Here is a 144,179-nt window from a genome sequence, read left to right as displayed (position 1 = left end):
CCGATTTAAATCCCTGACATGGTATTCTTCAGTCCAATTTAAATCCCTGACAGAATGGTATCTTCAGATGGATATAAATCCCTGACATGGTATTCTTAAGTCCGATTTAAATCCCTGACAGAATGGTATCTTCAACAACAACAACAACAACATGCATTTTAAAGGCCATTTTCCCTGCTAGAGTGGGGATTAGCCTTGCGGTCCCCATGATGACAATCTTCTCCATCTTGCCCTATTTTCTGCATCTCTCCTTGTTAACCCCCTTGCCCACATTTCGTCTTCCACCATCTTTAGCCAAGTCTTTCTCGGTCTTCCCCATCCTCTACTTCCTTCTAGATTCATTTCCATCACTCTTCTCAACCAGTCACTTTCATCCTTCCTCAACACATGACCAAACCATCTCAACCTGTTCCTCTTCACAGCATCAATCACAGGCTCTATTCCCATCATCTTTCGCAATTCATCATTTGTCTTCCTCTCTATGGTACAGAATGGTATCTTCAGTTGGATATAAATCCCTGACATGGTATTCTTCAGTCTGATTTAAATCCCTGACATGGTATTCTTTAAGTCCGATTTAAATCCCTGACATGGTATTCTTCAGTCCAATTTAAATCCCTGACAGAATGGTATCTTCAGATGGATATAAATCCCTGACATGGTATTCTTCAGTCCGATTTAAATCCCTGACAGAATGGTATCTTCAGTTGGATATAAATCCCTGACATGGTATTCTTCAATCTGATTTAAATCCCTGACATGGTATTCTTTAGTCCGATTTAAATCCCTGACATGGTATTCTTCAGTCCAATTTAAATCCCTGACAGAATGGTATCTTCAGATGGATATAAATCCCGGACATGGTATTCTTCAGTCCGATTTAAATCCCTGACATGGTATTCTTTAGTCCGATTTAAATCCCTGACATGGTATTCTTCAGTCCGATTTAAATCCCTGACATGGTATTCTTCAGTCCGATTGAAATCCCTGACATGGTATTCTTCAGTCCGATTTAAATCCCTGACATGGTATTCTTCAGTCCGATTTAAATCCCTGACATGGTATCTTCAGTCCGATTTACATCCCTGACATGATATTTTCAGTCCGATTTAAATCCCTGACTACCTTCAAAGACTACCTTCAAATCTCTGACTGAAATCTCTGATGACTTCCTTTCGTGCTGTCAGTGCTGGGTTCGATTCCCGACTCAACTTTAATCTGTGCTTCATTGGCAGGGCGTTGCATCACAAAGAGGGCCATCCCTCTCAATGGACGTTAATCTGGGTGGTCCACCTACTAGCATTACTTGGCAGTCGTTAAAAGCCTATGGTGTGCTTTGCTAAGGGTTAATGAGTTACCACTATGAACAATTCTAAATTCCTGCCCTGACTACTGCTGGAAAGGCAAAGGTACAAACCACTCAGTGTAATCCTTGCCATGAGACTGCTTTGGAAGCAACTTGAAAGCGCCTCCTGCTAGCATCACGTCTGAACTTGAATTCAATCCTTGCATTTTGATAGTCGAATCCAGGCTAGACACATCAATGGTGAACACACTACAAGCTGAGCTATTCTACCACCACATTAATCTACCGCAGGAAAAATGACTACAGTAAGTGCAGTAATATAGTGTAGGAGTGGAAACTTTTGTTTAAAGAATAAATGCTTATTAAGCGATGTTCAACGAGAACGACACTCTTCGACGTCACTACGTCGACCAATATGCCTCCATCCACATTATTACATCACTATAATATTTGTACCAAGTTTGATTTAAATCCATTCAGCTGTTCTCAAGTTATCAATGCTCTATGCCAAATGTCAATTGTCAAATTTGTCCTCAATGCCAAACAGGAAATCAGAGCTGTCTCCCTTGACATATCACGTGCCTTCGATATGGTCTGGCACCCCGCTCTGCTCACCAAACTCTCCTCCTATGGGATCCATGGAAATCTCCACGCATGGCTTGCAGACGTCCTCTCTGGTCGTAGTCAACGTGTGGCCCTGAATGGGTTTCTCTCATCTCCCCTTCCTGTTCAGGCTGGAGTTCCTGAAGGCAATGTTCTGGGCCCTGTGCTTTTTTCTGGTCTTCATCAATGATCTCTCTGACTCTCTTGAAAATCCTCTCTATCTCTTTGCTGATGACTCCACTCTCTGCCGCTCCATTCCTCATCCCTCAGATCGGCAGTCTGCAGCCTCCTCACTCTCTGCAGACCTGGACAAAATCACAGACTGGTCAAACAAGTGGAACATGTCTTTCAATTCTGACAAATCTTACACTCGTACTATGTCTCTCCGAAAAGACCGACTGGACAACCCTCCCATCTACTTTCTAAACAATCCTGTCCAGGAAGTTCTGTCGCTCAAGCTTTTGGGTCTCACTATCTGCCATGATCTTTCCTGGGAAAACCACATTTCCAAACTGGCCTCCAAAGCCAGTCGCCGACTGGGCATCCTCCGTCGTGCGAGGTCCTTCCTTGGCACACCTGAGCTCCTCACCACATACAAGGCTTTCATCCACAGCTCAATGAAATACTGCTCTCCCCTCTGGGCTGGTGCTCCTGCCTCACACCTAGCTCGTCTTCACGCTGTTGAAACCAAAGCTTTCAGAATCATTGGAATCTCCTGCGATGAAGCTAACTCCGAGGGCCTTTCACTCACTCACCCCAGGCAGGTTGGTGGTCTTTCTGTCTTCTACCGACTCCTCTCCGGCCTTGCTCCCCCAGCTCTCTCTGTGCTCTGTCCCCCAAATATTCCTACAGGTCGCACAAGATCTGCCAGCAACCCTCTTATGGTTAAATTGCCAAAATCAAGACTCTCTGCTCACCTTCACTCTTTCATTCCCCTTTTCTCCCGCCTCTGGAACAAACTCCCCTACTCCCTTCAATCCCACTCCTCCCTCCCTCCAGGTCTTTAAAACAGCTGTTCACCACCATCTCTTATCTTCACCCATCCAAAACTTGACCTCTTCTACCTCCGTTAATTCACCCCAAATCCACTTTTTTTTTTGGAAATACCGACTTTTTTCTTTCCTGTAAGTTCCAGCAGTGTCCATGTGTTTTATACTTTCCCACCCCCCCCACCTTCACATGCCTCCTCCCCCCAAGCCCTCTCCCTCCCACAGATTTTCCGTTGTCCCTGTTCTCTGGTGTTGTACTTGTGTGCTTCCCTCTCTCTCTCCCAATCTTGTCTCCCGCTCCCTTTTTGTATGTTTTGTGTGTCCATTCGTTGTTGTTTTTGTGATTGATGCTAGCTCTTACACGAGCCTCGATCTTGTACATACAAATCACATTTTAACCTGACATGACCTCTGAACTTCGACCTCTTGACCTTCATGCTTACATCATTATACATATTGCTTATTATACCAAGTTTGAATTAGATCCCTTTAGCCGTTCTCAAGTTATAGACCTACTACAGACTTTGACCTTTGACTTCTTGACCTCAAAATCTAATCAGTTAATCTTTACATCGTTTTACATACGTATGTGTACTAAGTTTGAACTAGATCACTTCAGCCATTCTCAAGTTATTGACTTATTACTGTCTTTGACCTTTGACCCCAAATTCTAATCAGTTAATCTTTACATGATTATACATACCTGTACCAAGTTTGAATTATATCACTTCAGCCGTTCCCAAGTTATAGACATATTAAAGACTTTGACCTGAGACCTCTTGACACCAAAATCGAATCTGTTCATCTTTACATCATTCTACATAATTGTGCCAAATTTGGTCAGAATCCCATCACTGGTTCACAAGTAATCGCGGTAACAGTATTTTTACCTAACATGACCTCTGACCTTTGGCACTTGACCTCGTGACCCCAAAATGGAATCAGTTCATCTTTACCTCATTATACATACCTGCACCAAGTTTGACTAAGATCCCTTCAGCCGTTCTTAAGTTTTCGCGGTAACGAAAACCTATCATGAACGGACGGACGGACAACCTGAAAACATAATGCCTCCGGCGACGAAAATGAAACTTGTACATTGAAAAACCCTGAGGTTTTGACTACACAATGATCAAGATTTTTTGATACGACTGTTCATTCATTGTGTGCAGTGGAACATCTTGTACAACGTCAGAGATGACCTATCAACAGGTTCCAGTGATCGAAAGCGGAGAAGCACAGAAAAACTCGGCCTGCATGTGGTACTCAATGAGACGATGGAGTTTGATGGTAAAATCCACCTTACTTCGTGTGCGAGGTAACACAGCAGCTAAAGATGTCAGAAATGCAAATGGGATAACAATGTTATTCAGGCTAACATCTAGATATAACGAAGCAAGTTTTTGAGTATGTCTGCTTTTGGCCCTGGTGTTGGCTTAGCGGTTAGGGTGCCGGCTTGGAATCTTAGGATCCGGAGTTCGAATCCCGGTCGATCGCTGAATTAACGCCAGGGGGGTTGACTCAGCCTGTCATCCTTCCGAGGTCGGCAAATTGAGTACCAGCTCGCTGGGATGAATGATGAGCTCGTTTGGCGGATGTCCGGTCTTACTGGAATGACGACAGCGAGTCACTGCATTAACCAGCAGCACCTGTGGTATGCTGTAAAATAAGGGCGGTGCACTATGGGTATTCCCTGTGTATCCGGCCAGCCGCTGCACCACACTTCCCTTCCGGTTGTCGGGCCTCGGCCTGCCACTGGACTTTGGGTTGTTTGGCGAGAGGGAGCGACTGACTTCTGCGCAAGGTCTGTTGCTCCTAAAACGTTCGCGCAGTCTGTTACCTAACACCAACGCCGTAATGGCGGGGCGACATGATGATGTCTGCTTTATACCAATTGGTTGGACAGCTGGCCTGATGCCACCCACAATTGTAACCTGAAAAAAAAATTACCACCATTTTGGTGCTATGGTAAGTCTCTTTGGAAGTACCATGTTCACAGTGTAAAACAACGTAAGCAACTGTTAAAATGATTATCAAGTATCAAAAGGTTGGAGCCGATAGGTGTCATGAGCCATGTGAAGGTGACAGTCCTATACGTCTCAGGCTTCAGGCCTCTGATGTCATGCTTTGAGCCAGTGCAATTGAATCTATCCCAGCTACAGTATATAACCATGATGTATTATATATGCATACAAGCAATCGAGCAGTATGCATGTTTTTGTTTCAGGTATGTAACCCAGGTTACTTTTTATTTTCGGGAGCGATGAAAGCTGTGGTCTGTTGCCTATACACTGCCCAAATAAAGCGACATGATGGAAGAACTTATTGCATGGTTGCAACAAGATCAACCATAGATAGGGTCGATACTCTGCTAGTTATCAGAATATACCAAGTAACTTGTTTTTTCATTCAAATTATATGCGGAATCTGACTTGATGTGCCCCACCATACACCTGGTAGAGTGTGAACTGATCACAAACCCACAGGGCAATTACTTATTTCGTAATAATTTTTTTTTTTTCTGTGTACAAGGTTCTTCATGTAGTTTGGTCAATGTAAGAGGAAAAACAAGCTGATAATTTGAATCCATCATTCTCATCAGTGATCTTTCAGTTTGTACCGATATAAGGCTGGGAGTCCTGCAGCTAATCTACACATCTACAATCAATGGCTAAAAATGCAAACTTGTTACAAAATCCATAAATTAAAATCGGTCAAAGTGATCCTCCTTGTCACGAGATTGGCGTCCATAAAGAGGAAGCTGCAGCAATTAACATTCAAAAAATGATAAGAGCAAACAAGAAAGTCAGTGACCTCACAGCAGATGTAATGGTGGAATGCTCGTGCAGTTCGGAAAGCACTCAAGGATAGCACTAACAGCCTCTCAGGTATGCTTGGGATGTAAAAACTGTGAAAAAGTATATCCACCAACATTTTATAGCTGTGGATTTAAAAGGAGCATCACTGAGGTATATCCGTCCAGTTGGAATCGTCATAGAAAATTACATTAGTCCCAGCCACGATATGTCCACAAGAACATGATCATATTTGTGTTGTTACTTCGCCTTGCCATATTTAAGGCCCTGTCATGAACTATTGGAAGAGAGCGAGTTGGGAATGCCAGAGCCCTAGGTTAGACTTTCTAGAGGTACAGTCTTTGTGGCAGGAATTTGGAATATGCCAACAATCGTCTTCTCTTCGTGCAAGAACACCGTGGGATCTATAATGTCCACCAGCAATCAATGCTAGCAGACAGGTTCCCATGGTTACGTCGCATCTGACACACAGTGTACTTATTGATGCAATGCCCTGCTTGGCTCTGCCTATTGATGCAATGGTGCAATTCCATATCCTAGTAGGTTGCCACTTCTTTAGTGTTTGAGAGTGCCTCGAGGACCACCTCTAGATGGTGACTGGCATGAGCTGCTCTTGGGCAAGCGCACACCTCTTCATATATGGGCGAATCCCAGCATTACTAGAGGGTGACTGACTTGATTGGGGCAGGAATTTAGAATTTGCCTGGAATGCTGGTGACAATCCGTTCAGGACTGGTCAGATCAGGAATCAAACCCAGCTAGTCAGATCAGGAATCAAACCCAGCCAAGACAGGTGAAGGTGACACCTTCTCAACTATCCTGACAACCCCATCAGCTTATTGATCAACTGACAACCAACAGTTTTATGTCTCGACTTTCATCTTGGTTCGTGCGTCCTCTCTCGTCACATATTGTCCTCTTTGAGTCTGGGAGGTTGGTGGTTGGAATCCCAGCTGAGTCGTACCAAAGGCTTTAAAATGGTACTTGCTGCTCATCATTTAAAATGGATAGAGCACGAACAAACAATCAGAGGTTGGCAATACTGGCAAAGGCTTGATGGGCATTTTGACCTCTTGCTGTGCTGAAGTTCCTGTTTGGTTCCTCATATTCTAATGGAGAGAAATAATGAAAAAAATCCAATTTAATCTGCATTATTTCCATCTTAATCTTTTGTTCACGAAAAATGCTACATCATGTCAAAGTCATCATGATCATCATCCTGCTAGCCAGAGACATGTCAACCGTCATTTCAACTGGCAATTCTGCCACCATTCTCAGATCTACTGCAATCTTGATAATCTACATATTACTTACTAATCTAGACAGAAAATCTCAAATAAGAGTATTTAATTACTCATTAGAATCTACACAGAAAAGTGGTTTTTCAATTTTATTTGTCATTTCTATCACTTGTATCACTTAAACCTGGTGTTGGCTTAGCGGTTAGGGTGCCGGCTTGGGATCCTAGGATCCTGGGTTCGAATCCCGGTCAATTACTGAATTAACGCCAGGGGGGTTGACTCAGCCTGTCATCCTTCCGAGGTCGGCAAATTGAGTACCAGCTTGCTGGGATGAATGACCACGGTGTGTACCCCGATTTAGAATAGGTACACCGTATCCCTGCGGATCGTAAGAGCGTGACCAAGGGTTGGCGTCAGGAAGGGCATCCGGCCATAAAAACATTGCCTCAAACAGGGAACCATGATTGTCATGGGGCCCACAAGGCTAACCCCTGCTCTAGCGGGGAAAATGGCCTTAAAACGATCATTCATTCATTCATTTCTATCACTTTTTATTGATTTTTGTATGCATATCGGAAAGAAGAAAAAGCGTCCTCGAACCGTTCGAGTGCTGGATATTCATGCAGTATCCGGGGTTCGTTTCCATTCGGAATTGTGGCCCAAGCCATACAAAATCACCGAGCTCTTTCGCAGGCATTAATGGCAGGGCAAGCATGATGGAGGTTGATTTTGGGATATCTTAGTTTTTAGTGAAGAGTCAGACAAGGACAACTACCTAGATATATGCAATCGACTGCGATTTACCCTTGGGTGGTGGTCCATTGATGGTCATTTCCTTGGAGCACCATATGACCTTGAGCTTCAACATTTATGGATAGAGTGTGCATTAAGAAAAGGTGTCCCCATCTGCAATGTATTCATAAAACTCAACATCTTACTATAATTCACCAAATGTCCGTCCGTCTGTCTGTCTGTCCGTCCATTCGAAGGTACCGCAAAAACGGCTGAACCGATCGCAACGATATTTTGGGTGGGTAATCCTGGGATCTCCTGGAGTAAAATAGGGTGTATTGTTTTTCCAATTTCAGCTTTGGCCTCCAGCATTTTCAGGTTTGGACTCCCGCATAACGTTATTTTCCCGGGTGCCGCACAAACGGCTGCACCGATCGGCTGCACCGATCGGACTCGGTGACCACAGACAAAGACCTTTTAAAAGGACGTGGGTTGAATCCCTGCTTGAGAGAATGCCAACCCCCTCCCCGCCATCATGGTCGTCTCTCCAACTCACAATCCCATGAGATATGCGGAAAGGACGACCCAAAACCAATTATCTTCTTTTTGATTCATATATAAACATCATTAAAAGTAAATAATGACCTCGGCCAAAGTTCAAACGACGTGAGTTTAATCTCTGCATGAGAGAATTCCACATAGCTATTTGGGCGGTGTATAAGCCAACTGATCACTGTCTCCATCGATCTTGCCAAGGCCGTAACACTTATCGGCTCAAAATCCTTTTAACTGTTGACTTGGTAGTTTTTACAATGAAGGAAACATAACAATGTTGTTAAAAGTTTATTTTGTGATTAATTTGTGATTGGAGTTATGTTGTTTGGAATGAAAAAAGAGATATTGAGTACAAGTAAATGACGACATGCCGTGATGGTTTCTACTTTCTAAACGTGAACTTCGCGGATCGCCATATGCAGATTCGCCACGGACCCACGATCGATGTTTCTATACGTGAATGTACCCGTTTGTTTGCCAACGGGTACGTTTTTCATGGAAGTCCTTCACGAACTTGCTGTCCATGTCTGATGTGCGACTGAGGGTGCTACAGGAATGTGGAATTTATTGGTTTCATGCTTTAGCATTCGCCGTATCTGTATTGCCTGTTTGCTTCTGGCCTCACACCCGTGCATGGCACGGGTATCTCACTAGTCATGTACATTGGAGGAAAATTATTGAAGTTATAAGCAAAAAGGTGTTTTTTGTTAATTAGGTCACAATCCGAAAAAAGTAGGTCAAAGACACTAATTAAATATCAGGTGCACAACTTCCATGCAGGTACACTATTATGATGCAAGAACATATTGGAAAGCCAAGCAGTCTTTGAGATTCCATATTGGCAAAATTAGGCGATGACGAAAAACACGTTATTTTTTTTCAGAGTGCCATTTGACCTTGACCTTGGAGGGGTATGACCTAAATAAAGAGTAAATGCACCTTGCTCTAGGCTATCTAAAGAGGGCAATTACATTTTGATTGGACAAACTTTGGTCAAGTAATGGTGAAAAAGGTGCATAATTAGGTCATGACCTTAAGAATTAGATCAAGGTCAAAAAAATATTGTATAACAACCCCGTATAGTTTCTATGCACACTATTGATGCAAAATTTCATTATGAAAGCCCCAGCGGCTCCGGAATACAGCCCGGGAGTGTTGGGAGTGCAGGAAACAAATTCTAAATGGTAGTTTAGTACTCTTCGGGGTCAAATAAACTTTGTGATACCATTAAAAATTATGGGTGCGAAGCCTCTCCCTATCCTATCGGAGTATATAGGGAGAGGCTTAATATCTATCTATAATTCCAGTAATCTCTGTGTGTTTGTTTGTACGTTTGTTTGTCTGTGACCGCTGTTTCTCGACAACCACGGGTCCGATATACTTTAAACTTGCCAGGTATATTGCTGGGGACCCGAGGATGTGCCTTTTCAAGGTTTCATATTAATCGGACAATTACTTACCGAGCTATGTCCAAAAAACGATTCAACCAATCAGAGAGCAGCGAGCTATCGCGTGTGCCGAACGTGGCGGACACACTCTGCCTCGGATGGCACATTTGAGAGCGTATTCATTTATTTCACGTTTGCAAACTATGTTGGCGTTAAACTATGTTTTAAAACTAATAAAAACCCCGGGGGGATTGTCACTGTACTCGCAAGCCGTTCGCCGTTCGCTTTGGCGTTGCGAATGGACCAAAACATTTCATGCACCAAACCATTTCATGTAAAGCGTTCGCCGTTCGCTTTGGCGTTGCGAATGGACCAAAACATTTCATGGACCAAACCATTTCATGTAAATAGAGGGGGGGATATAATTTTAGATATAGATATAGTACGGGCATGCCCTAGTAGAATCAATGAACGGAAGCATTGGTACTTGTGCGAGCAGCACCGCGGCAGTGTACCAAGCTTACTGTAGTTCTGTGTACCAACTACCAAGCTGTAATAAAATGAACATTTCATCAAGATAAATTATGTGTGAGCTGTAGTCTCTGTTACTGTTTATCAGGAACTGTTCAACTTTGTTTTGCACAGGGAACGAGGGGGTGGGATCGGGGGGGGGGGGAGGGGGGATTAGTGGGAAGAGGGAGGGGGGGTTGAAGAATTTAGGACATGGGGTATCTGGGTTGCTTACCAAATAAAGGAACCCTTATTTCAATTAGTGATTACGTCTATTCACCATCCTGATCACCATATTTTTCCCCATCCTAAATCTCTGTCTGCATGGCACTCCTACCTCCTCATCTTCCTTCCAACCAGGATATATTTTTTTCATTTTTCATCTCCCTTATTTATTTTTCCATTTCTCGTCCTGAGGTTTCATTCCAGAATTATTTCCAATGTAACTACTCTTTGGATTAATTTTAAGCATGCTAAGCTGACAAGCCAAATAATAATAATAATAAACTAACAGCTGCTTACTCTCCATCCCTGGACTGCATTTTTCCTCAGTTGGCTGAATGATGATTTGAGTGGCATGCTCCTCATGGAGGTTAACTTGCCAAGCGGCTTCATCACCGACGAACAATCCATAAAACTGCATCACAACATCATGAAAACAGAATTGGAGGGGTCCAAGGTCACTCTGTACCTGGTCGAGGTAAGCTGTAAATTGTCACTTACTTTAAGTACTAACTTGAGTTGACATAATTCGTTGATTATAAGCATTTAACCACCTTTTAATTTCGTTATTTGTTTTCTGTACAGGTGGGAAAGCACGATGTGTGTGCCAACATCCTTGCATACCAGGTGGCGCTGGTGGCCAACATTTCAAAGCCGCTCGTTAAATTGATTGATTATTACGAACCACGTAAGTGTTTACAAGAGTAATTATTTAATAATATGATCATCCATCTATTTATTACATACACCTTTGAAGGTGCAAAAGAAGGTAAGAGAGTGGGGTGGGGGAGGGGGCAGGTGGTCGAATATTTGCATACGTAATAAAGAGACAGCCCATTATGCTGTTGTTTTCCAACAAAAGTTATAGAATATATAACAACTTCTATGATTCTGGATGCTGCACATTCAATGCATACGAGGAGAGAGGGCATCGGCGAGGTGGGTCGGGGGTAGTGTTGGTGATGATTACATTTGTTACTTTTTCCTATTCTTTTTTTCCCAACTTTGTTGTGTAGATATTTGAAGAAGTGTGAGCCTGCTCAAGAACCAATAAATATAACTCATGTACTTTGTAATAAATCCAAAAGGCACCACTCATCCATTCAACAATATAATGTCAAAAGCATTGGGTTTATTTGATTGATTATTTATTGAACTCCCAAGGTGATTGATTATTTATTGAACTCTCATGGTTATTGATTATTTATTGAACTCTCAGTGTTGTTGATTATTTATTGAACTCTCATGGTTATTAATAATTTATTAAACTCCCAAGGTTATTGATTATTTATTGAACTCATGGTTATTAATTCTTTATTGAACCCTCATTGTTTTTTTTGTTTTGTTTTTTTGGTTTTTTGTATACAGAATCGAGGCTGGTGAAAGAGCTAACATTTATCACACAAACAAATCAAACAGACAAACAAAATATATAAAAGAAGAAGGAGCGGTAGACAAGATGGGGAGAGAAGGGGAAGCACACAAACACAACATTTGAGAGCAGGGACATCGGGAGATGTGTGGGAGGGAGAGGGCTTGGGGGGAGGAGGCGTGGGAAGGGGGTGGGGGGGGGGGGGGTGAAGTATAACACACAAGGACACCAAGGACTTCCAGGAAAGAAGTTGGTATTTCAAAAAAGTGGATTTGGGGTGAAATTAGCGGGGGTAGAAAAGATCAAGGTTTTGGATGGGGGAAGATAAGAGTTGGTGGTGAACAGCTGTTTTAAAGACCTGGAGGGAGGAGTGGGATTGAAGAGAGTGAGGGAGTTTGTTCCAGAGGCGGGAGAAAAGAGGAATGAAGGAGTGAAGGTGAGCAAAGAGTCTTGATTTTGGCAGTTTTAACCATAAGAGGGTTGCAGGCAGATCTTGTGCGACCTGTAGGAATATTTGGGGGACAGAGCCCAGAGAGAGAGCTGGGGGGCAAGGCCGGAGAGGAGTCGGTAGAAGAAGGAGAGACCACCAACCTGCCTGCGGTGAGTGAGTGAAAGGCCCTCGGAGTTAGCTTCATCGCGGGAGATTCCAATGATTCTGAACGCTTTGGTTTCAACAGCGTAAAGACATGCTAGGTGTGAGGCAGGAGCACCAGCCCAGAGGGGATAGCAGTATTCCATTGAGCTACGGATGAAAGCCTTGTATATGGTGAGGAGCTCAGGTGTGCCAAGGAAGGACTGCGCACGACGGAGGATGCCCAGTCGGCGACTGGCTTTGGAGGGCAGATTTGAAATGTGGTTTTCCCAGGAAAGATCATGGCAGATAGTGAAACCCAAAAGCTTGAGTGACAGAACTTCTTGGAGAGGATTATTCAGAAAGTGGGATGGGAGGGTTGTCCAGTCGGTCTTTTCGGAGAGACATCGTAAGAGTGTGAGATTTGTCAGGATTGAAAGACATGTTCCACTTGTTTGCCCAGTCTGTGATTTTGTCCAGGTCTGCAGAGGGTGAGGAGGCTGCAGACTGCTGATCTGAGGGATGAGGAATGGAGCGACAGAGAGTAGTCATCAGCAAAGAGATAGAGAGGATTTTCAAGAGAGTCAGAGAGATCATTGATGAAGACCAGAAAAAGCACAGGGCCCAGAACACTGCCTTGGGGAACTCCAGCCTGAACAGGAAGAGGAGATGAGAGAAACCCATTCAGGGCCACACGTTGACTACGACTAGAGAGGAAGTCTGCCAGCCATGCGTGGAGATTTCCATGGATACCAAAGGAGGAGAGTTTGGTGAGCAGAGCGGGGTGCCAGACCGTATCAAAGGCACGTGACATGTCAAGGGAGACAGCTCTAATTTCCTGTTTGGCATTGAGGACCTCCATCCATTTTTGAGAAAGCAGAAGCAGCATGTCCAGAGTAGAGTGACCTGGTCTGAAACCAAATTGATGATCAGAGATCAAGCCATTGGAGAAGAGGAAAGATTTCATATCCGAAGCAATGATGGATTCCATGACTTTGCTGATAATTGGGAGAAGGCTGATTGGTCTGTAGTTGCTAGGATCTGTTTTTGCACCTTTTTGTGCAAGGCGGTGATGTTGGCTGATTTCCAAGCAGACGGCAGATGACCTTGAGCAAAAGAGAGGGTGAAGAGAACAGAGAGAGGGAGTGAAAGAGCGGAAGAACAGGATTTTAGGACCCGTGGGCTGATGCCATCAGGTCCAGTTGCAGAATCAGAGTCGAGGGTTGACAGAAACTTTTCCACCTTGTTAGGAGGAAAGGACACAGAGTCCAGGAGCAGCTGGGAACGACTGGGTATGGTGGGTACAGAGAGGGATGGGTTTGGGACACAAGATTTAGAGGCAAACACAGAGTTGAGGCATTCAGCTTTTTCACGGAGTCAGCTGTGTAGCCATTTGAGGTGAGGGAGGGGATGGAGGGGGAACAAACACCAGAAACAGATTTGACCATACGCCACCAGGATTTGGAAGAGGGAGACAGATAAGAGAGTTCGGTCTTGAGAATGAAGAGATATTGTTTCCTGGCTCTCCTGAGGGTGGACGCACACTTGTTTCGGGCTTTGTGAAAGGAAATGAGATTTCCTTCCGTTGGATTTGCTTTCCAGGAGACGAAGGCAAGTTGTTTCTGGGCAACAGCCTCACCACAAGATTCCATGTACCATGGACGGGAGGAAGGGTATGACAACTGAAGACGAGATGGGATAAGTCTGTGCATGAGAGAGAGCAATTTACTTTGGAAGAATTCCCAGGATGAGTTGATGTCAGAGGCTGTAGAGATGGGAGACCAGTCCAGATGATTGATGGCTAATTGAAGACCATGCTAGTTGGCCTGAGTGAAATGCCAGACTCATCGACGCTGAGGAGGCTTTCTGAGAATGGTCAGAGAGATGTCCACTTTAACAGGCACTTGATCAGATGAGCCGATTGGAGCAGAAGAAGAGCAGCAGACATTTTCAGGGAAGTTAGTCATAACCAGGTCCAGAAGAGAAGATGCTCCGTTGACTGAGATCCGGGTCGGGAAATTGACAGATTGTGTCAGTCCCAGTGAGTCGCAGATGTCCTTTGCTGAGTAGCCATGGCTGGTGAGAGAGGTTCCCACACCCAGCCAACTGGCATGGTGACAATTGAAATCACCACATATGAGGAAGAGAGAGTTGGCATGGGTCGATAGAAGTTGGTCCATATTATCAGACAGCGAGATGTAGATGGAGTCATCACTTTTTGGTGGACGGTACAACACACATATGAACAAAAGGTGGGAGCGAAGGGGAAGCTGTAGCCAGAGGTATTCCTGGGGGTGAGGTGGAGAGAGGGCAGTGCAGGGCGAGTGAGGAAGAGAGTTTTTTTTATAAAGATAGCAACCCCACCTCCAGGACGAGGCTCAGGTCTATCATACCGGAGGAGGGAGTAACCTGGGAGAGATACCAAGGAATCAGAGACATCATGAAGGAGGAAAGTTTCTGTTAAGCAGATCACGTCTGGTTTGTCAGAAGCAACCTGTATGGAGAGATCAGTCAAGTTTGAGGGAAGGCCCCGGATGTTTGAGGTCCATACCGTTAATGAAGAGGAAGGGGAAGCATCGGATACAGAACAGGGGGGGGGGGGGGGGGGGGAGAGGTAGGGTAAGATGTGGAAGAGGAGGAAGAGGTAGGGAGAGCTGTTGAAGGTGTGTCAGAGATTTCAGAATAGCTTGGAGAAAGGGAAGGATGGGGTGGATAAAAGGTTTGATGGTGATTGGGTGAGGCACAGTGAGGTGTTATTTGAAGGGGAAGAGCGAGGCAGAAGGTTGAGGGAGATGAAGGTGAAAGTTGTAAGGGGGAAGAAGTGGGGAGGACGCTTTGAGATGGAGGGGTGAGAGGGGAGTCGAGGAGGGGAGGGGCGAGGGAGAGTCTCGGAGGGGAGGGGTGTGGGAGGAGTTTAGGAAGGAGGCGGCAAGGGGGGAGGTTTGAAAGGGATGGGTGATGGGAAGGATTTGGAGGGGAGGGGCAAGGGGGAAGATTTGAAAGGGATGGGTGATGGGGAAGATTTGGAGGGGAGGGGAAAGGGGGTAGATTTGCAGGGGAGGGGTGATGGGGAAGTTTTGGAGGGGAGGGATGATTCGGAAGTTTTGGAGGGGAGGGGTGATGGGGAAGATTTGGAGGGGAGGGATGAGATTGGATTTTAGAAAGTGTACGATTAATGGAAAACGAACATTTATTGCAAAATGAGTTTCTTGTGACCTTCGAGTCAAAAATACGTTTGAGGATGCTGGAGGAGGGGTGGAGTGCAGGAGAGTTTCGGGAATGTAGAAAAGAGGAACTGTAAGAGACGGAATTTTTTTTTGGAATGAATAGATTTGGTGAGAAAGTCGAAAGCATCCTTTTATCGAAGAAGAAGAAAAAGGTGTTATAATATATGACAGAATACAGTACTTCAGGGGAAAGTTTAAACATTTTTAAATTGAGCAGTGAAAAGTTATTGATTATTTATTGTCGTTATTTATTTATAAATTATTTATTTATAAATTAAATAAATTATTTATAAATTCAATTATTTATTTATAATTTATTTATAAATTATTTATAAATAAATTATTTATTATTTATAAATTATTATTTATAAATTATTTATTATAAATCATTTATAGATTTATAAATTATTTATAAATTATTTATAAATTATATCTTATTTATTTATAAATTATATATTTTATTTATAAATTATTATTTATAAATTATTTATTTATTGTAGTTATTGATTAGAAGTAGTTATTGATTATTTATTGAACTCTCATGGTTATTGATTACTTATTGAACTCTCAGGGTCATTGATTATTTATTGAACTCTCTGGGTTATTGATTATTTATTGAACTTTCAGGGTTATTGATTATTTATTGAACTCTCAGGGTTATTGATTTTTTATTGAACTCTCAGGGTTATTGATTATTTATTGAACTCTCAGGGTTATTGATTATATTTATTGAACTCTCAGGGTTATTGATTTATTTATTGAACTCACAGGGTTATTGCTTATTTATTGAACTCTCAGGGTCATTGATTTATTTATTGAACTCTCTGGGTTATTGATTATTTATTGAACTCTCAGGGTTATTGATTTTTTTATTGAACTCTCAGGGTTATTGCTTATTTATTGAACCCTTATGGTTATTGATTCTTTATTGAACCCTCATAGTTATTGATTATTTATTGAACTCTCATGGTTATTGATTATTTATTGAACTCTCAGGGTCATTGATTTATTCATTGAACTCTCTGGGTTATTGATTACTTATAGAACTCTCAGGGTTATTGATTATTTATTGAACTCTCAGGGTTTTTTTTTTGTATACAAGATCGAGGCTCATGTAAGAGCTAACATTAATCACAAAAAAAAAAAAACGGACACACAAAACATATAATAAAGGGAGTGGGAGACAAGATGGGGAGAGAGAGGGAAGGACACAAGTACAACAGCAGATAACAGGGACATCGGGAGATCTGTGGGAGGGAGAGGGCTTGGGGGGTGGAGGAATGGGAAGGGGGGGGGGATGTATAAAACACATGGACACTGCTAGGACTTCCAGGAAAGAAGTTGGTATTTCAAAAACGTGGATCTGGGGTGAATTAACGGGGTTGAAAAGATCAAGGTTCTGTATGGGGGAAGATAAGAGATGGTGATGAACAGCTCTTTTGAAGACCTGGAGGGAGGATTGGGATTGAAGAGAGTGAAGGAGTTTGTTCCAGAGGCGGGAGTAAAGAGGAATGAAAGAGTGAAGGTGAGCAGAGAATCTTGATTTTGGCAGTTTCACCAGAAGAGGGTTGCTGGCAGATCTTTTGCGACCTGTAGGAATATTCGGGGACAGAGCACAGACAGAGCTGGGAGAGCTAGGCTGGAGAGGAGTTGGTAGAAGACAGAAAGACCACCAACCTGCCTGCAGTGAGTGAGTGAAAGGCCCTCGGAGTTAGCTTCATCGCTGGAGATTCTAATGATTCTGAAAGCTTTGGTTTCAACAGCGTAAAGCCGAGCTAGGTGTTAGGCAGGAGCACCAGCCCAGAGGGGAGAACAGTATTCCATTGAGCTGCAGATGAAAGCCTTGTATGTGGTGAGGAGCTCAGTTGGGCCAGGGAAGGACTTCACATGACGGAGGATGCCCAGTCGGCGACTGGCTTTGGAGGCCAGCTTGGAAATGTGGTTTTCCCTGGAAAGATCATGGCAGATAGTGAGACCCAAAAGCTTGAGTGACAGAACTTCTTGGAGAGGATTGTTGAGAAAGTAGATGGGAGGGTTGTCCAGTCGGTCTTTTCGGAGAGACATAGTGAGAGTGTGAGATTTGTCAGGATTGAAAGACATGTTCCACTTGTTTGACCAGTCTGATTTTGTCCAAGTCTGCAGAGAGTGAGGAGGCTGCAGACTGCCCGTCTGAGGGATGAGGAATGGAGTGGCAGAGAGTGGAGTCATCAGCAAAGAGATAGAGGGTTTTCCAGGGAGTCCGAGAGATCATTGTGGAAGACCAGAAAAAGCACAGGGCCCAGAACACTGCCTTGGGGAACTCCAGCCTGAACACAAAGGGGAGATGAGAGAAATTCATTTAGGGCCACACGTTGACTATGACCAGAGAGGAAGTTCGCAAGCCATGCGTGGAGAATGATTGATTATTCAATATTGGAGAATAATCCGTGGTTATTGATTATTTATTGAACCCTCAGGGTTATTGATTATTTATTGAACTCTCAGGGTTATTGATTATATATTTATTGAACTCTCATGGTTATTGATTATATTTATTGAGCTCTCGTGGTAATTGATTATTTATTGAACTCTCAGGGTTATTGATTATTTATTGAGCTCTAAGGGTTTCATTCCTCATGATTCCCAACTTGTGATACTGATCACCGCCACCGCAACCACAGGCTGCGCACGAATTACCACCACATAGGACTCTCTATTGAGAGTCCGTACAATCCCTCAAATACCCAATCTCTCGACAATAGTCAAATTTATATCGTAGAAAGTAAGAAAACTTTCAATTATTTAACCGACCATCAAATAAACTATTTTATTTTGCCCTTGTTTTCTTAAACAATTTTATTTATACTATTGTTTGGACATCAACTGCCGTGTTCATTTCATAAAACCTCTATTTTGGATCCGATTTGAATTACCCAAATTGGTCCAAATCCTGGTATTTCGTCCTATCCCAGGTATTTGTTCCTATCCCAGGCATTTGTTCCTACTCCAGATATTTGTTCCTATCCCAGGATTACATCCTAACTGAACTACCCAAATTGGTCCTATCCCAGGTATTGTTCCTATCCCAGGATTACATCTTATCTGAACTACCCAAATCCATCCTATCCCAGGTATTTGGTCCTTTCTCCAGATTACATCCTATATTAACTACCCAAGTCTATCCTTTTCCAGGTATTTATTCCTACCGCAGCATTACATCCTCACTGAACTACCCAAATCCGTTCTATCCCAGGTATTTATTCTTATCCCAGGATCATGTCCTATCTGAACTACCCAAAGCCATCCTATCCCAGGTATTTGATCCTATCCCAGGATTAAATCCTCTCTGAATTATCCAAATTTGTCAAATCCCAGGTACTTGGTCGTATCCCTGGATTATATCCTATCTAAACTGCTGAAATCTGTCCTATCTCCAGTCGCCAATGGTGTCAAACCAAATCTGGTTAACTGTGTCGGTGCAGCTGTCAAGGTGTCTAGTCATGTCGGCATGACATCATGGCTACCTGGGATCTATCGAATGTCACATCGGTGAGACGTCGTGGCCACCTAGGATCTTACTCGCCATAAATCTTTCCCTCAAGGCTGCAAGAATCATGCATTCCTCATGAAAAAGAGAAACACATATCCCTATTTAAGTCAGTTTTCTGAAGAACTGCCAACCTGGCTCTCTTCTACCCTTCATTGCCAAAATCCTTGAGTGAGTGATGAAACTCCAGCTTTTAGTTAAACTCCAGCATTATTCACCTCCAGTCATTACAGACCCGTTAAATCAATGAATGAATCACTGTGCTTATAGCTGTTAGTCTTTATCGTCATTCTTTCATTCCATGATGCTGCATAATTTGTTCATTCAAAGTTAATTTTCATTTTTAAGCTGATGATATACACAGTTCCATGTTTCGTTTTCACTTCAAGATGCTTTTAAAGGTGCTCAGATTATAACTTCTTTAATGGTTTTAACCCAGATTAAAGGTTCCCAAATTAACTTAGTTGAGTGTAAATTTCTGAAATGAATGGGAATTCTTCATCCACCAACACTGCTTAAGTAGTTTCTCCTATAAACATGTCTGCAGTTACACTACACAGCACATTGGTTGTTTCCTCCACTCCAATCCAATCTGTGATCGTGGCGTACCGATGCCCTCTATACCTCTATACTCTCATATCCCACATCTGTCACATTTTCACCTCCATCTTTTACCACCTCGACATTTCCATGGATCGATGTTGGCGCAAGGACAAAAATCCTGGTTCATGCATTCGTCACATCAATACAATTGTCTTCTTGTTCCTTGCTCTCTGTCAACATTGCTTACTTAAAATTAATGAAAAATATTTAGGTGAGTAATAAAATATGAGTATAGTCTTTCATGAGTGCGCAATGCTTGGTTGCTGTTTTTCATCATTCCTTGGGGTCTAGCTAGCTATGTCCTACCCTCTGCCCACACCGTCGATTCGGGCTAACATTTAAGGCTTCGTCAGGGCACACAATGACCTACTCTTTGAAAACCACCAAACATTCTTTAACATCCGCCACGAGAAAACACTGGCAGACATTTCCCAACTTAACATGTTAATGTTACCTCCATCTGAATTGTGAAGTACTCAGGTCTGGGGAAGCACAGTAAACTGTCATGTACAGAAAGAAAAAATATATTTTGAGTCAGCAAGGATAATATCTGTGTGTTGTGTGTGTGTGTGTTTGTGTGTGTGTGCGCAGATCGACGGGTTGAAATATTATATGAAGCACCACGCTTGTCCAAAATGTCGTTGTCATCTTTTTGTGGCGTTGATGGCAAAGACTGCCAGAGCAATGTCAAGGGAAGAGCTACACACCAACAGGCTGTGTCATCCACCGTTCTTTTCGCATTCGCTTTCTTCTTATCACTTGTGTCTCGTAACTTAATTTGAAGCTGTGATTGAAGAACTTGTCTTTTTCTGCCTGCCACTATTCCTTTGGTTGTTGCTGAGGCATCTCCAAACCAAAAACTCAAGTTATTGTTAACTTTTCTCAATGTTTTGTGCGTTAAGGTAAAATTCTAGCTGAATTTTACCCGTACTTTTGGTAAATTTATTCATCATTCGTATTGGCTTGTTGATTCATTCAGTTTTGTTTTGTGATCGGTTCAGTTTTGCAGTTTTGTTCATCACTTTCAAGGTGCTGTAAACTATGAGGATTTTTCTGCGACAGTGGTGTATATCTGGAAGGTGTTTGAATATGGCTAGGGAACAAAGGCTGCATGTTGGTGAAGGGTGTCTTGTTATTTTTAATATTTATAAATCATCTGTTTTTTATATCTTGTTGGTGAACCTTTGGAAATAGTCACAGATATACTGTAAAAATAAGTTGAGATGAATTTCTTAATGCTTGAATAAAACTTCATCGGTGCAATTGAAACGTTTACAATTTTAATCGTCAGGCAAAACTTTCAGCAAACGGGTGGAAAAGCATGAGTAAAGAAACTTTGCAAACGTTTTGAGAAAATAAATGTTGATCTCGAGTCAAAATCGACTTTGCCATATGAGGGCAGCAATGGTAGGCAGAGCATTTCAAACTCTCAAAGGATTACAGGAATAAAATGTTGTTGCACTTTGCTGTGATTGTTGTTCGGAGTTCTTGCCGATTTAGTGGAGCTTGAAAATAAACAATTGCACAATGTCACAATAACCTGGAAAAGAGGAATGCTTGGGTATTGGATCATTTGGGGGTATAATAGATCATGAGTATTGATGCGGGATGAACAGCTGTCTTGAAGCCCTGAAGGGAAGTGTGATGAAAAATGTTGTATAGTCTCAAGCACTATCCGCTGGAAAGAAATGACCTTGAGGGGGCTTATATAAACTGTGTCCATTCGGTGCACAAGGAGGTGACATGCTGTATCCCTGTGCGGTATACTATTGAGATGTACCAGGTATGTAAACGCTAGCTTGCAAGATGCAGAATGAGATGTTTCTGCATGAGATGTTTCTGGTTGCCTTTATATGGGACTAATCTTACTATAATTCACCAAATGTCCGTCCGTCTGTCTGTCCGTTCGAAGGTACCGCAAAAACGGCTGAACCGATCGCAACGATATTTTGGGTGGGTAATCTGAGGACGCCCTGGAGTAAAATAGGCTATATTATTTTTCCAAGTTTTCCAATTTTCCAGTTTTTCCAAACACGATGGAATAATATTTACCGATATGAACAGTGATGTGGCTTTTGTTGAAATTCTACTTACCAGGAGAGAGTAGATCGACTCCTGATGAACTCTTCCTATATAAACGTGCAGCTCTGAAGAAACACGGCAGAGTGTGCCAAGCGATTGAGAAACAGGTGTAGCGGCCGCTTCCGTGTTACAGATTCGGCACGCACTCTTCACACATAAACGTGCGACTGAGAAAGACGTGCAGCGGCCGCTTCCGTTTTGCAGAATTCAATCTTTTTTCAAAATGGGCACCATGTGCTGTTTAGATTTTGATGATTTGCGTGTGGTATGATTCAACGGATGTTCATATGAATCGTTTAAAAAAAAAAAAAAAAAAAAAAAAAAAAACATTTCCTTCTCTGTTCTCATTCGTTTATTCATTCTTATTCGTTCGTTCGTTCTTCGACCACGTGTTTCTCCCCCATTTCCCCCAGATAGTTTTCACTCATTAACCTTCAATGTTTACACTTTCCCCTCAAGTTATGTATTCCGTCATATTTTATAACACCTTTTTCTTCTTCTTCTTTAAAAAGCTGCTTTCGACTTGCTCACCAAATCAATTCATCCCAAAAAAAATATCCATCTCCTATAGTGCCTTTTTTCTACATTCCCTAAACTCTCCTGCACTCCATCCTCCATCCAGCGTCCTTAAACGTATTTTTAACTCGAAGGTCACAAGAAACTCATTTTGCAATAAATGTTCGTTTCCCATAAATCGTACACTTTCAAAAATCCAATCTCACCCCTCCCCTCCAAATCTTCCCCATAACCCCTCCCCTCCAAATCTTCCCCATCACCCCTCCCCTCCAAATCTTCCCCATCACCCATCCCTTTCAAATCTCCCCCCTTGCCCCCTCCCTCCTAAACTACCCCCTCACCCCTCCCCGCCAAGACGCCCCCTCGCCCCTCCCCTCCTAGACTCCTGCCTCACCCCTCCCCTCCAAATCTCCCCCATATCCCATCCCTTTCAAATCCCTCCCCTTGTCCCTTCCCTCCCAAACTCCCCCCTCACCCCTCCCCTTCAAATCTCCCCACCCTCATTGCTTCTCAATTTCCCCCCTCTCACTCCCTCTCCTCAAAGCGTCCTCCCCGCTTCTTCCCCCTTCAAACTCTCACCTCCATCTCCCCCAACCTTCTGCCTCGCTCTTCCCCCTCCTCAAATAACACCTCATTGTGGCTCACCCAATCACCATCAAACCTTTTGTCCGCCCCATCCTTCCCTTTCTCCGAGCTATTCTGAAATCTCTGACACACCTTCAACAGCTCTCCCTATCTCTTCCACCTCTTCCACATCTTACCCTACCCCTCCTCCCCCCTGTTCTGTATCTGATGCTCCCCCTTCCTCTTCATTAACGGTATGGACCTCAAACATCCGGGGCCTTCGTTCAAACTTAACTGATCTCTCCATACAGGTTGCTTCTGTCAAACCAGACGTGATCTGCTTAACAGAAACTTTCCTCCTTTATGATGTCTCTGATTCCATAGTATCTCTCCCGGGCTACTCCCTCCTCCTGTACGATAGACCTGAGCCTCGTCCTGGAGGCGGGGTTGCTATCTTTATCAAAAACTCTCTTCCTCACTCGCCCTGCACTGCACTCTCTCCACCTCACCCCCAGGAATACCTCTGGCTACGGCTTCCCCTTCGCTCCCACCTCTTGTTCATATGTGTGTTGTACCGGCCACCAAACAGTGATGACTCCATCTACATCTCGCTGTCTGACGATATGGACCAACTTCTATCTACTCATCCCAACTCTCTCTTCCTCATATGTGGTGATTTCAATTGTCACCATGCCAGTTGGCTGGGTGTGGGTACCTCTCTCACCAGCCATGGCTCTTCAGCAAAGGACTTCTGCGACTCACTGGGACTGACACAATCTGTCAATTTCCCGACCCGGATCTCAGTCAACGGAACATCTTCTCTTCTGGACTTGGTTATGACTAACTTCCCTGAAAATGTCTGCTGCTCTTCATCTGCTCCGATCGGATCATCTGATCATGTCCTTGTTAAAGTGGACATCTCTCTGACCATCCTCAGGGAGCCTGCTCAGCGTCGACGAGTCTGGCATTTCACTCAGGCCAACTGGCACGGTCTTCAAGCAGCCATCAATCATCTGGACTGGTCTCCCATCTCTACAGCCTCTGACATCAACTCATCCTGGGAATTCTTCCAAAGTAAATTGCTCTCTCTCATGCACAGATTTATCCCATCTCGTCTTCAGTTGTCATACCCTTCCTCCCGTCCATGGTACACGGAATCTTGTGGTGAGGCTGTTGCCCAGAAACAACTTGCCTTCGTCTCCTGGAAAGCAAATCCAACGGAAGGAAATCTCATTTCCTTTCACAAAGCCCGAAACAAGTGTGTGTCCACCCTCAGGAGAGCCAGGAAACAATATCTCTCCGTTCTCAAGACCGAACTCTCTTATCTGTCTCCCTCTTCCAAATCCTGGTGGCGTCTGGTCAAATCCGTTTCTGGTGTTTGTTCCCCCTCCATCCCCTCCCTTACCTCAAACGGCTACACAGCTGACTCCGCACGTGAAAAAGCTGAATGCCTCAACTCTGTGTTTGCCTCTAAATCTTGTGTCCCAAACCCATCCCTCTCTGTACCCACCATACCCAGTCGTACCCTGCTGCTCCTGGACTCCGTGTCCTTTCCTCCTGACAAGGTGGAAAAGTTTCTGTCAACCCTCGACTCTGATTCTGCAACTGGACCCGACGGCATCAGCCCACGGGTCCTAAAATCCTGCTCTGCTGCTCTATCTCACCCTCTCTCTGTTCTCTTCACCCTCTTTTGCTCAAGGTCAACTGCCATCTGCTTGGAAATCAGCCAACATCACCGCTTTGCACAAAAAAGGTGCAAAAACAGATCCTAGCAACTACAGACCAATCAGCCTTCTCCCAATTATCAGCAAAGTCATGGAATCCATCATTGCTTCGGATATGAAATCTTTCCTCTTCTCCAATGGCTTGATCTCTGATCATCAATTTGGTTTCAGACCAGGTCACTCTACTCTGGACATGCTGCTTCTGCTGTCTCAACAATGGATGGAGGTCCTCAATGCCAAACAGGAAATTAGAGCTGTCTCCCTCGACATATCACGTGCCTTCGACACGGTCTGGCACCCCGCTCTGCTCACCAAACTCTCCTCCTTTGGTATCCATGGAAATCTCCACGCATGGTTGGCGGACTTCCTCTCTAGTCGTCGTCAACGTGTGGCCCTGAATGGGTTTCTCTCATCTCCTCTTCCTGTTCAGGCTGGAGTTCCCCAAGGCAGTGTTCTGGGCCCCGTGCTTTTTCTGGTCTTCATCAATGATCTCTCTGACTCTCTCGAAAATCCTCTCTATCTCTTTGCTGATGACTCCACTCTCTGCCGCTCAATTCCTCTTCCCTCAGATCGGGAGTCTGCTGCCTCCTCACTCTCTGAAGACCTGGACAAAATCACAGACTGGTCAAACAAGTGGAACATGTCTTTCAATCCTGACAAATCTCACACTCTTACTATGTCTCTCCGAAAAGATCGACTGGACAACCCTCCCATCTACTTTCTCAACAATCCTCTCCAAGAAGTTCTGTCGCTCAAGATTTTGGGTCTCACTATCTGCCATGATCTTTCTTGGGAAAACCACATTTCCAAGCTGGCCTCCAAAGCCAGTCGCCGACTGGGCATCCTCCGTCGTGCGAAGTCCTTCCTCGGCACACCTGAGCTCCTCACCACATACAAGGCTTTCATCCGCAGCTCAATGGAATACTGTTCTCCCCTATGGGCCGGTGCTCCTGCCTCACACCTAGCTCGGCTTCACGCTGTTGAAACCAAAGCTTTCAGAATTATTGGAATCTCCCGCGATGAAGCTATCTCTGAGGGCCTTTCACTCACTCACCGCAGGCAGGTAGGTGGTCTTTCTGTCTTCTACCGACTCCTCTCCGGCCTTGCACCCCCAGCTCTCTCTGTGCTCTGTCCCCCAAATATTCCTACAGGTCGCACAAGATCTGCCAGCAACCCTCTGATGGTTAAACTGCCGAAATCTCGGCTCTCTGCTCACCTTCACTCTTTCATTCCTCTTTTCTCCCGCCTCTGGAACAAACTCCCTCACTCCCTTCAATCCCACTCCTCCCTCCAGGTCTTTAAAACAGCTGTTCACCACCATCTCTTATCTTCCCCCATCCAAAACCTTGATCTTTTCTACCCCCGCTAATTCACCCCAGATCCACCTTGTTTGAAATTCCAACTTCTTTCCTGGAAGTCCTGGCAGTGTCCATATGTTTTATACCTCTCCCACCGCCCCCTTCCCATGCCCCCCCCCCCCCAAAGCCCTCGCCCTCTCTCAGATCTCTCGATGTCTCCATGTCTCTCGGTTCCTGCTCTCAAATGTTGTGTTTGTGTCCTTCCCCCTCTCTCCCCATCTTGTCTACCGCTCCCGATGTTATATGTTTTATGTGTCGGTTTGTCTTTCTGTGTGATTAATGTTCGCTCTTTCACGAGCCTCGATCTTGTATACAAAAAAAAATAAAAAAAATAAAAAAAAAAAAAAGCCTTCAATTTCTGATATTTCGCCTTTTCATTTGGGCTTCCCGATTGAAGCCCCGCCCATAGGGCGGGTACCGTTGCTCGTAAAGTGTAATTTTGTGTTGTAGGATCGTCTTGAGAAATAGCTGAATAAAGCCTCAATTCTTACCAGAGGTCTGAGCTTAATTAAATAACAGGAAGAATTGACTGAACCAACTGGGGAAATTGGTCCCACAGGTAAGAGAAAAGAGGAACAAATGATTGAGCATAAATGTCACACAATTGTTCACTCTGCAAACTACAGGTTCATTTGATCTGGCAAATTTTAGGTGGATCCATTCTCCTAAATCCTGCTGCAAAACACTTCCATTACCAATGCTCCTAGAACCTTGAATAAGGAATTCCATTTGGTTGCAAAATCTCTTCTCTTTACCGCAACTCTGTCAGATTGCCATTTATAACCACTCTGTTCCACCACACCTCGATGCGTCACCCACACAACTACCGACCTTGGACCTCATCAGAAATCCTGTTCTCTGATGTTGACCTCACCGAACTGCTCCCCATGTTGGTAGTCCATATAAAGACTGAAAAATGTCTGCAAAAGGAACACTATTGGCTCTTCCACTGGCAATGCCAAGTAACTGACAGTGTTGATGCGACTGTATGGACGGTACTCTAAAAGTTGAGCATCTTGTTTAGAAGTTGTTCTTGAAAGTGATTTGATATTACTAAATTTAATATTTTGATATTACTAATATTTTGGCGGGAGTTGACCAATGAAAGCCCAGAGTAAGGAAAGACTTATGATTGGCCAGGGGCAGAGCAAGGAGCGACCCACTGATTGGTCGAAGGAAGCGACGGACTGGTTGGCCACCAACCGATGGCATGAGGAGGAGAGCGCGAAGCGCTCGGCCAATGGTGAAGGACTGACGTGGGAAGAGCATTCTAGAGGTCGAGAGGTGACCGACTGATTGGAAGGGCGGACCGATGACGTCAGGAGACGGGACGTAAAAATCACAGTTGGCCGGCATTGTGCCCCTCATTCAACCAGTTTGAATCGAGTAAAGGAGTCATTCTGCTGTTTTGTGTCACTGTGTGTACCGCAATGAGCATGGAGAAATGAAAGAAAACCAGAGAATTGTCTGAGGAGGTCAGACACAAGATTGTAACCCAGCATGGACAATCTCAAGGCTACAAGTCCATCTCCAGAGACCTTGATGTTCCTGTGTCCACTGTACGCAATGTTGTCAAGAAGTGTAAGCCCCATGGCACTGTAGCCAACCTCCCTGGACGTGGCCGCAAGAGAAAACTTGATCGAAGATTGCAGCGAAGGATTGTTTGAATGGTGGAGAAAGCATCTCGATCAACTGCTAAACAGATTCAAACTGACCTTCAGGCACAAGGAACGACAGTTTCAACTCGCACCCTCTGTCACCAACTCAATGAAACAAACTGAAGCCTTCAAAGATAAGAACACCTTCCCCACAGTCAAACATGGAGGACGTTCAGTGATGCTTTGGGGTTGCTGTGCTGCCTCTGGCACTGGGTGCCTTGAATGTGTGCATGGCATCATGAAATCAGTAGATTACCATGGCATTTTGCAGTGCAATGTTCAACCCAATGTCAGAAAGCTGGGTCTCCGTCGAAGGTCATGGGTCTTGCAGCAGGACAATGACCTTAAACACACTTCAAAAAGCACCTAGGAATGGTTCAAGACAAAATCCTGGACTGTTTTGAAGTGGCCAGCAATGAGTCCAGATCTAAATCTCATTGAACACCTGTGGGGAGATCTGAAAACAGCAGTTGGGAGAAGGCACCCTTCAAATCTGGGAGAACTGGAGCAGTTTGCACAAGAGTGGGCCAAACTGCCAGTAGAGAGGTGTAGGAAGCTCATTCACGGCTATAGGAAGCTCTTGACGGCAGTTATTTCGTCCAAAGGCCGTGCTACCAAATATTAAGTCTGGGATGTCAATAATTTTGTCATTGCCATTTTTTTTTTGCTGATTTAAAAGGTTATATTAAAGGTGTAGTACTGGTGAAAAATTGAGAAAACTACATAGGTACCTTTGAGAGGCCTTTGCACAAAAACAAAGTCAAGTTAATATCAAATTTTCAGTTTTTCTTGAAAGATATAATCTTGGCTTTAATTCAGACCAGTTTCAACGCTTCTTTGTCATATTACATGCATATAATTTGCATAAATTAGACCGTCAATAAAAAACAAGGAAAAACAAATAACACATTTCTACTTCGATCTTCTATGTCACCTATCATTCTTTTCACACAAAACTTGGTACATGTATTATACATGTGTTACTCTACTACCTGGAGAGGATTTTGTGAAATTATGTCAAATGTTCACTAATTAGCTAATTATGCCAATTACCAGATAAAACTTGGTTGTCCTTCAATAAATCCACAATGGCTACTCCTATAAACAAAAGCCTTCATCATTTTAAAGGAAGTGATATTCTGAATATCCTGTCCAAATTTCAGCCCAAAAGAATGATGCATTTCCCAAGTTATAACAAATTTCATGCAAAATATTATATTTCTTGTAAATTGCGTGTAAAGATAACATTAGATATTTTAAAGGAAATACTGAATGAGTTTATACAATACGTATGAATCTAAACCGTAAAAACATAGTTTTTTAAAAAGAGGCATATTGGAAAGTTCACCAGTACTACACCCTTAAGTTCTGGATCAAAAAAAACGGTTCTGGAATATTAACAGTGAAATAAAGAATTGTGGAGACCAAATACTTTTGTCAATTTCAACTTATTTTTAGATAAAATTGTGAGTCACTTGAAAAGGGTGCCAATATTTTTGGCCACGACTGTACATGGCTTTGTTATGATAAGTTACAGAAAAAGTTTGAGTTTCGGAGAGTTTCCTATTTTACACGGAGTTATGCCCTTTTTGAACTTGGAAAACATCACATATTATACATGGCTCAGTTTTCAGCTGCTCTGACTCCACCCACTGCTTTACACCCATTGGCTGAATAGCTGGCCAGACTCCACCCCAATTAAAATCATGCACCACCATTCCTTGAAGCAGCACCGATTGGCAGGCCTCAAGCCTTATGCCTGGGTCCAGGACCGAGTTCAAATGGAATGATCTCAATTATATAACCATGATGTATTTATTATATATGCTCATAAGTTGTACACATGTACGATATACGGATGTATGACATACCTACGCACGTACGGACGCAATCAATCACTTAACCTTCTCACTTTGTGAGCACAGGGCAAAGATAATTTTCCCGGCAACCTTTGGTCCAATTGACACAAAATTTTCACCACAGCAGCACCTCGTCCTGCAGAATTTTCTCGTAATAATTAGTACGCCATAGGTCACATGGTATAGCCACCATCTTGGAAAAACTGTACCGCTATATCTACCTCTCCATGGAAAAAATGTAAGCATGGCTCATTGATAAGTACCCCCCTTGGGGAATAAAATATGTTAATAAGGATGCCATCGGTGCCGTCATTATTACGTCATAATTCAACAAGTATATCACTTGATCCAATCAGTATGAAAATATTTGAGGGTCACCTCGGGAGGATTTTGTGGGCAGAATTAAATTTATGACATCATAGGTCACGTAGTTTGGCAGCCATATTGGATTTAACCTAAAACTGAAATAAAAAAAACTTCTCCAGAACAGCTGCACAGATCGAGGAGAACCTTCACAAACATGTTCACCAAGCCTTGGAAATACCATGGTGTTCATGAATAAATCATGTCACATGGTCTGGAAGCCATGTTGGATAAAAGGGGAAAAAAATTCTCTGAAACAGCTGTACCTAACAAGTAAACTTTCCAAATTTCATCTGACACCATTGCTGCATATTGTGAAAATGATGATGTCATAGGTCACGTGGTTTTGCAGCCATTCTGGATAGAAAAACAAACCTTATCCAATCAACACAAAACTTCACACACCTTATCCCCTATCCAATTTGAGCCAGAGTTTAAATTTATGGTGTCATAGGCCACGTGGTTGGGCAGCCATATTGGACCGAAGCGAAAATCTTTGAAAATCTTCTTCTCTGAAACCACTTAACCGATCAATGTGAAACTTTAACTAATTTATCAACTACCATGTCAAACATAGTTTGATAAAAGTGATGTCATCAGTCACTTGCCTGGTGGCCATACTGGATCAAAGAAACAAAAAACAGAAGAGTTGGCTCGCACCAAGTCCTTCTCAAGACTGCACAGTGTAAGTATTCTTTGAATATCATCCAGTTACCCTCGCCAGAGGAGAGGGTATTGCATTTGAGTCCGTTTGTCTTTTTGTTACTTGCCGGAAAAGATTCTGGCAAGTACAGTCATGTGAAAAAGTAAGTACACCCCATGTAAAGTTTTTACTTTTTCAACATATTTCAACATACAGCTATTTGATCTTCATTTCAACAATATTGATAGATAAAGGTGATATAATATAACAAATATCATGAAACATTTACATTTTGTAGTACATTGTATAATTTAAATAAACATAAATGCAAATTTCGCATGTGGAAAAAGTAAGTACACCCTTGGCTCCAATAGGTGGTATTGCCCCCTTTGGCAGAAACAACCTCAAGTAGGCGTTTCTTATAACTGTCTACCAGTCTCTGACATCGACTGGGAGAAATTTTTGCCCACTCCATGCAGAATTCTTTCAGCTGTGCGATGTTTGAGGGGTTTCTTGCATGCACAGCTCGTTTCAAATCCCCCCACAACATCTCGATGGGATTTAGATCCGGGCTTTAACTTGGCCATTCCAGAACCCTCCATTTCTTTCTTTTCGGCCATTCCTTGGTGGATTTACTGCTATGTTTAGGGTCATTGTCATGTTGCAAGGTCCACCTTCAGTGGAGCTTCAACTCTCTGACAGATGGCCTCACATTATCCTCAAGCACCCTCTGGTACAATGAAGAATTCATAGTGGATTCGATGATGGTGAGCTGCCCAGGCCCTGATGCAGCAAAGCTGCCCCAAACCATAATATTTCCACCACCATGCTTTACAGTTGGTATCAGGTTCTTGTGGTCAAATGCCGTCTTTGGTTTTCGCCAAACATGTCTTCTGGTACTGTGGCCAAATAGTTCTACCTTTGACTCATCTGTCCAGTGCACATTGTTCCAGAAGTGCTGGTCTTTGCCTAGGTGTGCATTGGCAAACTTTAGTCTTGCCCTGATGTTCTTTCTGGACAGCAACGGTTTCCTCCTGGCACACCTCCCATGTAGATCAAATTTGTGCAGCCTCTTTCTAATCGTAGACTCGTGCACTTTGACATCAACAGTGACAAGAGCTACCTGTAGGTCCCGTGATGACATTCTGCGGTCCTTAGAGACTTCTTTCAGCTTCTTGCGGTCTGCTCTCAGGCTGAACTTGCTGGGGCGGCCTGGCCTGAACAAGTTGGCAGCTGTTTGGAATCTTCTCCACTTGTAGATGATCTTCCAGACAGTCGAATGATTGATTTCAAATTGTTTGGAGATCTTTTTAAATCCCTTCCCAGACTCGTAGGCATCGATAACCTTGTTTCTGAAGGCCTCAGAGAGCTCTTTGGATCTAGGCATGGTGACGCCGCACACTTCAACAACAAAGAGCAAACCAAACGAAATGTCTTGAGGTTTAAATAAGACAGGTTCCTCCAAGATCCTCTCTAACGATGTTCTAATCATTTGCACCTGAGCTGGTGCACCTGATTCTGATTTTAGGAATTTGAAGTAGTGATTTAATGTGGGGGTGTACTTACTTTTTCCACATGCGAAATTTGCATTTATGTTTATTTAAATTATACAATGTACTACAAAATGTAAATGTTTCATGATATTTGTTATATTATATCACCTTTATCTATCTATATTGTTGAAATGAAGATCAAATAGCTGTATGTTGAAATATGTTGAAAAAGTCAAAACTTTACATGAGGTGTACTTACTTTTTCACATGACTGTATGTTGGTTGGTTGGTTTGTCTGTTTGTCTGTTTGTGCGCAGTACGACGTCTACATCATTGCACCTAGAATCGCCAAACTTTACACACATATTTGTCTTGCCCTGGAATAGACTGTGCCCAATTGATGACGTCATCAGTCACGTGGTTCGGCCGCCATCTTGGAAAAACCAAAAACTTTTGCACCTCTATATCTCCGAAAATGCTGAATAGAAAAAATTGAGAGATGGCTCATTGTAAAGAACTCTCCATGGGGAATAAAATATGTTAATGATGACGTCATAGGTGCCTCAATTATGACCATAATTCGACAGGTACAAAACTTCATCCGATCAAGATGAAATTTCTTGAGCATAATCTTGGAATAAATTAGTTTCGAAAACAAGTAATGATGACGTCATCGGTCACGTGGTTCGGCCGCCATATTTGTCCAAAATGGCCGATAAAAAAGTACATTCCGGCAAGTCCTCGGTCTCTGACCGATTTTTTATGTTTGTCTGTCTGTGCGCAGTACTACGTCTACATCGTTTCACATAGAATCGCCATAGTTTACACAAATATTTGTCTTGACCTGGAATAGACTGTGCCCAATTTTTAACTCTCTCGGCCCAAGGCCTCCATGATGACGTCATAATTCCATAATTCGAGAAGTACAAAACTTCATCCAATCAAGATGCAATTTCTTGAGCGCCATATCGGCATAAACTGGTGGAGGGAAAAATTTATGACGTCATCGGTCACGTGGTTTGGCCGCCATCTTGGAAAAACCGAAAAATTTGCACTTCTATATCTACAAAAGTGCTGAATAGAAAAAATTGAGACATGGCTCATTGTAAAGAACTCTCCATGGGGAATAAAATATGTTAATGATGATGTCATAGGTGCCGCCATTGTGACGTCATAAGTCGCAAAGTACAAAACTTCATCCGATCAAGATGAAATTTCTTGAGCATAATCTAGGAATAAATTAGTTTAGAAAACAAATAATGATGACATCATCGGTCACGTGGTTCGGCCGCCATATTTGTTTTAACACAAAAGCCTTAAAAACCACTGAAAATACATCCTGGCGAGGGTTTGCAATCTCTGATTGCTCTTTATCTTGTTCTTATTATGTTCTTAGATCGGTAGGCCACACACCTGGGTGTTCGTCCATGGCCCAGTGAAATCGTAATGAGCCCAAGTATATAACCACAATATAATATATATGCACAAAAGCCGTACGCATGTTTTTGCTTCATGTGTGGACATCGGGTTATTTTTTTAAAATTATTTTCGGCAACGAACATGGCATTATACACTGCCCAAATAAAGGGATGTGTTTATTGATATTGAACTGAAATCGGGTGATGGGGGAGGAGGACAGACATGTTTTGCAAAGCAATTCTCCCTCTTGCTTTTTGAGAGATCGGGCTAAAAACGGCATATAGCACGATACTTCAAAACGTTGTGGATGGATTGTGACAAAACTTGGTGGTTGAGTTGGGAAGGTGAGAAGAACAAGCCAGTTAGATTTTGGTTCAAGTCCGGATTCATATCCGGCCTATCAGTGGGCAACAAAACATAGACCATTCAGCCTGGCGGAGGTACGCGCTCCGCCGAGTACCGGTCCAGTTTGTAATTGCATCGCCCCAGTAAAACTTTCATTCACCTGCCTGCAAAACCCAAACGGGTATAACGCTGTTTGTCGACGAAGCCACTCATCAGCTATCCCTGGTACAGGCTTACTACACATCTTCATTCTTTTTTATATTTCTCTTCATTTTCTCACATTCTGGAATGACCACCTGCCATTATCTGTACATGTGCTCACAGCATTCCGTTGTTTTTTTGTATACAAGATCGAGGCTCGTGTAAGACGTAACATTGATCACAAAAAGACAAACTGACGCATTAAACAAATGATAAAGGGAGTGGGAAACAAGATGGAAAGCAGGGATATCTGTGGGAGGGAGAGGGCTTGGGAGAGGGGGCATGGAAAGGAGGGGGGGGGGGGGGGAGGTGGGAGAGGTAAATAAAAAAAAAACACATGGACATTGCTAACACTTCCAGGAAAGAAGTCGGGATTTGAAAAAAGTGGATCTGGGGTGAATTAACGGGGGTAGAAAAGATCAAGGTTTTGGATGGGGGAAGATAAGAGATGGTGGTGAACAGCTGTTTTAAAGACCTGGAGGGAGGAGTGGGATTGAAGAGAGTGGGGGAGTTTGTTCCAGAGGCGGGAGAAAAGAGGAATGAAGGAGTGAAGGTGAGCAGAGAGTCTTGATTTTGGCAGTTTAACCATAATTGGGTTGCAGGCAGATATTGTGCGACCTGAAGGAATATTAGGGGGACAGAGCCCAGAGAGAGCTGGGGGAGCAAGGCCGGAGAGGAGTCGGTAGAAGACAGAAAGACCACCTACCTGCCTGCGGTGAGTGAGTGAAAGGCCCTCAGAGATAGCGTCATCGCGGGAGATTCCAATGATTCTGAAAGCTTTGGTTTCAACAGCGTGAAGCCGGGCTAGGTGTGAGTTGAACAGTTGGGCCCTCATTTGAATACCCCTGTCTATCCATGATTTGTTCTAACTTGTTTATATCTGTACATATCTGCTTGCCACACACGCACTCTTCACCACCACCCTGTCGTCAAGTGACCCCCTCCATTTGTTATCTTTTCTCTGTGATCTTTGACCAATGTCAACAATATGCTCTGAGTGAAGACTTTTGTCCCAGCAGCATTTTATAATTATAATCCGAGGTATTTCTACAAATTAATTTCTGAAACGTCAAGGGTTTTGTAACCACAGACCGTTTCCTAGTGGTTTGCTGGGAGTTTTCCTCTAATAATTTCCTCTCCTGCAAATACTTTGTCGATGTGAAACTTTACAATCTGCAGCTGTCTGATTTACTTTGTGTGATCACTGAGAAACATTGCTCAACCTGTTGTTGTGATTGAGTATCATCCACCAGTTCCAACACCCGTCTGACCTCTGCTGCTGGGAAATGCCTGTTTGTCCCTCGTTGTGCCGTTTCGAATAATCTCAGTTCTCAGTTGAAACACTGTCCAATAATTGTACCGCATAGGGGGAAAAAGGTACACAATGTTGTACAGAACTTTATCATTTTGCTATTTGCTTTCCACTAAATTATAATACTCTCCATATTCAGTACATATTGATTTGAAAATTTGCCAAAATTGCCAATTTGCCAAAATCAAGACACTCTGCTCACCTTCACTCCTTCATTCCTCTTTTCTCCCGCCTCTGGAACAAACTCCCTCACTCTCTTCAATCCCACTCCCCCCTCCAGGTCTTTAAAACAGCTGTTCACCACCATCTCTTATCTTCCCCCATCCAAAACCTTGATCTTTTCTACCCCCGCTAATTCACCCCAGATCCACTTTTTTGAAATTCCGACCTCTTTCCTGGAAGTTCTAGCAGAGTCCATGTGTTGTTTTTTTTTTACTTCTCCCACCCCCCCCCCCCCCCTTCCCATGCCTCCTCCCCCCACGCCCTCTCCCTCCCACAGATCTCCCGATGTCCCTGTTCTCTGCTGTTGTACTTGTGTGCTTCCATCTCTCCCCATCTTGTCTCCCGCTCCCTTTATTGTATGTTTGTGTCGGTTTTTTTTTGTGTGATTCATGTTAGCTCTTACACGAGCCTCGATCTAGTATACAAAAAAAAAAAGAAAAAAAAGTGGGTAATAGGTTCAAACTCCTCCAAAATTGGATGAAACTGCAACAAACAGTAGATGACGATGACCACTCCTTGTTGCATCGTGATGATTCATAGGGCGGCCAAAACAGTTTCTAGGTTATCTGGCACAACCCTGGACGACTAGTCACTCCGACGCAGGATACCCTCATGGCTCATTCATCCCAGTAAGCTGGTACTCATTTTGCCGACCTCGGAAGGATGATAGGCTGAATCAACCCACTTGGTGTTAATTCAAGGGCTGAGAGGAGCTCAAACTCAGGACCTTGACATCTCAAGCCAGCCACTTTCACCAACCAACACCAGGCTAAATACATTAGAGTACCTCATTATTATTATTATTTTGCATACTAAGTCGAGGCTCATATAAGTGCTAACACATATGACACATAATAATGAAGGGAGACAAGAGGGGGAGAGAGAGAAGCACAACAACAGTAGAGAACAAGGAAATCGGGAGATCTTTGGAAGGGAGAGGGCTAGAGCAGTGTACACGGGATAAAAAAGATGGCCACTACAAGGACTTTCAGGAAAGAAAACAGGGAATTTGAAGGAGGTGGGTTGGGGTGTATTAACGGGGGTAGAAAAGATCATGATTTTGGATGGGGGAAGATAAGAGATGGTGGTGAACAGCTGTTTTAAAGACCTGAAGGGAGGAGTGGGATTGAAGGGAGTGAGGGAGTTTGTTCCAGAGGCGGGAGAAAAGAGGAATGAAGGAGTGAAGGTGAGCAGAGAGTCTTGATTTTGGCAGTTTAACCATAAGAGGGTTGCAGGCAGATCTTGTGCGACCTGCAGGAATATTTGGGGGACAGAGCACAGAGAGAGCTGGGGGAGCAAGGTCGGAGAGGAGTCGGTAGAAGACAGAAAGACCACCAACCTGCCTGCGGTGAGTAAGTGAAAGGCCCTCGGAGTTAGCTTCATCGCAGGAGATTCCAATGATTCTGAACGCTTTGGTTTCAACAGCGTAAAGACGAGCGAGGTGTGAGGCAGGAGCCCTGGCCCAGAGGGGAGAACAGTATTCCATTGAGCTGCGGATGAAAGCCTTGTATGTGGTGAGGAGCTCAGCTGTGCCAAGGAAGGACTTTCCACAATGAAGGATGCCCAGTCGGTGACTGGGTTTGGAGGCCAGCTTGGAAATGTGGTTTTCCAGGAAAGATTGTGGCAGATATTGACACCCAAAAGCTTGAGTGACAGAACTTCTTCGAGAGGATTGTTGAGGAAGTAGATGGGAAGGTTGTCCAAGCTGATGGCAGATGACCTTGAGCAAAAGAGAGGCTGAAGAGAACAGAGAGAGGGTGAGATAGAGCCGAAAAGCAGGATTTTAGGACACGTGGGCTGATGCTGATACCGTCTGGTCCAGTTGCAAATTCAGAGTCGAGGATTGACAAAAACATCTCCACCTTGTTTGGATTTATGTTATCTCAAGATACATCAATGGACTTCAACAGGAATTATACAAGGACAAGAGCAGCCAATGGACAAATTACAAGTAAAGAACCATATACAGTATATTATATTTGAACTGAAAGTATCGCTCATAATGTGCAGGGTGGTCCACAGTGATGTGACTCACACTCCTGGGAGATCATACATATTATTATACAGTCACGTGAAAAAGTAAGTACACCCCATGTAAAGTTTTGACTTTTTCAACATATTTCAACATACAGCTATTTGATCTTCATTTCAACAATATTGATAGATAAAGGTGATATAATATAACAAATATCATGAAACATTTACATTTTGTAGTCCATTGTATAATTTAAATAAACATAAATGCAAATTTCGCATGTGGAAAAAGTAAGTACACCCTTGGCTCTAATAGGTGGTATTGCCTCCTTTGGCAGAAACAACCTCAAGGAAGCGTTTCTTATTACTGTCCACCATTCTCTGACATCGACTTGGAGAAATTTTTGCCCACTCCTCCATGCAGAATTCTTTCAGCTGTGCGATGTTTGAGGGGTTCTTGCATGCACAGCTCGTTTCAAATCTCCCCACAACATCTCGATGGGATTTAGATCCGGGCTTTGACTTGGCCATTCTAGAACCCTCCATTTCTTTCTTTTCAGCAATTCCTTGGTGGATTTACTGGTATGTTTAGGGTCATTGTCATGTTGCAAGGTCCACCTTCGGTTGAGCTTCAACTCTCCGACAGATGGCCTCACATTATCCTCAAGCACCCTCTGGTACAATGAAGAATTCATAGTGGATTCTATGATGGTGAGCTGCCCAGGCCCTGATGCAGCAAAGCTGCCCCAAACCATAATATTTCCACCACCATGCTTTACAGCTGGTATCAGGTTATTGTGGTCAAATGCCATCTTTGGTTTTCACTAAACATGTCTTCTGGTACTGTGGCCAAATAGCTCTACCTTTGACTCATCTGTCCAGAGCACATTGTTCCAGAAGTGCTGGTCTTTGCCTCGGTGTTCATTGGCAAACTTTAGTCTTGCCCTGATGTTCTTTCTGGACAGCAAAGGTTTCCTCCTGGCACACCTCCCGTGTAGATCAAATTTGTGCAGCCTCTTTCTAATGGTAGACTCGTGCACTTTGATATCAACAGTGGCAAGAGCTACCTGTAGGTCACGTGATGACATTCGTGGGTTCTTCGAGACTTCTTTCAGCATCTTGCGGTCTGCTCTCGGGTTGAAGTTGCTGGGGCGGCCTGGCCTGGACAAGTTGGCAGTTGTTTGGAATCTTCTCCACTTGCAGATGATCTTCCGGACAGTCGAATGATCGATTTCAAATTGTTTGGAGATCTTTTTAAATCCCTTCCCAGACTAGTAGGCATCTATAACCTTCTTTCTGAAGGCCTCAGAGAGCTCTTTTGATCTCGGCATGGTGACGCCGCACACTTCAACAACAAAGAGCAAACCAAACGAAATGTCTGAGGTTTAAATAAGACAGGTTCCTCCAAGATCCTCTCTAATAGTCAGGTTCACTATGTTTTTTCGTTCAAATTTTTGGTAGATTAGCAAAACTATACATTTTTGGGATATTCAGAGCATGAGGAATCCAAAAATTAATGTTTACATTTGCATAGACACCTTTGCGAAAATGACACTCAGGACAGTGATGAAGATCTGTAAAAGCATATTCCTGAACGGTATAGACCTCGTAGATCCTGTGTATAGGACTTATAGTTCAATCTGATACTACCTATAACTTCCTATAACAACCTATATCTTCAAAGGACTTGCAATATCATGTATTATGTAATACAGTTATATCACAAATATAAAGACAATGGTTTTCAATTACCTTTGTTTGTTGCTTTTCTATAATCCTGAGCACTATTTTGAGGCCTTTATTGATTCCTTGACCCAGAAAACATAGGATTAGCATATTTAATTAAGTCTCTAGGTTGACTAGAAGCCGAGATCGCGCAAAATATGTATTTTATGGCGGCCATTTTCAAAATCCAAAATGGCGGCCATGCAGGTGTCTGTGCAAATGCCAACATTGATTTTCAGATTCTCCATGCTCTGAATATTCCAAAAATGTATAGTTTTGCTAATCTACCAAAATTTTGAACGAAATTATATTTGTTAACATGGTGAACCTGACTATAACGATGTTCTAATCATTTGCACCTGAGCTGGTGCACCTGATTCTAATTTTAGGTATTTGAAGTAGTGATAAATGTCGGGGTGTACTTACTTTTTCCACATGCGAAATTTGCATTCATGTGTATTTAAATTATACAATGGACTACAAAATGTAAATGTTTCATGATATTTGTTATATTATATCACCTTTATCTATCAATATTGTTGAAATGAAGATCAAATAGCTGTATTTTGAAATATGTTGAAAAAGTCAAAACTTTACACGGGGTGTACTTACTTTTTCACGTGACTGTAGCTCCACAAGGGATAACAGAACATACGGACCAGCATGTAGCGTTCACATTGTGTTAACACGTTCATCAAACCACGTACAGCCCTTTCCTGTCGATTCTGCAGATATGACTCAATGATGCTCCAAATCCCAAGCTGCACCCCAAAGACGATTAAAGAAGCAACAGCTGTGGTTTAAAAAACGATTCAGAAAAGAGTTGATGTAAACAGAATGTCTGCAGACTGGGTGGCAATAGATCAGTGTGAGCTGAACTCACCACACCTGGATTATATTGGGAACATGTGGGTATAATCTTATTACAGGAGGGAACCATGCAGGTGCAGTTGTAAATTTAGCCAGTGTTAAAACATTTTGTAAAAACCCACATTTCCTTACCACTTGTAATCTGTAGGGATAATTATAGGGAGCTGATGAAAATAGCTCTTTAACACATTCTGTAAGTCTGGGTGTGTTTGTAAAGTTACCTTTTCAATGCACTCATTGTTTTGCATTTAAACTTTATTTTTCCCAATTAGATGGGTTCATTAAAGTTGCCGATTTTCCGGTGACTCTCACCTGGAGACCCTAACGCGGCGACCCTCACAGATTGTTGCGTATTCCAGTGGGCCGACTACACCCGATCACGGAACAGAGACGACAGGAATAATAACCATGGACGAGTCCGTTCCAGGACTCGAGGTCGTTTATTGACGAGTAATGACGAGGAGGTTCAACGCAAGACAACTTCAAACTGAGTGATTGTGGCGACACGATATGAAATATGTAATGACAGATGTAAGAATGCCCCTTCGCTTTCATGAGAAAAAGGAGAGGAGGGGAGGGGGGGGGGGGGCATTGAAGCCTTTGGGTTGGGAGCAGGAGGTTGAGGACTTGGGATTTCGGAGTGGGAAGGAGGTGGGGTAGGGGAGGTGAGGTTGATGACTTGGGCTTTGTGAGGGGGGAGTTGAGGATTTGAAGTCACATTTTACATTGCACGTTGGTCCCTGCTAGTTATTACCCTCGCCAGAGGAGAGGGTATTTATTGCATTTGAGTCCATTCGTTACTTGGCAAAAAAATTTTTTTTGACATGTTGATCACTCCGATTTGTGTGTTTGTTTGTCTGTCCGCTCACTTATATTGTCTACAGGTCACAATTTTAAACCGATCTTCAGGAAACTTCACCAAATGGTAGACTTTGTGTTCTGACAAAATCCGATATATTTTTGAGGTCAAAAGGTTAACATAGGCCAAAGGTCAACCACTTTTTAAAAAATTTCTAAAATCCTCAATTTTCATCCCATTGACTTGAAATTTGAATGGGATTTTCATATCAGATTCCGTATGTTCATATCTGAACATACGGAATCGACGGCGATTCAACCACCAACTAGAACGCCACTCAGTAGGGCGCATACTCCCGCCGTGGGTTTAGTTGGAATAATACGTTTTCTTTAACATCCCCTCTCCACAAAACAAGAAATGAAAAAGAAAGTAGGCCCTAACTGTCAGAGAATTTATTTTGATATATCTCGGAATTAGAGGAGAAAAACATCATTTAAGAATAAGAATAAAAGCTTTAATGCAGTAAAACAGAAAAAATCTTTCCCAAAAAAATTTCCCAAAAAAATTCCGGGATCCAGAATAATATCCTGAGCTTCACCAAAAACTAATCAATTCTTCCTTATCCCAAGGGCAATCATCCCACCAACTTTCATCCAAATCCGTTCAGAACTTTTCCAGATATCTTATTCACAAACACACGAACATACGAACACACACACGGACGGACATGATCGAATGCGTTACTCCCTGGTGGGAGTAATAAACCTGAAAATCGCAGAGCCAGAACCAGAATTATTTATTTGGTCTGGGAAGCCAATGCGAGGTTTCTTCTTCTTCAGCCTCTCACAACCCTGGGTGAATATGCGATCTTTTTTAAAAAGTTGGAATTTTGCCAAATCTGTTTTATTCGTTTGTTAATATACCTCAGCCATTGACAAATCTGGAACTAAGTCTTTATAAGTTCATCAAATACTGACACCGCGATTGACATTCGCTGAGCTTAATGTTGATATCTCTTCTAAGGTAAAAAAAAAAAAAAAAACAGTTTTAAAGCATTACACGTATCAAACGATACATTTCATGAAACGGGGAAACCTAATACACACTTTGGTCGTTTTAAAATGACAGAATATGTCTTTATTAGAAAAAAAAAAAATGAACATTGAAGACGACGCTGCTAAAAAAATACACCGCTCTAACGCATAACCACGAGTTTAAACTACATTTACAACAAATATGAAAACTATTTTCCTATCACAATGTTAAATATAGAATATAGAGAAGATAATGTTGAAAAAAAAATGAGCCCTATCTTCCAATGGTAAAAAAATCCTTCAAAAAAATTCCTGGATCCGGAATAATATCCTGAGCTTCACCAAAAACTAATCAATTCTTCCTTATCCCAAGTGCAATCATCCCACCAACTTTCATCCAAATCCGTTCAGAACTTTTCCAGATATGTATCCTGTTCACAAACACACGAACACACACACACACACACACACACACACACACACACACACACACACACACACACACACACACACACACACACACACACACACACACACACATACACACACACACACACACACACACACACACACACACACGAGTGAATGCATTACTCCCTTGCGGGAGTAACTATTGTTGTGATCAAAATAGGCCAAAAGGCCAACATAGGCCTAATTTCTAAAATTGTCAATTTTCATCCGATTAACTTAATTGAGAGACGATTTGCATATCAGGTGACATAATTCCACCACAAATTATTTGTGAAGTCAAAAGGATGCTCTACCGAGTGCCATTCTACTTTGTTCTCTTTTGCCAAGTGTCGCTCTATGTGTGATTTTTCATTTGTCTGTCTGTCTGTCTGTTTGTTTATCCACACAGAATAAATATGATTTTCTCTGCAACCGTTTGTCCGATTGACAGGAAACTTTCACCATAGGTGCAACTCCACCTGTATAATTTTTTAATGATAATTATGATGTCATAGGTCACGTGGGTTGGCCGCCATCTTGAAAAAACCGATAAAAATTGCACCTCGATATCTCCGAAAGTGCTGCATCTAAAAAATTGAGACATGGCTCATTGTAAAGAACTCTCCATGTGGAATAACATATGTTAATGTTGATGTCATGGGTGCCTCCATTATGACGTTATAATTCAAGTACAAAAGTTCATCCGATCAAGATGACATTTCTTGAGCATCATCCATGAATATAATGGTGGAGAACAAAAAAAGATGACATTAAAGCGCGGCGTTACGCGCGCTGCTTGCGAGCAAGGATGAAGCGGACAAGCGGTAACTTATAAGCGTCTTTATTTCAGGAGCTCACTGTAACACTCGCGCGCTCCGGGCTGCGCGCCCGGTGTATATCATGAGGCCAAGCCTACCCCTCGGGCGTGGCCACCGCCCACTTGGTGCGCGGAATGATGTCACCACGCCAGTGGGCTTTTGTGTCCGCCACACACGCCCCCCCAGAATTCCCGCGCACCTGGAGGGCCAGTTTGCGGGGCAGACAAATGACCCGGCCGAAGCGCCCCCTGGCGATCGGCGGCGTCCGGGGTGCAGGGATACCAGGTGGGATGCCCCTGGCTGCCCCTGGGATGGGTGCAGGACCGGGGGGCGGCGTGGCGGCGGGGCTGGGCGGTGCCGGGGGTCCGCCCGCAGGGGGGCGGCCCCGACGTGGGGGTCGGTCTACTGGCGGTGGATGGTCCACGTCGAGGTGGGCCGGCTTGAGGCGGTCTACCGAAACGCAGTCAGGAGTACCGCCGATGTCCAGGGTGAAGTGCTTCACCCCGGTCTCCAGCACGCGGAAAGGCCCGTCGTACGGGGGCCGCAGTGGTGTCCGGTGGGCATCGTGGCGGACGAAGACGTACTCCGCCGTGCGAAGCTCCGGGGCGACGTGCGTCGGTGGGTGCCCGTGGCATGCCGTTGGCACCGGGGCGAACCTCTGGGCGGTCTCTTGCAGAGCGGAGCGCTGCTGTGCCGCGGACCATGGTGCCGTGGAGTCGGGGAGGAACTCGCCCGGCACCCGCAGCGGTTGCCCGAAGACCAACTCCGCCGCGGATGCGCGCAGGTCCTCCTTGGGCGCCGTCCGGAGGCCCAGCAGGACCCAGAGGAGCCTGTCGACCCAGCCGCCGTCGCGGAGGGTGGCCCGGAGCGCGGCCTTCAATGAGCGGTGAAATCGCTCACACAGGCCGTTAGCCTGGGGGTGGTAGGCCGTGGTTCGGTGCAGCCGGACCCCGAGCCCCTGCGCGACCGCCCCCCAGAACTCCGAGGTGAACTGGGGGCCGCGGTCGGACGAGATGTCTGAGGGGGCGCCGAACCGGGCGACCCAGGTGGCGATGAAAGCCTGTGCGGCATCGGCCGCCGTTGTCGATGCCAAGGGCACGGCCTCCGGCCACCGGGTGGTGCGGTCCACCATGGTGACGACGTAGGTGAAACCCTGCGAGGGGGGCAGAGGTCCCACCAGGTCCACGTAGACGTGGTCAAACCGGCGTTCCGGCACCGTGAACGTGGCCAACGGGGCCTGGCTGTGCCGGTGCACCTTGGCGCGCTGGCACGCGAGGCACGTCCTGGCCCAGCCGCGGACGGCCTTCCGGAGGCCATGCCAGACGAACTTGTCGGTGATCAGCCTTTGGGAGGCCCTCCCGCCCGGGTGGGACAGGCCGTGGATGGCGTCAAACACCTGGCGCTGCCAGCCCGCGGGCACGATGGGGCGAGGACGCCCGAGGGAGACGTCGCACAAGAGGGCCGTGCCCGCGCCGTCGAACGGCACCTCGGTGACGCGGAGGCCCATGACGGCGGTCCACAAGGCCTGGACGTCGGGGTCAGCGGCCTGGTCGGCTGCCATCCGGGCATAGTCGATGCCGAGGTGGACTGCGTGGGTGACGGCCCGGGAAAGGCAATCCGCCACCGGGTTGTCCTTCCCCGCGACGTGCTGGATGTCCGTCGTGTACTCGGACACGGCCGAGAGGTGACGCTGCTGCCGGGCCGACCACGGCTCGGTGACCTTGCCCATCGCGAAGATCAGCGGCTTGTGGTCGACGAAGGCAGTGAACGCACGGCCCTCGAGCAGATGGCGGAAGTGCCTGACCGCCAAGTGAAGCCCGAGCAACTCGCGGTCGAAGGTACTGTAACGGCGTTCGGGCGGGCGAAGCTGCCGGCTAAAGAACGCCAGCGGTTGCCAAGCTCCACGCACCCATTGCTCGTGCACCGCGCCCACTGCGTAGTCCGAGGCATCGGTGGTGAGGGCGATCGGTGCATCGGACGCCGGGTGCGCGAGCATGGTGGCGTAAGCCAAGGCGAGCTTCGCGCCTGTGAACGCCGTGTCCATCTGCTCGGTCCAGGTAACGTCGCCTTTGCCCGGCTTACCTCGGAGAGCTTCGTGCAGGAGGCGCAGGAGCTGGGCGATACGGGGCAGGAACCGATGGTAAAAGTTCACCATGCCCAGGAACTCCTGCAGCCCTCTGATCATGCGGGGGCGCGGAAACCCCTTCACCGCCTCCACCTTGGCCGGCAGGGGGACGGCTCCGTGCCTGGTGACACGGTGCCCCAGAAAATCGATTATGGCGGCGCCGAACCGGCACTTTGCGGGGTTCACAATCAGGCCATGCTGGCCCAGGCATTCGAAGAGCGTGCGGAGGTGGCGTAGGTGCTCTTCGCTGCACGCGCTGGCGACGAGGATATCGTCCAGGTAGACGTAGACAAAATCCAAGTCGCGCAGGACGCTGTCCATCAGTCGCTGGAACGCCTGAGCCGCATTCTTCAGACCGAAGGGCATGCGCAGGAACTCGAAGAGTCCGAATGGCGTGATGACCGCCGTCTTCGGGACGTCCTCCGGCCTGACGGGGACCTGATGGTAGCCGCGTATGAGGTCCACCTTCGAGAAGAAGGACATGCCCGCCAAACGGGCGGAAAAGTCCTGAATGTGGGGGACGGGGTAGCGGTCGGGAGTCGTGGCGTCATTGAGACGGCGATAGTCCCCGCACGGTCGCCATCCCCCGCCGGGCTTCGGCACGATGTGCAGCGGCGACGCCCAAGCGCTCTCTGAGCGCCGAACGATGCCGAGTCGCTCCAGGGTAGCGAACGCCACTTTTGCCACCGCCAGCTTCGTCGGCTCGAGGCGGCGTGCCCGGGCGTAGACCGGTGGCCCGACGGTGGGGATGTGATGGGCCACCCCGTGCTTGACGGCCCCCGCCAAGAAGGTGGGCCGCATGAGGGCCGGGAAGCCGGCGAGGAGGCGGGTGAATGCGTCCGCTGCCGGAAGCGTACAGACCAACGTGGCCGGAACCGAACCGTTCGGCAAGTCACGTGGCAAGCCGCTCGTTGAGCTGCTCGACGAGCTGGGCAACGCACAAGCGAGCGAGCTGAACGTCTCGGCCTGGACAAGACGTCTGCGCTTGACGTCGACCAGGAGCCCATTAGCGCACAGGAAGTCCGCGCCAAGCAGTGCCATGGGCACGTCGGCGGTGACGAACGTCCTTCGGAAAACCTGCCCTCCGAACCGCAGAGAGAGGCAGCGTTTTCCATACGTACGGATGGGCGTCCCGTTCGCGGCAAGCAGCGCGGGGCCCCCACCCGCGGCGTGCTTGTCTGACGTGCCGGCGGGAACGACACTCACCTGCGCTCCCGTGTCGCACAGGTAACGGCGCCCAGAGAAGGTGTCCGTTATGAACAGCAGGCTGCTCGAACGGCCGGCGCTCATCGCCACTATTGAGCGCCGGCCCGGGCGTTTCCCGACCTGTTGAAGGAGCATGGCAGATGACACTGCCGAGCTTCGTGGCCGAACTTGGCGTGGAACCAGCACCAGGTGGTGGAGCTGGAGGAGCGCGGCTGGCTCCGCCAGGCCGGTGGAGTTGGCGGGTTTCCCTGCGGTGGCGGTTTTCACTGTGGCGGTGGGCGGGGCGTGGTGGCGGTCATGAGGTGCGTATCAGCATGCTGCGTATGCTGTATAAGCTGATGCTGTGGATCAGCAGCATCAGCAGCAACAGCAGCATCAGCCTCGAGGGCCGTGACGGCCACGCCGACTCTCGCCCGCGTGTCCGAAGCGGCGAAGTACCTGTCCGCCTCGGCTGCCAATACGCGGGGTTCCGTTAGCCCGGTCCCGGCCAACGCGAGGCGAACCTGCGCTGGAAGTTGGCGACGGAAAAGCGCCCGGAATAGAGAACCGGGGGCTTCGTCGCCCAACAGTGACAGCCTATGGTCCATTCGGACTGACGGGCGCGTGTCACCGAGCTCGGGGAGATCCAGGAGGCGGTCGGCCCGTGCGTCGTCCGTGAGGCCGAACGTGGCTAGGAGTAGCCACTTGAGTGCCTCGTACTTGTGGCCGTCCAGTGGGTGGCGAAGGGCGGACACAACTCGAGCGGCCGTGCCAGGCCCGAGGGAGGCGACGACGTGGCAATAGCGTGTGTCATCGCCGATGAGGCGCCGAAGCTGAAATTGGGCTTCGGCCTGGACGAACCAGACTTCGGCCTGAGCCTCCCAAAATTCGGGAAGTTTGATGAAGTTGGCCATGGCAATGGCGTCGCGTGTGGAAGGATCGCTCCGGCAGATCCAACGTCGAGGGGGTCACCAGTAAAGCGCGGCGTTACGCGCGCTGCTTGCGAGCAAGGAGGAAGCGGACAAGCGGTAACTTATAAGCGTCTTTATTTCAGGAGCTCACTGTAACACTCGCGCGCTCCGGGCTGCGCGCCCGGTGTATATCATGAGGCCACGCCTACCCCTCGGGCGTGGCCACCGTCCACTTGGTGCGCAGAATGATGTCACCACGCCAGTGGGCTTTTGTGTCCGCCACAACATCATCGGTCACGTGGTTCGGCCGCCATATTTGTTGAAACACAAAAGCCTTAAAAACCACCGAAAACACATCCTGGCAAGGGTCTGCAATCTCTGATTGCTCTTTCTAGTTACTATTATCATATGGTAATTATCTGTACGTGGATATGTTTGAACCATAGAGAATCTAAAACAGCAGAGTCAGTCTCTACCAAATTTTGCATATGAAGAGTTTAGATGCAAAAGCAAATAAATCCATTTTATCCCCATTGTCAGTAAATCAAAGATTTTCAAATGTGTTTTCTTGGTATAACATCAATACTAAAAAGGGTGTTCCTAAGTTGATTGATGTAAGTAAAGTAAACTAGAACGGGCACTCGGTAGAGCGCATACCTTCGCCGCAGCTACTGTTCTGTACTTGGCATGGGAGTGTAGGGAACAGAACAGTGAACAGTTTGGTGCTGATTTCATGCAAATCGGATAAGAATTGACCAAGTTATGACAAAAAACGCACATTTTGCAAGGTCGTGACCCCCCTGACATTTGACCCCCAACCGCTAACAAGGGTAATGTCTTCACTGGGTCATGTCGTATATCACAAGATCGGGCATTGAATTCTGAACATTTTGGCATTAGTTGCATGCCAATTGGATAAAAATTGACCGCGCTATGGTAAAAATACGATTTTGACCTTTTCGTGACCTTGACCTTGACCTTTGACCCGATTGCTCCCAAAATCTAATCAAATGTGTCCCGTATAATAACCAATCATCCCACCAAATTTCATGCAATTCGGTTGAATACTTTTTGAGTTATGCGAATAACATACACACACACACACACACAGACATACAAATAAATACACAGCGATCAAAACATAACCTTCCGCTTTTGCGAAGGTAATAAAGGATAAATTTCACAAATCTAAACTTCATTTAAAATTACAATTTAATACTGTTATGTTTATGGGGGTGTGGGAGGGGGCGGTGGAAGTTGGAAAGAATGGGGGGTGGGAGTAGAGATTATCTTAGAAGGGATAGCACTGCATAGAATAGTATGGACCATGTGCGAGTAGGAAGCAAATGTCGATGTAAGTATATCGGGACCTGTTTGCTTAATGATTGTGTTTGAATGTGCACGATATGGAGGATCGTGCTTGTGATAAGATAGAGAGCGTCTAAAGTGAAGGAAATGTGTGTTGAAACCTCTTGTAAACACCCACCAGGTGTACTGGGTGACATCTCTGTGGAGCAGAGTAGAGGCGGATTAACATTTTTGAGGCCCTAGGCACAAAATATATTTAGACACACAACATCCCCCAAAAACACAATTACATGAAAATGCATTAATACATAGACTCCATTGAATGATACACCGAGTTAATAAAGGATACACTAGGACTAGGTACATCTACAAGGAATAGGATTATCTGATTGGTAATGAACACACCTCAGCACTTTCATTTGTGTTTTCATTACCAAGTTTTTATTACTTGTGAAATTCAAAGATTTTTCAAGTATATTGGTTGGTCTTGTGCATTATTCTGTCTGTTTGTCTGTCTGTATGTCAGTCCCGAAATGTCGAGTTGGTCATAAGCAAGAAGCCTATTTTTTAAGGCAATAGGTGAATAGGTCAACATAGGCTAAAGGTGACCAACTTTGAAAAATTTCTAAAATCCTCAATTTTCATCCGATTGACTTGAAATTTTAAGAGGATTTGCAGATATTGTCTGACATAATTCCAGTTTTCTTGATGCCTTTGAATGTGTGTGAATGCACACCTCCACCACTGCAGTTGCCACCCGAGCTTACCTGCTTAGTTACCTAACCTATCTAATTTGGGAAGGCCCCTCTTGGCTCTGTCACCCCACTCGGTGCCCTCTGGCACTGGGCTACCCGGGTCCGTCCTCCAGATCCTCGGGCCCCATCCACAACTACCGGCTCCCAGAGCCCACCTGCGGCCTCACCTGGCCGACATCCTCACAGTGGTGGAGTGCCCAAACCAACTACACACACTAACAGGCTACACGCCCAGCCATTTCCACAACACTAATGCACCCATCCAAAGACCATTCTTCCACTCGCACCACAGATGCCAATATCCAACCACAATTTACCTGTACCCTCTACCTAACACTTACACTACCCGCCCCGGGTATTCGTGATGGGGGTCCATCCTTCCCCCATTCACACCTTCGCACCATCCACTCCACTCCACAATTTCCACCATACTCACTCCACGACCATCCATCCCAATACGCCATATATCCCATACCATTTATTCCACACAACCATTCTCCATACCTGTTGTTGCACACCTGTGCACTCACACCTGGTGCCACCTGCACCCTCCTTTCTTCCTGGACCATTTGGTCAACACAACACGCAATCACCACTACTCCCTCATACACTGCTCCATACACCTGTTCAGTTGCACACCTGTTCAATCCTCAAACACACGGCATCATCTCATCTAACTACTCCCCTCTGAAACTTGCGCTTCCCAGTCACCCCTTTAAACTATTGCGCTCCCACGTCATTATCATCCACACTACTCTACCTGCGTCCCCACTACAGGTGTCATTGTCACTAACTAATCTTAACGTTACCTAATGTCATCTTCTAGGTCCCTACACACAATATCCTAACCCACCCGGGCTAGTTTTCACTGCCATACACCCCATAAGCTAGTGCTCCTTTGCCCCCCCTCCGTGAGGGATGGTGGATTTGCCATCCCACCACATCGGGGGAACCAGATAGAGGAGGTGCAAATCGGGTTAGAAAGTAAACTGGATGCACAGAGGGATGAATTGGGACAGATGAGGGTGGCATCTACAAAAGAGATGGAGGAGATGAGAGAGGGGATACGACGAGGTGTAAGTGAGGAGGTTTCGGGGCTACGCGAGGAGGTAAAGCGAGGTGAGAAGCGTATGGAGAAAGAGGTGAGGAATAATACGGCTAGGTTACAGGGGGGCATAGAGGGTCTGACGAAGGGAGTAGAGCAGCTGACAGTGGGACAAAGGGAACTAGCGGACCAAGTGGAAAAGAACACTGCAATCATCGGGGGTTTAAAAGCGACACAAAAGGACATTAAAAATGAATTAATAGCGACACAGAAGGAATGTCAAATGGTACATGAGGGATTGACGAAGAGGTTGGAAGAGGTGACAGAAGTAATGGAGACGAAGGACCGGGAGGTAAGGACGCACATAGAAACGGTTAAAGTAGCGATGGAGGAAGAAATAGAGGGGGCGCACCGGGAGCTGAAGGAGGTAAAGGAAAAATTAGAGGAGGTGGAAGAGGGGGTGGGTGAAATTAAGAAGAGACGGACAGAAACTAAGAGAGAAATACGGGAGGAGGTTGGACCTACAACGGGCATGATGGTGCTGCCTGTGTCCCATCCTACAACGGTTATAATGGTACTGCGTGCATCCCATCCGACAACGGGCATGATGGTGCTGCGTGTGTCCCATCCTACAACGGGCATGATGGTGCTGCCTGTGTCCCATCCTACAACGGTTATAATGGTACTGCGTGCATCCCATCCTACAACGGGCATGATGGTGCTGCGTGTGTCCCATCCCACAACGGTTATAATGGTACTGCGTGCATCCCATCATACAACGGGCATGATGGTGCTGCGTGCATCCCATCCTACAACGGGCATGATGGTGCTGTGTGCATCCCATCCCACAACGGGCATGATGGTGCTGTGTGCATCCCATCCCACAACGTGCATGATGGTGCTGCGTGCGTCCCATCCCACAACGGGCATGATGGTGCTGTGTGCATCCCATCCTAGAACGGTTATAATGGTGCTGTGTGAATCCCATCCCACAACGGTCATAATGTTGCTGTGTGCATCCCATCCTACAACGGGAATGATGGTGCTGTGTGCATCTAATCCCACAACGGGCATGATGGTGCTGCGTGCGTCCCATCCCACAACGGGCATGATGGTGCTGTGTGCATCCCATCCTACAACGGGCATGATGGTGCTGTGTGCATCCCATCCCACAACGGGCATGATGGTGCTGCGTGCGTCCCATCCCACAACGGGCATGATGGTGCTGTGTGCATCCCATCCCACAACGGGCATGATGGTGCTGCGTGCGTCTCATCCCACAACGGTCATGATGGTGCTGTGTGCATCCCATCCTACAACGGGCATGATGGTGCTGTGTGCATCCCATCCTACAACGGGCATGATCGTGCTGTGTGCAACCCATCCCACAACGGGCATGATGGTGCTGCGTGCGTCCCATCCCACAACGGGCATGATGGTGCTGTGTGCATCCCATCCTACAACGGGCATGATGGTGCTGTGTGCATCCCATCCTACAACGGGCATGATGGTGCTGTGTGCATCCCATCCTACAACGGGCATGATGGTGCTATGTGCATCCCATCCTACAACGCGCAATGATGGTGCTGAGTGCATCCCATCCTACAACGGTCATGATGGTGCTGTGTGCGTCCCATTCCACAACGGGCATGATGGTGCTGCGTGCGTCCCATCCCACAACGGGCATGATGGTGCTGCGTGCGTCCCATCCCACAACGGGCATAATGGTGCTACGTGCATCCCATCCCACAACGGGCATGATGGTGCTGTGTGCATCCCATCCCACAACGGGCATGATGGTGCTGCGTGCGTCCCATCCCACAACGGGCATAATGGTGCTACGTGCATCCCATCCCACAACGGGCATGATGTTGCTGCATGCGTCCCATCCCACAACGGGCATAATGGTGCTACGTGCATCCCATCCCACAACGGGCATGATGGTGCTGCGTGCATCCCATCCCACAACGGGCATGATGGTGCTGCGTGCGTCCCATCCCACAACGGGCATAATGGTGCTACGTGCATCCCATCCCACAACGGGCATGATGGTGCTGCGTGCGTCACATCCCACAACGGGCATAATGGTGCTACGTGCATCCCATCCCACAACGGGCATGATGGTGCTGCGTGCGTCCCATCCCACAACGGGCATGATGGTGCTACGTGCGTCCCATCCCACAACGGGCATGATGGTGCTGTGTGCGTCCCATCCCACAACGGGCATGATGGTGCTGTGTGCATCCCATCCTACAACGGGCATGATGGTGCTGTGTGCATCCCATCCTACAACGGGCATGATCGTGCTGTGTGCAACCCATCCCACAACGGGCATGATGGTGCTGCGTGCGTCCCATCCCACAACGGGCATGATGGTGCTGTGTGCATCCCATCCTACAACGGGCATGATGGTGCTGTGTGCATCCCATCCTACAACGGGCATGATGGTGCTGTGTGCATCCCATCCTACAACGGGCATGATGGTGCTATGTGCATCCCATCCTACAACGCGCATGATGGTGCTGCGTGCATCCCATCCTACAACGGTCATGATGGTGCTGTGTGCGTCCCATTCCACAACGGGCATGATGGTGCTGCGTGCGTCCCATCCCACAACGGGCATGATGGTGCTGCGTGCGTCCCATCCCACAACGGGCATAATGGTGCTACGTGCATCCCATCCCACAACGGGCATGATGGTGCTGTGTGCATCCCATCCCACAACGGGCATGATGGTGCTGCGTGCGTCCCATCCCACAACGGGCATAATGGTGCTACGTGCATCCCATCCCACAACGGGCATGATGGTGCTGCATGCGTCCCATCCCACAATGGGCATAATGGTGCTACGTGCATCCCATCCCACAACGGGCATGATGGTGCTGCGTGCATCCCATCCCACAACGGGCATGATGGTGCTGCGTGCGTCCCATCCCACAACGGGCATAATGGTGCTACGTGCATCCCATCCCACAACGGGCATGATGGTGCTGCGTGCGTCCCATCCCACAACGGGCATAATGGTGCTACGTGCATCCCATCCCACAACGGGCATGATGGTGCTGCGTGCATCCCATCCCACAACGGGCATAATGGTGCTACGTGCGTCCCATCCCACAACGGGCATGATTGTGCTGCGTGCGTCCCATCCCACAACGGGCATAATGGTGCTACGTGCATCCCATCCCACAACGGGCATGATGGTGCTGTGTGCATCCCATCCCACAACGGGCATGATGGTGCTGCGTGCGTCCCATCCCACAACGGGCATAATGGTGCTACGTGCATCCCATCCCACAACGGGCATGATGGTGCTGCGTGCGTCCCATCCCACAACGGGTATAATGGTGCTACGTGCATCCCATCCCACAACGGGCATGATGGTGCTGCGTGCATCCCATCCCACAACGGGCATAATGGTGCTACGTGTGTCCCATCCCACAACGGGCATGATGGTGCTGCTTGCGTCCCATCCCACAACGGGCATAATGGTGCTGCGTGCGTCCCATCCCACAACGGGCATGATGGTGCTGCGTGTGTCCCATCCCACAACGGGCATGATGGTGCTGCTTGCGTCTCATCCCACAACGGGCATGATGGTGCTGCGTGCGTCCCATCCCACAACGGGCATGATGGTGCGCCACTCTCATGCTCTCAGGGGTCCAACTTTTGCTATGCAATCCCCTCCCCCCATTGAAAATCACTCAAACAAAATCAAACATTCAGATGTCTGGACCTGAATGTGATGATGGTTCTTACCCATCCCAATCACGTTACATTTCTTTGTATTAAACTGCATCTGGCAATCCTTTGCCCAATCTGTTGAAGCATATCGTCATTCCTGAATCATATCCCCCCCCCCCCCCCCTCTCTGCTGTCTATCTAAGCTACCTTACCTCCTGCTTATTGTATTCTGCAAATTTGAAAAGCAGATTCCTGACCCCACTATCCAAATAATTGATGGAAATTATAAATATTCAAGGTCCCAGAACCGATCCCTGAGGTTACCCATTCGAACCTCCCAACAGGATATCCTCTCACCTTCAATCACCCTTTGCCTCCTATCACTAATCCAGTATCCAAACCAGTTTTCTACCGGACCAGCCACTCCACGAGCCCTCACCTTGACTCCAACCTCCATTGTGCGTATCGTACCAAATACCTTCAGAAAGTCACAATTCTGTACCGTTTTCTCATAATTTTTTTTAATCCAAAATTCGGAAATAAAATTGCGATCCATGACGTTTGGCTCCAATGCCAAAATAATTTGACACCCTGATATTATTGCATACACGTGACAAATATGAAATAATTGCGTCCAGTCATTTTTCAGGAAAGGCAGATGCACGGACAGCATCCCAAAAATATAATCTTCCAGACTAGTTGACGCCGGTTGGGAACTAAAGAGGAATGAAGGAACATCCATTTATACCGGTATTCCATGGCATACCATAATCAGATTGGCAAATGGCCTCCTGGGTTAGGCAGACAAGGCACCTACCTAATCCTTCGTTTGTAACTTCCTGCAGCAGCGTCATCAGGTCACCCAAGATTTCGCCCTCCAAATGGCATGGGATTGTGCATTGTAATCGGATTTGTGAAGAAATACATGAGCACGAGTAAATGAAAACGGTGACGTCCAATCAGAATAGCCCGCTCGCCAGCCCCTCCTTCTTTTGCACAAGTATAAACACCGGTCCTCGAGGTGAACGTGGTGTGCTCGAGGAGGGACAGCCCAGGTGTTTGCGCATCGGATCTGGTGCTCGATTGAGCACCCTTTGAGGTCAAGGTAACCACGTTTGCACCTCTTAACCCACTGTTTACACCTCATTTCTTTTGGTGACGATGGATTCATGTAAATGTTCCAAAGAACGTTCGTCGTTTTGTTATTCAATTGCTCCGGGCTGGCAGGACTGTCCCGGCCGAGGTTTGAATCCTGAACCAGCTATAAAACTGCTTCACAGGTTTATACACAGGCTGTTTCACGGTGATTCATCAATGTGTGTACAGTCCGTCGGATGGAAGTTAAAGGGGGTCCCGTATTCGTTGGTAGACGTTAAATATCCGATGGTGTCCTTTACGAAGAGTAGGCGAAACATCGCCGGCATTCTGAAACGAATTACAAATTCCTGCCCTAAATACTTAATCGAATGTTAGGCCTGTTCAACGGTTTGTGAAAGGCTTAGGCCAAGCTTCCCCCTGCCAACCCCACAAGAACGTGTTAATCATCGTTCAGAAGAAGAAGAAGATGTTAGTGAATTGCTCCATTACGTGCTCTACTTGCCCCCCTTTTTGTTTTACATGTATATATATATATATATATATAAAACTGCTTTCTCATCGATTGTTTATATATTACATCGAGGACTATCTTTGTCTTCGCTCTTATTATGGCGATGCATCTGGAGTTCACTTTCATGCAAAAATAAACACGTTTCATTATTATTATCCAGAGGTGGAGGCTCATGGAAGAACTAGCTGCACAACACCGGGTGCAGATAAACAGGTGGAAAAAGGACAAGTTCTTGCCCAGCCCCCTGGGGCGGGGTCAAAAGGAATTGCAATGGCGCACCCTCGACTTCGCTCTGACTATTATTTGATAGAAGCTATTTGCAGAAGTTATTAATAAAGTAGCAGAGTACCCACCCTCCGGGTGGATGGAGGTTGCGCATTACTTGCTGTAAAGAGTATAGTCTGTATATTGAAAGAAAACTCAATATATGTTTCTGTGGTGTGTGTCTTGGAGGTCAACGGAGTGTAAAGGTCAAAAGGGTCTCTGGAGTCTGAAGGATCTAAAAGTCTAAAGGGTCCAAGTGTGAATGAAAAAGATGTGAATCTTCACCATTGGGAGATCGGACCAAAACCGATATATAGCACGATATCTCAAAAAGTTATGGATGGATTTGGACGATACTTGGTGGAGGGGTTGGGTGTGTGACAAGGACGAATTGATTCGATTTTGGAGAAGATCTGAATATGGATTCGGATGCGAGAATTATTTAATTATTAAACAAACTGTTCAGCCTGGCGGAGGTATGCGCTCTACCGAATGCTGTTCTAATTTCAACTGTGACGATTGGAAGAAAGGTGATCGGTCTGTGGTTAATGGGATTCGTTTTTTCACCTTCTTTATGTGATCCAGTTATGTTGGCGGATTTCCAAGCAAATGGAAGATGACTAGCGCAAACTGACAGGGTGAAAAGGGCAGCGAGAGGATGTACAAATGAAACAGAGCAGATTTTAGGACACGTGAGCTGATGCCATCCGGTCCAGTAGCAGAGTCAGAGTACTCGTTTGAAAGAACCTTCTCCACTTTCTCAGGTGCAAAAGACGCAGTCTAGGAGCAGTTGGTACCACAGGGAAAGATGGGTACCGAGAGTGAGGTGTTGGTGACCCAAGATTTGGAAGCAAACACAGAATTCAGGCATTCGGCCTTCTCACGTGTCGTGTCGGCTGTGGTACCATTTGAAGAGAGGGAAGGGATGGACGGGGAGCATACTCCAGAGAGAGACTTAACAAGGCGACAGCAGCTTTAGAGTTTGAGACAAGTTTGAAAGTTGTTACGTATGCATTAGCCAAATTGGAATTGTCTCGCTTTCATTAGAGGTCTCCCGTGCAAGCGATGTGGTATTTCACTGCCGATACCATGGGATATCAAAAACAAAAAGTCGAATAAATATCATTTTACATTCCTTTTAGACCCTCTAGATTCCTTTGTCCCTTAAGATAATACAGACCCCTTACACCCTTTAGACCCCAACCACAATTGGATAGGGCAGATGTAGCTGACCTTAATCCGATGATGCAACCATGATGATACATCCTTCGAGCCATGCATCATCGGGTTAAAATATTATACTAGGGTCTTCAGGGTCTTTCGGGTCTTCAGGGTGTTTTGGGTCTTCAGGGTGTTTTGGGTCTTCAGGGTGTTTTGGGGTCTTTGGGGTCTTTTGGGTATTTGGGGTATTTTGGGCCTTCAGGGTGTTTTGGGTCTTCAGGGTGTTTTGGGTCTCCGGGGCCATTTGGGTCTTCAGGATATGTTTGAGCCTCAGGGCCTTCAAGGGTATTTTGTGTCTTTGGGGTGTTTTGGGTCTTCGGGTTCTTGGGGTCTTCAGGGTCTTTTGGGTTTTAAGTGTATTTTGGGTCTTCAGAGGTCTTGGTGGTCTCAAGGGTCTTGGGGGACTTAAAGGGTCGTCAAAAGTCTGAGGGGTCTCAGCAGTCAAATTGTAATTAAGAGGGGGTTAATTTTTTTTTTGAAGATGAAGAAGAAGTCGCTTTGTCGCATATAAACATAACGACATAACCATATATGCATTCTCTATTATAATAAACATTATTATTATTGTTTGTGTACGTTGTCAAGGCTCGTATAAGAGCTAAAAATAAAAAATTACAAGACCTAAAAGGTTGTTGTATCTGAAACCTAAGTCTTCAGCTGAGTACCGCTGTACCAGTAAACCTTTGGGATTTTGACCCATTAAGTTGTTTACTATGTCATAACAAACGAAATCATTATAGGATTGAGCATATAGTTGATGAAGTAAGTCCAGTTCGAGCACTCCCTCGGGGATATTCTTCACTTGGTCACGTAGAAGTATTACATCAAAAGAAATCGTTTGCCTCAGGTCTTGGAAGCGAACAGTATTTGTTTGGCAATTTATATCTGCAAACCTGTTTAGTCATGAGGTGGAAATTCCAACACCCTTACAATTAACCACGGACCCACCCTGTCACACCTCGACCTTCACGTCACAACTTCCCTGCAGGTGTTTTCATATGTGTGTCTTGCTGATTTGTTTGTAGACTCTGGGCTTGTAGATTCCTGCGTGTCTTTCCACGTTTCCATCTCCTAATTATGTACGTGTCTGTATTTATTACTTGGCAAAAATTTGTCATTTTATTTGCAAGTATGTTGCTCACTCCGGTTTGTGTGTTTGTGTGTTTGTCTGTCCGCTCACTTATACTTGCCTACAGGACACAATTTTAAACCGATCTTCACGAAACTTTACCAAATGGTAGAGTTCGTGGTCCGACAAAATCCTATATATTTTTGGGGTCAAAAGGTAGGCCAAAGATCAACCACTTTTTACAAATCCTAAAATCCTCAATTTTCATTCGATTGACTTGAAATTTGAATAGGATATACATATCGGGAAACTGAAGTCAACCACCAACTATTTTTGAATCAGCATAAGGCAAAAGGTCAACACGGGCCAAAGGTCAACAACAATTTCACATTTCTAAAATCCTCAATTTTCATCCGATTGACTTGAAATTTGAATAGGATATACATATCGGGAAACTGAAGTCAACCACCAACTATTTTTGAATCGGCATAAGGCAAAAGGTCAACACGGGCCAAAGGTCAACAACAATTTCACATTTCTAAAATCCTCAATTTTCATCCGATTGACTTGAAATTTGAATTGGATTTGCATATCGGCTTACTTAATTCAACCACCAACTATTTTTGAGGTCAAAAGGATGCTCTACTGAGGGCCATTCTGCTTTGTTCTCTTTTGCCAAGTGTCGCTCTATGAGTGATTTTTCAATTCGTGTTATGAGTCTGATACATTTTTGCAACCAATTCAAAAGGAACAAAACCAGACTTGGTTGTATCCGCTCTGAGTCTGAGGTCGGCGGCTCGAACCTCATCCGAGTCATACAAACTCGAACAATGGTACGTGCTGATTCCTTGATGCTCTGCATTTAATAAGGATAGATCACGACAGTTTGGCAACCATAGCACAGGCTTTAATGGGCCTAATAGTGGGGCTGCTTAACTGATGAATTGTGCCTTTTCCCTTAAAAGCATGAAACTTGGCACATGGCTAGAATACCCCAAAAGAAAGATTTTTAGTCCAGGGGGCATCTCCAATTTCACCCCATATGGCGGCCATCTTGAAATTCAAGATGGCCGTCATACAAGACCTGTTTTGATGAATATCTCCATAATTAGAACAAATATCAAAATGGTTGAAGTGCCTATACCTACATTTTTAGGGTCTAGGAATCCAATGGCAACATAAAATATTCAATAGTATATGGCAGCCATCTTGAAATCCAAGATGGCCGCCATAACAGACCTGTTTTGATGAATATCTCCATAATTAGAACAGCTATCTAAATGGTTGCAGTGCCTACACCTACATTTTTAGGGTCTAGGAATCCAATGGTAACATAAAATATTAAGCAGTCATATGAAAATATTAATTTTGCATAGTATCATGCATACTGGGAATGCATATAAATACTCTTAACAGGTTGGCATTCTTCAGTGATTAAAAGTGTCTATGACATCGCAGACTGTAACTGTGCCATCTTGTGGTTTTCTAGTCTTTGCTGCATTCTCCATCACATGCGCAGAGAGAAGTACAGGGAAGTGCAGCTTTCTTACACCGGCAACGACCAGTACATCCTTTTTTGCACCCACACTTAACAAGTTCATTGCAGATCTTTGCAGCCTCTGGAAGTGTTGTCCATATTGGTTTGAACTGGCCAGCAGACGTTTTTTGCCAACCCCATTCAGTGGGGCTTGGTAGATCAGGCTTAGCATGCAATGCTTGTCCCCAGCATAGTGCGCCTTGGTATACTGCCCGCTTTACGTGCTGCACAAGGGCATCATGTGTTGGTGGAATTGATTCCACAGGTCTGCCCTTCCTTGCAAACAGTTTCTTTCATACAATGTTAATGTCAGTAGCAGTACTTGTGCGATCATACAACAGAATAACAAATCTCTCAATGACGTTCATGCAGGTTTCAGTTATCTCTGTGCTCTGGTGGCAAATTTCTGCTAGTACCTCTGTGAGCTCAGGGAATGATTCCCACACATTCCATGCAGTTACCTTTCCACGCCAATTAAACGCTGAAGAAGTGTCACACCCTGTTAGTGCATGAAACATGGGGAGGGCTTTAGATTTCTCAGGGCCAAGAGCTGTGGCTATATCATGTGCAGAGATAAATCGCATGTTCTTGCCTGTCCCAAATTGTAACCATATCATCACTGAAAGCTTCTGGGATGCTGTAACTGCAAGCACGACAACATCTGTGTCCACAGTTTGTATGAGGACCTTACTATGCCCTCTCTGTGTTGCATCAGCAGCATGTAGGAACATCCGACCATCTGCCTCGTCCTGAGTGCACGGGGAGAGTGATTCTAGATCAATGCGTGGTGGAGCAGTAAGAACCTCTGTATCAAGTGTGACAACTAGCTCCTTGCGCTGGTCTTCAAATGATTTAATTGTTTCATTGGAAAGGAAGCTGAAGAGTTCACGCTTGTTTTCATCAACTCGAAGAAAGTGCTGCCACTGTCCAGGAATTGCAACTGAGGTATCTACTCGTCGGCGAACCCCCTTGCCATGCTTTTCACGGGTCATGCTCGGGTAGGTAATGGTCCCACACCAGATCAAGTCGGGTTGCAGATTTGTACTGTGAGAAAACAAATGGGATGAAGACCTTTTCGGCATATTCGCCAAATGTTTTGACTGTGCCAACATCGGGCTTTAGCTTTTGAACAATTACTGCCCTGTCAAGTATGACACATGTCACCTCTGGCATCTGTGTGCTTGATGGTGAAAGTTCCTCTAAGCAGTCCAAAAGGTCGCTCTTTGTACAAGGTCGAAGCTTCCCATCCTTGGACAGAGATGGAGGGAAAGATTGATTTTCATGATGGAAAAATTCATCAAGGTTTCCCTCGCGGGTTTGACAGACAATATAGAGGCGAGAAAACAGTTGAACATCACTCTTCAATGAGGCTACCTTGTGTTTATCTGTCAGCTGGTCTGTTACTGATGAGCTGCCAAACAGAGGTAACTTTTTGCGTGGGACGACATCATTCAAAGGCTTTGAGCGTTCAATCAGCCTCTCTTGCACAAATGACTCCAGAGCCTCCTTTCCCACTTTCTGCACATTTCACACTTTGTACGACTGATGCACTTGCTATATCCTTTGTGTCAAGGACCAAAAGGTCAGCGGTTTCTTCAAGAAATGGATTACCTAGCTCCTCGATAACTGATACAAGTGATGTTACCATTGGATTCCTAGACCCTAAAAATGTAGGTGTAGGCACTGCAACCATTTAGATAGCTGTTCTAATTATGGAGATATTCATCAAAACAGGTCTGTTATGGCGGCCATCTTGGATTTCAAGATGGCTGCCATATACTATTGAATATTTTATGTTGCCATTGGATTCCTAGACCCTAAAAATGTAGGTATAGGCACTTCAACCATTTTGATATCTGTTCTAATTATGGAGATATTCATCAAAATAGGTCCTGTATGATGGCCATCTTGGATTTCAAGATGGCCGCCATATGGGGTGAAATTGGGGATGCCCCCTGGACTAAAAATCTTTCTTTTCGGGTATTCTAGCCATGTGCCAAGTTTCATGCTTTTAAGGGAAAAGGCACAATCGATCCGAATTTTTTAGCTAAGCTGCCCAGCTATAATGACTTCCTCCGAAGTTAAACTTCTTTGTTAAGGAACATATAATAATAATAATAATAATAATAATAATAATAATAACTAGAACTGCCACTTTAAAACTGCTGGCAGTGATGACCGGTTTACTCGCACCCACTTTTGATACAACCCCACTTTTGATACAACCCCACTTTCATTGGACATGCTTTGCCACAACCCCCTTGGATACAACCCTGATAAACACTCACACACACACACACACACACACACACACACCCTTCACACACACACACACACACACACACACACACACACACACACACATCCCCCCTCCCCCCACACGCACACCCTCCACACATACATATACACACACACACACACACACACACACACATCCAACCCCCCCTCCTTCACACGCACCCCCCCCCCACATACACACATATCCACCCCCCCCCAAACCCACACACCCACACACAAACACCCCCGCACCCCTCCCCCACACGCACACCCCTCCACATATATACACACACACACACACACACCTCCACACATACACACACACACACACACACACGCACACACACACACACACACACACACACATCTGCGCTCCCTCCATACGCACACCCCAACCCCCCCACCCCCACACACACACATATCCACCACCCCCCACCCCCACCCACACCCACACACACACACATACATCCACACACACACACATCCACACACACACACACACGCACACACACAGATTCCCCCTCCCCCCACATGCACACCCCTCCACACATACACACACACACCCCTCCACACACACACACACAAACATGCACACACACACCCCTCCACACACATACACACACATCCAACCCTCCCTCCTCCACACACACACCCCAACCCCCTCCAACCTCCACACACACACATATCCACCCCCCCCCCGACACACATCCACCCCCCCCACCCACCCACACACACACACACACAGATATCCACACACACGCACATCCACACATCCAACCCCTACTCCTCCACACGCACACCCCAACCCCCCCCCCTACATACACACATATCCACTCACCCACCCCCCACAACACAACACAACACAACACACCCCACCCCCACAACACAACACAAAACACTCCCCCCCTACCCCTACCCCTAACACACACACACACACACACACACACACACACACACACACACACACACACACACACACACACACACACACACACACACACACACACACACATCCAACCCCCTCCTCCACACGCACACACCAACCCCCCCCCCCACATACACACATATCCACCCCCCCCCCACACACACACATCCACACACCCTCCCCCCCACCACACCCGCACCCACCCACACAAACACACACACACACACCCCCACTCCCCCCCCCCACCCCTAACACACACACGCACACCAACCCCCCCCCCCCACACACACACACCAACCCCCCCCCCCACACACACACACACCCCTCCCCCCCCCACACCCACACCCACACACACATCCACACATGTCAATCCATGCACTGATTGCAGAAAAAGCCATTTTAAAAAGAAAATTAACCTGAAATTGCAGACAGAATTATTTATTTTATCTGAGAAGCTAAACGAATCTTCTTCTTCTTTAGTACCTCAAACTTTATGTGAAATGCGATCGATTTTAAAAAATCAGAATTTGAGCAAATCTGTTTCATTCGTTTGTTAATATGCCTCATCTATTGACAAATCTGCAATTATCATTTTTTTTGAGGTTGAAATGACCGCGGGAGATCGCGTTATAGTGATGACGTCCTGGATGGACATCTTCTTCTTCAGTCGCTCACAACTTAGAGTGAAATACGATCGAGTTAAAAATAGTCAGAATTTGAGCAAATCTGTTTCATTCGTTTGTTAATATGCCTCATCTATTGACAAATCTGCAATTATAATTTTTTTTGAGGTTCAAATGACCGCGGGAGATCGCGTTATCGTGATCACGTTCTGGAAAGACAATCGGTGTGGTTCTTCTTCTTTCAACAATAAAGACTTATAGCTTCGAGACCGTACATCCAATCATCTTGAAATTTTGCACACTTGTTCCGCTTGATGAGAGCTACATTGCCAAGTCGATACATGCAGTGGTTCAAGAGTTACAAGCTTTTTAAAATTTAACTTCCATTATTTATTGCGGCCAAACTATGTGACATCAAAACGTCTCAAGTAACGTTGAAACATACCCCCATGAGGAACATTTGTGTAAAGTTTCCACTCGATATCTCCACAAATTATGGAGGTGATTCCATTTCTAGTTTGAGCTTTAAAACGTCATAACTCTGAAACCATGTGTCGGATGACGTCGTGCCCCCTGACTTTTTTGTTCGTCATGGGTATGCGAATATGCATGTCAAGTTTGGGCTCGATCCGTTCAGCCGTTGCGGAGAAAAAGGGGCTTTTGTGTTTTTTCACGAAAAACAAGATGGCGGCCGAACCATGTGACGTATGACTTCGAAAATTTTTGCATTCTGAGTTTTTTTTAACTAAGCATCTGGGAAAAAAATCCCATTTTCGGGGGAGAAAAGTTTTTGTTTGTCGAATTCTAACCTCTTAACGTTAGCATTTTTAATATACTCGATACACATGTCTTTTGTTCCGATTGAAGAGTTCTTTAGAATGAGCCATTCCTCAAATTTTTCCATTGAGGCGTTTCGGAGATACAGAGGGGAAAAGTTGAATTTGTTTTACAAGATGGAGCCCATACCACGTGACCTATGACGTCATAATTAGCATTATAAAATTCTCGGAGCCGAGACGATCATTTGATGAAAATTTCCTGTCAATCCGACCAGCGGTTGCTGAGAACATTCATGATGAAGTTTTCGGAGGTGCAAAATAGGGCGGAAGAATAATAATAAGAAAAACTCTAGCAGTAATAATAGATTACTCTCCATTTCATGGAGAGTAAACCTAATAATTATGATAATAATCACTAGAACTGCCACTTTACAACTGCTGGGAGTGATGACCGGTTCCCTCCGCCTTCCCGCTTTCATACAACCCCGCTTGGATACAACCCCGCTTGGATACAACCACTCTTGGATACAACCCCACTTTCATTACTCTCGCCATGGAGTAATGCATTCGATCGTGTCCGTCCGTGTGTGTGTGTGTGTGTGTGTGTGTGTGTGTGTGTGTGTGTGTGTGTGTGTGTGTGTGTGTGTGCGTATGTGTGTTTGTATGTTCGTGTGTTTGTGTGTTTGTGAACAAGATATCTGGAAAAGTTCTGAAAGGATTTGGATGAAAGTTGGTGGGATGATTGCCCTGGGGATAAGGAAGAATTGATTAGTTTTTGGTGAAGCTCAGGATATTATTCCGGATCCAGGAATTTTTTGAACGATTTTTAACCATTGGAAGATAGGGCTCCAACTTGACCCACGGCGGGAGTATGCGCTCTACTGAGTGGCGTTCTAGTTGGACATGCTTTGATACAACCCTGCTTTGATACAACCCCACTTGGAAACAACTACACTTTCATTGGACATGCTTTGATACAACCCCGCTTGGAAACAACTCCACTTTCATTGGACATGCTTTGATACAACCCCGCTTTGATACAACCCCGCTTTGATACAACCCCACTTGGAAACAACTCCACTTTCATTGGACATGCTTGGATGCAACCCCGCTTTGATACAACCCCGCTTTGATACAACCCCGCTTTGATGCAACCCCGCTTTGATGCAACCCCGCTTTGATGCAACCCCGCTTTGACGCAACCCCGCTTTGATGCAACCCCGCTTTGACGCAACCCCGCTTTGACGCAACCCTGCTTTGACGCAACCCTGCTTTGACGCAACCCGCTTTGACGCAACCCCGCTTTGACGCAACCCCGCTTTGACGCAACCCCGCTTTGACGCAACCCCGCTTTGACGCAACCCCGCTTTGACGCAACCCCGCTTTGACGCAACCCCGCTTTGACGCAACCCCGCTTTGACGCAACCCCGCTTTGACGCAACCCCGCTTTGACGCAACCCCGCTTTGACGCAACCCCGCTTTGACGCAACCCCGCTTTGACGCAACCCCGCTTTGATGCAACCCCGCTTTGACGCAACCCCGCTTTGACGCAACCCCACTTTGACGCAACCCCACTTTGACGCAACCCCACTTTGACACAACCCCACTTTGATACAACCCCACTTTGATACAACCCCACTTTGATACAACCCCACTTGGATACAACCCCACTTGGATACAACCCTAGTTGGATACAACCCCACTTGGATACAACCCCACTTGGATACAACCCCACTTGGATACAACCCCACTTGGATACAACCCCACTTGGATACAACCCCACTTAGATACAACCCCACTTTAACATTTTTTTTTCTCCATCAATTTATCCCTGGATGATACTCAAGAAATTTCATCCTGATCGGATGACGTTTTGTACTTGTCGAATTATGACGTCATAATGGAGCTTTGATGCAACATTGCATTCCCATGGCTATGACGTCATCATAATTTTTTTTTTCTCCACTAATTTATCCCTAGATGATGCTCAATAAATTTCATCCTGATCGGATGAAGTGTTGTACTTGTCGAATTATGACATCATAATGGAGGCACCTATGACATCGTCATTCATATGGGTTATTCTCCATGGAGAGTTCTTGACAATGAGACATGTCTCAAATCTTTTCTACGCAGCGCATTTTGAGAAAAAGAGATGCAAATTTTTTCGGTTTTCCAAGATGGCAGCCGTACCACGTGACCTGTGACGTCATAATTTTCCTTTAAATATTCTACATGCCCAGGCACTCCTATGGTGAAAAGTTCCTGTCAATCGGTGTAATGACTGCAGAGAAAGTGATTTTTAAAGAAAATAACCCTGAAAATCACAGAGCCAGAATCATGATATGGCCTGGGAAGCTCAGGTGGAGTTTCTTCTTCTTCACACAATAACAATTTCCAGCCTCTCCATATCGAATGCGTTGGTGTCATATTTTCGTCAAAAATAGTCGGAATTTTGCCAAATCTGTTTTGGTCGTGTTAATATACCTCAACGATTGACAAGTCTGAAATCAGAATTATATTTGAGGTCCAAATGAGCCCGTGAAGTCGCTCCGTGTGCTGCCTGCACGTCTGTACAGTGTGATAATTAATTAATTACACACTCTTGACGACCTGAGAAAAAAGTGTTGCGTTTCTTCTTCTTCGCACAATAACAACTTCTAGCATCCAGACCGTACATGCAATCATCTTGAAAGTTTACACACTTGTTCCACTTCATGCCTTCTACTATATTAGAAAGTTTCGCGTCGATAAATGAAGCAGTTCAAGAGCTATGATATTTAAAATATTTTCGTTTAATTATAAATCTCTGCCAAACCACGTGACCGATCCGAAATTCCAATAGGTCATTTTAGCAGACTGATATGGTGAAGTCATCTGTGAAGTTTGCATTCGATATAATCAAAAATGAGGGAGAAGCTAGGTTTTAAAGGTTTATGCTTCAAAACATAACTCCGAAACCATGTGATCGGATTGTGAAGCAATCATATCACTGATGATGGTGCTGCGTGATAGCATGGTGATATGATAGCGTGATAGCATGAAAGCAATCACAATGACGCTGTGTAAAGGTGTGCAGATATACCAGACAGACAAGCACAATGTCGCTGTGTAAAGGTATACAGATATACTCATTGACATTTTTGTTTGTCATGGGTATGCGATTCTGCATTCAAAGATTGGCCTCGATCTGCTCAGTCGTTTTGGAGAAAGTGGGTTTTTAGTGGTTTTTCAGGCTTTTCACTTAAAACAATATGGCGGCCGAACCACGTGACCTACGACGTCATTAACCTGGTGTTGGGCTAGCGGCTAGGGTGCCGGCTTAGGATCCTAGGATCCTGGGTTCGAATCCCGGTCGATCGCTGAATTAACGCCAGGGGGGTTGACTCAGCCTGTCATCCTTCCGAGGTCGGCTAATTGAGTACCAGTTCACTGGTAATTCCCTGTTTGTCGTTAAAGGCGGCAAAAAGGGTTGGCGTCAGGAAGGGCATCCGGCCGTAAAACATTGCTTCAAAAAGGGGACCAACAAACAACAACAACCACGGTTCCCGAAAAAGGCCAACCCCCGCTTTGCGGGGAAAAATGGCCTCTAAAGGTGGTTATTTTTATTTTTATTTATGGGTATGCGTTTCTGCATTCAAAGATTGGCCTCGATCTGCTCAGTCGTTTTGGAGAAAGTGGGTTTTTAGTTGGTTTTTCAGGCTTTTCACTTAAAACAATATGGCGGCCGAACCACGTGACCTACGACGTCATTATAAAAAAAATTCTGCATCAATTTATACCGAGAAGATGCTCAAGAAATTTCAACCTGATCGGATAAGGTTTTTTACTTGTCGAATTATGACGTCATAACGGCGGCACCTATAACATCATCATTACCTTCGCAAAAGCGGAAGGTTATGTTTTGATCGCTGTGTATTTATTTGTATGTCTGTGTGTGTGTGTGTGTGTATGTTATTCGCATAACTCAAAAAGTATTCAACCGAATTGCATGAAATTTGGTGGGATGATTGGTTATTATACGGGACACATTTGATTAGATTTTGGGAGCAATCGGGTCAAAGGTCAAGGTCAAGGTCACGAAAAGGTCAAAATCGTATTTTTACCATAGCGCGGTCAATTTTTATCCAATTGGCATGCAACTAATGCCAAAATGTTCAGAATTCAATGCCCGATCTTGTGATATACGACATGACCCAGTGAAGACATTACCCTTGTTAGCGGTTGGGGGTCAAAGGTCAGGGGGGTCACGACCTTGCAAAATGTGCGTTTTTTGTCATAACTCGGTCAATTCTTATCCGATTTGCATGAAATCAGCACCAAACTGTTCACTGTTCTGTTCCCTACACTCCCATGCCAAGTACAGAACAGTAGCTGCGGCGAAGGTATGCGCTCTACCGAGTGCCCGTTCTAGTTCACATATGTTATTCTGCATGGAGAGATATTTGCAATGAGACATGTCTCAATTATTTATGTGCAGCGTTTTTGGAGATATAGAGCTGCAAAGCTTTTCGGTTTTTCCAAGATGGCGCCCATACCACGTGACCTGTGATGTCATAATTACCATTAAAATATTCTACAGGCCGAGTCGCTCCAATGGTAAAAATTTCCTGTCAATCAGTCCAATTATTTCTGAGAAAATGATTTTTAAAGGAAATAATTCTGAAAAATGGCAGTGGCACATTGAGTCACATGGCCTGCCTGATAAGAAAAGAGTTGCGTTTCTTCTTCTTTCAACAATAACGACATCTAGCTTCAGGACCATGCAACCAATCATGTTGAAATTTTAAACACTTATTCCGATTGATGAGAGCTACTTTGCATTAAAATTTCAAGTCGATCAATGCAGTGATTCAACAGATAGAAGCTTTTTATGATTTTCCTTCAATTATTTATTTGGGGCAAAACCATGTGACTTATCGAAACTTCCCAAGTAACGTTTTAACTAGCCCCCATGGGGAACATTTCTGTATAGTTTCCACTTGATATCTTCACAAAATATGGAGGAGATAGCATAATAAGTTTATACTTAAAAACATCATAACTCCGAAAACATGTGACGCATGACCTCATGATCACTGAACTTTTTGTTCGTTGTGGTTATGCAATTATGCATGCAAAGTTTGGGCTTGATCTGTTCAGCCATTGTGGAGAAAAAGGGCTTTCGTGTTTTTCACGAAAAACAATATGGCGGCTGAACCATGTGATGTATGGCGTCAAAAAAAACTCAGAATGGAAAACATTTCAACTAAGGTTATGTAAAAAAAATCATATTCGAGGGAGCAAGGGATCTATTTGTCAAATTATAACCTCGTAACATTAGCACTTTTACTATACTCTCAATGGATTTCTCTCATCTCCCCTTCCCGTTCAGGCTGGAGTTCCCCAAGGCAGTGTGCTGGGCCCTGTGCTTTTTCTGGTCTTTATCAATGATCTCTCCGACTCTCTGGAAAATCCTCTGTATCTCTTTGCTGATGACTCCACTCTCTGCCGCTCCATTCCTCTTCCCTCAGATCGGCAGTCTGCAGCCTCCTCACTCTCTGAAGACCTGGACAAAATCACAGACTGGTCGAACATGTGGAACATGTCTTTCAATCCTGACAAATCTCACACTCTTACTATGTCTCTCCGAAAAGATCGACTGGACAACCCTCCCATCTACTTTCTCAACAATCCTCTCCAAGAAGTTCTGTCGCTCAAGCTTTTGGGGTCTCACCATCTGCCATGATCATTCTTGGGAAAACCACATTTCCAAGCTGGCCTCCAAAGCCAGTCGCCGACTGGGCATCCTCCGTCGTGCGAAGTCCTTCCTAGGCACACCTGAGCTCCTCACCACATACAAGGCTTTCATCCACAGCTCAATGGAATACTGTTCTCCCCTATGGGCTGGTGCTCCTGCCTCACACCTAGCTCGGCTCGGCTCACACCTGGCTCACACCTGGCTCGGCTTCACGCTGTTGAATCCAAAGCTTTCAGAATCATTGGAATCTCCCGCGATGAAGCTATCTCTGAGGGCCTTTCACTCACTCACCGCAGGCAGGTAGGTGGTCTTTCTGTCTTCTACCGACTCCTCTCCGGCCTTGCTCCCCCAGCTCTCTCTGTGCTCTGTCCCCCAAATATTCCTACAGGTCGCACAAGATCTGCCAGCCACCCTCTGATGGTTAAACTGCCGAAATCTCGGCTCTCTGCTCAGCTTCACTCTTTCATTCCTCTTTTCTCCCGCCTCTGGAACAAACTCCCACACTCACTTCAATCACACTCCTCCCTCCAGGTCTTCAAAACAGCTGTTCACCACCATCTCTTATCTTCCCCCATCCAAAACCTTGATCTTTTCTACCCCCACTAATTCACCCCAGATCCACCTTGTTTGAAATTCCAACTTCTTTCCTGGAAGTCTTGGCAGTGTCCATATGTTTTATACCTCTCCCACCCCCCCCCCTTCCCATGCCTCCCCCCCAAAGCCCTCTCCCTCCCACAGTTCTCTCGATGTCTCCATGTCTCTCGGTCCCTGCTCTCAAATGTTGTGTTTGTGTCCTTCCCCCTCTCTCCCCATCTTGTCTACCGCTCCCGATGTTATTTGTTTTGTGTGTCTGTTTGTCTTTCTGTGTGATTAATGTTCGCTCTTTCACGAGCCTCGATCTTGTATACAAAAAAAAACAAAAAAAAAACAACTAAATAAACATGTTTTTTTGTCCCATTTCAGCATACTTTTAGAATGAGCCATGACTCCATTTTTTCCAGTGAGCCGTTTCAGAGATATAGAGGGGCAAAGTTGAAGGTGTTTTCCAAGATGGTGTCGATACCACATGACCTATGACGTCATAATTAGCAGTAAAAAATATATACGTGCCTAGCGGATCACTTGATTTAATTTTCTTATCAATCGGACCATAGGTTGCTGAGAACATTAATTTTAAGTTTTCAGAAGTCAAAAATAGGCTGGAAGAATAATAAGAAAAACTCTAGCAGATTTCAAAAGGTATTGCTCTACAATTTAATGGTCGAGGAAACCTTATAATGATAATAATAATTAACAAGTAGAGCTACATTCAAAGTACACCAACCCCATGGCAAATATATAACATATCATCCAGCGCGCGGCATAGCCAGGGTGCCTTCAACGCCCAGCGATGCCACTGTGTAGCACATGAAGACGGAATTGAGAGGGAACGGTACACAATAATTGTTGATTTATTGTGTAATTAAAATAAATAAATAATAATCGTCAAATTAATTTATTTATCAATTGGCTAATAACATTCCGAAACCACAACCGTTTCATCAGAATCTGAATTTTTGAAAATAAATTAATTAGTCATAAGATTAAATAAGTCATCAATTAATAGATTAATCAATGAGTCAAAAATACCCTTTATCACGAAATCACTTGGTCACTGTCATGTCCAAATATCAGCTTCCTAGCTCAAAAGGTGCCTGAGATATTGCACAGATGAGAAAGAAAATAAAGTAATTGATAAATCGATAATAATTTAATAATTGATTAATTAATTGATTAATCAAAAAATAACTACCGTTTTTGCCAAAGTGCTTGTTCACTATTGTGCCCACATTTCAGCTTCCTAGCTCAAAGGATGGCTGATATATCGCCAAGACAAACAAACAAACAAACAAACGGAGTGAAAACTGAGTACTCCCTTTAAGCACATGTCATCGCTGGGCCCCCTTCGTCGCCCAGTGATGACGTCATGCAGTGCCTGGAGGTGGAATAAGGAGGGGCGGAGTGCAATATTTATACAAGACTACACTAACGCTCATTTTCTTAAAGGTTGAAAACCACATTGTATCGACTGTAAATGAACCAGATTAAAATAATTATTTGTTTTTAAAATCATAAAATTTCATAGAACTTGTTTGTACAATTTACCTCAGCAAGAGGATTTTTAAAATGTTTATTTCCCTCCCTTGCTTTTCAGATGATGCTTCTTCCAGTTGTGATTACTTGGGTAGGACTTGCTCTCATCTGCACAAGGTAATCCCCACTTGAAACTCTTGCAGTTCATGCTGACAAGGGGTTTCCAGTTGCTCTGAAGGAATTTAAAGTACATATTTTGCTTTAAAAATTGTTACATCAACACGTGTGCTCGGATAGGAGTTGATCTGTCTTTTTCCATTGTTTACCTGTTCTGTCCATGTACTGCAGGATAGTTCAGAGGTAGGGAACCTACCTGCGAGTTGTCGATTTTGGTTTTGATTTCCCATTTAACCATAAACTGCCACCCTGCTGCTCCACAGGCAAGGTGCCACCTTGCAACAACAACAACAACAACAACAACAACAACAACTTGCAACAAAAAGCGGGCCACCTTCACAATCGCCACCTTCAATGCCGATCACTAAATACCTCATCACTTTACCAAAAACAATCTGGCCAAACAAAGTACTGTCTGCTGGTGTTTCTCTGTACGGAGAGCAAGAAGGAGTTCCCATCACTCTCGAGTTCAACCTCACCGCATCAAGTCGTTCGTTCTTTGTCCACAAGGTTGAAGCAATTGTTGGTATGTATTGCACCAGAGCACAATTTATTAGCACAACAAAGCAAAAAAAATAAATCCCAAGGACGAGAATGCATGTTAGTTTCATCCATCAACCGCAGAAAATGTCTGAATATAGTCCCCTTGAAACTCCCGAGGGAGATTATTCCCCCCTCCAGCCCCCCCTCCCCCACTCTCTCCAGCACTCACAACCATTAATGCCACGGTCCTGCCGGGTTGGCCAGAGGGAAGTCCCTGGCCCAAGTCCTTCCCGAACCGGCTAGGCTAGGGCAAGTCCCCCTCGAACACGCATCATCAATGCATCAGAACACCCATCTGCAGACGTGAGGCCCCGTCAAACAAACCAAAAATCCGAACAGTGGAACACGAAATGGCGGAACCAAAAATATTTTTTTTAAGGTTTAAGTTCAACATGAACAAAACAAAGCAAGAAACTCATGTCAGAAAGTAAAAATCTCGAAAAAAACAAAACGTAATTCCCACACGTCTCACAGCCCCCAACTCGGGAGGGGAATTCAATGAGAGGGAGAAAGAAGTCAAACCCGGCACTAGGAGGGGGTGGGAAAGCGTGACGTCGAGGCCACTCCCACAAACGGGCACAATATAATTTAGAATTTGGTAATTCAGCGATATGATTGATCATCAGCCATTATGTTAAAAATACAAGTAGCCTATGTTCAACAGGAGGTCCAATTTGGTCGGTGTCAAGTTTGATGCCAATTGGCCCAGTAGTTTGAACATGATTTGTGTTTCATAAACAGACAGACACAGAAAAGGACAGTTCTACTTATAAGATGGCAAAGGCTCATAGGGGAGCTTGACCACATTATATGCAGGACATTGACATGAGACGTTCCTGTAATATTACATCGATTACAAAGACAATGGACTGAACTTGAATAAAATCATAGGAATAAAATGATTGGAGGTATCCACGATAAATTATCACAAGGTGACGTTTCGGGCTTTACCCTCCGTCAGAGCAAAATACAGAAATTGAACCTGGAACCCCCACATCATGAGCAAAATACTCCGATACAACAATCAACCCTTTCTTTTTTTTCTATCTTCCTATCCTTTGCTTATCTTTTAATTCTTCTCTCCCTGTCCTCTAATGTGTTAATCAATAAAACCCTCCCAGCACATTCCATCCAGACTATGTAATATGGAGACGACCCATTTGTGGACAATTGTACATTCTGTAAAAGCTGTATTTTCTGTTGTTGTTCGATAACTTATCTTATGTTTCAACTTCCTACATGCTAATTCAGTAATGATTATTGATTTTATTTTTTAAACCTTCCAACAGGTGAGGCGAAGACTGTGACTTTGCCACCGGTAAGTATGTTTACCTTCATGTCACAATGCTATTGACCAGATCGTTGCTGAATCGAAATGAGTTTAAATGAAAACTAGAACAGCACTCACTCTTTGACGTCATGACGTCGACTGATATACCTCCGCCCACATTATTACATCATTATAATACTTGTACCAAGTTTGATTTAAATCCCTTCAGCTGTTCACAAGTTTTCACATTTTTCCTGACATCTCTGACCTTTGGCCTTTGACCTTGGGATCCCAAAATCGAATCATTTAATCTTTACCTCATTATACATACCTGTACCAAGTTTGAATTCGATCACTTCAGCCGTTCTCAAGTTATCGTGGTAATGAAAACCTATCACAGACGGACGGATGGATAGCCGGATGGACAACCTGAAAACATAATGCCCCCGGCGACTTCAACGGAGGCATAAAAACATTTACTTGCAGATCACTTGTTGTCTTCACGTTCATAAAGGTGACAAGACAAATCAAATGTAATGCATTGTGGTGCTGTGCACACACAACTCGTTTGCCAAGAAGGTAGACCACAACGCGTTGTACAAACCAAAACACTTTATTCAAGGCTCGCACGTAAGCACTGGGCGGGCTCGACTTTCGAGCCCGCGTATAGTCCCGAGGCCACGCCTTGCCCTCGGGCGTGGCCGGTCGGCCGAAAGGCGGGGCATGTATTACAGTTCAACCCTGCGCCTCATGACGCCTTTGCTCCGGGCGTGGCCCGAGCCATGCTTCCACGCCCGGTCGCTCGCGTCACCCACTGGTGCGCGGAATTATTACCCGCTGGCATTGTGTCCGCCACAGCATTGCCTTTGTTTGGATTCCTAAATCCAACTAGTCATTGTCACCCAGGTGTTAGAATGAGTGTGCAGCGAGCGGCTGAGCTTTTATTGTTTTTATTATAATATATTTTCTTAAAATGTTCGAAAAAAATCGTGTTTATGGGGGTTTACCAGGGTCAAAGTGCATCCAGGTTTGACCCCCCCAAAATAGGTATTTGCTTGTTTCTCAGAAACTACACACGCAATTTTGATGAAACTTCACCACAACCTTCATCACCCGTGATGTACCAATGTTTGTTCAGGGCATTGGAAAAATTGTGGTCTGAGGAGGTACACGGGTTGGGAGGGTGGGAGGGGGGGTTGCCCTCCAAAATAGGTATTTTTTTTGTTTGTTTAAAGTCTTATGATTATGTTAGTATAATTCTACATGCTGTCTTGTCTTCTAGCATGCATTGAAATTGGTTTAAAATACCCTACTCACAATAAGTTAGGGATATCGGCAGGTTCTTCGGTGTGGTTGATTTTGTGTATTAATTATGTTGAAAAAAGTTGTTGGTCCTAATTCTATGGTTATTAATGTGTGCGAAAAAACGCAGCATTCTTGATTTCAATACCATAACCCTATCCCCTATTAAAAAAATGAACTCACTCCCACAATATCCCTAACTTATTGTGAGTAGTGTACCTTAAGTCAGTGCAGTATACTGTTTATTCTACCAAGTGAGCGCCAGGGGTATTGCCCTTATATTTTCATGTTATGTTCCTCACAATTCTACCTTACACACACACTTGCAACTTTTGTGGAATTTAATATACTAGGGCATGCCTGTACTATATATATATTATCTAAAATTATATCCCCCCCCTCTATTTACATGAAATGGTTTGGTCCATTCGCAAAGCCAAAGCGAACGGCTTGCGAGTACGGTGACAACCCCCCCCCTCTATTTACATGAAATGGTTTGGTCCAAAGCGAACGGCTTGCGAGTACGGTGACAATCCCCCCCCTCTATTTACATGAAATGGTTTGGTCCAAAGCGAACGGCTTGCGAGTACGGTAGAACCCCCCCCCCCCCCCCCTCTATTTACATGAAATGGTTCGGTCCATTCGCAAAACCAAAGCGAACGGCGAACGGCTAAATCGCCATAGCTCGGTAACTACTTGTCCGATTAATATGAAACCTTGAAAAGGCACATCCTCAGGTCCCCAGCAATATACCTGGCAAGTTTCAAGTATATCGGACCCGTGGTTGTTGAGAAACAGCGGTCACAGACACACAGACATACACACACACATACACACACACATACACACACACAGAGATTACTGGAATTATAGATAGATTATGCACGAGCAATGTATTTATCACTTTTGTGTATTCATTACAAGGTATTTTCAGAAACCAAGGTTTGTTGGTGATCAACACTTGTAAAAAGGGGCATTTTCTATCATGCTTATTGTTGACTTTAATGATCTTATCCAACTATTTGCCCAACTTTTCTTTCTTTCCCCAGGTTCCTTCTGATTGCATACAAGGTGACCAGTATGCATTGGAAGTCCGGGCTTTAACAGGCGAGGGTGATTTCATCTTTCAAAACTCCACGGTCCTTCGCTTCCAAAAAAGGTCTCAAATGATATTCATACAAACAGACAAAGCCACTTACAAGCCTGGGCACACTGTGAAACTGCGTGTTTTGTCGATCAAGCCAAACATGCATGCTGATCACAGCAATCTGGACATAATCATTGAGGTACATGATGGATTAATGTAATATATTAGCATCTCAACTCTTTTGCCCATATTCTTAATATCAAAGTTTTGGTTCAAAGTCAAAGTGTTCAAAGTCAAAGTCAACACAATCGGTGTTGGAGACCTGACCTGATCTCCAACACGAGATTGTCATTTGCTGATTATGATTGTCTATTTGCTAGTGATTATGGATTTGTTTCTTTGACCTTTTATTTTAAACATTGGTGTCAACCTTAAGTTCCCCAAGCCATAAAATGGAGCATCATTTGTGTTTAATATGTTTTCCCCTTTAACAACACTAAAATATCACAATAATAACCTGGCAGTCAATTTAACCTCGTGGTCTGGCCATGCACAGGATCCCAGTCAGAATCGGATCCAACAGTGGCTGTCGGAGCCAAGCACCAACGGAGTGGTCAGCAAACTATTCATACTTTCAGATCAGCCTCCGCTGGGTGACTGGACAATCAAAGCGACACATTTGGTTAGTTATTATGGAATACTTATTTGAATAATTCATGAGTTACTGGTAAACTCCTTGGAATTTAGATATGTTTGTGTATTTGTATTTATTGGTAGAACAAAAAATGATATCAAAAACTTTATCGGGACTTATTTTTGTGGCTATCACAAAACTTTTTTTTACCAACATATTGCATTGAATACAATAAAAGTGTTGATGTTTGGAAAACTTTTAAAAACACGTTTTTACACAAAAATAACGCTCACAGAATAGCGAGTTGGCACAACATAATGAGAGGAGGCCCACAATTGGATATAGCAAGGAAGGGAAGGGTGACTGCACATTTAAACTCTCTAGTTCTTTGCTTTTCACACATGTAGAATAATCTTGCAGAGGCTGTGCAATCCCTTTCTTCCCTTCACGGCGAGAAGCAGGCGGTGCACCGCAATCTCCTTTCAACCCGCCGCCGCCCCCCTCCAACCTCCTCTCCCTCCATCCTTATCTACGATCACTATCACCATTACCTTTCCCGAATGAATCTTCCCGCATAAGTTGCAGTGTTTCCTCTATCTCTTCCTGTGTTGTATCTAAGAGTTGCTCAACTGCCCCACTGTCAATTCATACCTTCCATCAATTTGCCCTTCCATGAGCCCAATCTCATAGAGAATGAGCGAACAATAAAAGGAGAGAGGGGAGCGGAGGAAACATACTAATTACCTGAAAGAAACTGGCTTGCATGAGACAGTGTTAATAGGAGTAGAGAAGATTGCATCCTGTTTATTCCATCGATTTTTCTCCCTGTACGTCGACGCAGATATCTTCCACCAGCAAAACTAGTTCTTCATTCAAAGAAAAATGATCATAAACTGGTCACAATATCTCCACCCTCAAGCCACAATCCCCCCTCTCCCTCTTCTGCCACCCCTGACCAAATGTCAGAGATAGGATGGGGGTTTCTATTTTTGCTCGTGCAATGTTTGTTTCATGAAATTGCTGACTTCTATTTGACATGATTAATTTTAGTCAGAAGTAAACTGACGTATATAATATATATGTATGTATATATTAATTGCATGAATTACTTCACAATTGTTTCTTTTCCCCTTTAATCAGGATTCACAGATTACCAACCAGCAACATTTCACAGTGGCAGAATATGGTAAGATGAGTAAGGATGGGATTAAAAGAAAAAAACAACCTTAAGTTTATCCATTGGTTAAATAAGTATGAAAAGTGTGTGTGTGTGTGTGTGTGTGTGTGTGTGTGTGTGTGTGTGTGTGTGTGTGTGTGTGTGTGTGCGTGCGCGTGTGTGTGTGTGGGGGGGGGGGGGGGTGAGGGGGATGGGTTTGTGCATAAGACAGGGAAGGGGTTGTCGAGATTTGAGTTAACAATGAAAAGTAGCAACACCACACTATTACCTTGAAAAATTTGCAAATCTCGATGTGGAGATTTTTCATGAGCCTTGACATGTATATTTTTTAAAATATTGCTCCCACAGTGCTCCCAAAATTTGAGGTGAAGCTGGATATGCCATCATTTGTCGTAAGAAATGATTTGGCTGTTGTTGGCACTGCCACAGCAAGGTAAGTGGTTTTTTTTTGTTTGTTTTATTAAACCGTTTCATTCTTAGTTTACTACTTTGGTTGAACTCATAGGTTATCTTGATTTTTATACCTAGAGCATGCTTGCAGGTACACATATGCCAAGGTAGTACGTGGGTTTGCTAACATCACGCTGTCGACTGAAATGTGGAACCCATGTGGTGTGGGTGGAACACGAAGAAGACCCAATCCTGGCATGGAAACCATGACGATCACTCATAATGGTGTCAATGTAAGCCTGAAAATACACCACGTCATACTAAAATTTGCAATTTTGTGTCTGTGTGATGGTGTGCATGAATTTGTAACATATCTGATCTCAACCAAACTTGCTATGGGGACTAAGGACCATATGACGCAGGTTGTAGTGACTTTATTTCCCCCTCCCCCCCCCCCCACCCCTCCCTCTGGGTTTTTTTTCCCACCTTGGCGAAGTGCCATGTTAAGGTGTAGTACAGGCAGCAGCTTACTGTAGCGTTTTTACAAGTCCGCCTCTAATAACAACAGTACCAACATCAACAATGATAACATTATTACAAAACAATATGGATGACAATAACATTAACAATAATAATAGTAATAACTAGATGGTATTCATAAAATACTTACCCTGCGCAGTCAACTTGGTGCGAGCCAACTCTTCTGGTTTTTTTTTTGAAGGTTTTTTTTTTCTTTGATCCAATATGGCTGCCAACCACGTGAGCGATGACATCATAAATTTATGTCCTCTAATATAATTGTGTCGATTACACTCAATAAATTTCAAACTGATCAGACTCAGTGTTTTCCCTGTCAAATTATGACGTCATAATTAAGGCACCAATGAAATTATCATAAACAACACATATTCCCCATGTGGAGTTCTTTACAATGAGCTACGTTTCATTTTTTTTGCAAGGAGCGGTTTCGGAGCTATAGAAGTGCAAGGTTTTTTTTTTTTTTTTTTCCAAGACGACGCCTGTACCACATGACCATGACGTCATAATTATCATTAAAATATTCTACAGGAGGAGAAGCTCCTATGGTGAAAATTTTGTGTCTATCTTACCAACACTTGCAGTGCAATAAAATTCATACTGATCGGATGAAGCGTTACGCTTGTCGAATTATGACGTCATAATGAAGGAACTGATGACATCATCATTACCATATCTTATTCACCAGTGGGGAGTACTTGACAATGAGCCATGTTTCAATTTTTTCCATGGCATGGTTTCAGAGATATAGAGGTGCAAAGTTTTTCCAAGATGGCGCCCATATCACGTGACCTATGACATCATCATTATCATTAAAAAATATTATACAGCAGAGGCACTCCTATGGTCAAAATTTTGTGGCCATTGGAAGAAGTCGCAGAGAATTTTTTTTTCATACTGATAAAATTAAGCATTGTACTTGTCGAATATGACGTCATAAGGAAGGCGAGGTACAAAGTATACAACTTATGACAGCGAGCAGTTGAGGCCGGGTACCAAGTCACCCCACTTTGATACAACCCCTACTTTGATCCAACACGTGACCCATGATGTCCTCTTTATAAAACTGAATTCAGAATTAAACTGAATTCAAAAATAAATGGTGAGCCATTCTGGAGAAGATAAAACTGTAAGGTTTATTCTTCAAATAATTAAAAATGATGGCTGCCAGACCATGCGACCGGTCACGTTGAAAGTAAAAAAATATATTCCTCTTGAATATTTGTGAAGTTTCACGTCGATTAATGAAGCTGTTCAAGAGAAATAGTTGTTTGAAGATTGTCATTCAATCCATTATGGTTGCCAGACCATGTAATCTATGATGTGTTTTGTGAACACCGTCGCATCCCCAAGGCTTGTGGAACATATCTGTGAAGTTTCACATCGATCTGTGCAGACATTCTGGAGGTTTTTGAATGTTTGTTCTTCAAAATAATATGGCTGCCAGACCATGTGGCCTATGAGGTTTAAATTTACACCCCATGTTTTCTAAGGCTAGTAGATCATGTGCATGAAGTTTCACGTTGATCTAGTAAGTCGTTCTGGAAAAGCATTTTATTTTTTTGAAAGGGGTTTTATTTTCAATCCAATATGGCTGCCAAACCAAATGACTAACGGTGTCATCAATTTACACTCCACCTCTTCTTGAGCAGGGGGTAACGTTTGTACAGTTTTGTGTTGATCAGATCAGGTTAGTTTCTCAATCCAGTATGACTGCCAAACCACGTGATTTATGATGTCATCGTTTTCACACAATATGCATGATACTTATAAAATGTCACATTGATGGCCTAAGTGGTTTCAGAGGCATAATGTTTTAAATATTTTCTTTCAATCCAATATGGCTGCCACACCATTTCAAAAACAAACAGAAAAACACAGAAAAAACACCCGCACATTGATAGAAGAACATATGTTTTAAATTTCACATCAATCAGTTCATTGCTTTCAGAGAAGATTATTTTGGTTCTTGGTTAAAATCCAATATGCCTGCCAGATCATGTGACCTATGATGTCATTGGTTTGAAACATTATTCCCTGAGGCTAGTAGATCATGTGTGTGGAGTTTTGCATTGATCTCCTAAACCATTTTGGAGAATACAATTTCAGTCCAAAATGGCTGCCAAACCACGTGGCAGATGACATCATCAATTTAATTACCTTGAATAATTTATCCCGAGATCACCCTCAATAATTTACATACTGATTGGATAAAGCGTTCTACGTAGCAAATTATGACATCATAATGAAGGCACCGATGTCATCAGTTGCAACACATTCCCCATGGGGAGTGCTTGACATGTGCCAAGATTCAATTTTTTCCATGGAGCGGTTTCAGAGAAGAGGGCCACAGTTTTTACTTTTTTCCAAAATCGTGGCCAATCCACCTGACCTATGACTCCATAATTATCATGAAAAAATATATACATGAGTAGTCACTCCTATGTTGAAAGTTTTGTGTCAATCGGACAAGTGGTTGCAGAGAAAATCAATTTAAAATGGAATAAACCTAAAAACCGGCGATGGAAGAATAATAACATGAAAGATGTCATGCATAGCACTTTACTTGCGAAATCCCAAGATCAAGTTGTTAACCTAAAATTGCCAAGTTGTTAAAACAAGTCTATCATTTGCTGAAGTTTCATGAAGATCGGTTTGAAATTGTGACATGCAGACGATTGACATTCAAACACAGACAAACGACAGAATCAAACCAGAGCAACCAATATACTTGTGAATTTTCAATTTTGCAAGTAACCATATAGAACAAGAATAATAAACATAACAACAAAAAAAACACCAATAGGTTCCCAGCCTGTAAGGTATGGTACCCTAACAGCACTCGGCAGAGCGCAAACCTCTGTCAGGCTGAACAGTTAATTATGTCTTGTATCCCACTGATAGGCTGGATCTGGATTCAGACCTGAACCAAAATCTAATCGGCTTGTTCTTGTCACCAAACAACTTATCAGAACTCATCCACAACTTTTTGAAATATTGGTTCACCAGTTATCAAACAGAGTGACCAATATATTCATCATGGGTGTGTGTCTGTCTGTCCGCAGCATAACTACCCGATGACATCATCCGATCTTGATGAAACTTGGGTGGGAGGTTGATATCATGATCTAGTTGTGTGCTGCCTAGAGTGGGCGTATTGCGCCCATTGTGGGCGGAGCGACGCCCGAAAAAGTGTTTTTTTAGGGGGTAATCGAGTTCAAGCCACATCTTCTCCGAGGGAGTTGGTGGAATCTGACAGGGGTTTCAGTATTTGGTTAGGCCAATGTCATGTGTCTAGCTCCACATAGCTCGAATTTTCATTTTCGCCCCAAGATCAAGGTCACATGGTCATGAAATTTAGAAAAGTCAATTTTTGATGGTTTTATTACATTGTTCGCTTCCTGATAGGGTGAAATGTCATACATGATCTTATATTATCGCGTACATCATGAAATACAAGTTTTCCAACAAATTTCAGAATCTTCGAACTTTGACCTTTGAAGGTCACAAAGGTCAAAGTTTCAATGTTGTCGGAATCTAACCGAATTTTCGGTATTGTGTAGCTAACTAACCTCATAACTGATTATACTTCATTTTCTATCTGATTTCAAGGTCAGTAACCTTCGTTTTGACATTTCCGGGCCTGGCCTGTCCGGGCCTGTTTCGGTTATAGTCCGTCCTTTGTCATTGAATACCGCTCGCTCGTGAACCATCGTCGTCTCCTGACTTGTCATGCTTTATATCGTTTTTGGCCCCATCTCTCAATGGTGAAGAATCACTTAAAAATGGAAAATCGAAATGGAAAATGTACACAATGGAAAAAAAGCAAGTGTAAAGTGTCTTTGTTTTTAATAAACAACAGTCACACCAGCTATTTCACCCCAAGATACAACCAAGCAGTCTGACTGGTTACTTTAAATACACCACTAACAGAGTTAACCAGAAGCTTTTCTGTTCTCATTAATGGTGCCAGTAGCTCATCTCACAATTAGGTTTTAATTGCATATTTTTTCTCCGCTGCCCTTTCCCTTCCACCCCATTTTCCATTAGTCTAGGTTTCACCCTCTGCGATTCATCATATCTTTGAACCATGACCTATGAAGTTTTCAGTTGTGCAACATATTCAGAAATTGTTCGTCTTGTCTAATTTGTAAATATCTCAACAGTTACAGTCACATTGTTACCTCTACCACCGAAGGTGGATGGAGGTAAGGTTTTCACCCCTGTTTGTCTGTGAACAGAATATCTCAAAGTTGTGGACGGATTCGGACGAAATTTGGCAGAGAGGTAGTGGATGTGACCAGGACGAAATGATTAGATTTTGATGAAGATCCGGATTCGGATCGGGCTAGTATAATTTTTTAAGTGATTCTTCACCATTGAGAGCTTGGGCCAAAAATGATATATAGTACGATATCTCAAAAAGTTATGGATCGATTTGGATGAAACTTGGTGCACTGGTTTGTGTGTGACAAGGAAGAATTGATTCAATTTTGGTGAAGATCATCCGGATATGGATTCAAATACGAGAATTAATTTTTTTAAGTGATTCTTCACCATTGAGAGATCGGTCGAAAAGCGATTATGTAACATGATATTTCAAAAAGTAGTGGACGAGTTATGACTAAACTTGGGGGATGAATTGGTTAGGTGACAAGAACAAGCCGATTAGATTTTGGTTCATGTCTGAATCCAGATCCGGCCTATCAGTGGGATACAAAACACGGACTGTTCAGCCTGGTGGTATGCTCTCGACCGAGTGAATCCAGTTTTTCCTGTCGTTATTATCATATTATATCTTTATTATTATTATCGTATTTTATTTATTATATTATATATTATCATATTATCATATTATTAATAATATTAATTAATAACATCATTAATATATCATATTATTATCAATATTCTTCTTTTTTAAAAATTAATTTTAATGAATTAAAAAAAAATCAATATTAAATATTATTTATTAATTTTTATTTTATTTATTAATTTAATTTATTAATTAAATATTTTCATTATCAATATTAAATATTAATAATAATAATTATTAAGCAATAATAATATGTTATTATCAATAATATTATAATATCATATTATTTATGTCGTTATTATCATATTTATTATATCACATCATATTATCTTTCTCTATTCATTTAAACATTGATCTTGCACTCTTTTTTTATTCCAGTTCAATGGCTCTGTGGATTTTGCTTTCACGAACGATGAAATCTTAGAGATGTTGGAAGGAGATCGACCAAATAACTTGAAGATAAGAGTGGATATTATGGAGGATTTGACAGGTAATGCTTTACCACAATTAAACACCTTTGGAGATCTCAGCATTCATTTTGTAGAGCAACAAACTTTTCACTGCTTGCATAGTTTCTACATCGTTTGATGTTATATAAACATTCATTTTGCTTTCTGCAGGAATCGTGAAGATGGCAGAGCAGTCTATCCGCATTTCTTACTACCGCTACCGAATCGGCTTCATTAACTCTCCAGATTCGTTTAAGCCTGGCTGCAACTACACAGGTTATGTAAGTGCAACATTATAGGATTTCTAATTGTTTCATTACCGATGCCTTCTCTTCTTATAAATGCTAATGTAATACAATTTTGGACATAAACGATCTTCCTAAACACCTTAATAATGTTACATTCGTCACCTGTGGATAACTTCAGAGGGCGGCAAGTCTTTGAAGACCACGATCACCTCCCACACCGTTAACCTTGAGCTGGCTCCCAGGTCCAAAGCCATGTTACCATGACCAGGGAGGTTACCGTTATGAATGGGTATTGTGCCAACAGTCATGTGACAGATATTAATTAATTGGCCAGGTAGAACCAAGAAATTCACGTGCTGCAATATCTGTAGCCAAATCGCTTGATTAACCAATCGATCATTTGGCGTGTGCCACCATCAGGACAGACAGGATGAGTCAAGACAAGCTGTGTTTCAACCATTTATTAATGGTTCCATGTATTTACAGGGAGCAGGCATTTATGTAGTAATACCTGAAGTACATTGTTCAGGGATGGGGGGAGGGCGGTTGGGAGGGGGAGAGGGTGGAGAAGGGGTGGAGAGGATGGGGGAGGGAGAGGGTGAGGGGATGGTGGGAAGTGATGGGGAGAGGGGGGAGGGGTTGGGTGAAGGAGAGTGCAAAGGAGAGGGAAAGGGAAGGGAGGAAGAGTAGCAGGGAAGGGGTAGGGGAGTGTAGAGGAAGGGCAGGAGGACAAATTTGCCTTGGCGAAGATTGCTCTAACCTCAGCCGAAGATTGCTCTAGCCTCAGCCGAAGATTGCCTGAACCTCAGCGTTGCCCAGGATAAAAAAGGAAGTTGTTTACTGATACCCTTTGACACCACCACTAGTTGGCGCTACACAGTATACATTTACATAGAGAATTTACGCCCCACCAGGTGGTTGCTTCATAAAGATCAGAGTAAAAATGTGACCTGTAATATACTTGCGAATCTTCGATTATAGATATGTCCTGATAGTGGTGAAAACATAATATCTGTCCACTTTCGGTGATTGAGGTAATTATGTAAGAGGATCTTCTCCTTTTTTTGATATAACAGTTACCGAGTAGCTGAGGAGCATCATGTTATATAAAGCAAATAAAATAATACCTCTCTGAGCCAGATGTTGGTTGAAGCTTGTTATGCTCTCACCTTTCTCACACATGTCTAGGTACAAGTGACTTTGACTGATGGCACACCTCTTCTGGAAAGAGATCGAAGTATGCCGATGCAGCTTTCAGTTAAACAAACCAATGTCTCTGGACCCATGAAAATTACTGATGAAACTTTCTTGCTGCATGAAAGTGGGATTCAAAGTGTTCATTTTACTACACTTCATGAAGCCAAGCATGTTGAAATTGAGGCAAGTATTTTGATAGGAGTGATTTTGAGTAAGCCAATTTGCATGAATGAACCTATCGATCTGCTGAAAAAGTTATCCTTAAATAATATTTTTCATAATGAACAATCCATTTTCATTTTCATGTTTATTTATTTATTTTTAGAAACCTGAAGTGAACTTTCATTGCTTGTTTGATTAGTAGGACACATGGCTGCGCCATTGTTATAGTACCAGCGGAGACTACTGCATTCTGGGCAGGAGTACCCTTTGAATAAGGAATATTATTTGTAATACTGGCTACCTCCAAAAGTGGCAATATATATATATATATATATATATATATATATATATATATGTATATATATGTATATATATATATATATATATATATATATATGTATATATATGTATATATATAGATATATATATATATATATATATGTATATATATGTATATATATAGATATATATAGATATATATATGTATATAGATATATATAGATATATATATATATATATATATATATATATATATATATATATATATATATATATATGTATGTATATATATATGTATATATATATATGTATATATATATATGTATATATATATATGTATATATATATATATGTATATATATATATATGTATATATATATATATATATATATATATGTATATATATATATATATATATATATATATATATATATATATATGTATATATATATATATGTATATATATGTATATGTATATATATGTATATATATGTATATATATATATATGTATATATATGTATATATATATATATGTATATATATATATGTATATATATATGTATATATATATATGTATATATATATATGTGTATATATATATGTATATATATATATATGTATATATGTATATATATATATATATATATGTATATATATATGTATATATATATGTATATATATATGTATATATATATATATGTATATATATATATATATGTATATATATGTATATATATATATATATATATATATATATATATATATATATATATATATATATATATATATATACAGTCACATGAAAAGGTAAGTACACCCCATGTAAAGTTTTGACTTTTTCAACATATTTCAACATATAGCTATTTGATCTTCATTTCAGCAATATTGATAGATAAAGGTTATATAATATAACAAATATCATGAAACATTTACATTTTGTAGTCCATTGTATAATTTAAATAAACATCAATGCAAATTTCGCATGTGGAAAAAGTAGGTACACCCCTACATTTATCACTACTTCAAATACCTAAAATAAGAATCAGGTGCACCAGCTCAGGTGCAAATGATTAGAACATCGTTAGAGAGGATCTTGGAGGAACCTGTCTTATTTAAACCTCAGACATTTAGTTTGGTTTGCTCTTTGTTGTTGAAGTGTGCGGCGTCACCATGCCTAGATCAGAAGAGCTCTCCGAGGCCTTCAGAAAGAAGGTTATAGATGCCTATGAGTCTGGGAAGGGATTTAAAAAGATCTCCAAACAATTTGAAATCAATTATTCGACTGTCCGGAAGATCATCTACAAGTGGAGAAGATTCCAAACAACTGCCAACTTGTTCAGGCCAGGCCGCCCCAGCAAGTTCAGCCCGAGAGCAGATCGCAAGGTGCTGAAAGAAGTCTCTAATAACCCCAGAATGTCATCACGGGACCTACAGGTAGCTCTTGCCATTGTTGATGTCAAAGTGCACGAGTCTACCATGAGAAAGAGGCTGCACAAATTTGATCTACATGGGAGGTGTGCCAGGAGGAAACCTTTGCTGTCCAGAAAGAACATCAGGGCAAGACTCAAGTTTGCCAAGGAACACCTAGGCAAAGACCAGCACTTCTGGAACTATGTGCTCTGGACAGATGAGTCAAAGGTGGAGCTATTTGGCCACAGTACCAGAAGACATGTTTGGTGAAAACCAAAGACAGCATTTGACCACAAGAACCTGATACCAACTGTAAAGCATGGTGGTGGAAATATTATGGTTTGGGGTAGCTTTGCTGCATCAGGGCCTGGGCAGCTCACCATCATAGAATCCACTATGAATTTTTCATTGTAACAGAGGGTGCTACCCCTCGTAACACTAATTAACATAACCCCACCCCTCGTGATGGGAACAAAGATATACTCTTACACGACATACGGCCTGATTTATGTCCATCAAAATGGCTACATGACATTCAGAGCATTGTTCCTACACAATCCTACCTGGACTAAGGTAATCATTGCCGACCCCCACAAACGTAACAATGTATATATATATATATATATTAAAGACCAGCTAAAAACTGTTTCACAGGCAGGGTGATTCATCAATGCATATGCCGTCCCTCAGATGGACGTTAAACTGGGCGTCCTGCCTATCGGCATTAGTTTGTGGATGTTAAAGTTCCCATAGTGACCTTAGCGAAGAGTGGGCAAGCTATTGCTAGCATTCTCAACAAATTACAAATTTCTGCCCTAACTACTGTTGGGACAGGGCAACACCCTGGGCCTGAAGGAAAGAAAGCAAATCTGAAATAAACTGGCAATTAATTGAAGCACTAGGCCTTCTGTGATATAACACATAATATGTTATATACTACGAATGCTCTTTAGTGTTTGTAAAATATTTACAAACAATATATTTGCTTTGACAGGGAAAGTTTGGAGAGCAAAAATCCTACAAATACCTAAATGTGGAAAAACGGTCATTAACAGGAGGATTCATACATGTAACTACAGATACTACACAAGCCACGGTAAGTTTGTACACACATTGGATAACGAGCATCGTCTTTATAAAGGCCACAGCCAGTCTGGTTTGACTGGATAATAAGGACAATTACTTTTCTCAAACAAATGTTGAGAAAGGTTTGCTAACCGGTATGCTTCTTCATTGCAAACGTTCTGCCACGGGAGTTAGCATACCTCTCTCAACATATGTTTGAGAAAATTCATTGTCCAAGGTAAATTTGTGCCAAACGTGAAATGTAAAGTTTGTGATATGAGACGTGTGGATTTTATCCAAATAGTATTGTGCTGTTTCTTTCCCCTCACATCTCATCATGCAACCTTTCTTTTTTGCCTTCCTTAGGCTGGTACGCCGATCTCTTTCACAATAAATGGTTTAAATTTGCCAGACAAAATCTCATACCAGGTGAGTCACATGAGCACCTACCTATTTTCCCTTCTTGGACACCACCAAACAGTTGTTTTATTTATTGCATCGTGGTGGACTAATTCCTAATTTTGTAAACTGTTTTCTGCACGAGTCTCTGGAAGGTCATAAAGCACAGAATAATTAAATGTAAATTTTGATTACAAATCATGCAAAGGAACAAGTTGCTGCCTGTTTTGTTCGGAGGGTTATACACCGCCCAAAGAAGATGCGTTTTCATAATAATGCAAAAGAAATATAATCGTGGTCTTTAATAAAATAAAATAAACTTTGTTTCCGCATGAGTTTTCAAGGCTGAATCCTTTGCAAGTACAGGACATGTAATCCACAATGTGAAATAAATCTCTATCTCTATTATTATTATTATATTCTGCTCTGGTATTGGTAAGTGTACAGGTAATATGTGCGCGCACACTTTTTTTTATAAGTTATGTGCACGTACACTTTAAATAAGTTTATTTGAAATCTTTAATATAAAAATTTATTTTGTGTTCTGCAACAAAAAGAGTAATTTTGTTTTTCGCCGGACAGAAGGGTCTAAAGTAATGTTCTTATACACCGCCCATAAGACTTTTTTCCCAGGGACTTTTCCATTTGAGCTGTATTCTTAATATAGTCGGAATGTTTTATTCTTTAGATGTAGTCACAATTAAAAGTTGCAATTATTATGTAGTCGGCAAGTGGGGAGAGGGGCGGAAATTCGTTCTTCAAAGGCCGGTGCCGAACCTGCAGATGAGGTCGAGGTGTTCATGTTGGAACAGATTGATCCGGTAATTGCTTCAGAAGTGGCCACTGCCGTTCATCGTGATCCCGTGCTGTCACTGCACACGTTGTTTTGTCAGGTTCTTGGTGCGAGTTGCTTTCAATGTCAGAATATGCTCCATATGTGTCGCGTGCATCCGAGCTGTCCTTCGGTAAAGGTTGTGTAATGTGGGTCAGGAGGGTGTTTATTTTATTCCTGCTTCTTTGTCAGCGCTGTCTCAATGAGTTACATGAGTCATTTGTAACTGCCATTTCCAAAATGAATAAAATTAAAAGAATGACAGTAGGGGAGAACGGGGTAAATACGGCCATGGGGTAATTGCGGACAAGGCTGTTACAGGAATTTCGCGATAGCTGGCGCTGTTCCGTCATCACTCGTGAGTGGCCTAGCAGGTAACAAGGTAAATACCAGCTAACTTCTATTATTTGCCTCATTTAAAGAGAAGTACTCAGTCAGAGAGTTAAGTACACCCCCTAAAATGTGTTCCTAGATTTTGCTGTTTGGGTTTATTGCTGTCAGTCGTTTTGGTTTATCATCGATTTTATTAGAAACGTGTATACAGTTTGAAGCATGGTTTACGTACATACAGTGTCAATTGATGTAATAAGACAGTGTTGTGTGGAGGAAAGTATCGTGTGTCAAAGGTCAATGTGGGGTAATTGCGGACGGGCGGCCGCTATTGCCCCGATGATGTCCGGTCTTACCCCATTCTTGTTTTCTGCGGTCTATATTGAATTCTAATGCATTTAATGTCAACGAGCCGAAACCCGTGGAACATCCACGGAAGGGAGGATGTGGTGTATGGATAGAGTGTACCATTATGGATGGCATAGGGGATTTGCTTGTCCGAGTAAGAGTTAGGAAGAAAGATGAGAATGAAGAGTGCGTATATGAACAACGATCGCCGACACCGGCACAAATGCATGCTCTGGATTGTCCACTCAGTGGACGGCTTGCTGTCGCCTTCGCCTGTCCAATCAGCGGACGGCTTGCTTCGCCTTCGCCCAGCAGACGCCAATACGATGGCGTCGTAAGATGGCGTCGTAACGGCAGTTAATCGGATGCTTTTGGGCCCCAACGTCGGCTAATTCAGATTTTTCGAGTATGGCTGTACGTGATAAACAAAGAGCGTGGTTCGTAGATCGTAAATCCATTAGTGCGGTGGGCATCGGGTCACCGGGTGCGGCGTAAAAGGGATAACAAAGTCGAGTCCTTACGCTATTATTATATAGAACTAGCCGAAACCCGTGGAACATCCACGGAAGGGAGGATGTGGTGTATGGATAGAGTGTACCATTATGGATGGCATAGGGGATTTGCTTGTCCGAGTAAGAGTTAGGAAGAAAGATCAATTTTCACTTGTGCAAAAATGCTACTCACAATTACATCGCCTGTGCGTCGGCCTGTGATTGAGCCAGAGAGTTGGCCTGTGAGTCAACTTCCTTTCCAATGTCTGCAAGAGTTGAAATACTGATTGTGAATGTGTAAAATTATATGAAAGAAGAACATGCATATCAATAGACGATGCCATCGAAAAGGAGAGCAGCTGTCCATAGAAAAGGATGTCTGACTTATCAATTTGACATTATTGCACAGGAAATGACAAACAAAGAAACAGTTCATTTCCATCGGGTAATATTACGATGAGAGATCAGCCGATACCTTTATTATGTCCATCAGCATCCATGGCACTTAGAAAAAAAAACGTGGCATCAGCCAGCCGCAGCCAACTATCACGTACCGTCTCGAAGTCAATGCCATCCTTTTATCTCTTCGTATACAACTCACTGATCGCAACGTCACTCCATTTAACTTTATTAAAATGACGATAAAGACGTGAAACCCGTGGAACATCCACGGAAGGGATATCGTTCGTCTGTTTTCAGCTCGTTATCTTCAAGCTTCCTTACGTCTCGCCACCTGCTACACCTCTCTGAGTTACGAGGATTTATGCAACGCACCCCGAGTATCGCAACGTCACTCCATTTAACTTTATTAAAATGACGATAAAGACGTTTCCTTATATATCCTAATTTCAAATGTTCAAGGGAATAAAAAAGCTTCCTTACGTCTCGCCACCTGCTACACCTCTCTGAGTTACGAGGATTTATGCAACGCACCCCGAGTATCGCAACGTCACTCCATTTAACTTTATTAAAATGACGATAAAGACGTTTCCTTATATATCCTAATTTAAAATGTTCAAGGGAATAAAAAGACCATTTGGTTCACACCACCCATCACACCACTCGACTGTCGAATCAGCGGACGGCTCGCATCGCCTTCGCCCAGCAGACGCCAATACGATGGTGTCGTAAGATGGCGTCGTATCGGCCGATAATTGGATGCTTTTGGGTCCCAAAGTCGGCGAATTCAGATTTTTCGAGTATGGCTGTACGTGATAAACAAAGAGCGCGGTTCGTAGATGGAAAATGCATTAGTGCCGTGGGCATCGGGTCACTGGGTGCGGCGTAAAAGGGATAACAAAGTCGAGTCCTTACGGTATTATTATATAGATGTTAATTGCTGTGTATATATAATATTACAGAGGGAATAACTGATACTACTAAAGCTATCATATGTATCATTACATCTAGCTTTGTTAATAAAAGTATTATTAACTGTACCGATTATGAGATAATGAGATAATTTCATGTCTCATGAAAACTGTACCGATTATGGTAGTCGTGAATCACGTTCCCTCGGATATACTTGTGTCTTCTGCCGTTAAGGTTGGACTGTTATCTGATGATAGATTAAGCTATGATAATTCCAAAAGTTGATTAGTCGTTTTGACAATTAAATGCTGATTTCGCTTTATCTGTGTTCTTTTTCATCCAGATTTCGAGTATTTTCTGATAGTTTATTATTCTTTAAGAGTGCCATATTAAAATGAACAGATTTTAACAGAAATTCTACATCTCAGAAAGTTGAAAGTAAACATATATCTTACAATGCTTTGACCATTGTCACTTTATGCAGCTTTAACACATTCACCCCTGATAACTTCCTTGTATTTGTGCGTCTTACAGTTAAAATTGTCCTTTTGCAGAAACATGTACCAATTCACCAATTGTCTGACTGGAACATTGATGGGTTCCAGATCAAGAATGAAAGTGTTTCACAAATCTCGTTTGTTTTGTGTTTCGATTGTCATTTGTTTTCTAAAGTTGCATTTTATTTTGGTGTGTGATGAAGGCTTATTAAAATTGTTTATGTGTATTGGTTTAAAAGACCTTGTCCAATAACTTCATCAAGTTAAAGAAAGGAAACACAGTCATTAGTGCAGGACTTGTAACTCGAGTGATCACTTCATTTAAAAAAATAACAATATACGACAAACAAATATTACACATTTCAATGTTAATCTATAGACGAAAATATTTCATTGTAGGCCTATTGGGAACATTTCATTGTATTGAGAAGATAACTACTTAGCATCTCTGGTGTCTTAAAAGGTCGTTTAGCCTGTTTGAAAAGGGGAGGGGGCTTATGCAAGACCCTAAAAGTCGACTTCTTCACTTGTCCGTAGTTGCCCCACCAGGTGTCCGGTTTTCCCCGCTAGCGGGCGGGGAATTGCGGACACTTACGAAAATGGTTTCTTAAAGATAACTTAAATATAGAAAAACGTTTTAGGTATGTATCTATCTCATATTGAGGGGATGCCTCATATGTATCTGCTACCATGTTAATTTGAGAGTTATACTACTCGTTGTGCAGATACAGAGGTTTAAAAATCTGTGTCCATATTTACCCCGTTCTCCCCTACATAAAGAGACCACCAATGCACGTCGTGATCCTCGAGAACTCCCCCTCTCCAGTGTGTGTAATCCTCTCCCCGGTGTGTGATCCACTCCCCGGTGAATGTTCCTCTCCCTCTCCCCTGTGTGTAATCCACACCCCCTCTCCAGTGTGTGTAATCCTCTCCCCGGTGTGTGATCCACTCCCCGGTGAATGTTCCTCTCCCTCTCCAGTGTGTGTAATCCTCTCCCCGGTATGCAATCCTTTCTCCTTTGTGTGTTTCACTCCGTGTGTGATTCACACCCCATCTCCAGGGTGTGTAATCCTTTCTCCTGTGTGTGATCCTCTCCCCCTATCCTGTGTGTGATCCTCTCCCCCTATCCTGTGTGTGACCCTCTCCCCCTCTCCTGTGTATGATCACTCCCTCGCATGTGATCCACACCCCCTCTCCAGTGTGTGTAATCCTTTCTCTTGTATGTGTTCCACACCCCTGTGTGATCCTCTCCCCCTCCCCTGTGTGTGATCCTCTCCCCCTCCCCTGTGTGTGATCCACTCCCCTGTGTGATCCTCTCCCCCTCTCCTGTGTGTGATCCTCTCCCCTGTGTGATCCACTCCCCTGTGTGATCCTCTCCCCCTCTCCCGTGTGTGATCCTCTCCCCTGTGCAGTGTGCATGATGTGGGAAGGATGGGGCAGGGAGGGATGGGATTTGAGCTCTTGAAGTCCCATTTTACATGAGGTGTAATTTCACATTTCAAACTGTATTTCCCATGTGCATGCATATGCATTCACATGTTATCAGAAGTAAATATAATGTGTAGATTACATAATTTGTGTATCTGATGAATTGCTAGTACCCATTTTGTAAAACTGAATGTGCTGCCTCTAAATGAAGATGTCCAAATGCCACACATGTCCATGCCTGTGGGATTTCCACGGGTTCCCCCACTAGTACTAATAATATCCCACCTCCCCAAGAGGTGTTTCCTCCTTGAACAAACGCCGTGTTAACGTGTATAAATAGCTTATCGTAACGGTCCCTACCAGAAGTAAAATATTATAAACCACAAACACATATGATTACTTTTTTAAATAGTCGCTAATGCTGTTTAACACAAAACTGAAAGAAATTTCCAGATTGCCTCTATCCATCAGTCTCTGCTTATCACGTCGACGAACGTATACCTGATCGTAGATCTACTGTAGTCTATATATCCCACAAGGATTAATAACACGATCCATGGAGTTCTTCCAAGGCGTTTTTCATAGCGTTTTTCCAAAAGCCACTTCTCATGACAAAAGCATAATACGAATGATATTACGAAACAATATCCCCACTCCCCAAGGGATTTTGTGACTTGCGCTATTGCCCCACTCTCCTCACCCCATCACCCTTATGGAAGCAAATTTTATTTTCAGGCATTTATAATGGTGAGGCACGGTCTGATCTTTTTAATGACCTGATCTAACAGAAGTAATACTCGGAGTAATAATAATTGGCAAAACTAATAAGGATAATAACATGACCTCCTGCCACTCCCATTGTGAGTGGGTGTACTCGTGATTGCCACGGGGATTAAGGCTCGCACGGCAGAAGTTGTAGCAACTTTATTTGCACCCCTCTCCAAGGGGGTGGGGGGGGGGGGGGGGGTGAGCGTTTTCCATCTGGGGCGAAATCCGTGTTGAGGTGTATAAATAGCTTATCGTGCCATTTCATGGAGCACACATGCCGGAAGTTAAAATTATTATCACCTCAAACTATTCCATCAATTCCATAAAACGTATGATTACCTTTATAAACAGAGTGAAAAATATTTGGAGGAAACCTGATGTCCTTTTGCCATTCTATGGTCATCACATTCACAACAGACTAGTGTACCCAACCACTCCCCACCCCGTTTCCCTTCAGGCGATTCCATTAGGAGCGAATGTTTCTGCTGTAATAAACAAGGAATAATAATATAGGTCATGAATAATACAATTTCAATTTTCACTTACCAGGTTATGGCGAGAGGAAACATGGTGGAGTTTGGACAAGTGCCTTCAAAAACCTTCCAGCTTATGCCAACAGCATCGTGGGCACCGTTGGCAAAATTGCTCCTGTTTTATGTGCAGCCCAATGGAGAAGTGATTAATGAAGTCATTGGTTTAGCTGTGGAAGGGGTCTTCGAGAACAAGGTGAGAAATGCGTTTTCTGGTATATTTTAGACTTTGTGATGTCAGTATTTACCTAAATGATATTAGGAATTGTAATGTGAAATCTGAGCTATATTTCAGGCATAAAGCAATTCAAAGGAAGCCAAGTTATGTGGCAGCACAGGATGAACTTAAACCTTCGCTCTGCCTTCAGCTCTCCATATCTCTCTAACAGCATCAATATTGCGCAGACGTTCCTCGATTGAGATTGGGGAGACGTCCCTCTAACGAGATTGGGGAGACGTCCCTCTAACGAGGTGGGGGAGACGTCCCTCGAACGAGATTGGGGAGACGTTCCTCCAACGAGATTGGGGAGACGTCCCTCTAACGAGATTGGGGAGACGTCCCTCTAACGAGATTGGGGAGACGTCCCTCTAACGAGATTGGGGAGACGTCCCTCTAACGAGATTGGGGAGACGTCCCTCTGACGAGATTGGGGAGACGTCCCTCTGACGAGATTGGGGAGACGTCCCTCTGACGAGATTGGGGAGACGTCCCTCTAACGAGATTGGGGAGACGTCCCTCTAACGAGATTGGGGAGACGTCCCTCTAACGAGATTGGGGAGACGTCCCTCTAACGAGATTGGGGAGACGTCCCTCTAACGAGATTGGGGAGACGTCCCTCTAACGAGATTGGGGAGACGTCCCTCTAACGAGATTGGGGAGACGTCCCTCTAACGAGATTGGGGAGACGTCCCTCTAACGAGATTGGGGAGACGTCCCTCTAACGAGATTGGGGAGACGTCCCTCTAACGAGATTGGGGAGACGTCCCTCTAACGAGATTGGGGAGACGTCCCTCTAACGAGATTGGGGAGACGTCCCTCTAACGAGATTGGGGAGACGTCCCTCTAACGAGATTGGGGAGACGTCCCTCTAACGAGATTGGGGAGACGTCCCTCTAACGAGATTGGGGAGACGTCCCTCTAACGAGATTGGGGAGACGTCCCTCTAACGAGATTGGGGAGACGTCCCTCTAACGAGATTGGGGAGACGTCCCTCTAACGAGATTGGGGAGACGGCCCTCTAACGAGATTGGGGAGACGGCCCTCTAACGAGATTGGGGAGACGGCCCTCTAACGAGATTGGGGAGACGTCCCTCTAACGAGATTGGGGAGACGTCCCTCCAACGAGATTGGGGAGACGTCCCTCCAACGAGATTGGGGAGACGTCCGTCCAACGAGATTGGGGAGACGTCCGTCCAACGAGATTGGGGAAACGTCCCTCCGTCGAGGTTGCGCAGACGTGCCTCCGTCGAGGTTGCGCAGACGTGCCTCCGTCGAGGTTGCGCAGACGTGCCTCCGTCGAGGTTGCGCAGACGTGCCTCCGTCGAGGTTGCGCAGACGTGCCTCCGTCGAGGTTGCGCAGACGTGCCTCCGTCGAGGTTGCGCAGACGTGCCTCCGTCGAGGTTGCGCAGACGTGCCGCCGTCGAGGTTGCGCAGACGTGCCTCCGTCGAGGTTGCGCAGACGTGCCTCCGTCGAGGTTGCGCAGACGTGCCTCCGTCGAGGTTGAGCAGACGTGCCTCCGTCGAGGTTGAGCAGACGTGCCTCCGTCGAGGTTGAGCAGACGTGCCTCCGTCGAGGTTGAGCAGACGTGCCTCCGTCGAGGTTGCGCAGACGTGCCTCCGTCGAGGTTGCGCAGACGTGCCTCCGTCGAGGTTGCGCAGACGTGCCTCCGTCGAGGTTGCGCAGACGTGCCTCCGTCGAGGTTGCGCAGACGTGCCTCCGTCGAGGTTGCGCAGACGTGCCTCCGTCGAGGTTGCGCAGACGTGCCGCCGTCGAGGTTGCGCAGACGTGCCGCCGTCGAGGTTGCGCAGACGTGCCGCCGTCGAGGTTGCGCAGACGTGCCGCCGTCGAGGTTGCGCAGACGTGCCGCCGTCGAGGTTGCGCAGACGTGCCGCCGTCGAGGTTGCGCAGACGTGCCGCCGTCGAGGTTGCGCAGACGTGCCGCCGTCGAGGTTGCGCAGACGTGCCGCCGTCGAGGTTGCGCAGACGTGCCGCCGTCGAGGTTGCGCAGACGTGCCGCCGTCGAGGTTGCGCCGACGTGCCGCCGTCGAGGTTGCGCAGACGTGCCGCCGTCGAGGTTGCGCAGACGTGCCGCCGGCGAGGTTGCGCAGACGTGCCGCCGGCGAGGTTGCGCAGACGTGCCACCGTCGAGGTTGCCAAAAAAAGTCCCTTCATCGAGAAAATTAAGATATCTGTCAAATATCAAATTCTCTTTTCCTTTTTTTCATTATCTATTCAAGTCCACTAAAATCTGGCTTGAGAGTCTACTGCAATAGTTTCATTCTACTTAAAAGGCATTTGCATTATTAGTCCCCTACCGGTGAACACCAGAGGGGCCCCTACCGGTGAACACCAGAGGGGACTATAGGTTTGCACTCTGTCCCTCCGTCTGTCTGTCAGTCTGTCAGTCTGTCAGTCTGTCAGTCTGTCAGTCTGTCAGTCTGTCAGTCCGTCACGCAAAGAACCGTTTTCCAGACTTTTTTTTTCTAAACTCTTAATGCTAATGATTTAAAAATTGGTACATGGTTTCCTCATGATAAGTTACAGATCAAGTTCGAACTTCACGACGTTTCGATCATTTTTGACAAAGCTATGGCACTTTGAACTTTGGTAATTTCCCCAACAGTTTTCCGGACGACAGACTGCCGGTAGGGGACAAGTATTGCAGCGCAATACTCAGAATGCTTGTTATTATTATTATGCATTTAATATATTTCTTTCTGAATATCTAGCAAGTTGTAAGTTTTACCAGACTTTTGCCCAAAGTGTAGTTAGCTGTATTCCATTACCTCCACCATCAGAGGTGGATTGAGATTATTTTTTAACCCCTGTTTGTCTTTATGACTGTCTGTGAGCAGGATATCGAGAAACGTTATGGACGGATTTAGAGAAAGTTATTGGACAGGATGCTCATGTCATAAAGACAAATTGATTCGATTTTTGTGTTGATCCGGATTCGTGTAGATTTATTTTGTGTACCTAAAATGGTTTTTCCCCATTGAGAGGGCCAAAAAGGATACAGTATATAGCATGATATCTCAAAAAATTGTGGATGGGTTATGATAACTTGGTGGATGAGTTAGATAGGTGACAAGAACAAGCTGATTCGCTTTTGGTTTGGGTCCTGATGCAGACCTGGCCTAACAGTGGGATAAAAAGGGTAAACTGTTCAGCCTGGCAGAAGAATGAGCGAGCGCTACCAAATGCCATTCTGGTTAAAAAAAAGAGCCAGTGGTAAGAATAATGGGAATTGAGCCACTGTAGGTAATCATTTGAATCTTTCTTTGAGGTGGATCTTCTTTAACATAAATCACCTTTTACTAAATGGAAACATTATTTTCATTATTGATGATTAATTATCATGACATTTCATCACATCACAGCATCCCATCATTAGCATCACATTTAGGCAATGTAACATGCATGAACATTATTCTTTCGTTTAGCACAATGTGACTTGCAATCACAAGCAGCTTGAAGTTTTATCATTCTCATATAATGAGGTCATCGTGCTTTGGAGAGCAGGTGAATCTGACTTGGAGCACGCTTCAAGCAGCACCTGCAGAGGGTGTGAACCTGAAGGTCTCCACTGGAGAAGCTCAGGCCTATGTTGGGCTCCTTGTAGTGGACAAGAGTGTGCTGCTCCTGAAGGAAGGGAACGACCTTACAAATGAGAGGGTAAGACACACATTTCACAAGTGTAGGGAAGAGTGGTGTCTGAAGGTATTGAGTTGCATTCTGCTCTTTTCAGGGTTCACCTTTACATGTATTCAATGTTTTTTTGATAATTTTCAGTTTTTCTATTTATATATGTTTAACTTAATTAATTTTTGTACACTGCTCCTACCACCTCCAGGAGCTGCATGACGTCATCGCCGGGCACCGAAGGGGGCCCGGCAGTGACACATGTTGAAAGGGAGTACCGTACTCAGTTTTCACACCGGTTTCTTGTTTTCTTTCTTGTTTGTCCGGGCGATATCTCAGCCATCCTTTGAGCTAGGAAGCTGAAATTTCGGCACAATAGTGAGTAAGCACTTGCTTTGGCAAAAAAGATAGGTTTTTTTTGATTAATCAACTAATTGATTAGTTACTTAATAATTATCGATTTATTAAGTACTTATTTATTTCCTTTCTCATCTGGACAATATCTTGGGCACCTTTTGAGCTAGGAAGCTGATATTTGGACACAACAGTGAGCAGGCGATGTGGCTATAAAGGATATTTGTGATTTATTGATTCATTAATGAATGAATCGATTAATTATTTCGATTGATGACGTACTTAATCAATTTTTAAAAAAGTTACAGATTTGGATGAAATTGTGGTGGTTTAGGTATTCTATTACCCAATTGATTAATGATTTAATAATTTTACGATTATTATTTATTTATTTTCATTATTAATCACTTATTTATTTTATTTTTCATCTGGCCAATATCTCAGGCACCTTTGGAGCTTTGAAGCCAATATTCTGAAATGGCAGTGACCAAGTGATGTGGCTATAAAGGATATTTTTGGTTTATTGATTGAACAATGAAACGATTTATTATTTATTGATTCGTGAATTAATCAATTTTTTTTTTCAATTAATGACCTATTTAATTAATTTTCAAAAGGTTACAGCTTTGGATGAAACACTGGTGGTTGAGGTATGCTATTAGCCAATTTATTAAGAAATTATTTTACAAAGATTAATTATTTATTGATTTTAATTATGCAATTAATCAATCAATGATTGTACATCTCTCCCTCCCAATACCATCTCTATGTGCTGCACGGTGGTATCGCTGGCAGTGCTGTGATGGAGGATGTTATTTCTTTACTTGGCATGGGGGCGGTGTACTTTGAATGTATCTGTACTTGTCTTGTTTTTTTAATTTCCAGGTTTGTTTTTTAAATATAATTTTAAATCATTTGTTCCCCTTCTCCCTGCTTATTTTTGGTTACTGTATTTTGACAATGGTTTGACAACAGTATTTTGACAATTAATCATGTATGTAACTGACTCACGAGAAGCTCTTTTTCTGAATAATGTCTTGTGATGTGATTTTTCCCGGCAAAAACAATGGGTTCAGTTCAGTGAAGAAAATGACGATTGTGCAGATGTTCGAGCAATTCCTGAATGAAGTAATTTGGGAGATGGTAATAAGTGTTTTGTGATGTTGGTTGCACCAAGCTCTGCAAATTTGTATGCGAATGCACTTTCATCCAATTTTTTGGTATTTCTGGAATAATTGAAAAGAACACACACACTGAGCAGATACTAATTTATATGTATTTATGTTTGCAGGTCATTTCAGAATTGTCTCAGTTTTCACAAGGTCGCACTCCCTATTTCTATTCTGGAGTTCCTCGTTTTTGGTTTCCTTCAAGCCGAGATACTGCATCTATCTTTGCAGTAAGTTTGTTCCATTCTCCTTCTCCCTTCATCGATTAACAATTTAATGTCTATTTTTTTGCTGAAAGAGCGAATCATGGTTGTAAAACATGTGAAACTAGAACGGTACTCTGTAGAGAGCAGACCTCTGCTAGGCTGAAGTGTGTGTGTGTGTGTGTGTGTGTGTGTGTGTGTGTGTGTGTGTGTGTGTGTGTGTGTTTTTTTTGTTTTTAACAACTTGCCATGGTCTTGTCCTTTCAGGAGGCTGGCGTTGCAATTCTCACAAACCTGTATGTCCACCAAATACGGTTTCAAAGATTTTACCCCGAGAGTAAGATGAACATGTATTCTTATTGACTTATTATTTTGGGAAAAATGAATGAGGCTGCAGATATCTGCCAAAGTGCCAAGCAAATATATACCAGCAAAAAGTATAAATGGAGTATCCCATTAAAAGCAGCCATCCATGTTTGAAAAACCATGGCGTTGGAAAGTACACTTTGTCCTCACTTAACATCGTAGTTGTGTTCTTGTAAAATGTGACTTTGTGCTAAACAACGTTTGGTGATTCACATTTTTCCATAATAATTAATGTATAAATAGGAATGTATTATCTGTTATGAGACTAGTTCGCTACGCAATACCGAAAATTCGGTTAGATTCCGACAACTTTGAAAATTTGACCTTTGTGACTTTGAAATGTCAAAACGAAGGTTACTGACCTTGAAATGAGATAGAAAATAATGTATAATCAGTTATGAGGTTAGTTAGCTACACAATACCGAAAATTCGGTTTGATTCCGACAACTTTGAAACTTTGACCTTTGTGACCTTCAAAGGTCAAAGGTCGAGGATTCTGAAATTTGTAGGAAAACTTGTATTTCATTATGTATGTGATAATATAAGATCATGTATGACATTTCACCCTATCAGGAAGCGAACAATGTAATAAAACCATCAAAAATCGACTTTTCTAAATTTCGTGACCTTGTGACCTTGACCTTGGGGCGAAAATTAAAAATCGAGGTCCGTGGGACTAGACACATGACATTGGCCTAACCAAATATCGAAACCCCTGTCAGATTCCACCAACTCCCTCGGAGAAGATGTAGCTTGAAATCGATTACCCACTAAAAAGACATCTTTTTCGGGCGTGACTCCGCCCACAATGGGCGCAATACGCCCACTCTACGCAGGACACAACTAGATCATGATATCAACCTCCACCCAAGTTTCATCAAGATCGGATGATATCATTGGGTAGTTATGCTGCGGACAGACAGACACACACACAGACAGATGCACACACATGACGAATATAGTGGTCACTTGATAACTCGTGAACCAAAAATTGAAATACTCTGCATGTATAGTACATTTCGAAATGAAACAACAACAAAAAATGGATATAAATTTAAATAAGATAACACTCACCAGTGATTGGTGTCGAGGTTGTTGTTGTTGTTTTTGTTGTTGCTGTTGTTGTATAGCCCTGGACAGTTCTTATGAACAAGCCCGCTGTACGAAGACAGCTGATCAATCTCCCTAGAGTGACCTGAGATCCCCCATATCCAGGATGATGTAACCTGCCTTCACGAAGTCAGGGCCACGACAGGGTTAGAGAGACAGAGACAGAAGACAGAGACAAGAGCGAAAGTGCCAGTGCATTGGGACCGATTGGCACTCTGACCATGACTGCGTTGGCTGACGAATCCGGGCAGCAGGGGAAAATTGGGAAAATTTAGTCCATAACTTGCATTTTGTATTGTTCTTCGGGATCTGAAGGGGTCTTCGGGTTCTAAAGGGGTCTAAAGGGTCTTCGTGTCTTGAAGGGTATTCTGAATCCAAATGGTCTTGGGGGTCTAAAAGGATATTAGGGAACATTTGAATCTCAAGGGTCTTAATGGGTCTTATGGGTCCAAAGGGTCTTCAGGGTCTATTGAGTCTGAAAGGGTCTTCAGGATCTTAAGAGGTATTATGGGTCTTAAAGGATCTTGATGGTATAAAGGGCCTAGGGGGTCTTAAGGGGTCTTCAGGGGTCTTCGGGTTCTCAAGGGTCTAATGTAATTAATAAACATACTCGCGTTCTGTGTGGTCAAAGACCAACAAATGGACCCCATGTAATACCCTATCCTCTGGCGAGGGTAAAAACACCTTTTTGATCATAACTTGAATAATTTTCCTCCGATTTTCATGGTGTTGAGTTTTTTTGATTGCTTGTAGATGGGGACACATTTTCTTAATTTGCAGTCTATCCATAAATTTCATATGCCATCACTGGATCGTGGGCCAAAGGAAGTCGCCGGCGATCACTAGGGTAAGCTTTGGGAGGCGTAGCCTTGGCAATCACTTTGTAGTCACAGATGTCTCGTGTTCCTCGTTTTATTATAACCGGACTCGCTACTATCACTTATTGAGCGTTTTGACTCGTCTTTATAGGAGCTTGAATCATGTTTCAAACAACATCAAAGTGGCATGATACAAATGTTCAGCGTCTACATATGTCTCTGCATCAACGTAGTAATCGAACCACGTAATAGCGAACACAGCGATGTTAAAAGGATATATGTTTCCTATTGTATCTGTGACATTATAAAGATTCAAGGTTGAGTGAGGAATTACTGTATTCAAAATGAGGACATTACTGTATTAATGTCATAAAAATATCAAGTCAAATATATTAATTTGATTCTGAAATATGCTCATACATGATCCTATAACAGTGAAATATAAAATAAACTTTCCAATAATCCAATTAAATGAACATTTTTTGCATTTGTATAATTTTACCAAATGATTGTGAGAATGCAATTATTGTACTTTTTTAAGCGGCAAAGCCGCTTCAATATTTGGCTATGTCTTTCTCCTTCAAAATGAAGAAGAAGAACCTTTTATAACCCACCCTGTTTAATTTTAAAGGGAAATTATAATGGGTTATGAAGGGTAATTCTAACAGGTAAAATTTGAAAGGGTTTAAAATGTAATTCTAAAGGAGTTTTAAATGGTAATTCTAAAGGGTAATTCAGGGGGTTCCATAGGGTAATTCTAATGGGTTCTGAAGGGTAGTTATAAAGGGTAATTATAAAGAGTAATTCAAATGGGTTCTGAAGGTTAATTCTAAGGTGTTTCAAGGGGGTAATTATGAAGAGTTTCAAAGGGTTATTCTGAGAGGTTATAAAGGGTAATTCCAAAGGGTTTGATTTGTTTCGAGGCTTTGCCTATTTCGTATTAAAAATGCCAAACATAACTGCTTCCTTTGGACATGGGTGATTTTAATTTTGACATTGGTTTAAATGTAATTGTTAGTTGTTGAGAGTTTAATTCTGTTGCTGAAGCTAAACACACAGCATGCCGGGTGTTTTTCAGTGGCTTCACGTGTTGAGATGGATGGACTACCTGGAGCACCGGCACGTCCTCTTGCTGTGGGATCTTCTCTTCCCAGACAACCAGAAATGCGCACCAAATCCATCCGTGTACGAACACTCTTTCCTGAAACGTGGATTTGGACTGATGCAATCACTGGGTATGTCCAGATTTTAATCAAATAAAACGGACATCTGGACTATAATTCAGCAATGCACATATTTACAAGTCAAAGTTACACATGAAAAAGTCTTGTCGATGCACAGAAGCCCTTTTGATAGTCACTTACCACAAATAACTTAGGTGATAATCACTTATATGAGCTGCTAATAGAAGAAGAAGAAGACTAACTTTGATAGAGAAATGAGTGCTAGAAGTGGGGCATGGGTGCGACCTCGCCCTTACCCAAACATGAGCCGGTAGGCTCATGAGATACCGAACTGGGTGACCGTATATGTTTGTGAAGAGGCTCCAATTCCTTAATATGGCTCCAAGGTGTGACATACTCTTGGCATGGCACTTTATAGGCACCTGCCTATCGCTTCACACATCTGCGCTTCTGTGATCCAGCGGCGCTCATTGGCTGGTCCCTCTGATCAACCGGCGCCCATTGCCTGGTACCTAACTCAATGGTGTTGCCCCAATCAATGGCGGCGCTCACTCGAGGGTGTCGTACCTGTCTCGCTTCCGCCATCTGTCCATTGGAAGGCGCCATTTATGGCATTTGCACCGATGGCGAATACAAGTCACTCTGTGTGAGGTTATTGGTCGTGTGGCTTGTGGTGTGGATGAATGTTGAATGGTGTTTGTGGTTCGAGTTTATGAAGAGTTTCATAAGTATTGAGAGTTTAGAATGAGCCAAAGAGAGGACAAAGAGACGACTACAACTAACAAGCAGAACACATATTTTCCCTTCGACTAAATGTTGGACTCCCAGGTTTATCTAAACAAAATACGATAATATAATGACTCTATTGCTTTATATGATTTGATACGTGACACCCTGAGGGTTTTCAAAATCCATCAAAATATGTATCTTAACCCAAAAGGCCAGAATGCATGGTCATAGAATAACTGAGACCAATTCGCTTGTTGAGGCCAGCGCTTTGGCCTGCCTTTTTATAATAAAAAAAGGTTTAAAAAAATCAAACATGTAAACAGCCTTGGACGTGCACCTTGACCCCCACGACCAAGGCACACTGTCCATCAAGGCTGTCACATTAACATACACATGCACTTCAACCCCAAGGCTGAGGGACATGGTCAATCAAAACACATGCATCGTGACCCCGAAGGGCTAGAACACATGGTTAGAATAACTGAGACCCATTCGTCAAACTGAAGGGATTCCTCTCAAAAGATGAGCTAGCAGGTTAACCCATAAGGGAGTATATACAACAAGCACCTCCTAACTGGAATGGTGACTATGAACCCTTGTGCTACAGCATTAACTGCTACAATAGTTCTGGCCAACATGCGGTTTGCTGTGGAACATAACTCAAAAAGGTAATAGTTCATGACATAGTTTTCGTGATCATTCAGAAATTAAACTACAAATCATGCAATATTATAAACTTCCATTGGTTCATGGAAATGAAAAACTTTTACAGAGTTTGAATTTAGGTGAGGTTTTCAACATCAAGGATAATTTTTCATTTTTCCGTGTAATCTTTTCTGCATTATTGTATCTTATCCCTGGAACTACAAACAAGCTAACTCATTCATATAATTCCCCTCAAATAAATTCATACCTGGTGTGGCGGGCGGCGGGCTTGGGATCCTAAGGTCCTGAGTTTGAATCCCATTGAATTAACGCCAGGTGGGCATGACTCAGCATGTCATCCTTCCGAGGTCGACAAAATGAGTACCAGATTACTGGTTTGACGGAGAGGAGTGGCGACCCCCGTCTATACCACACACTTACCAGTGTGTACCAGCCATAGAAAGGCAATGAATTGCCCGAGGAGATTCGACATCACATAATTGAGTATCTTGTTCACCAATAAAGATAAGTCAGATGATTAATTTTATTTTCTATCTGTTGAATTCAGGCCAAATGGCTCCGTTAGCATTTCCATCACTGTTCCTGACACCATCACCAGCTGGGTTGCCAGTGCCTTCAGTTTGGGCCCCAATCTGGGTTTGGGAATTGCAAGACCACAGCAGGTCAGTTTTCTTTTATTATTTATTTAAACGCTCATATTCATTCCATGAAATGTTGACTATTTTTCGATGTGCTTGTTAAATCGATATGGTGTACAGACAGAGTTATGGTAAAGTTTGAAATTATAAAGTCATGAACTAAAGGCATGAACATGACACCTTTTATTTTTTGCAACTTTCCTTTCAACATCACCCAATGTCAGTTATTATTGCAAATGCATGTGGTGGTGGTGGTTCATATGCAGTCTGTGGCTGCTTGGCTGCATCATTTTTCTGGAGGTGCCGCTGTGCTGCTGATGCAATACTCCCGATTACCAGTAAGCTGGTATAGTCATTGTTCTGACCTCAGAAGGATGACGGGCTGAGTCAACCCACCTGTTGTTATTTCAACGAATGACAGGGGCTCAAACTCAGGACCCTAAGATCTCAAGCCAGCTACTTTAACCGACTGGAATTCTGGACTGGAATTCAATTCTGAGTTTAATCTGATAGTTGTATCTTTACTCAGGCCCTGATGCATTAACCTTGTGCATTCGGGCAGAACATGCGATTTGTTTAGGGTGCCGACGATTGCTCACTTCCTCTTCGCGAAAGCCACGGCCGTGGGATCATTAATATCCACCATAAACTAGTGCTGTCAGATGGGTCCTCCAGCCTAAAGTACACCATTCCTTAGGCTGGTGGACACGTCTGACAGCGCAATTGTCACCTGAGGAATGGTGTACTCATTGATGCACTCGGGTTAAGCGAGGTTACTCATTAAGTTCTAGGGTTGCAGTTTGCACCTGGGTAGGGATTCGAACACAGGCTAAAGAATGCCAGAGTCGCAGTGTCGGGCCATGTGTCACCGAGTAGTATTTTTTGTTTGTAAGTTGTTGGCACCATACGAATTAGTCTCCAGGGTGTCCTGAATCCGAAAAACTACGATACCAGGTTTTCATTGCACATTTAGTGGTATTTGTGCCCCAATTAAGGCACGGGCATCAGTTAGTCATTTTCTTATACAGTATATACTTATATGGGGTTGGGGTTAGAAATTTTGCATGTTCGTGTTCCTTCGGGCTCGAGGGCTAAAATTTTCTGCAGTATATACCTACGGATAAAGTGCTATACAACAATGTAAATAATCCAACATGGCCGCTAATATAACATCCAAGTAATGTTATCTTGCAAAAATCCACAATTTCATCATTTTAAAATATTTTTCTAACAAATAAACATCGATATGATATTTTAAAAAACATTATTGTTTACAAGATAATATAATTTACAACTATGTATTGGTGATTCACACTTCATATGCCCCTCCAGCCCCCTCCCCCACAACCCCAAAAAACAACAACATGGGACAAGGCTTTGTCTTGGAATCATTTTTATATACAATATCTCCATATGGACGGTGAGCTTTATTTGTGATACCACTATTTTGTCAAGCAACAGCCTCGTCCCATCCCGGCTACTTATGGTTAAACAAAATTCAGGGACAACTGAACACAAACAAAGAAAAACAAGTGGAACTATACAGGATACACATGGTTAAGTTGCAGTCCTCTGGCCTTGGCAGTGGCAAATAAATATTGGTTGTTCAACAACATCCCTCATAAATGCATTATCAGACACATCACCACAAACCATGTTTTGATCGAGCTCAAAATAAAACTCAATGTGCACTGAAAACCTGGCACCAAAGTTTTTCTGATTCAGTACATCCTGAAGAATAATGGTCCACGTGGTGCCAACAATTTACACGCGAAAACTACTTGGACAACTGAGTCATATTTAGTCATATTTACGACATTTGTCCTGCCACTATCAGGATACATTGCCTTGATGTGCGAGAAGGAAAGGAATAAAACAAAGAAAGAAAGGAACCAAAAAATATTCAATATTTCCGCCTTCCCTATTGTCTGGTTAACATCATCGTCATATTGAATAGGAAGCATTTGGCACTTAGGCTTCTGGAGGTGGGAAAAGGGTCGTCAAATGCATGTTATGCCTCAAGTTTTTAAATACTACTGAATTTTTTTTTCAAATGACACTTCAGCACAATTTCAGGATAATGGAATGTAGTGATAATGTAAGACAGCATTAAAATTAAATATATAGAGGAAGAAAGTTAGAAATTGCATGCACATTCATTGCTGAAGACTATGTGAAATGTAATGTCGATGAACCTCGAAGATGTTTCCCTTCATTTTCCAACTGCCTTTCAGATAAAAGCTTTCCAACCATTCTTCCTATCTCTGCAACTTCCGTACTCTGTTGTGCGAGGAGAAAGCTTCATTCTCCAGGCCACCGTGTTCAACTATCTTTCTGAAAATCAGAAGGTAAACCTATTCCTTGTTCAACTAAATGCCTTACTATATGTTGTTAACCTTGCAGATTTTTGATCTTCACATTTTGTTCTTCAAAAGTAAGGCCCATTTATGCAGGCATTTTGAGGAAAGCTAATGAACCTTTTTTTCTCTCAAAGGTTTTGGTAACACTGCAAGCAAGTGATGGATTTCACTTCATTTCTGGAAAAGATCACAAGAAGGAGAAACATTTGAATAAACGGGAAACAGAAAAACTCATGCAGCACAGTGTGATGGTGCCAAGCAATGATGGGGTGACCATCGCCTTCCCATTGTTACCGCGCCGGCTGGGCCACGTGCCTATTACTATCCACGCTCACTCAACTCAGGCTGCTGATGCTATCACAGACCGCATCTTGGTCAAGGTATGATGTTTTGTTGGTGTATCATGGAATGCAGTAGTACTCAATACGCGGGGATGGCATGGGAAAACTAGAACGGCACTCGGTGGAGCACATACCTCCGCCAGGCTGAAGCAGTTTATGTTTTGTATCCCACTGATAGGCCAGATCTGGATCCGGAACTGAACCAAAATTGAATCGGCTTGTTATTGTCACCTAACCAACTGATCCACCTAGTTTTGTCATAAGTAGTCCACAACTTTTAAAAATATGCTACATTTCATTTTCTTCCCTATCACTCAATGGTGAAGGATCATTGGAAAAAAAATTCTCGTATCTGGATCCGTATTCGCATCTTCACAAAAATTGAATCGATTCGTCTCTGTCTCATACCAGCAGAGGATAAATGTTGGTTCTGGCTCACATAAAATTTAACATTGAAGTCGATGGGAAAGATTAAGGAAAATTATTGACTAGCACACGAACTCCAATCTGGCCTCCAAAGCCAGTCGCCGACTGGGCATCCTCTGTCATGCGAAGTCCTTCCTTGGCACACCTGAGCTCCTCACCACATACAAGGCTTTTATCTGCAGCTCAATGGAATACTGTTCTCCCCTCTGGGCCGGTGCTCCTGCCTCACACCTAGCTCGGCTTCACGCTGTTGAAACCAAAGCTTTCAGAATCATTGGATTCTCCCGCGATGAAGCTAACTCCGAGGGCCTTTCACTTACCCACCGCAGGCAGGTTGGTGGTCTTTCTGTCTTCCACCGACTCCTCTCCGGCCTTGCTCCCCCAGCTCTCTCTGGGCTCTGTCCCCCAAATATTCCTACAGGTCGCACAAGATATGCCAGCAAACATCTTATGGTTAAACTGCCAAAATCAAGACTCTCTGCTCACCTTCACTCCTTCATTCCTCTTTTCTTTCACCTCCGGAACAAACTCCCTCACTCTCTTCAATCCCACTCCTCCCTCCAGGTCTTTAAAACAGCTGTTCACCACCATCTCTTATCTTCCCCCATCCAAAACCTTGATCTTTTCTACCCCTGCTAATTTCACCCCAGATTCACTTTGAAATACCAACTTCTTTCCTGGAACTCCTTGCAGTGTCCTTGTGTTTTATACTTCTCCCACCCTTCCCACGCTGCATCCCCCCAAGCCCTCTCCCTCCCACAGATCGCCCGATGTCCCTGCTCCCAAATGTTGTGTTTGTGTCCTTCTTCTTCTCTCCCCATTTTGTCTACCACTCCCCTTATCATATGTTTTATGTGTCTGTTTGATTTTTTGTGTGATAAATGTTAGCTCTTTCACGAGCCTCGATCCTGTATACAAAAAAAATATTGTTACGGATCTCTCGAAGCCCGTCGACGTACAGAGGGGGGGGGGGGGGGGGGGGGGGAGGGGGTTAAACCCCTTTCCCCCCTCGGGTCTTCGATTCCAAAAGGGCGAGTCCCCACCCCCGTAGCGAGCATGCGGAAGGGTATCGGGTCGACTCCACACGTACCTTCGGTACCCACGCTGCCATGAGAACGGGGACTGGACCTCGCCCAAGCCACGCTAATTGAATACGAAAAAAACCGAGTGGTTTGCGTATCACGTGACTCATGCGGTTACTTTTATTGAACCCGATTGAGCGGTTTTATTCGTGCGATGCTAGGCCAATAGATGGAAATGATGGGAACGATCAAATAGAAGGAAGAACACAGGTTTATTTATAATGTACAATGATCCGGAGAAAAGGGAAGGGACACAGAGCAGATGCTTAACAGTCTTAACTTATCCCACAGACAGGGGCCCACTCACTCACGCGGGGGAAAAGGAGGAAGAACAGTTCGCGCGCCAAATGCGCCTTGACGGCGGTCGCTCCCAGACAGCTCGCCGCGCGCGGCCCTCCGATGTTCACGGCACGTATGCTGGGAGCGCAGGCAAGGAGGTCGTGCGTCTGTGGCCCGGAATGGATTGTCTTCACACAGCGCGATTAATACAGGCAGCAGCAGAGCTCAGGGCACAGGGCACGGGGAGAGTTCGTGTACAGCAAGGCTATTACAAGCAAGGCACTTCACTCGTGCTGAGACAAAAGATCTGACTGGGAGACTCTGCACTCTGACTCAGGGGCTGGGCGACTCTCTCTCGTTCTTGTCTGACGCTCCGACTCTCACCTCTGCTTTTCTCTCGGGGGGGGGGGGGGGGCTCAGGGCAGGGTCTCATATGGCCCCTCCCCGGTCCTACCCGAATGTTCCAAGCCCCTCCTCTCACTGCCGTTGTGAGCCACTCCCCTTGGGCTCCGATTGGCTGCTCACGGCTTACCGGCCACTCCCCCTGCAGCTCCTCCCTTCGGCCTTGCCAGACTTGTTCCAGGCCGAGCACATGGCATTTCAGCTCAAAGAACACCTAACTCACTGGCCTGCTCAACGCAAAACTAACACAGGAAAGGAGACTATGCTTACATTTACGAAGAAATAACTGAACTAAAGCGAGGCTACATGTTGTGGTGCTTCTACCTACAAGGGGGGTTATCTTTATTCACAAAACCGTAACAATATATATATATATATATATATGAGCTCACCAAAGATTTCCGGAAATTCCTCCCTCTCCCATTTTAGCAACTAGTGAGATACCTGTGCTATGCACGGGAGGCAGGCCAGAAGCAAACAGGCAATGCAGATGCGGCGAATGCTAAAGCATGAAATTAATAAATTCCACATTCCTGTAGCACCTTCAGTCGCACATCAGACATGGACAGCAAGTTCGTGAAGGACTTCCATGAAAAACGTACCCGTTCGCAAACAAACGGGTACGTTCACGTATAGAAACATTGATCTTGGGTCCGTGGCGAATCTGCATATGGCGATCCGCGAAGTTCACGTTTAGAAAGTAGAAACCATCACGGCATGTCGTCATTCACTTGAACTCTATCTCTTTTTTTCATTCCAAACAACATAACTCCAATCACAAATTAATCACAAAATAAACTTTTAACAACATAGTTAATGTTTTCTTCATTATAAAAACTACCAAGTCAACAGTTAAAAGGATTTTGAGGCGATAGGTGTTACTGCCTTGGCAAGATCGATGGAGACAGCGATCTGTTAGCTTATACACCCCCCTCCCCAATAGCTATGTGGAATTCTCTCATGTCGAGATTAAACCTACGTCGTTTGAACTTTGGCCGAGGTCATTATTTACTTTTAATGATGTTTATATACGAATCAAAAATAAGATAATTGGTTTTGGGTCGTCCTTTACGCATATCTCGTGGGATTGTGATGGAAAAATGTTCTTAAAGAATCAAGAAACTTTGAAAATTATTATAACTGTTTGACCTATAAGGAAGAAGAGTGTAGAAAAATGAGTACAATAAGAAGTTATAAACATCAATCATATACAGAAGAGGTAAATAAGAAGGCATTAGGAGCTTTTGATAAGAGGTTTATTTTAGAAAATGGAATTGATAGTATCCCTTATGGATACAAGTGTTAAAATAAACGTAAGTGATAAGATATTTTAAGATAAGCATAAGTGTTAAGATAAACATGAGTGATACGATTAAAAATGGGGGGTTAGGGATTTTAACAGGATACCGGCACCATTTTTACTGATATATAAATGATAGAACCAAGCATTAACCAAACTAAAGAGTGGAGGCATAAACAGCTTTGGTATATAAATGGAAAACATCACGAATGTGAGAAATATCAAATAAGTATTATTGAAGAAATAACAGGGGTAAGAGTAGATAAAACAAATAAGCAAATAAATTTAAATACGAAAAAGTTAGAGGCTCCAAGAGGCAACATCCTTGAGTGGACTGAAAACGTTGATGGTTATCAAGAAATCAATGGAAAAATAATTTACTACAATCTCAAAATGATATGTGGTTCGGGAGGGGGTCAGATGAGATCATTAAGAGAAGTTTATCATTTCATATTGGCTCAACAGCAATACATAAACCAAGAGTTAAATTATAATGTAATGTTTGTGAAAATTTTGGATGGTAATGAGTGCCAAAATAAAATTTAGCTACTCCCCAAAATGAAAGAAGCATTCATTGGGTCTCTGAGTAGAATGAAGTTATTGCTAAAATGGGAGAGGGAGGAATTTCCAGAAATTTTTGGTGAGCTCGAGTGCTAGTCAATAAGTTTCCTTAATTTTTCCCATTGACTTCAATGTTAAATTTTATGTGAGCCAGAACCAACATTTATCCTCTAATACCCAACCATCAACCAAGTTCAGTCCGAATCCATCCATAACCTTTTGAAATATCGTTATATATATTTTTTGAATTCTATATTTGAATCTTCTCCAAAATTAAATCAATTCTTCATTGTCACACACTCATCCTATCCCTATCCCCAATGCCATAGTCCAAAGAAGCGTTGGGATACCCAGTGTTGAGGCATTAGTTACATCTGCTCGACTCAGATGAACAAGTCACGTCATTCATATCCCAGAGCATCGGCTCCCAAAAAATGTATTTATGGTGAGCTGAAGGGGGACAAACGTGCACCTGTAGGACAAAAGCTAAGTTACAACGACGTTGTGAAAAGACATCTGAAGAAAGCAAACATTAACATGGAGAACTGGGAAGAAGTTGCCAGAGATTTTTTTTTTTAAACAGTTGAGAACTGTTGTCTATGACTTGGTTGAGTTGGTTGAGCACCAAAGAGAGGATGAATATATCAACGCCATCATCTCCAATGGCACAAAGTCGGCCATAAAAACAGACCGGCAAACTTGTTTTTCTCTCATTGCAACAGAGGATTTATATCCAATTCTGGTCTCGCTCCCATCGCCGTGCAGGTAAGTGCTGACACGTACGCCTCCATGGTCATCATCGTTCATGATGGACAGCCAAAGAAGATGTTGCCTATTTTGCCACACCAGCAGCATTTGTGCCACACCGTTGACACGCTGCGTATAAGGGAGATTAGAGATGGTCCATGCCTAATTTTCTTGAGCTTGAGCTGAGAAAAGCGATCAAACAAATATAACCCAAGCTTGTGTTTCTTTCTGGTAAATATTTCCTTTGGAATTCCTGGAAAATAGTAGGAAATTGATTCAGGATTTCTTCCTTTTCCACGTTTTTTCCAGTTTGTGCTCAGAAAATTTGGCCTCGGTCTATCTCTAGTGGCAAGTGAAGATGTGCTTGCACTTGTGCAATGTGCTCTGTGCACCTCCTTTCCAGTAAATTGAGGAAAGACTCATCAACTTGTATTTTATGGCCTTCAAAGCCATCCCACAATCAAGTTGACTGAATAAGAAATGTTTGCAATAGAAAAAGCTAGCTTCATACAAAGTTACATGATGATTGGATGGAAAATACGGCATGCGTTACAAAAAGTTGATTTTCTACAGGCGTGAGTTGCAGTACTCTGACATTACGCAGCATATTCCTTGTTTGCTCAGCATGTGGATACAGATTCATCATAAAGCACATGGTGTTTTACAAAGCAGAATTAAATGGCAGAGGCCCCACTTCGCTCAGCCTCAACTGAATATAAAATAATAAAATGAAAGCATCATGTTGCCCTGACCTTTAGCAGCTGTAGCTAAATGGTTATCATAGATAGAGGATTTTATTAAATAATAATCATCATATCAGCCTATATTGCAGACCACTGTGGGATGATAGCTACTCTCAAGTCACATTGAGAAGCTTTGTGGCAAGTCCCCCAACAGGCATTGCACCATTTTATCGTCATAGCTTTGTAATTGTTTTTGTAGTTATGTAAATTCAACAAGGGAAATGTGGGCAATCCCATTTTTCAGGGGGAGCAGTTTAGAGCTAATCCTAAGTTGCCTTTACAGTATTTGGTCCCCCCCACCCCCCACACCTTTTTCTCTATCTCATCCCGCCCAAATGAAATAGAAAAACTGATGTATTTAATCAATGTGGTGTTAATCGAGCGCAGGCATGAAGCCAAATTGCGTCATCCTTTGTCAAAGTTGTCTTTATGTCCATGTATCACGATAATACGTGAAATGGAATTGCATATCAATGGGAAAACGTGGGGAAGGCGTATTACCACCTATCTCAAGGTTATTATAAACCAAGAGGTGTTTATGTAACTGACAACCTCAAAGCAACACGGAAATTCACGTGGGTCTTAATACTGTTGTCTTCAGTCAGAATGAACTTACAACCTCTAAAATGCCAATACAGTCTTTCACACAACACAGCTATACCCAAAAGGTGATAGTCCGAAATGACAAAGTAAGGTAACCTTTTGAATTTAGAAAGACGACGACGAGGTTTATTTCCCTCGATGTCATCCTTGATTATACGTCATCCTTGATTATACGTCATCCCTGACTAACCTCATGTATTTGGAATACCTTGGTTCACAAAAATGTCACCTTTGCATTTCCTCCATCAGGCAGAAGGACTACCAAGAACATATTCCAAGGCTTTGCTTATTGATCAAAGAGAAGGGCAAGTCACACAAGAAGAGCTGCAGTTCACCTTTCCCGATGACGTTGTGGAGGGTAGTGAGAAAGTCTCTATCGCTGTTGTAGGTAATTCCTTTTATTTTATTTTCACTCGACAAGAGAGGTTTTCATCAATGAAATTTCAACGATGGCACACGAATGATAAACACAACTTTACATTGAAACTGCTCTCTGTTAATTGGTACTGTTAATTGGTTAAAAGCTTTCACACCCTTTGTCAGAGAAAAAGAGGTTCATAAAAGGGTAAAGACCGAAACCTCATCACGCTTCCACCTTTCATCATACTAAAATACACCATTTGGTGTCTCCGTCTGTCTGATTATTTGAACGCGATACATTCCGCCGTTACTTATCCAATCTCAACAAAACTTGAAAGTATGACGAAGGGTTACACAATGAAGGTTGTAGCGCATTCATTTGCCCCCCTCCCCAAGGGGGTTTTCTCCCCTGAGTGGGTTTTCCCACCATTGCCATCAATGGCGTTGCATGTTGAGGTGTATATCCATGTTAAGTTAGCTCTATCGTGGTGTTTTTTTCCAAAGACGCTTCCAATAACAAAACTACTGATAATAGCATAATGTTAATGTTATTACAAAACAATATTAATACCAATATTATCCCACCTCCCCAAGGTGTTTTTCCTCCTTGAACAAGCGTTGAGTCAATGTTTATAAATAGCTCATCATGGTGTTTCTGTGGGAGCAACGCCCCAACGGCCTCTACCAGACGTAAAAAATATTATAAACCACAAACACGTATGATTAGCTTTTTAAACAGTCGCTCATGCTATTTTTAACACTAAACAAATAAATTTGGAGGAATCCCGACATCCATGAGGTAAGTTTTACTTACAGAACTGAGCGATGATCTGCGATACTCTATATACCCCCACAAGGGTTGGGTTAATAACATGGCCTTTCCTGCCGATACCGTTTTCGTGAGATCAACGGCCGATCAGAAGTAAAAATGTTATAAACTACAAACATGTTTGATTACAATGCTGTTAAACACTAAAGTGTCTGATCCTTTTGAAATACCAACTTCTTTCCTGGAAGTCCTTGCAGTATCCTTGTGTTTTATACTTCTCACATCCCATTTGTGCTGAAACAAATATGGCGGCTGAACCACATGACCGATGAGGTCATTTTTATTTTCTCCACCAATTTATGCCGACATGACGCTCAAGAAATTTTTATCTTGATCGGATGAAGTTTTGTACTTATTGAATTATGACGTCATAATTGAGTCACCTATGACGTCATCATTAACATATTTTATTTCCCATGGAGAGTTCTTTACAATTAGCCATGTCTCATTTTTATATTCAGCGCTTTCGGAGATATAGAGGTGCAAGGTTTTTCGGTTTTTCTAAGATGGCGGCCGAAGCACGTGGCCTATGACGTCATAATTATCATAAAAAAATTATACAGGTGGAGTTGCACCTGTGGTGAAAATAATTTCCTGGCAATCGCACCAACGCAACGGTTGCAGAGAAAATCATATTTATTCGGTGCGGACAAGCAAACAGACAAATAGACAGATGAAAAATCACTCATAGAGTGACACTTCGCAAAACAGAAAAAAGTAGAATGGCACTCGGTAGAGCATCCTTTTGACCTCAAAAATCATTAGTGATTGAATTCAGTGACCTGATGTGCAAATCGTTGAAGTTAATCGGATGAAAATTGACAATTTTAGAAATTTGGTCTATGTTGACCTTTTGGCCTATGTTGACCTCAAAAAGAGTAGGTGGTTGGTTTCACTAACCTGATATGAAAATCCTTTTCAAATTTCAAGTCAATTGGATGAAAATTGAGGATTTTAGAAATTCGAAGAAATTGGTTGACTTTTGGCCTATGTTGACCTTATGACTTATGTTGATCCAAAAAATAGTTGGTGGTTGAATTCAGTTAGCTGATATAAAAATCCTATTCAAATTTCAAGTGAATCGGTTGAAAATTGAGGATTTTAGAAATTCGAAATTGTTGTTGACCTTTTGGCCTATGCTGATCTCAAAAATAGTTACTGGTTGAATTCAGTAAGCTGATATGTAAATCCTATTCAAATTTCAAGCCAATCGGATGAAAATTGAGGATTTTAGAAATTTGAAAAAAGTGGTTGACCTTATGACCTACGTTGATCTCAAAAATAGTTGCTGGTTGAATTCAGTTAGCCGATATGAAAACACATTCAAATTCCAAGTCAATCGGATGAAAATTGAGGATTTTAGAAATTTGAAAAAAGTGGTTGACCTTATGACCTACGTTGATCTCAAAAATAGTTGGTGATTGAATTCAGTTAGCCGATATGAAAACACATTCAAATTCCAAGTCAATCGGATGAAAATTGAGGTATTTAGAAATTTGAAATTGTTGTTGACCTTTGGCCTATGTTGACCTTTTGGCCGATGCTCATCTCAAAAATAATTGGTGGTTGAATTCAGTTAGCCGATATGTAAATCCTTTTCAAATTTCAAGTCAATCGGATGAAAATTGGGGATTTAAAAAAATTAGAAAAAGTGGTTGACCTTTGGCCTATGTTGACCTTTTGGCCTATGCTGATCTCAAAATAGTTGGTGGTTGAATTCAGTTAGCTGATATGTAAATCCTATTCAAATTTCAAGTTGATCGGATTAAAATTGAGGATTTTAGAAATTTGAAAAAAGTGGTTGACCTTTGGCCTATGTTGACCTTTTGACCTTAAATATATAGGATTTTGTCGGACCACAAACTCTACCATTTGGTGGTTTTGTGAAGATCGGTTTAAAATTGTGACCCGTAGGCAAGTAAAAGTGAGCAACAAACAATTACACACACACACACACACACACACACACAAACCTGGAGTGATCAACATACTTGCAAAAAAAATTTTTTTCCCAAGTAACAAACAAACAAATGGACAAATGCAGTAACAAGTATCTTTTGCACTGCATTTCTGAATTTTAAGTGCAATTTGTATGTAAAACAGGAATGTCACTCGGTCGAGAGTATACCTCGGGCAGGCTGAACAGTTTACGTTTGCATCCCACTGATAGGCTGGATCTGTCTTAGGACCTTAACTTAAATCTACTCTGCCTGTTCTTGCCACCTACCCAACTCATCCACTAAGTGTTGGCATGAACCATCCACAACTTTTTCAGTCATGACTCATCCACAATCATTTTTGACCCCATCTCTCAATGGTGAAGAATCGCTTTTAAAATTCTCGTATCTGGAAACGATCTTCACCAAAACTTTCGCTTTTACCTAACCTGTACACCAAGGTTCGTCCAAATCAGTCCATAACGTTTTGAGATATCCAGCTCACAGACAAACTGACAGTCCACCTTCGGTGACTGAGTTCATGACACGATACAATCATGCATTTTGAAATCTGAAAAGATAAACAAATATGGCCATCATGGGTTCCTAAAAATGTTTAAATTAGGTTTAAGTTGAAATGTGTTTTGGGTGACCATGCCCACTAAAACCAAAAAAACACCACCTTTAGAGGCCATTTTTCCCCGCAAAGCGGGGGTTGGCCTTTTTCGGGAACCGTGGTTGTTGTTGTTTTTCGGTCCCCTATTTGAAGCAATGTTTTACGGCCGGATGCCCTTCCTGACGCCAACCCTTTTTGCCGCCTTTAACGACAAACAGGGAATTACCAGTGAACTGGTACTCAATTAGCCGACCTCGGAAGGATGACAGGCTGAGTCAACCCACTAAAACCAACCATGCCCACTAAAACACTTGAAAACAAAATATGACAAGTATAATGTCCAGTTAACTGTTGAACCCAACAACCACACTCATACCACTTTTTATTATTCGTATAAAATGTCGAGCCTTGTGAAATAGCTAGAACATTGAAGAAGAGATCACGACATCACAGTAAAAGTAACAGTAGAGAGAGAGAGAGAGATATAGAGTGAGAGATATAGAGAGATATAGAGAGATATAGAGAGAGAGAGATAGAGAGAGATAGAGAGAGATAGAGAGAGATAGAGAGAGATAGAGAGAGAGAGAGATAGAGAGAGATAGAGAGAGATAGAGAGAGATAGAGAGAGATAGAGAGATAGATAGATAGAGAGATAGAGAGATAGAGAGATAGAGAGATAGATAGAGATCATGTGACCGATGACATTTGAGTTATCAAACCTTAATCCTCATGGTTAATCAATGACACACCTAAAGTTTCTCGTCGATCATTTGGCAGTTTTCAAGAGGATTTTAAAAGGTTTTCACTAAAATCCAATGTGGCTGCCAATCCACATCGCCGACGTCCAAGTTATCAAAAAAACTTCTACATGGATAGTCATTCTACAAAAGGACTACATGTAAGGTTTCGTATTGATCCGGTTAGCTATTTCGGAGAAAATAATTTTTAAAGGCTTTATTTTATTTTTATTTTTTTATATGGCTGCCAGACCATGTCACCGATGAGGTCATCAATTTAATTCTCCCGTGTTCTCTTATTAGATCATGCTCAAAATTTTAATATTGATCAGATAAGGAATTCGACCATTCCAATTATGACATAATAAGGGCACCGATGACATCATCATTATCAATTGTTTTTCCACATACCAAATTCCTTACATGTGCCAAGTTTAATTTTTTTCCATGCAGCAGTTTCAGAGAAGATGTCCAAAGTTTTTCCTCTTTTCCAAGATGGTGACTATACCACATCACCAATGACATCATGGTTACCAATAAAAATTCTCCATTACAAGATACTCCTATGGTGAATGTTCTGTGTCGATTGCTGAAGCGGTTGCTGAGCAAATTAATTTAAAAGCGAATAAAGGTGAAAAAGTTACCGTGAAAGAAAAAATAAGAATAATCCGTACAAACACAACTGGGTACCCTTTGTACCGTAATTATTGGAGATATTTAAAAGAATAAAATGTTAACACAGTACAGTATTCATACTGTTGCGGATCTCCTAACGTCGGCCTTCCCCTTATTAAGGGGGGGATTAATCCCCTTGTCCTTTTACTGGCCGACACGATCCCGGGGCTATCACGTTCCTTCCGGTCGGTGTTAAATGGGGTTGTTTGTCGAATTAGTCCTATTACCTAAGTACTAACACCGGCCGTGAAGCAAGGAAATAACCCCACCTGAACCACGTCATTAGTGGACACGCCGAGCGAAGCGAGCCGCAATTCGGGCCGTTAACAGGTACTAAACCCGATTGGAGCGGTTCTTAATCGTGCCACGCTTACCCAATTGAGAAATCACTAAGACGGTCGAATTAAGAGGAAAACAGGAAGAACAGGTAATTTATTCACACTTTGTACAAATAAGAAGAGGAAGAAAAAGAAAGAATGTACAGGGAAGAGGAAGAAGCAGATACACAGGGCAGCCTTATACAGTCTTATACTTATCCCTGGACATGGGCCCATTGACACTCAGACTCACTCTCGGACTCACTCACACGGGGATGTACTGTAGATGGTCGGGTTGAGGGTCCGAAGATGGTGTCCACAGCTCGTCCGGTCCCCGACTCGTACCGTGCAGGCGATGGAAGACGGCAGGCAGCTCTCCGCGTGGCGTAGGCGCGAGGCGGACAATTATATATCGGGGAAAGGTCAGTTGGCTGGCGATTATATTGCGTACGCAATAGGTGTACCGGCGCCTTTATACGCGCTCACGGTATCGCTATGAACAATGCGCCGCTCCCCCAATGATGTTACCAAAGCGCCTTCCTCCAACGTCCTTCTGCCCGAATGCCAAGGCTTGGCTTCCCTCACAAGTCCTTCACAACGCTGCAGTCCTTCGCCAGCCCTTTGTAAAGTGCAATCAATCCTTTCCAAATGCTTGCCACAGCGCGTCTCTCCTCAAACTCATTCAGCAAAGGACCCCGGCTCATAACTTGATATTGCAACTGACGAGCGCCTCTCCCTTCTCAGAACTGAGGTGGGGGCCTCGCGCGAAGGGTTTTATTGCCACGCCCAGCGAACCCTCTCGAATCTCTAGCCACACCCTGTCAAGCGATCTCACGTGGGCCCTGGTTGGTTGATGGGGTCTTACCGGCTCCGCCCTTGATGGCTGCTTGTCGTGGCCACACCCCCACCCTTGCGCTCCGCCCCCTTTCCGGGCCTTACCTCGTGGCCTTTGGGCTGGTTTGAGCGAGCAAGAGCAGCAAACGCTGCTGGCAGCCAAAGCGTAACAAACTGCGAGGGGCAATGGGGTGCAGACAGGATAGGTGCAATGGAGTCGGTTGGAGGGAGGCTGGAAAATGGACGGGGCCTACTCTTATTTGTTTTACACAACGCAGATGCAACTATTGGAAATGGCCTTATCCTAAACACATACTATAAAATAACTAACATTCTAAGGTGACCTACGTGTTGCATGTGGCCTAACTATGGGGTGCAACCTTTAACCTTTAATGATGTTACCTGTGTGGGTTCTCAAAACCGCAACAATACATATGCTACACCAAAATCCTCCCCCACTTCCTATCCCAACACCATAATTTCATGCAATCATACATAATAAATAGATGGTCTTTCACATAGTATTGACCCCCTTTTATGAAGAATGATGATTTCAACTAATTCTCAATACTGACACTTGAAGGACAATCATTTCGTCCTTTTTGTGCTCATCAGGTGAAGCATGTTCTACGTTAAGATGATCATAAAGCGATCGAACCATGCTGGAATTATGACCACAGGACTCATTGTGTTGGAATACTCTTTTAGGTTTGTTGCACGGTGTAACTATTTCGATGATGGCCCCAAAAGGACTTTGATTAGATTGTGGTGAACAACCTGTTCGACTTGATCATCATGCTTGATGAATAAAGGGAAGCGCACTGTCAAAGTAATACCTTTTGGTATAATTATGTCTCCTGCCATTATTTGAAAGGCTTATTGCTTCTTGGCCTAACTCAACAGATACTCGACTTGTAATGTGCATCAAATATCTGGTGTAATGTTTTTAATTAAGTTTACATGTTTCCCAATACTCCCAACTGAGTCACATTCTCAGGAATAAATGACGCGCCTCTGTTGTTTTACCAGGAGACATAATGGGGCCTTCTATTGAAGGCCTGGACAGGCTGGTGCAAATGCCGTACGGCTGTGGAGAACAGAACATGATCAACTTTGCTCCAAACATTTATGTTCTGCAGTATATTGAAACCATCGAACAACCTACTGGACTATCAAATATCCGTCAGAAGGCGCTGTCCTACATGAATAGCGGTGAAATCATCACACGTTCCTTACAGAAATCTATATTGCACAACAACCTGCACAGAATAACAATTCCCCATGATGATTTGCATTTTGTTATTTGTTGCTTTTGTTAAATAGACAACGCTGTTTCAAATTTTTTTTTTTCATGTTCCTTTTCAGGGTACCAGCGCCAGCTGACCTACCAACACAGAGATGGTTCCTTTAGTGCGTTTGGTGAATCGGATGAACGCGGGAGCACATGGTATGGGATAAGCATCTCCTACCTATAAAGTTGCTCATTTAATCAAATATATGACTAGGACTAAGTCAATGGCGCGCATTCTTCCCACCTAAAGCAAACTTGAAAGATGGCAAAATGTTCCACCAGGAACGACCCAATATCAAATTTTGAATTTAATTTTTTTTTTCTTCTGTTTTGACCTCTGTGACCATAACCCAAAGCCCCCACCCACCCACTGGGCCATTAACCAGGGGTAAAATTTTAACACTTGTTCCATATTTCATACATCCCCCAGTGTTGATTACTTAGTTTCATTTATATACTAGCAGAAGTACCCGGCTTCGCTCGGGAGGTTTCATGGGAATTTGGGTTATGAGTGGGTTCCCAACAGCCACTCGGATTTTTTATTCCAGGTTTACTCCTACAGGCATTTGTCACCTTTATGGCGAGGTGCACCCGCCTTGACACGATACCGTCATTGAGTATTGTGACCTTTTTTTTTAGAACTAAGAGCTTGCCAGACTCGCAGTCCAGCCACACTCTAATAGCACCACCACTGATGGTCCGCAACTGCTTATTAGTCATAGCTTATTTCGCAATTGACCTATATATCTATAGGACATTTTTGATAATTTAGCCCCACGTATGACGGTCAATTTCACTTCAGCACTTCAGTATAGACGATGTTGTGAGTCCTGATGTAACGCAACCTCTCTGCTTCAATCTTTGCATACATCTCCACAGCGAATTGATGGAAGAGGTTCTGACTTCGATGAAGTTGGTGAAAGGAATTGCCACGAACCATAAAGCGATGAGCATAGAAGTCCATGCAAGACAGTTTTTGTTGAGTTTGTCCCAGCCTGTGGAATATTAAAGTGGTAGCCATCTTCTCCATTCACGAAGAGCAAAGGATACTGGAGGGCATCTTAAGACCTATGGGTTTCACTGATGAAGTTAAGGTTGTTGTCACGACATTTGAGGACAATGTCTCTTCTGCCATATTCTTGGCCAGTCATAATGACAGCCACCTCATTACGTGCTGGAGCATTGAATCGGCGTGCATGCTCACTGGATGGTCTTTTGTCAGCATCAATGATGATCTGAAATTCCAGGGTAGGAGCATTCTCAAGGGCATATTTAAAACTTTCGACATCGCTGTTACTTGAATGAAGCATTTCGTGCAGCTTCAAAATTAAATCAAATCTTGTACCCTGGTTGCGGTTGTATCTACTGTGGGCCTGTTGTTGAAGATCTCCAACAAAGTACATCTGCAAATACCGAGGCTGTTCATTTGGTAGAGGCTGGAGGGATCCGATCCTGTGGTAAATCTGTCCCTGAACTTTGAATGTTGGCATGAATTCTCCCTCTGTGATGACATTGGCGCCGAATGACGTCATTTGAAAGGCACAATTGTATTTCCGAATATTCTGAAGGAAATGTTTGGACTCTGGAGTGGTGCCAGGAAGAAGATCCTTAAGTGGCTCAGGTGGTTCAGGAAGCACAGTCAGCTGAACTTTGCCATTAGTGCAACACATGCTTGGTGTTTCTTTATCCCACTTTTTGGCGCTACACTTGTCACAAATCTTAGACATGGGACCAATGGTCACTAATTCGTGTGATGCATAATCATGGCTTGGATCATAGTTGAAAGCACCTTGGTACCACTGTTGCGCAGTGAATGGTCGAGATCTTACCTCAGCATGACATGTCCTATCTCTTTGACGCCTTGTCTGATGTTCATCTGGAGTTTCCTCCTGCCGTCGAGTTGACTGTCAGAAGACCTGTTCTTGGAGGCGAGACTGCCTCTGTTCTCGTGCTTCCTGCTGCCTTTCAGCTCTTCGTCTGGCAGCGTTTTCTTTGAGTCGTGACTGTCTTTCCTCGAGTGTCTCTTGGTCTATAAGAGCTGATCGCCTGGGTGCCAGGGTTTGAAGTTCCTGCTGATGTTCCGCATCTGTCCGTGCTTCTCTTCGTGTCTGCATATGGAGGGCTGCAGGCCACTTTCCGAAATTTGGCCGCTCTGGGTGGCATCGTAGTCAGGAAAACTGTCGCTTTTCGTTTGATAATGGGCAGAGGTGGGGAAAACGCTCGTTTTTTATGGAAAAGGTTCGCTTTACTTATAAAATAGGAATAAATCGGAGATTTTCGAAGGTAGGAATAAATCCATATAAAACTACCCCTAGTTGTGCACCATTAAGACCTCGAAGTAGGTGCATACGGATTTGTATACCTAACGACACCACAAACAGACATTGCCTTTTATTATATAGATTAAAATGTGGCCTTGCATTTTTGATATTTCACTTTTGAGCCTGCCCCAGGGGGTAGGGCCAAATATGACTGCTCCCGTAACTTCTTGCCATGTGGTGACTTGATCATAACTACCAAGTTTGGTGAATTTCTGCAAAACCGTTTTGGAGGAGATAGTGTGGTGGACAGAAAGACAGACAGAGACAGACAAAGCTTACAATATCGCCTCGTTTTTTCAAAATGCTTGGGGATAAATATAATTGTATTTCATTTAAAACATCCCTGAGACTTACTTCATATTTAACCATCCAAATGAGAAGCAAATGCTTCCAATTCTTGTGTCCACAACCCCTCACTCTCAGTACCCATCATTCCCTTTTGTACCAAACTGCTCCTGGATTCTTGTGTGAAAAGGTGTCTTTTGCACCTGAAAAGGCGGAGACGGTTCTTGCCACCCTCGATTCTGACTCTTCAACTGGACTGGATGGCATCAGCTTATTTGTCCCAAAATCCTGCTCTGCTCTGCTCTGCCCAAAAAAAAAAACGGATCCCCTTAACTACAGACCTATCAGCTTACTTCCAATCATCAGCAAGGTCATGGAAGCCATCCTTGTCTCCAACGACCTCATCTCAGATCACCAATTTGGATTCAGACCAGGTTCCACAAGCTCTTCAATCTCATTCTTTCCTGCAGGTCTTCAAGACAACTCTTTGCCACCATTGTCCCCAATATAAAACCATGATCTTTTCTACCTTTGTTAATCCACCCTCCCCCCAATCTCTCCCCCTTCCAAATTTCCAGTATTCCCTCCCAAGAGTGTCCTGTATCCATTTCATCCACTCTATGTGTCCTTACGGGGTCCTCATTCCTCCCTCCACCCACTGTTTGTCTAAGTCTGCCTCTATCGTAGCCTTCATCTCTGCTGTTCTCAACGATTCCTTTTCAACTGTTCCTTTTGTCCCCTCTCTCAATTGTTCCTTTAGTCTAGTTGTGTCCTGATCTGTTCAGTGTGCTAGTACCAGCTCTTCCAGAAGCCTAGACTAGGTATCCAAAAATAAAGAAAGCACAGCCTTCTCGTCATCGAGTGTTGGCCTACTATTCAGATTATATCATGGTCACGTGATCTCAGATGGAACACCCGGCTTAGCCTTCCGTCTGGACAGCGTGCTTTGTAATGCAGCTCACTCTGCTGGCACAACACCAGAACGGCAGTTTTACTCAAATTAATTTCCACCAAACCATTGACCAGAACACTCCAACACATGCACCTTACCTGTTAAACTATCAACTTCACCAAACTACCAACTAAGATGGCAAGGTAAATGACTGGCTCTGTTGTTACCTCACAGGGCTGGTATAAAGGGTCATAACCTGGATGACTGTACTGGGCTTCTGTGATAAGACTCCTCCATAATCACCTTTTCTCTTGTCTTTTTTTTATTCCTCCAGGCTCTCAGCATTTGTGCTCAAGTGTTTTGCACAAGCACAAGCATACATGTATATTGACAAAAACTTAATGAAAAAGACCTTGAACTGGCTGCAGTCCCAAAAGACCCCAGATGGAGATTATCAGGAACTGGGCCGCTTGCTCGACTCCTCCATGCTTGGGGCCTCCTCAGGCTCAGTAGCCCTCACAGCCTATGTTGTCACCAGCCTAATGTCTAGCCCAAAGCTAGAGGTGAGCTGACATGTTGTTCAGTCTCCCTTGTCTATCCATTACTAGCTAAGTTCAATTCAAAATGGTGAAGATGTATCATCGGTTTGTTTTGGCCAAATATTTTCAAAACGTATTTTCCGTGATGCGTTTTACAATACATTGAATGCAACAAAAATGGTCGATCTGAGCATGTCGGCTTTTGATGGTGGTTATTCTGCTGCCCAGGTCTCAGCCTCCAACATGTCAACGACCATTGACTACTTGGAACGAGAGTTTGAAAAGGGTATCGAGGACAGCCGAGTTCTTGCCCTCGTCACATATGCTCTGATTCTTGGAAAGAGCAGCAAGGCGAACTCTGCACTGGACAAACTCAACTCTCTCGCCACTCATGAGGGTGAGTCTGAGTCATTGTTCCTCTGTTGAGGGGGTAATGAGTGATGCATAAGCAGATTATCTTCAAACAAGAGTCAAAATCATTTGAAGTGAGTATTACAAGTCAAAATAAAATACCCCATATATGTCATAAAGGTGGCGGAATTCTCATGACCTGAAGGACGTGTTCTTTGCTAGTATGCTACAATTATGCCACTGGCAACTAAATTTCTTTACAACTTTTATTTTTTTCAGCTCTGTCAAAGTAAACATTTGTCAAAGCAGTTGCCATGTCGGATGACTTCATGGTATTCTGTTTAGAGGTCGATCCATCACGCCATTATTGTTGCTGTTGTCTCCATTTACTTCATTTGTCGCAGGATTGTTGTTTTGTTGTTCGTCTCTGGATCTCCCACCATATCAAATGCTACTGTATCTCAACACCCATCTTCGACAGATATATCTACTGGTTCCCAATAATAGGCGATTTTAAAAATGACTTAATCCACCACAGAATGCTTGGTGCGCATAAGCCGAAACCCCTAAACATAGGGATCTTCAGTGGAAACCATGAAGTATATCATGTGTGCCATGCAAGGATTGGTATGTAAAATGGCTCGCAATGCTTCTAAAAGAATGATAGACTTCGAGAACATTCTGAACTTGCATAAAAAGCTGCTAGATTGCAGCTCCCCATACTGCAAACTCCCAAGGCCGAGTGGATAGGTACAAGACCTGAAGGTTCTATCATCACCTTTTATCTTGTCTTTTTTATTCCCCCACTTGGACATACCACAAGAAGGAAAAAAACACGAGTAGACATCAATGTACTTTGTTTACATGGATACTGGGAGACGATGGACAAATACCATTTGAATTGGGGTTTTGTTTTTTCTCCAAGAGCAAGACGTATGGAAGAGCACGAAGGGGTTTTTTTTTTTTTTTTTTTTTTTTTTTTTTGTATACAATATCGAGGCTCGTGAAAGAGCGAACATTAATCACACAGAAAGACAAACCGACACATAAAACATATAACATCGGGAGCGGTAGACAAGATGGGGAGAGAGGGGGAAGGACACAAACACAACATTTGAGAGCAGGGACCGAGAGACATGGAGACATCGAGAGATCTGAGAGAGGGTGAGGGCTTTGGGGGGGGGGGCATGGGAAGGGGGTGGTGGGAGAGGTATAAAACATATGGACACTGCCAGGACTTCCAGGAAAGAAGTTGGAATTTCAAACAAGGTGGATCTGGGGTGAATTAGCGGGGGTAGAAAAGATCAAGGTTTTGGATGGGGGAAGATAAGAGATGGTGGTGAACAGCTGTTTTAAAGACCTGGAGGGAGGAGTGGGATTGAAGGGAGTGAGGGAGTTTGTTCCAGAGGCGGGAGAAAAGAGGAATGAAAGAGTGAAGGTGAGCAGAGAGCCGAGATTTCGGCAGTTTAACCATCAGAGGGTTGCTGGCAGATCTTGTGCGACCTGTAGGAATATTTGGGCGACAGAGCACAGAGAGAGCTGGGGGTGCAAGGCCGGAGAGGAGTCGGTAGAAGACAGAAAGACCACCTACCTGCCTGCGGTGAGTGAGTGAAAGGCCCTCAGAGATAGCTTCATCGCGGGAGATTCCAATAATTCTGAAAGCTTTGGTTTCAACAGCGTGAAGCCGAGCTAGGTGTGAGGCAGGAGCACCGGCCCATAGGGGAGAACAGTATTCCATTGAGCTGCGGATGAAAGCCTTGTATGTGGTGAGGAGCTCAGGTGTGCCGAGGAAGGACTTCGCACGACGGAGGATGCCCAGTCGGCGACTGGCTTTGGAGGCCAGCTTGGAAATGTGGTTTTCCCAAGAAAGATCATGGCAGATAGTGAGACCCAAAATCTTGAGCGACAGAACTTCTTGGAGAGGATTGTTGAGAAAGTAGATGGGAGGGTTGTCCAGTCGATCTTTTCGGAGAGACATAGTAAGAGTGTGAGATTTGTCAGGATTGAAAGACATGTTCCACTTGTTTGACCAGTCTGTGATTTTGTCCAGGTCTTCAGAGAGTGAGGAGGCAGCAGACTGCCGATCTGAGGGAAGAGGAATGGAGCGGCAGAGAGTGGAGTCATCAGCAAAGAGATAGAGAGGATTTTCGAGAGAGTCAGAGAGATCATTGATGAAGACCAGAAAAAGCACGGGGCCCAGAACACTGCCTTGGGGAACTCCAGCCTGAACAGGAAGAGGAGATGAGAGAAACCCATTCAGGGCCACACGTTGACGACGACTAGAGAGGAAGTCCGCCAGCCATGCGTGGAGATTTCCATGGATACCAAAGGAGGAGAGTTTGGTGAGCAGAGCGGGGTGCCAGACCGTGTCGAAGGCACGTGATATGTCGAGGGAGACAGCTCTAATTTCCTGTTTGGCATTGAGGACCTCCATCCATTGTTGAGACAGCAGAAGCAGCATGTCCAGAGTAGAGTGACCTGGTCTGAAACCAAATTGATGATCAGAGATCAAGCCATTGGAGAAGAGGAAAGATTTCATATCCGAAGCAATGATGGATTCCATGACTTTGCTGATAATTGGGAGAAGGCTGATTGGTCTGTAGTTGCTAGGATCTGTTTTTGCACCTTTTTTGTGCAAAAGAATTGGGTTCCAAGAATCATGAACTATTGGTTCAGATGGGAACGCTAAACAGGCCAATCCACATTGTCCCATATGTGCTTGTACTCCTTTAGGTATTATGTGGCCAACGCCTGACGTTGGCACCTTATCTTTCACAAACAGTAGGCCATCCAAATTCCCTAATGGTTTATGATTGAGGAAAAGCTGCTTACATTGTAATAACAAACATGTCACAAATATAACTAATATGAATTCAAGATCAATTAGATCCATGTGGCAAATAAAGGTCTATTTTTGTTTTCTCGCCACCATATGTTTTAAAGGTGGAAAAATGTTTTGGAAGAGCGCAAGTGTGGAGAAACAAAGGCACTGGCAACCAACTGCATCTGGGGTCGAGACTGCAGCGTATGCTTTACTGGCCCATCTCAAGCTTGGTCGTGTAGCTGAGGGTGTGACCATAATGAGATGGCTCGGGCAACAACGGAACCATCTTGGAGGCTTTGTCTCCACTCAGGTCAAGGCCAACAACAACCTTTTAAAACTTTACTGGTGAAATGCAAGAAGAAAAAAAAAAATGCATATCATGAAGAAAGAAAGGATAATGTGACCCTGCAGGAGGGAGAGGAAGTGTGAAAAATATTATTTGGGAATTTTGGCCGTTATATTGATAATGGCTACCATTTAATTCTGCTTCTGAGATTTTTAAAAATTACATAAAATTATATTTATTTTTTATATCCCCTAACACAACTTCCAAAAAATTGACATTTTAATTGATCGACGCTATGTTTTCTGCAATGTATTTCAAAACATTGTTTTGGCCTAATGACAGCAGTGTATCTGGAATTGTCTGATGTTTACCACAACTTCAACATCTAGTTTACTCAACAAAGATTTCATTCTTGCTAACATTATGTCATCTGTCGATTATCTCATTTCAGGACACCGTGGTTGCCCTCGAAGCCATGGCAGAGTTTGCAGCCCAACTGACTGCAGGGCGTGGACATCTTGACGTCTCCATCAACACACCGAGCATGAGTGCACCCGCAACTTTTTCCATTGACCAAAACAATTCACTCGTCCTGCAAAAGTCTGAGGTGTACATGACTTGTTTATTGTTGACATTGTAGGCTTTGTGCAGTCACTGTCTTATTGTTATTATGCAAGGATAACATTGGAGCAATACTGCTCAGAAACCTGCACAACAGTATCAATGTCAATATACACAGGCCAATCATAGTGTGGAAGAGAGGGATCGCCATTTTTGTCGTGAACTCGGGTATGACCTTTTCATGACCTTTCTTTCCATTTAAAACAACTTACGGTCTTCCGTTGATTGGGGAGAGTTGTTGAAAGAACCCGCATCACCGTGGGTCTTGCGGACAGGGCATCAGGAAATCAATAAGATTGCTTGGATACTGTTTCTTGGAATGGACATATTGATAAGGCTACATTTTGGATGAGGCCTGCTCATGTTGGTTGAAGCTTTGTTTGTCCTTTGGGATTATGGTATATTTATTTATTTGTTGCTGGAAGGAAAAGTTACTCTTGTTCTTCACAACAGCAGAAACGACGATGCTGAGATGCCTGAATTCTGATAGTTTATATGGAATGTTTATGATAATATACCAAAGCCTCAGGCCTAGCTGAGTAAGCTTGTTTCCCAAAAGTTGCCAGAGATAACTTATAAGTGTATTCAAACTTTAAAACAGTGATCTGCAATAACTGCAGCAATGGTGCAAACTTGTTTTAATATCAAAAGCAGTACCACTATTACATCAAGGTAAGATAAACCCGGAAGCTCCCAATATGGAAATTCTGTGATGTAAAAAAGGCACTCACACACGACACTTTTCCTTTTTTCCCTCAACATAGGGCGGTATTCCGTTCTTTGTTGGAATTAAGGACATTATTCACAAAAATAACAAGTGAAATGTCATTGGTAAAAGTATGTTTATTACTAATGTGACTTCTGAAAATGAGCTCTCTTGTCGAGATGTGAGTACGTGGAGGCAAATTTGGGCCTAGCATCACTGTCACATTGAATGTAATGTCAAAACCAGAGATGGTAGTCCCTCTGAATGCCCCTCAAATTGCTTGCCTTCTCTCCTTTATGGTCGTTTTTTGGTGTTGTGGATGGGGGCGATCATTTGTGATGACTTCATCACCACAGCCTTCGCCTCGCCCTCCACTTCCCCATTGCCTTTGGAGATGTTTCCATGAATCCTCAGTTTTAGAGGCAAATAAATTAAAGTACTTTTGACTAAACAAATGTTGTGTTTGTTTTAAATATTTTGCAGATTGCAGTTTCAAAAAATAGCAAAGATCTTACTGTATCGGTGGAAGCAAGGGGAATGGGCACTGCTTTGGTTCAGGTATGTAGTTACAGTATAAAGATAAGATACACCAAATCTCTGTTTCTCACTCTCTCTCTTTCAAAATTATTGCACAGTTCTGAAGCTTTTGCGCTCAAAATATTTAGGTGAATGGAAGTTTAATTGGGATTTTTTGTGATTACTTCCAGCTTAATGTGCTGTACAATGTGGATCCTGCAAAGAAAACCAAGATTGATGATTCTGCACAGAATGAGGTGTTTGATCTCAGCGCAAATATAATTGATGACGGTGAAGACAATAACCACATTGCTGTGAAAGTCTGTACAAGGTAATTACAAGTTTGTGAAGTTTTTGTAACAATGGAGTTTGGACAGATCTCACTTTCTTCAACTTTACATAATTGGACAACGAAGGGTTGGATAATTAACTTCATAAAACTAGACAATTACACGGGTGATTTAATAAATTTGAGAATTTTCCACCAGTTGAACAGCATCCTCTCCAAAATTTTCATTTTTTAAGAGTAACTTATCACAGTAAAGAGTAACTCTTTCAAAGAGTAACTGAATTCCCCATATCAACAAAATGTTTTTTTTTTAACCTGCTCCTCCAGGACCCACACCTTGTTCTAGTAACCCCTTGTGGTTAAACTCCCAAAATGCAGGTGTTCAGCACACCTCAACTGTTGTTCGTTTTCTTGTTTTGGTCTGTCTGCCAGCAATCAAACAAAATTGAAAATCATTCCAAACAGGAAACTTGCAAATTTGAGGATGACATAAAGGACACAAACAACAGGCATGAATAACTAATGTAATGGGTTACATAAGGTGGTGTAAAAGACACTGCATCCATCTACACTGATAAACTTCAGAATTTTTTTTCTGTAACCTTCACAATCTTTATTTTATTTCAATTTTATTTTATACATAAACACTATAGAACACAAATGCCCTTCTTGGCACTTTCAAAAACATTTCATTCAGCAGGACTTGGACAAAATATTACGGCATGAAACATCTCGATCAATCAAATTTCCCACTCACAGGCCCCGCCAATGTTCTTTTTCTTAAGACTGCGTGGGGTAAAGTATTCTATGAATGCTCGTATGTCTTTTTAGCTCACCTGGAACATCGTTCTTGGCACAATATTGATATTTGGTATGTTGTGACTAACGTTTGTTCACTGCATTAAAAAAAAATCGGGGCTTACGGGGGACGACCAGGGGTCAAAGTGGGTCCAGGTTTGACCCCCCAAAATAGGAATTTGCTTTTTCCTCTGAAACTACACACGCAATTCTGATAAAACGTGACCACAGCCTTCAAGACCCATGATATATATACCAAAGTTTGTTCATGGAAAAAACGACAAATCCATCCGAGTAAAAATGTTAAGAAAACAATACCAACATGTTCAGTTGGTTTTGGACCAGAAGGAAGGTAGCATTCATAATCAGTAATTATATTGGCGATTGTGTTTTTCAGATCTTGATGAATCTTCAGGAGGGGTGGGGCAACATAAGTCTGTGATAAGCAATCACGTCTTTCGATGATGGTTGACGCAGGTGTGGATTAAGTAGCTTGGAAGCTTGGAGAAATGGGTTGAAGTAATAGGCCTGATGTAGACTTGCCCATTTCCTGTTTTGTGTACAGTCGAAAAGATAAAACCAAGAGTGGAATGGTGCTGTTGGAAGTCAACATGTTGAGTGGATTCTCTGCAAGCAATGATTTTCTGAAGCCAGATAGTGTGAAGCGTGTGGAGGTCGAGAACAACAAAGTTAGCCTTTATTTTGAAGAGGTGAGTTTTTTTGAGTATTTACATGTTGCTAATTCATTCTTCTTCATATTGAAGTAGCTTCTCTTTCTCGAACTGTATTACACTGTAGTGTACCTCGTTTTGAAATGTTGACCTCATCTTTGGTACTTCTGATATGAATCATATTACCTTTATATCACCTTTCGGAAAATTCAACCTGTCCATTAATTTTCATCATTTGCCAGCATTTATGATTTTTCCACGAAACGTTTTCGTTTAAGCATCAGTATCATTGACCTATCAAAACATCCAGGACTTTACGGGCTGGCTGGACATTTAAGTCAACCACCGAGATCTCTGTTGAAAGCAATATGGTTATATGACATCCCTGATAATCTATTTTTTTAAAACTTGTTCCTTGTAGGTCGTGAAAAACACAACATGTGTGACTATCCCAGCAGAGAGAATTAATTCCGTGGGCAACACTAAAGATGCAACGGTCATGATATATGACTATTATCAACCCAGTAAGTACTTCAATGGAGCTGCACATGCAGCATCAAAGTTTCTATTTTGTATTTCATAACCAGTTTGTGATAATTGAATTGAGATAACTTTATCCTGATGAAGAAATCAATGAATGAAAGTGCACCTGTGTATTACTTGTCAGGCCAAGAATTGTTCGTATAGCTCTCTTACTTGATGGAGGTTTTAAAAAACTCATTGTGGATAACTCATTGTGAAACTTGTACATATATCATATGCCGGGTGAAGAAATTGGTGAAGGTCAATGGGCAAACGACATGGTATATATTAATATGAGATTCGAACCTGCTGTGTTTCCTACATCATGGGCCAAGGGTTTATTTGGTAACATTTCCAAAAATTAATATGAAAAAAGTAAAGGGTGCGTAAAAATGAATCAAAATGACCACATGTTTACTTGTAATGAGGGATAAGTTTTGCTGAAAGGGTTTAGTTTAAAATTAATAAACAGGAGAGATACTCGAGAAAATTGCATTGCTGCATGAAAACAATTGTTTTATTAAGAACCATTCCATGAGTTTTTTTCCGTTGGAAATTCCAATCGCATGATAAACGAAGTTTTGTAATATAACAGGCATCCAAAAATAAAATGTCGTTTAAAACCAATCGATGATTTGTGTTTCAGCACAACGGACCGAGACAACATACAAGTCCATGGCGATGGCTGATCAATCGGTTTGTGACTTTTGCAAGTCAAACTGCGTCGGCTGCAGTTAAACAAAATGGGAAAAGCGTTTATCTTCTTAAACAACTTTTGTTTTCCTTTCAATGTGTTTGTCTCGTTCATCATCCTATAATTTGTTTCGCATGAAGACGGCAGATGAATAATAAATGGCCATTGTTCAGTATGACAAAAGTAAACTCATTTTCCGTTATTAAAAACATGCAATATGTAACTTTATTATGAATGGAGGTTTTCTTTCAAATGCCTATGAAAGGAACACCATGTTTTTTGTCAAATATAACCATCTGTATCAATATATATATAACCATCTGTATCCATGTAACAATCTGTATCAATCGTGGCATGGAAAAGGGTTAAATGCAGCAATAAATCTTTATGAAGGCAAAACAGTTCAAATATCATCAGGTTTGCTTTTTAATTCATTTGCACTGAAGACCATTTTGTTATATCTCCATAATATACCAGCATGAATTTACATATTGCTCTGATGTCTCACAACTGAACAATGCTGTCGTTTCATTAAACCTTGTAAATGAAGTCCCAACATTGTATTGTGTGTTTGAATTGCTGCTTCCTTTCCAATTCAAGCTTAAAAGCAAGTCAGCCAAAGAAGCAAAAATATATGTTGGGGAGTAAACTAATTTAACTTTATATTAATGAACTAATCCAAGGATTTGTCTCCAACTGGTCTTCAAGAATCTCACCGTGGTTATTGAAATCACGTGACAATTATACCGACTCTTCAAATTGGTGGCAGAACACACTAGAAGGTTCCAGATTGCCAGATATTTTGGACTTCACAAGTGTATCAAATGATTGCCAAGACAGCTCTTTATGCGTTCGTAGACAAAGTATTTTTTTCGTTATTTTGAGCATACGGAATTATAAATAGATATCAACACAGGAATTTTAAATAGATATCACCATTAATCGGAAGATGAATGATTAATAAGAGGAATGGTAAGAGGGGAATGCATGACCATTGACCAAAAGAGCGCGTGACGCGTCATCGAAAGGCCAAACTCACATGGGGCGACGTTGAGTGAACACCATGGTCTATGGGCTCGGCCAGACATGGCATTTGCTTTAGGCCTCCTATTTACAGGGCGCTGTGCTGCCCTTTCAAGAGAGAGAGAGAGAGTGTGTGTGTGTGTGTGTGTATATGTATGTGTTTGTGCGTGCGTGCATGCGTGCGTGTGTGTTTGTTTAGTGTGTGTGTGTGTGTTATGGATTCGGCACTTATTATTATTATTGCTGTTATTATTATTATTGTGGGTTCTAAGTATTATGGGTATTGTTGTTTAAGGGAAATGGTTATTGTGGTTAAAAGGTTAAAAGCGCTCATGGTAAAAATGAGACAGGAAATCGGATCGTGACCTGGAAGAGAAAAAGAGCGAGGAAGAAGAAGACGTCAGGACAGTGAAAGACGTGCCTTGAAGCTCTGAGTCGAAAGTAAATTACCAAATTGTGGTGCCACCGCCGTACCGGAAGGAGATCTTTGGTTTGGCGCATGAGACACCTTGGGCCGGGCACCTGGGAGTGAACAAGACCTGTGACAGAATATTGGTACATTTTTTCTGGCCAGGATTGTGCCGGGATGTGGCGGAGTTCTGCAAATCTTGCCATTCTTGTCAACTGGTGGGAAAGCCTAATCAAAAATTCCCATCCTCCCCTTTAAAACCAATTCCAGCTTTTGAAGAGCCATTCAGCCGAGTCATTATTGACTGTGTGGGCCCTTTACCCAAAACTAAGGCTGGACATCAATATTTGCTGACCATCATGTGTGCGTCCACAAGGTTCCCCGAGGCAGTGCCTCTTAGGAAAATAACGGCGGCAGTTATTGTGAAGGCCTTGATTAAATTTTTCACTTTGGTTGGTGTACGTAAGGTCATCCAATCTGATCAGGGTTCCAATTTCATGTCCACCCTTTTTCAACAAGTGGTACACCTGTTGGGAGTGGAACAAATAAGATCAAGCACTTACCATCCCGAGAGCCAAGGGGCTTTGGAAAGGTTTCACCAGACGTTGAAGAATATGATTAGGACGTATTGTTTTGAATGTGACAGGGATTGGGATGAAGGAATACCCTTATTGTTGTTTGCTACGAGGGAGTCCGTGCAGGATTCATTGGGATTCAGTCCTTTTGAACTTATGTTTGGACACGCAGTGCGAGGACCGTTGAAATTGGTGAAAGAACAGTGGTTACAGCAGGAGTCACAAACACCAATGGTGGAGTATGTGTCCACGGTAAGACACAGATTGGCAAAGGCCTGTGACGTGGCAAGAAAGAACTTGAAAATGATCCAGGGAAAAATGAAAGAGACGACAAGAAATCTCAGATAAGGAACTTCAGTCCGAAGGACCGGGTGTTTGTATTGCTTCCTGTTCCAGGTCAGCCACTACAGGCTAGGTATTTTGGTCCTTATGCAGTGGAAAAGAGGGTTAATGCGACAGATTACGTGGTGACAACTCCCGACCGACGGAAAAAGCGACAGCTGTGTCATGTCAACCGACTGAAGAAATATCATGAGAGGCAGCCTGTGGAAAAAATGGTTCCTGTCTCACCTGTCGTGCCGGTGGCCGGGGAACAAGTGAATACAGAGGGGGACGCCGGGGTGAAGATTGATATCTTGGATGACCAGGCTTGTCCCAGATTGACAAACACAGAAGTGTTGAGTCATTTAAATGAAAAATTAGGTCATTTGACGAGGGAACAACAAGGGAAACTATCCAGCCTAATTTTGGAATTTACACATTTGTTCACTGATGTACCTGGTCGCACTGACCTGGTATATCATGATATTGAAGGTGGGGGAAGCCACTCCGGTGAAAATACCCCTATCGGATGAACCCTGTGAAGATAGAGTATCTCTGGAAGGAGATGCAATATATTGTTACGGACACGACTTATTAGGATGTTATGATGGGCCGAGCGGAATGGCCGCCGTGTTCGCACAGTTTACCCGATTACACTCGAACGTTGACTAAGTCGCGCTATGCTACATCAATGGAGGAAAGGACACAACGGCTGGGATAAATTCAACGACACAAGGGGTACAGTTCTCAAGACCTCCGGAGGAGGATATAATATTGGTTATGCAGAAACGGGTAGATTACACCGATAGAGGTAAAGCACAGCAAGATGGGCACTTAGACACGGTCTTATCTATCCCCGACAGACAACAGACAAACGGGACAAGACTGACTCACACGGGGATTGATGGCAAGGAAGGGCAGGCAGTCGATGGCTCAAGGTGCACCTTGGCTCAGGGGCAGAATCGACCCGGTCCGGTCCAGAGAGGCGGAAGGTATTGCAGCGCTCGGGGGGGTGGCGTCTTCTCTCTCCAAGCTCAGGGCGCATCTGACGTCACCCCCGTCTTCCTGCACATGCGCAGCGGGGAGTGACACGCCCTCGGCTCGTTGGCTCCGCCCCAGACGGAATCGGTCCGCCGCTTCGATTGGGTGCGGGGGGGTTACCGGGGCTCCGCCCTTGACGAGGAGCTGACAGCCAGCCCCTACTGGGTAACCCCGTCGAGCACATGTTCAATGGCGGCTAACCAAGCCGGAGTGAGGACGCACACTCCCCGCGCCGCCGCCGCTGTTGTTGTGGTTGTTGTTGTTGTTGTTGTTGTTGTATGAGGAAGAGATGCGGGGAGGTATTGGGAGGTCCTAAACTTACTAATGGTGCCATACAATCACATTCTGGTGCAACGAAGAGTCAGAATTAATGGAAACGAGTCCTTAACTGACATAGACTAAGAATAACTAGCAAGATGTCCGAAAGTTGTCTACGTGAGATGCGGTGGACCTGGGCACGACATTTAATGGGGGAAAAAGGGGAAGGTCGGTTCTACAGAGTGTTGTTTACAGACAATGGGACTAGGGAATGGGGGATTGGGGATAGTTGGGGAGTATTGGGGAAATAGGGGAATATTTACAAGCGGATATGGATGGAGGCCAAATCCCATATCCGCAACATTGCACCCTTCTCTACATCGGGGCGTCCCGACCCGATAAATTTTTACCTATGTTAGTGTGGCACTCAGATGTAGTTCCCTCTACTATTAACTCAACCCTGAGTGCGACAGTTTTACAGATGTTCACAAATGAGTAAATATGTCCCCCTGCGACGTTGCACCCTTCTCCTCACAGAAACACACCCACAGGATAACCGAATCGCGGAAAGAATCCTCAAACTAACATACAGCCGGTAGGGAGCATTATTTACACAAGACTACACTGATATTTACACTACGATCCAGGACCTGTTTTTGGAGGAACACATGCAGATGTTATGCATAGAGAGAGCACGCATGCCAGCATCGATACACCAACCCATGAGTGCCCTGTGGCCTTACGGCCTTTAATAATGTGCAGAGCACCCCATCCAAGCACCAAAAGCACCACCCCATCATGTACAGTCAGCACCATCCGGTGCACCAATAAAGTGTTCAACGTCACCGGTGGTGTCGCAGCCGGCCGATGTTCTGCCGCTGGTCTTGCCTTCTTGAAGCACTTGGCCTTCTAGCTTCCTTAAAAACTGAAGAAAGGCGCCAACCGCGTCCATTTCTGAATTGTGGCCTTCAGGGGGCCAACTAAAAGTGGTTCACCTGTATGGCATAGGTGCCACGTTGACCCATAGGTCCATCCACGGGTGGTGCTTGCCCGCAAAAGACTGCGGTCCATGGTGGGCGGCCACAAAAATTGCGGTCCATATGGTGTATCGATCCCGGCAGCAAGCAGCGAAAGTGCAGGCCCACAACTGCAGAGCCAGCACCTCTCTCTCCTCTCTCTCTGCCCCAAAGCCAGATCCTCGGAGGTGGGAGACACAAGAAGAAGACAGGTGAGTAAGGTGGTAAGGGCGCAAAAGTGCATGCAATACAAGGTGATGCACACTGGGGGCACATGGGAACCAGGTGAGACAGGTACGTTCCTACCGTACGCCCCCCCCCCCCCACCAGGTAACCTACATTGCCCCTCCCTTACCCCTTACTGTATCCACAAAACACAACACTACCCATGAACATCTACTTTACAAATCAACAACCGTCCCTACTGTCTTCCCCGTTCCTCCCATAAACCAAATTCGTCTTCTCTCCCTCCTATCCAATCAAATTTGCCATTTCCAACTCTCATCACAATTTGCCATCTCCAACTCAACATCAAAATTTGCCATCACCAATTCATCATCAGTCCCTCCTAAGGAGGGAGAGATGGAATCACCCCAATGTCTCATCCACGTCGTGATGCGTCTCACAAATTCAAACAGCAATTCTCATTTCCTGCAACACAACAAAGAAAACACAGGTGTGGAGTCATCATTATCACCTCAGGTAAGTGGCTGCGTATGGTGCGACAGGTTCATCAATCCTAACTATTTCCTAAATGACTAACAACTTTACATTACCCGGGGTCTTTCCCTGCCAATCCATTGGCCAACTTACACTATGGGTTCTAACAACCAATTCCCATTGACCAAACTGTGGTGCTCATCAATTTGGGGTCTCACTCCCCCGATTCATCTCCCGGTGCCCTTGCACAATTTCTGGGCTGTGACGTGTAGCTCTCCCAGCAGGTCTACCCACCTGCACACCTCCACCACTGCAGTTGCCACCCGAGCTTACCTGCTCCTCACCCTAACCTAACTAACTGGGGAAAGCCCCTCCTGGCTCTGTCACCCCTTGGTGCCCTCTGGCACTGGGCTACCCGGGTCCGTCCTCCGGATCCTCGGGCCCCATCCACAACAACTACTACCGGCTCCCAGAGCCCACCTGCGGCCTCACCTGGCCGACATCCTCACAGTGGTGGAGTGCCCAAACCAACTACACACACTAACAGGCTACACGCCCAGCCATTTCCACAACACTAATGCACCCATCCACAATACCATTCTACAACCGCACCACAAATGCCAATATCCAACCACAATTTACCTATACCCTCTACCTAACACTTACACTACCCGCCCCGGGTACTCGTGAAAGGGGTCCACTCTTCCCCCATTCACACCTTCGCACCATGCACACCACTCCGTACCACTTACTCCACACACCTGTACTTGCACACCTGTGCTCTCACACCTGGTGCCGCCTGCACCCTTCTCTCCCCTAAGCGCATTCGCGCTGATCCACAACACTCACTGCTCCACACACCTGTCCAGTTCTCACACCTGTGCAATCACACCTGTTCAATCTCAAACACATGGCATCATCTCAACTAACTACTCCCCTCTGAAACTTGCGCTCCTCCGTCTTCCCTTACACTCAGCGCTCCCACGTCATTATCAAACACTAAGCTACTACGTCCCCACTACAGGTACCAAGTCTCCTACTTAAATCTTGTCACCTATAGTCACCTCTAGTCCCTATCAATATAACCAAGCCCTCCCTGGCTCGGTTGTCATAGCCACCCCATAACTATTGCGCATTTGCCCCACTATGGGAAGGGTGGCAGGGATTACCTTACCGGGTAATGGTAAGGGGATTACCTTACCGTGATTACCTTACCGATTTGCCCTTACCCACCGGGCCCATCGCTCATCAATCCCCCAGTCCTCTGGCACTAATAAGCCCCCCCTTATTCAGAGGTACTGGGTCCCGCCTCGGCATCTAAAGCCGAGGCAATCCACGGGGGCGCCTGCTCGCCGGTGTAAGGCCTTCTAGTTCCCCGGGGTCTGGCGGGGGGGTGTCTGGGGTCGGCTAACCCGCTCCCCCCTGGGCGGAGTTAAGGACCTCAACCGCCGGGGATCATCCCGGCGCGTGGCTCGACAGTGCCGCGCCAGGTGACCCAGACGGTTGCAGGTATAGCACCTCACCTGATAAGGTGCTTGTCTCCGGAATTCCAAATTCCCCCCCCTGTAGGTCCGAATTGGATTACCCGCTCGTGGTCCACCGCGGGCCACCTCCGGGGCCGCCTGCCATGGTCCAGGTCCCGCCAGGCGCTGGTCCACCAGCCTCCGGACCATGCCCGCCAGGTCAGGACTCACGTCGGGGGCGGGCCCCCTAAGGGGTCCGCTCTCCATCGGGGGTCCCACCTGGCGGACCACCATTGCGTGACGCTCGCCCCCCCGGGCCAGGGGCCTCGCTGCTTCCCAACGGGCCGCAGCGACAGCCGCCTGGCTCAGAGTCTGCGGGCGCCACATGGCGAGCTGTTGCCGGAGCTCAATATCCGGGAGGGCCTGGATAAAATGGTCCAGCGCCAGGCTTTCCCGGGAATCCGCTGCCATGCTAGCATGTGCGATCCCCACTGCGCGGCGAATGTCGTGGGCAAGTTCCCCGATGGCTTCCTGGGGCTTGCGTTTTCGCAGCACGAGCTGAGCTTTAACAAGCTCGCTCTGCTGTTCAATGCCGAATCGATTAATTAGGGCGTCGCGGAGGGCTGGCAGGGTGAGAGCACCCGCTGGTAATGCCGTCAGCATCTCCGCCGCCGCGCCACGCAATGCGGCCACCAGGTGTACTCCACCTTCGTCCTCACCCCAACCGTTGCCCTTACACACACAGTCAAACTGCGCCAGGTACGCGCGTAGATCACTCTTGCCGTCATACGGCGCGAGTGGGACCTTGTGGGACCACCTCGTATGCGAGTCGTTGCCCGCCTGCCGGACCCCTTGCGTCGCCCCTTGCGGGGTCAGCGCGGGGCCGAACCGACCGGGCCCCCACAGTACATTACCCCCAAGGGGCTCTCGTGCCTCCCCTGTCCCTCTAAAAACTACCCCTGTTGGTGTCGATGCATGGGTCACACTTCCGCAACCCGCTACCCATTCCATACCACCACAACCTTGCTCACTCACACCTCGCACCTCTCCCATCACCGGACCCTCTCGCTCGCACCCTCGTTCCATACCCTCCGGACCAGCCATACACCTCACTCTTGGCCTCTCACGAACATCCGGGTCTATCTCGACCCCCAAGCTTATTAAATCACCTGGCGCATCATACGCACGACCATATTGGTCACCACTTACACCGGGTCCTCTTTCTCTTCGCTTCTCCTCCATCACCTGCGAATCCCTCATCCGGTCAATGAGCACATCATCACGATCCGAACACAGACTTTGGACCAATTCTTTCACTTCCTCTTTGATCTCTTTCTTATCCTCTCTCCGTCGCTTCTTAATTTCGCTCACCCCTTCTTCCACTTCGTCTAATTTCTGCTTCACCTCCTTCATCTCCTCGTGCGCCCCCTTCAAGTTCTTCCTCCAACTCCACCTTATTTTTTTCTATGTGCTCCCGCACCTCCCGCTCTTTAACCTCCATCACCTCTACCACCTTGTTCATTTTCCTCGTCAGGTCCTCATGTACCGTCTGACACTCTTTTTTAATTACCCCTACGTCCTTTTTCATCTCCTTCTGTGTCGATTTTAAACCCTCTATTACCGCTGTGTTCTTCTTTACCTGGTCCCCCAACTCCTTTTGTC

At 43.8% G+C, this 144,179-nt stretch overlaps 2 protein-coding genes across 5 annotated transcripts in view; both read left to right on the top strand.

Annotated features, from left to right (window-relative positions):
• Positions 1-21,127, top strand: part of LOC137432560 (CD109 antigen) — a 171,720-nt gene extending 150,593 nt beyond the window's left edge. For all 3 annotated transcript variants that reach the window (XM_068124597.2, XM_068124598.2, XM_078783358.1), the window contains 4 exons: positions 4,071-4,216; positions 10,693-10,840; positions 10,948-11,050; positions 20,253-21,127. In XM_068124597.2, the coding sequence (XP_067980698.2) occupies positions 4,071-4,216; positions 10,693-10,840; positions 10,948-11,050; positions 20,253-20,443 (588 nt within the window). In that variant the 3' untranslated portion in view covers positions 20,444-21,127. The remainder of the gene's footprint in view (positions 1-4,070; positions 4,217-10,692; positions 10,841-10,947; positions 11,051-20,252) is intronic.
• A 33,988-nt stretch (positions 21,128-55,115) lies between these two features.
• LOC137432559 (CD109 antigen-like) lies at positions 55,116-136,307 on the top strand. Of its 2 annotated transcripts, none has more exons than XM_068124594.2 (34): positions 55,116-55,208; positions 72,342-72,397; positions 72,661-72,923; positions 74,230-74,258; positions 76,562-76,798; positions 77,156-77,281; positions 78,374-78,419; positions 78,759-78,843; positions 78,952-79,093; positions 84,529-84,640; positions 84,771-84,880; positions 86,036-86,227; positions 88,891-88,992; positions 89,328-89,390; positions 95,915-96,091; positions 99,640-99,792; positions 101,405-101,512; positions 101,753-101,822; positions 104,858-105,014; positions 106,906-107,020; positions 109,231-109,344; positions 109,491-109,736; positions 116,090-116,228; positions 123,175-123,357; positions 123,511-123,592; positions 127,269-127,497; positions 127,702-127,870; positions 130,768-130,958; positions 131,386-131,541; positions 132,745-132,819; positions 132,969-133,108; positions 134,430-134,574; positions 134,957-135,059; positions 135,704-136,307. In XM_068124594.2, exons 2-34 carry the CDS (start codon positions 72,342-72,344, stop codon positions 135,793-135,795), a joined length of 4,407 nt encoding a protein of 1,468 aa, XP_067980695.2. In that variant the 5' UTR covers positions 55,116-55,208; the 3' UTR covers positions 135,796-136,307. The 2 variants fall into 2 exon arrangements, with proteins under 2 accessions (XP_067980695.2, XP_067980696.2); XM_068124595.2 differs by having other exon boundaries at positions 55,133-55,202.
• The last annotated feature ends 7,872 nt before the right edge of the window (positions 136,308-144,179 follow it).

Source organism: Myxine glutinosa, chromosome 8 (assembly GCF_964187855.1).
Source record: "Myxine glutinosa chromosome 8, kmMyxGlut1.1, whole genome shotgun sequence".
Classification (NCBI taxonomy): Eukaryota; Metazoa; Chordata; class Myxini; order Myxiniformes; family Myxinidae; genus Myxine; species Myxine glutinosa.
This window is presented reverse-complemented; position numbering and strand designations above follow the sequence as displayed.

Bases quoted from the DNA above. Each gene is read 5' to 3' on its own strand.
- LOC137432559 (XM_068124594.2), top strand. From the start codon at position 72,342: ATGATGCTTCTTCCAGTTGTGATTACTTGGGTAGGACTTGCTCTCATC. The intron at 77,282-78,373 runs GTTAGTTATTAT...CCCTTTAATCAG, and splicing joins CAATCAAAGCGACACATTTG to GATTCACAGATTACCAACCA. The intron at 96,092-99,639 runs GTGAGAAATGCG...TTTGGAGAGCAG, and splicing joins AAGGGGTCTTCGAGAACAAG to GTGAATCTGACTTGGAGCAC.